The following is a 144179-nucleotide window of genomic DNA, read 5'->3' as shown; positions in this document are numbered from 1 at the left end:
GGAACCAGCTCGCACCCCCGTCGGGGAGCGAGCAAATAAGGGAATCCGTCACTTGTTCTTGCTGCCCCCCTGCTGGAGCAGGGACCCCGATAAAGCCTTGCCTGGATTTCTTGTCTGGTCCCTGATCAATTTCTATTGATTAAGGAGACCAAGAACCCTGGTCAGTAACACTGGGACAGCAGGACGGGACAAGGCAGGGCAGGGCCCCGCAGTGAGCTCCGGGTAGCCCAGCACCCAGACTCTGTCTCCTGTCTGTTCACAGCTCATCGGCTCCCTCCAGCTGGAAAGTGAAGGGAGGAGCCCTTCCCAAATTCCTTCTGGCCAGGGCCTTGAAGTTGTGCAGAACGCTTTTGTTCAGAGTGTGGAATGTGTTTCCCCCTCCACGTGATAAAGCAGTGGGATCTTTATCGCCGGCATCCATTATCTGCTACTTCCCTCCGAGTCCACACGCCCTGAGATCCAGGCTCATTGGACCACCAGGCTCTTCCTGCCTCCAAGCTTCTGGAATATGCTGTTCCTTCTCCTGGGAGGCCCTTCTCCCTCATCCACCTGTGAATTCCCAGCCCTTGGTCAATGCCAATCTCAAGTGTCACTTCCTCATTGTAAGTCTCCCTGACCCCCCACTCCCATCCCACCCCTGATACCCACTGATAATGATCACTCCCTCCTCCGTGCTCTTACTGCACCTTAACTTTCCTCCTAACTTGGCAATGCACTTGTCTGTCTCCCCTCCAAGCTGCTCCACTGTGGGGGACACTGACCCTTCCATCTCTGTTCCTCTGGCCTCTGGCAATTGGAAAGCATGCTTTTTTTTTTTTTGCGGTACGCGGGGCTCTCACTGTTGTGGCCTCTCCCGTTGCGGAGCACAGGCTCCGGACGCGCAGGCTTAGCGGCCATGGCTCACGGGACCAGCCGCTCCGCGGCATGTGGGATCTTCCCAGACCGAGGCACGAACCCGTGTCCCCTGCATCGGCAGGCGGACTCTCAACCACTGCGCCATCAGGGAAGCACGGAAAGCATGCTTTTTATTCGTTGCAATGATATAAAATGAATACAGGTAGAAGGAAAGGACAGATCAATAGAAAGAAAAGAAAGGACTCAGAGAAAGTGGAAAAAAGACAGAGAAAGAGAGAAGGAAGGAGAGAAGGAAGAAAGAAGGAGGGAGAGAAAGAGAAGGAGAGAGAGCTAGAGAGACGGAGGAATGGAGATAAAAGTGATCACTTGTGGACCTGGCCCTTTACACCTTCTGTGGGAATTTCCTTGTGCCACGTGCTGATCCTGAAGACCAAGGGAACCCTGCCTTGGGGGACACCCAGGTGGCCGTAGGAAGCACAGGCAGGAGCTCCAGAAAGGATGTACCTGGAGCTGTTGGTGTCAAGCCAAGCCTGAAGTGAACTATATGCCAGAGTCTAGCAAAATCCCTGGGTTGAGCACGACTTACCCTTCATGCTTTCTTCTCTCTCCATCTTCCAGCCTGTCCACCTTTGGCCCTGACACTGACCCTTGACCAAGCACTCCTCTGTCCTGCAAGAGGTATCCCGCCTTTCTTTCATCCTCTAGCCTACATTAAAACTAAGAATATTCTCTTAGTGCTGGCGCCCTCTCTTACTCCCCAGTCATGTCTGGCTTAAGATATTAAAATTGTAAATTTGGTGACAGTGTAAATGATTTCAAACTGATTCCTAATTAATTGTTCCCATGCACTAAAGTGAGACTCGTTCCTTGTTTTCAGAGAGCAGCACAGGAAAATGTGACCTGAGCCTGGATCCTCACTATCAAATGTGAACTAGATGGAAATTTTGAGTGCTTTTTAATTTATTCATTAGTTTTTATGGCCACATTTCTCCAGTGAATTGCCCCTCTAGGATGGGACAGCAGGGCTAAAGGATTTATAACATGTGCTCAGACTTCGCCCCTCAGTTCACAGTTCTGGTCCTCTATCTGGATGCTGGGAGCAGTTCCCACTCTCACAGACTCCACACACTTTGGAAATCTGCAGGTCTTTTCATAGCCAGTAACTTGAGTCTGAGTATATACTTGGCAGAACCTCCCAGAGATGGATCCTGTTTCCCTGTCCTGCATGTAAGCCATCAGGGGCCTAGCAAATGCCTACTGAATGAACAAATGAATGAAACACATAAATGGAGGATCGAATGAATGGATCAGTGAATGAAAGCATAAGTGAATCAGGAAATGGGGAGACCCACTGAGCCCTTGAGGATTCTCCAGACATCCAGGGAGGCATGCCTGCAAGATCAGCCCCTGGGAAGCTGCATCACAATCTTTATAAACACTTCCTTTTTTATTACAATCGCGATCTGCCCTTTAGAAAGACATTTCAGCTTATAATGGGAGATAAGAGCATTGTTCCTTTCATTTTAATGTAAACCAGCCAAGACTTCATGATCAACTTCTATCTCAGACCCTCAAAGACAACTCACATTTGAAGTTGGGACTGTGTGGGACCAAGGGGTCCAATGAAGACACCAGGTCCTGCAGCAGGAAGTGAACTCCCCTCTGATGGGCTTTATAAGCAAACACTAGATATGGTGAAGATGCTCCTCTTCTCTGATAGGCGTGGTCCCTTCCAAGTCTTGAGTTTCTCTGTGCTCCATGCAGGTGGAAGATTGTCACCCACGTCTTTCCCTTTAGCTTTTCCCTTTGGGTGACACTCTGTACCTGGTAAAAAGAAAGTATTCAGTAAACAATAACTATACGGCATTCATCTGTGAAATGACAGACTGGATTCCACAGCATAAAAATTCCATAGCACCCCTTAATGATACTTATCATAGTTGCGCTTATCATGTATATATAGCAGTGTTTGATTAAAGCCTGGTTCCCCAAGAGATTGATATTTCTCATCTTATTTTAAGAAGAAGTGTCGTGTGGTGGTTAAGCGCATGAGCCAAGTTCATAATCTGTCCCTTCTACCTATGCTGTGTGATCTTGGGCAAGTTACTTAACCTCTCCGTGCCTCAATTTCCTCATCTGTAAAAAGGATGATGGTACCTCTTTTATGGAGTTGCTGAGACTGTTAAGTGAAATAATTCAACGAATGCACTTTGAACAGTGCCAGACACATAGTAAGTAATCAAACTGTTATTATTTTAATGGGAAAACTATAGGGTCACAATTATTTTTCCTCAGAATTTTATAAATATTTTCCATTATATTTGAGTATCATTTGAAGATAAATCAGACAACAATCTGATCCTCTTTTCTTGTTGCTTTTTCTATCTGATACTTGTAGGATAAGCTCTTAAGTTTTGAATTTCCTTCAGTGTTTCTTCCCAACCCTTGGTGCATATTTTTATTTGAAGACGTGTTTATGCTTTTCAACTCAAAGACATTTTCTTCTAGTGTTTCTTCGATCATACTTTCATTTCTATAAAGCTCTCTGCTGCTGGGATTTCCCGTAAATAGATGGTGAATTTCCTGTATCTGGCTCTCTGTGCCTATTTTTGGTTAAATTTCCCCATTCTTTCTAAAGTTCTTTCCTTTTCCTTTAACATTTCTGTTCCTCCTGCTCATAATCTTCATTTGAGTCTTGGAAGAATTTCTCAAGCTGGTTTTCTAATTAATTCGGTTGGTTTCTGAAGTTTCCATTCAGCTATGCACAGCCTTGATGGGGCAGAAAGAAATGGAAATCATGCATCTCCTTTTTAAGAACTCTTTATTATTTTCAGATTGATCTCTTTAAATCAACATAACAGCATCTCAGCTCTCCCTGAAAATACAAGTATCAATAAAAGGTCTTTTTAAAGTTCCTCCCTTCTTCCTGAAAGTATTTCTTTTGCTGGGTGTTATTTGTGCTGAATGTTCAGATTGGTCCCTCAGTCCCTCTCTTTGAATCACTAAGTCTTTGCACAGCACGAGCAGCTTTTCACCATTTGCCCATATACTCGTTGATGATGTTTATGGTTGGTTTGCTTTGGATGGTCCATTGGTGATCAGTAAGTCACTATAACTTCTTCCGAACATGAATGAGCACAATTAACACTAGAGTTTATAAATCAGAATTAGCTTCAGCTACAAGGGACAGAAAGTTGAAAATGACAGTGGTTTAAATAAGATACAAGTTTATTTCTCCCTCAGGTGAGGGAAATCCAGAAGTTGTCAGTCTAGGTTTGCTACGGTGTTCTACAGTGTCAAAGGCACTGGCTCATTCAACCTTGCTGATCCTCCTTTCTCAGCATATGATCTCTATGTCATAGTCCAAAATGGATGCTTTGGGACTTCCCTGGTGGTCCAGTGGTTAAGACTTCACCTTCCAATGCAGGGGGTATGGGTTCGATCCCTGGTTGGGGAGTTAAGATCCCACATGCCTCGTGGCCAAAAAACCAAAACATAAAACAGAAGCAATATTGTAACAAATTCAATAAAGACTTTAAAAATGGCCACATCAAAATGGATGCTTCTCAGGGTATATGCCCAGTAGTGGGATTGCTGGGTCATACGGTAGTTCTATTTTTAGTTTTTTAAGGAACCTCCATACTGTTCTCCATAGTGGCTGTATCAATTTACATTCCCACCAACAGTGCAAGAGGGTTCCCTTTTCTCCACACCCTCTCCAGCATTTATTGTTTGTACATTTTTTGATGATGGCCATTCTGACAGGTGTGAGGTGATACCTCATTGTAGTTTTGATTTGCATTTCTCTAATGATTAGTGATGTTGAGCATCCTTTCATGTGTTTGTTGGCAATCTGTATATCTTCTTTGGAGAAATGTCTATTTAGGTCTTCTGCCCATTTTTGGATTGGGTTGTTTGTTTTTTTGATATTGAGCTGCATGAGCTGCTTGCATATTTTGGAGATTAATCCTTTGTCAGTTGCTTCGTTTGCAACTATTTTCTTGCACTGTTGGTGGGAATGTAAATTGATATAGCCACTATGGAGAATAGTAAGGAGTCTCCTTAAAAAACTAAAAATAGAATTACCATATGACCCAGCAATCTCACTACTGGGCATATACCCTGAAAAAAACATAATTCAAAAAGAGTCATGTACCACAATGTTCATTGCAGCTCTATTTACAATAGCCAGGACATGGAAGCAACCTAAGTGTCCATCGACAGATGAATGGATAAAGAAGATGTGGCACATATATATATAATGGAATATTACTCAGCCATAAAAAGAAACAAAATTGAGTTATTTGTAGTGAGGTGGATGGACCTAGAGTCTGTCATACAGACTTTCTCTTTCTAAGAGAAAGAGAAAAACAAATACTGTATGCTAACACATATATATGGAATCTAAAAAAAAAAATGGTTCTGAAGAACGTAGGGGCAGGACAGGAATAAAGACGCAGACGTAGAGAATGGACTTGAGGACATGGGGAGGGGGAAGGGTAAGCTGGGATGAAGTGGGAGAGTGGCATTGACATATATACACTACCAAACGTAAAATAAATAGCTAGTGGGAGCACAGGGAGACCAGCTCAGTGCTTTGTGACCACCTAGAGGGGTGGAATAGGGAGGGTGGGAAGGAGATGCAAGAGGGAGGATATGTGGGCATGTATGTATACGAATAGCTGATTCACTTTGTTATACAGGAGAAACTAACACACCATTGTAAAGCAATATATTCCAATAAAGATGTTAAAAAATAAAAGGATGCTTCAACTCCAGCCATGAAGTCCATAATCCAGCCAGCAGTAGGAAGGTGAGGAAAAATAAAGAACATTTCCTGAAAATGACCCTCACCACTTCTACTCACATTCCAGTGGCTAGAACTCAATCATATGGCCATACCTAGTTGCAAGGGAGGATAGGAAATGTAATTTTTATTCTAGGTGGCTACTTGACCAGCTAAAATCCCCATTGCTATAAAAGAAGGGGAGAATAGGTAATAGGGTACAAATGGAAGTTTCTTTCTTTATTATTCTTTTTTTTTTCTTTTGCAATCGTGGGGTGGCTGCAGGAAGATTGAGCCCTGCTCTTTCTTCTCTTGCCAAAAGATCCTGACATAGAATTGTTCCCTTCTTTAATTCCATCTGAACTAAGAAGAATCAAAGGACTGAAGCAGAGTGGATTTGCTTCATTCACTCCACCAACCACTGAATAGCAGAGTGAACTGTCAGCACCTGCCTCTGTTGGTACTCTCCTCCTCCATTTTTATTTTTTTTAATTTTTTGCAAAAACTGTCGTATGTTGCAGATAAGTGGCTAAGATCAATTTGTGGTTTTCAGAGATCCTGTAGAATGTCCCTGTTACATTGGTTGCAACACTTCAGTGGAATGATGAGAAGAAATACATCTGAGAACATGGTTGGCATCTTGGTTCACGAATTTGATCCTATGATTCCACTGCTTACAATCCTGCCCTCTATAAGCTCACAGAAGATGTCTATATCATTAGTCCTTAGGGAGACACAAATTAAAACACCATGAGATACCACTACAAACTTACCAGCCTGGCTCAAATTTCAAAGATGTAGAGCTCCTGGTAGGAAAACAAAACGTTACTACTTTGGAAGACAGTTTGCTAGAAATTAAACATACGCTTATCATCTGACCCAACAATTCTGCTTCTAGGTATCTACCCAAGAGAAATGAAAACACGTGTCCACACAAAGATTTGCACGTGAGTGTTCATAACAGTTTTGTTTGTAAAACTAGAAACTAGAACACAATCCAGGTGTGCATCAGCAGACAAATAGATAAAGAAATGGTGGAAATTGATACACTGAACTACCTACTCAGCAAATGAGCCAAGTACTGATACATACAACAACATGGATCAGAAACACAGGGCAAAATTCTAAAAGAAGCTTAGCGAACCTACAGAGTGACAGAGATTAGATCAGTGGTTGCCTGGGCAGGGGGTGGGAGTGGGGATTGAGTGTGAAAGGCACACGGGGACTTTGGGGAGTGATGAAAACATTCTGTACCTTGATTATGGTGGTGTTTGCTTGAGCAAATACATTTGTTAAAATTCATCAAACTGTACACTTACAATGGGTGCGTGGGTACATTTTACTGTGTGTAACGTAACTCAGTCAAGTTGATTTAAACAGAAGAAAAACTTGCCCTGCTTCCTATGTCCTAAAGGATAAAGCTCAAACTTTCTTAAAAACTCACAAAGTCTTTCATGATCTAGCCCCTGCCTCCTTCTCCAGGCTTCAGAGATCCATGGGATCACTGTGAGAAGCTACTGCGCAAAACTCTAACCAGCTGTGTCTTTGATGAAGAGAGTACCGTGGGAGGAGAAATCCATTATTGCTTAATAAATGCAGTATTCTTGGCAGACACTGTCTTTCAGGTCCTGGGATGTAGAAAAATAATAAAAGGAGACCTAACTGGCAAGGAGGCTGGGAAGTGCGGAAAGGATGCTCTCTAAGTGCCCCCAGGTTTAACACCTAGACATCAGCCCATAGCTGTCCAGCGGAGGTTACCCACTACAGTAATAGGCTCCTTTAGAAAGTATTTTTGCCAGGACAACCCTGTTCTTTTCCTTCTTGAGAACAAATTTTAAATTTAGAAGAGAAAAAACTCCCTCAGATACTTTCAGTCACTCATTCCACACTGCTCATAATTTGTCACCCTGTCTTGAAATCTTCCCTTGCCTGGCTTGGCTTTGATGTGTTCAGCATTTAGTGAGCTAGGCAGTGGATTATGTGCAAAATGCATTAACCTCTCACATGGTTGTAAAAATTGCCTTATTAAAATACAGCTAGGGCTTCCCTGGTGGCGCAGTGGTTGAGAATCTGCCTGCCAATGCAGGGCACACGGGTTCGAGCCCTGGTCTGGGAAGATCCCACATGCCGCGGAGCAACTGGGCCCGTGAACCACAACTACTGAGCCTGCGTGTCTGGAGCCTGTGCTCCGCAACAAGAGAGGCCGCGACAGTGAGAGGCCCGCGCACCGCGGTGAAGAGTGGCCCCCCGCTTGCTGCAACTGGAAAAAGCCCTCGCACAGAAACAAAGACCCAACACAGCCAAAAATAAATAAATAAATTTATTAAAAAACAAAATAGAGCTGAATCCTACTTAATAGCAATAACACAGAAGCCACTATGTTCCAGAGATGCTAATGACCTGTGGTCATTCCTTTTGATTTTAGAAGGTTGAACATTTGGAATTTGTCCCTTTTTATGAAAACTTTTAAGTGTGGATAACTGCTGGAAAATCACACAAGTGAAAATAAGTTTCCAGCACCACGGATAACCAGAGCACCAAGAAGTTTCCATCATCTTCTTTTTTTTTTTTTTTTTTTTGCGGTACGCGGGCCTCTCACTGGTGTGGCCTCTCCCGTTGCGGAGCACAGGCTTCCGGACAAGCAGGCTCAGCGGCCATGGCTCACAGGCCTAGCCACTCCACAGCATGTGGGATCTTCCCGCACCGGGGCACGAACCCGTGTCCCCTTCATCAGCGGCGGACTCTCAACCACTGCGCCACCAGGGAAGCCCTCCATCATCTTCTTAAAGCTCCATCACCCCGACACAGCCTGAGATGCTGAGGGCACAGATACAAATGACGAAAAGGAAAGGACTGGGCTTCCCTGGTGCCGCAGTGGTTGAGAGTCCGCCTGCCGATGCAGGGGACACGGGTTTGTGCCCCGGTCCGGGAAGATCCCACATGCTGCAGAGCGGCTAGACCCGTGAGCCATGGCTGCTGAGCCTGCTTGTCCGGAGCCTGTGCTCCGGAGCCTGTGGGAGAGGCCACACCAGTGAGAGGCCCACGTACCGCAAAAAAAAAAAAAGGAACGGACTAAGACCTAATATTTGCCTATTGCTTTCTTGCTTACAAAACTCTTTTTTACCTATATCTATTGATTTAATTCACATAACAGACTTGTGAAGTAGGTACTATTATCTCCATTTTATAGATGAAAAAATTGAGATTCGGAGAGGTAATGAATTTGTCCAAATTTTCACAGCTGATAAGAGGAAGAACTAGTACTTGGATCCAGGTCCTCTGAATTTAAGTCCCACACCATCCCACAATGCTGTTTTCATATATATCTTTAACAAGAGTCACCTCCTTCTGAAATAGAAGACAAGGATGATGCTTGCTCAATAATAGTTGAGTTTAATGGGTGTTGAAAAATGGCAATGCTTTGGCCTCCCCCCTTTCCCAGCAAAGAGGTTTCCCATGCCAGCATCTGTCATCTCTCATCAGGACCATGGTTTCCTGCCAGTCCTTTTCATAGCTATAATAATAGGACCAATTATTATGTAATAAAAATAATAACAACAACAGTAATAATAGTAACTGCTGATCTTACTGAGCACTGAAACTGCTGTCCTTTTGGAGCACCCTGTCAGGCACTGCTCAGTGTTTTGCATGTCTTATCTCATTTAATTCTCACCACAATGTGGTATTCTTACTACTCCCCATTTTCCAGATGAGGAAACTAGGGATCAGAGAAATTAAGAAAACTGACCAGTCATGAAGTCAAGCCACAGTGTAGGTTACTTATACAATTGGCTCCAATGTTCCATCCCTCCCTGTAACAATGTGACTTTGTAGGTCCTCCCATAAAGAAGTGGGGACATTTCTTGAATCCAGTCTCCAACCTGATTTGGTCAAGAGGATGCAGCAAAAGTGATGATGTGACAGTTCAAAGTTTGTGCCCTTCTACTCTCGGTCAGAACCCTGCCATCACCATGACGACAAGCCCAGGCTTACCCACTTGTGGATAAGAGACTACACGGAGCCCAGCTGATTTGGCCCAGCTCAGGCCATTCTAAATCAGCCAGCCCCCAGCTGACCCACCAGGTGACCACAGACACATGAGCAAACACAGGCAAGATCAGCCAAGTTGGGCCTAGATCAACAGAACCCTCCACCAACCTATAGACTAATGAGAAATTATAAATTACGTCGTTTTACCCCACTAGATTATGGGGTGGTTTGTTACACAGGAATAGCTAACTGATACAAAATGCAAGCAGGATTGAAACCTAGGTCTTATACATTCTGTAGCTTGGACTCCTTCTTATACTTTGTATGGATAAGTCATGTCTTTCTAAACAATCCCAGCTTGCAGCGTTGGGAGAAATGTCAGTGTCATCCCGGGGGAATAGGATAAAATATCTTGGGCACTGAGACTTTGGGCCATTGTCTATTTAGGTGGGAAAGTGGAAAGACTCAGATGACCTGAGTTCTGAATACAGCTCTGCCACTAGATCTGCATAACCTTGAACAAGCCACTCATCTCTCTAGGCTTCAGTGATCTTATCCATAAGGTGAAGAGGTCAGGATGTCTTTGCTCAAACAACTACTGTTTGCCCACAGCTGCTGTGTTAAGCAATGTGACACATGCCAAGGATACAAACATAAAAACCCCATCCTCAAGAAGCTCACAGTCTAATGGAGACACAGACATTGCAAACAAAAAATTGCAATGTGTAGGTATTGTAGAAGACAGAACAATGGACCCACAAAGAGGTCCACATCTTAGTCCTGTGTCTGGGAATATGTTACCTTACGTGGCAAAGAGCAATTTGCGGATATGATTTAGTTAAATATCTTGAGATGAGGAGATAATCCCAGATTATCCAGGTTATTGTAATCACAATATAATCATAAGTGTCCTTAGAAGAGGGAGGCAGGAAGGTCAAAGAGAAAGATTTGAAGATGCTACACTGCAGGCTTTGAAGATGAAGAAAGAGGCCATAAGCTGAGAAATACTGGCCCCCCCTTGAAGCTGGAAAACGCAGGGAAGTGGATTCTCCTGAAGAGCCTCCAGAGGAATGCAACCCTGCCAACACCTTGATTTTATTTTATTTTATTTATTTATTTATTTATTTTGTGGTACGCGGGCCTCTCACTGTTGTGGCCTCTCCCGTTGCGGAGCACAGGCTCCAGACGCGCAGGCTCAGCGGCCATGGCTCACGGGCCCAGCTGCTCCGCGGCATGTGGGATTCTCCCGGCCTGGGGCACGAACCCATGTCCCCTGCATCTGCAGGTGGACCCTCAACCACTGCGCCACCAGGGAAGCCCCCAACACCTTGATTTTAGATAAATAAAACCCGTTTTGGATTTTTGGCCTCCAGCATAGGAAGAGAATAAATTTTTATTAAGTCACTGAATTTGTGGTCATTCACTACAGCAGCAATAGGAAACCAACACACCGCCTGGCTGTGTATCTGGTCCCTATGACATCCCCTGGCATTAAGAGTTGCTTACAGGTGATTCTCTGGTGATGCTGCCTGTGTCAGGCTCTGGGGAGCATCTCAAGGAGGTCTCTTTGGGGTGCTAAGTCCCATGGCCTCTTGCAGGCAGACCTGGGGGTAGAATGTGGTGAGATATCTCTGGCTGACCACAAACTCCACCTCCTCGTGGCTTCTGCTTGCTCCTGTCCAGCCACCTGGTTGTTCCAGGCTGAGGCCGAGGGCCAAAGAGAGGGCCATGGCACGGTCCCTGCCCCTCAGAAAAGGAGGCACCTGACAGCACGGAGTAGCTGAGCATGTCCCGTAGCCTGGGGCACTGGGTGGAAATGACTCCACCTTCTCCCTTCTAGGTTTTTGATGAAGATCCACCCAAATACATTTCATACCACCACCCAGTTCACACGAGTGTGCGTGTGTGTGTGTGTGTGTGTGCAGAACTAAGGTCTTTGCAAGATAACACTTAGTACGTGTGATGCATTCTGAGTATGTTTTACTTTACCATGTTTTGCTGTAAAAATGTTGATCCCAACTCATTAAAGTGATTTCTCAACCCACTGCTTTTAAAGCATTGCGTCAGCACCCCCTTATTGGTCTCTCTGCTTCTAGACAGTGGTTCTCAAGTAGGTATTACAGTTGCCCAGGAACTTTTAAAAACATGCCAACATCCAGGTCCTTCTTCCAGAGATTCTGTTGTCAGTGGTCTGGGGAGGAGCCCAGGCACCAGTATTTCTGCAGAGCTTCTCAGGTGAGGCACCCACACAAGCAGGGCTGAGAACCATAGCTCTAGAGCCACCCCACCATCGTTTGAACCTGCTGAAAGCCGATTCGGGCCAGGACACCTACCTGCTCGGAATATTTCATTGCAACACACACACACACACACACACACACACACACACACACACACACATACTCTCTCTCTCTTTCGGATAGGGTCAGTTCCAGACTCCTTGTCAGAGCCTCCAAGGCCTTTCATGAATGAGGCCCCATCAGACCTTTGCAGCCTTGTCCTCCTGACACCACACCCCACTTCCTCTTGCCCTAAAGCATTCTGATGATTGTTTCCATCTGCTGCTTCTCGGCTGGAAAAGCCCTTCCCTGTGCCGTCCTTCAAGCCCCAGCTCAGGTCACATCCTCCTCCCCTCAGGAGCCTCCTCCCATGTCCCCGTTGCCCTGAGTCCAGCACCAGGATACAGTCCTCACCACTGTGTTCGGGAATCACCTGTTTACCTACGTTCCTTCTTCACTTGTGCATTAACTACGCTTTCCTATTTTCTGTATTCTCCGTGCTCTGGCATCTAGGGCCTCGCTTACCAGAGAGAAACTGCCTCTCCCCGGACTTGCTAATTCCTAGAGAGAGCACAAGACCCCCCTGCAAGTGAGCCTCTCAGGTCAAACCAACCAGTGCAAACTCACTCCCCAGCCACCTGCTTTATCAGGCTCTCTTGGGGCTCTTACACTCGGGGCTAGAATCACCCCAGAGCCAGGCACCAGACGACTCAGGACAGCCCCTGCACTCCCGAGCCCACTGATATTATTCAAATTAGCCATTCTGAAGCCGGTTTACTCTGCCTTGCCGGTTCCTCCCCTTCTCCCCTCCAGCCTCCTGAGTGACACGTGCTTCCCCATTTGTCCCTGGGAACTGCGAGTAACACACTATCTTCTCATTGGCAATTGTGTGCTAATCTGTTGGCCTCACTATACCTGAATAACAATAAAGTCTACATTTTATAACAGCTCCTCTGTGAATTCCCCCAGCACATTCTGCTAACCTTGCCTTTCAGTGAGCACTCCCTGGGTCACAGGTGCTGCGCTTGGCGTTTTCCCTGCACTATCTCATTGACCCTCAGCAACCCAGTGAGGCAGGTACTGACCACTCACAATTCACACAGGAGGGAACAAAGCCAGCAACTGACAGAGCCAGGATTCAAACACAGGTTTATCTGGCTCCCAGGTCAGCTCAAGGTTACCCCCTAAAGGAGTGGTCTCACACTCAAAGGCCCCAACCTCAACCACAGGACCCTTGCAAACAGGGCTGCTAGGCATGGGCTGCAGTTTTCACAAAGGCACCCGGCAGGGAGCAAAGGGACCAGAGGTATCTGCCTCCCCCTGTTGCCACGCGGGGCACATTTGAGCTGCTTCCTTCCAGAAGGGGCTCCATTTTCTAGTTCCCACCAAGGTATCATTTAGACAAGACTTATCTAAGAACTGTAGTCCATTAATGCCCCCAATGATGCCTACTAATCTCATTTCTCCATTGCATTGTGCGGAGAAAACACAACGTGAAGGGCATCCCAGCACAAACATCGAGCTGTCACAGATGTGTCAAACCAAGGCTCAAGGCTTCGAGCACTGAGATCAATCCTGCCCCTTCCCTTTAATTAATTCTCTCATCCCCTTTGTGCTTAACATAGACAGCCTCTTTCTCAAATGAGTTCATTTGTCTCTCTGAAAGAGGATTCCCCGGAGATGCGTGTTTCTGAATAAGTCTTAACTTTTTTTGTCAGTGTAATGTGTGTGATTATACCTTTCCACTTGAGCTCTGTTATAATACCAAGTGGTCCTTGTCCCTTGAAACTGGCCTTAAGAATTACAAATGATCCCCCGGTGAGCACTTAAGGAGCAGCCTGACCCTACCTACTGTGAGACAAGCCAACCCCTCCTGCCTTATGAGCAGTTCACTTACTTATTGCGCTAACAGGGAGACGGAGTTCACCCAAAGCAAAGTTCAGAGCGCCTGCTTTTTTTTTTTTTTTTTAAACATCTTTACTAGGGCTTTCCTGGTGGCGCAGTGGTTGAGAGTCCGCCTGCCGATGCAGGGGACACGGGTTTGTGCCCTGGTCCGGGAAGGTCCCACATGCCGCGGAGCGGCTGGGCCCGTGAGCCATGGCCGCTGAGCCATGGCCGCTGAGCCTGCGCGTCCGGAACCTGTGCTCCGCGACGGGAGAGGCCCCAATAGTGAGAGGCGCGTGTACCGCAAAAAAAAACAACAACAACAACAAAAAAAACATCTTTACTGGAGTATAAGAGCTCTTGCTTTTTAAAAGCCATCTCTGAGCTCTTCCACAAGGATGTCATTCTTACAATGATATATGCATGCAGTATCGCTACCATGGACAACCTCAGAGAGACTGTGGGCATTTAGTGGGGACCCAGAGATGGTACCAAAACAAGCATCCTTGTTGCTCCAAATCCTTGACCACGAGAACCCCTGAAGTCACCAAATGAGGGCCTCTGTGTCCTGGAACCACAGCGTAACACTTCCCCCAACAGAGTGAGAGAGCCGCACAACCTGGCCTGGGAGCTCCAAGGCTGGTGGCCCCTGTGCAGAAGTTCTGCTGACCCTGCCACTGGACCAGAGCCCCAGCTGCCCTTCCTATATCCATCTGGCTTAAGGGAGGGCTGAGGAGCAGTGCACTGAAAGTCAGTCCAACCAGGAATTGTTGGGTACAAAGGAACGAAAATGTGTTTTAGCAATCACGGTGCACCATATAAACGGTCGACAAACATGAGATTCCATTGCGAGCATAACGCTTGCCTGGCACCTCTCCACCCTGCTTCACACCCGCCCCCATCCCTGTAACTCGTTCTTGCTCTGGGATTGGGTACCGTGTGTTTTTGGTTTGGGTTTTGGTTTGGGTTTTGCGGTACGCGGGCCTACCACTGTTGTGGCCTCTCCCGTTGCGGAGCACAGGTTCTGGATGCGCAGGCTCAGCGGCCACCACTCACGGGCCCAGCTGCTCCAAGGCATGTGGGATCTTCCCGGACCGGGGCACGAACCCGTGTCCCCTGCATCGGCAGGCGGACTCTCAACCACTGCGCCACCAGGGAAGCCCGGGTACAGTGTGTTTTTCATCTCAACTCCTCCGCTTACTGACTGTGTGAACTTAGTCACATTGTTCACCCTCCCTAGGCCTCAGTTTCCTAATTTGTAAATTGGAGGTAAAAGTAGTTCTTACCTTGTAAGATTCTGAAGAGTTCATGAATGTAAAGGGCTTAACTCAGTGCCTGACACAGAGTGATGGATGCACAACCCAGCTTCATACTTCCTGCCCTTCTTATGTGCTGTTCCCTCTGCTCAAAATTCCCTTCCCTCTTCTTAGCCTAGAGAATTCCTACTTACCTTTCAAGGTTCACCCCTGCTGCTCCTTCTTTTAGGAAGTGTTCCCCATCCTCTCCAAGCTTCCTCCATGGCCTCCTCCACGCTCCCACACAACAGTGCTTCCTCACCTACGACAGCATTAACCACGCTCGGGTACCATCGTCTTTTCACAGTTCTCACTGAACTGTGACAACCTGAGGGCAGGAATTTTGTCATCCATCTTTGGATCCCCAAATTATGGTTCCATGCCTCTTACAAAGCAGACACTCAGTAAAGATTGGCCGACTTAATTTAAGTAATGAATTAGTTATGCTCATTAATGAGGGAGAAGCAAGGAAAACACGCAGAGGAGTCCAACAGCCACACAAGGCATAGTCGGATTAAGCATCCTTTTGAGCAGTGTTAAGTCATAAACCCTACAGCTGTGATTCTCTACCTTACTGATTTAATTCATCTGCAGTAGGACCTGGGCATCCTATTGTTTTTAGTGTTTCACATGTGATTCTGCAGTGTAGCCAGATGTGAGAACTACTACTCTCTCATCCTGTCCTAGGAGTTCAAAGGAGGGGCAATTCCTAGGGTTTCCCATATCCACACAGCCCAGCCACATCCCCCGAGGAGTGGTGTCTACCCACAGGGGCTGGTCCTTCGGCTCTGATCTGGGAGCTGAGTATCATGTGTAGGGTAGAGCCGTTTAAGAAAAGGGGGTTGGACAGACAGATGGGGTGCAAAGGACAGGTGAGAGGGGTGTGAGCTGAGGAACAAGTCCCAAGTCAGGCCAAACTCATCATCTTTCAAGACCCAAGTCAACCCTCCCTTTTCCTGAGACACCTTCTCTTGGGCACCTCCATGCCCTGAGGCTCTCTGCGGTTCTCCCCAGCTCGGCGCTCTCCTGTGTGCATCGTTCCTGAATCTTCGGGAGCCTAAAATGATGGGTGAATGCCAAGGTAAAGTGAAAAGTCTGAATTACAGAGTGTTTTAAAAGCAAAGCAGGTTAACTGCCTTCACATGTAAAAGGTTCTCCCACTGAAACCTAACAGAGTGGACCCAAAGCTGCACTGAGGGAAACGGAAGTCATCTGCAATTAACACAGTGTTATATGTAAACAGCAGCCTCAGAGTAGTTGAAAATAGTCTGTTTGCTTGTGTGAATTAACATTCCCTTGCAATATTATGGTAACAACGGCCTACCTTAGTTTCCCTGCACTCTCTACCTAATCTTGTTTACACTCTTATTAATAGTGAAAAGGAAGCCCGGTTTTCACTGGCTTCAAATCATCCTAGGCTGCGAACTACTGAAGTCTGAATTAAAGGGCTTGAACTGTATGCATTTGCATCCTGAAGTTGTCTCATCTTCCCCTACACAGGCTTTCCTTCAAGGACCGTCTCTCAGATGACAGAGTCTCCTTCCTCCTGGCAGATTCTATTACGATCCTGTTTACAGACGGGAAGGTGGAGGCACAGAAAACTGTTGCAAATTGTCTGAGTTGCACAGCATTCAAGCTCAGGGAACCTGCCCCAGCGCCTGAGTTCTTAATCATGAAATTTCTGGTCCTGGAGAGAAGCTTCAAATTCTAGCTCTGCCATCAGCTGTGTTCTCTTCCACAAGACAGCATGCCTGACCAGCCCTGGTGCTTCCCCATGTGGCCCTGCATGGCATGGCGTGCCCCCGTCTCTTGGGAACTCTGAGTAACAAGCTACCTTTTCCATGGCAATTATTCCCTGATCTGTTGTCTCACTTTACCTGAACCTGGTTCCACATCTGTGCAACAGGGACAATATCACTGACTTCTCAGGTTTGTTATGAGGATGAAATGAGATGACGCATGTAAAGCACTTAACACAGCATCTACTACACAGTAAAAACCCAAGGAAAGGCAATATTATCACTGGCCTTGTTCCCACTGGTTATACTCTTCGCTCCTAACTCCCACACTTTACAGGTAAGGAAACCAAGATTCAGAGATGTGTGACATAGGCATCCTGCCCAGTGTCACGTGGCAAGTGGATGATGGGGCAGCACTGGAAATTGCATCTCCTCCTCCAACGGTCGCTTTCCCGCTGCCAAATCCTCATGCTGGGGTCCTGCCATCCCCTCTACAGATGCTGTGAATCATCAGGACCAGGCTTTACACACACACACACACACACACACACACACACACACACACACACACACTAACTCTGTTTTCTCCCACTAAGGAGGTCTTGTTTTTGAGGCACAGATGCAGATGAAACCATCAAGGTTTTCCTTTACCTTTGCTCTCCAGTTTTCCACATATGACACCCATAACAGCATATGGTGTGAGTACACATGGCTGCCCCTTTAAATCCTGTAATCAAAACCATTCAGGGGAGCAGAGTGGGCTCCATCCAGGTCCACTTTTCTTTAGCTCTCTAGTTCTTTTCTAATACTTCGAGGGTGGTGGGTAGGGGTGGAGGGTGCCTCCACTTCTCTCACTTCCCCCAAAAGTCAGCAGCAGCCGCTGCCAGGGACCCTACTGCAGCTCAGAGCACAGATGGAGTGGAGGCCTCCCATCGCTCCTCCTACACCAAACTCCATCTCCGGGCTGTGATGCTCTTTCCTGGGGCAAGACCATCTGATATCCAAGTCTTTCTGAAATCAAAGACCTTGGATACAATTTGAGCAACACAATAATTTAACTAGCATTGGATTATAACCCAAAGTATAAAACAAATCTCGAGTCCATACAGAGATAAATAAAGGCTGCATGAATAAATAAATGGGGAGAAGAGACCAGTCTCCCATGTAGAAGAATTCCAAATAATTTATGCAGATGCTCTGTCCTCAAGGAGTTGGAGCATAACTCCCCATGCTTGCATGTGGGTTGCGCCTGGTGACATCCTTCCAAAGAAGACAGTACAGAAAAGGGGAATAAAGAGTAACTTTTTGGTAGAGAAACCTGACCAGCACAACTTCAGCCAGGTGATCAAGGTTCACATCAATGTGATAATTCATGTGGATTGCGTGTACCCTTGAGATGATGGGATGAAAATGGCGCCTCATCTCTGGGGTCTTCCTCCCCAGAACCCAAAACCCCAGGCTAATCATGAGAAAGATATCAGACAAAGCCCAAATGAGGGACATTCTACAAAATACCTGGCCAGTACTCCCCACAATGGTCATGGTCGTCAAAAAAAAGAAAATCTAAGAAGCTATCACAGCCAAGAGGAGCCTAAGGAGACATGACGACTAAGTGTAATATGGGATCCCAGGGGGGGCATCCAGGAACAGAAAAGGGCATTAGGGAAAAACTAAGGAAGCCTGAATGAAGTGTGGACTTCAGTTAATAAAAAGGTATCAATATTGGTTCTTTAATTATGATAAAGGTACCATACTAATGTAAGATGTTAATGATTGGGAAACTGGGTATGGCTTATATGGGAACTCTCTGTACTATCTTCAGATTTTTTCTCTAAATCTAAACTATTTCAAACAAAAATTTATTTTAAAAACAAAACCAAAAACAAGAAAGCCTCCTTAGATAGTCCAGGACAGACTTGCTTCTGTTACATGACCTCAGAATCATCAATAATGCTGGAGGGCCCTTTGTTCACCAGTCTCAGAATTCTCGAGGGGTAGGGGGAGTGGGGGAGGGAGGTCGGGGACTGAGTATGCAGGCAGAGCCTGCCTCCCTTCCCCACCGGCCTCCTTCTCATCTTCTTTATACCCTCACCTTCCACAGAGTATTTTCCCTGAATCAAAGGATTCCTCTGCTCAAAAGAGTGAAAACTTCTGACCTAGTCCAGATCCATCATAAAAGGTCCAGAGAGAGGAAGGAGCATCTTCTGGGAATTCACCAAGGTCATGACAGAGCTGGAGCTGGAACCCCACATGGTGGGCACTTGAGACCATCCTTCAGGTGTTGCCCAGGCTCTCACCTGTGAGCCTGGAGCTCCTTGAGGCAGGGAAGGGCCTGGTTCATCTGTGTCTCTGGAACCCAGAAGAGAACTTGGGACAGGGACCCAACAATTCCTCTGGAATGAATGAATGACACTGTTCCCATCACACGATCATTCTAAAATGCCAGGGCCATGTATAACTGAATCACTTTGCTAGACACCTGAAACTAACACAACATTGTAAATTAACTATACTCCAATATAAAATAAAATTTTTTTAAAAAAAGAGGTAAACCCTCCAAAAAAACCCAAAAAACAGAAAACGAAATGCCAGTGCCATTCAAACCTAGAAAATTCTGACATTTCAGATAACTGCAAAGTAGAGGTCTCCCTGGTCCATGTCCATATATTTGCTTTTATTAAAACAGCCTCTTCTCTATCTTCCAGTGAGTCTGTGTACTGGAGACTGGCTTTAGACATTCGTGCACCCAACCATTCACTCATTTTAAAAGCTTTATTGAGTGACTCCTACACATTATGAACAATAGCAACAATAATAACTCAAACAATAACCACTCACTGAGCATCTGCTGTGTGTCAGGCTCAGTCCAGGCATGACAGATACAGCCCTGAACAAGAAAGACACCACATTCCTCCCCTAAGAGGGATCCCTAATCGTTCTTCAGTGCTTCCTGAGTGCCAGGCATTTGTGCTTAGAATCTCTCATTTAATCCTCACAACAGCCCTAAGAGATCAATACTATTGATGTTCCCATTTCCTTTCTTTTTCTTTAAAAGTTTTTTTTATTGTTTTTATACAATTTTTAAAGGTGAACACGCCACTTACAGTTATTACAAAATATTGGCTGTTTTCCCCATGTTGTATAATACATCCTTGTAGCCTGTCTTACACCCGATAGTTTATACCTCCAAATCCCCCAACCCTAAATTGCCCCCCACACACTGGTAACCACTAGTTTGTTCTCTATATCTGCAAGTCCACTTCTTTTCTTTTGTTATATTCACAGTTTGTTGTATTTTTTCCACATGTAAGTGATATCATACAGTATTTGTCTTTGTCTGTCTGACTTATTTCACTTAGCATAATGCCCTCCAAGTCCATCCATGTTGCTGCAAATGGCAAAATTTCATTCTTTCTTATAACTGAGTAGTATGCCATTGTATATATGTACCACATCTTCTTTATCCATTCATCTGTCGATGGACACTTAGGTTGCTTCCATATGTTGTCAATTGTAAATAATGCTGCTGTGAACGTTGGGGTGCATATATCTTTTTGAATTAGTGTCTCTGGTTTGTTTTGTTTTTTGATCTATACCCAGGAGTGGAATTGCTGGGTTATATGGTAGTTCTATTTTTAGTTTTTGGAGAAACTTCCATACTGTTTTCCACAGTGGCTGCTCCAATTTACATTCCCACCAACAGTGTACAGGGGCTCCCTTTTCTCCATATCCTTGCCAACATTTGTTATTTGTGTCCTTTTTGATGATAGCGCCATCCTGACAGGTGTGAGGTGATGTCTCACTGTGATTTTGATTTGCATTTCCCTGATGATTAGTGATGGTGAGCATCTTTTCATGTGCCTGTTGGCCTTCAGCATTTCCTCTTTGGAAAAATGTCTATTCAGTTCTTCTGTCCATTTTTTAATAAGGTTGTTTGATTTTTTGATGTTGAGTTGTATGAGCTGTTCATATACATTGGGTATTAATCCCTTATCGGTCATATCATTTGCAATCATTTTCTCCCATTCAGTAGGTCGTCTTTTCATTTTGTCGATGGTTTCCTTTGCTGCACAAAAAATTTTTAAGTTTAATTAGGTCCTATTTGTTGTCCCCATTTTTCAGATGAGGAAGTGGAGGCCTAGTTACTTGTCCAAAGTCACTCAGTCAGTAAGTAGTCGAGCTGGGATTTGAACCTGGGCACTGCTTATCGAGAACACTTGTTCTCATTGTCCACACAAGGGAGTCAGCGTGGGCCTTGGTGGCCTGGCTGGTGCAGCACACACAGGACACCACAGTCAAATGAAGAAGGAAGCAGCCCTTTATTCCCAGCAACTGGCCACGGGTCCAGCATTCCTTCTTCACCTCCTCACATGCAGGACTGTGTGGGGATGCTGAGGCAGGGAGGAAAGCTCTGCCAGGGGGTCTAAACAAGGCTTCCTTCCCCAGCACTCCTGAAGCTGAGCCGGGAGCCCCTCCGAGCCGCCCGCGAGACTTCCTCCCGGGCTCAGACACAGAAGCTGCAAAGAGAGGAGGGTAGCGGAGCGGGTGTCTAACGGGATTAACAGGCGGAGGAGGTGCAGAGACTCTGTTCCTGCCTCGAAGACACAGACACCCCACCCACTAGTACAATTTGTTCTAGAGGATGTCCTTACTCTGACCAGATTATCAACAGGGACAGGAGGTGCACAGTTAAGAAGGGACTAGAGGGGGGCCCTTCCCCAGGCGTGAAGAGAGAAGCACAATGCTGTCTTATCTAGGAGCAGAGAGGAAATACGGGGAGAGGGGAAGAAACGTATCCTCATGGCACTGTGGACCAGACCTTGAAATGGGCACAGGTGACACGAGGAGAATAAGACGAGGTTCCTGCCCCACAGTGACTCACACGAGGGTGAAATTGACTAAAACTTACACATGAATAACAAGCCAGCAGGGCTGGATGAGCTGGTCAAGGGATGGGAGGGGCTTCCCGGAGGAGGGGGCAGGCCTTGGTTCCTCCAACCCAGCTGGGTTTTGAAGGGTGTGTTGAAGTTCTCCACCCAGAGAAGGGGAAAGAAGAATCTAGCAATAAGGGCATGGAAGCGTCAGTCAGGAGTCTCTCAAGAGGCGGGTGTGCCTGGGGCGCAGAGAGTCCAGCAGGAGAGTGAAGAAACGTGCCTGGGAAGATGGGCTGGAGCCAGACTGTATCAGGCCTCATGTGTTGCTGGCGAGCCCAGGGATAAGTTTTGAGTTTCTTGGTTTTGTCAGGAGAGGGGAGCGTTGTGGGTTGGTGGCTTATGTGAGCATATTTGTGATTCAGAAATTTATTCTGACAGTCGCTCTGAAGAATTCATTGTCATTCAAGTAATTATTTGGCACCTACCCTGTCCCTGACACTCCTCAAAGGGCTGGAGATAGAATGGTGAATGGAATAGATACGATCCTGGCCATCATGGAGCCTGTGGACTGGCAGAAGAGATAGACATTATACAATTTCATCCCAATCATAACAGACCAATAGAGGGAAAGCCCAGAGGGTGATGAGTACATATATCTAGGAAATATATAATCTACTAGGGATATGAGAAGGCTGCCCTGAACTAGCAGCATTGGAGGTAAGACCTGAAAACTGAGAAGTATCTGCTCAGGAAGCAGGAGTAAACTGTTCCAAGTGAAGGAATAGCATGTTCAGAGGCCACGAGGCAGGAAGGGGGATGGCACAACAGAAAACCACAGACGTGGCCAGGTGCCTGGAATACAGCAAACACAGGAGATGGTGGCTTGAGGTGAGGTTGAGAAGGGAGACAGGACAGGGCCTTGAAAGCCATGGTAAGGATTTGGGACTTTATCTCACTGTCAGGGTCAAACCGTTAAAGGGTTTTAAGAAAGACTGTGACAAGATCCCATTAGCATTTTGGAAAGACTTTTCTTCCTGTTACATAAAAAACACATTGGAAGGATGCTCAGTGAAAGCAGGGTGGCAGCGGGGGGAGCGGTCCAGAGGAGGTCGAATGAGGAGGATTTGATGATTGTCTCTTTTGAGGTGAAGAGGAAAAGGGAGGATGTGATTCTGAGGATCTGAGCTTGGAGGGAGGGACAGACGACAACTTAAGATCAGGAGGGAGCCCATAGGAGAAAGAGCAGATGTCAACAGAGACCAGGAATGTCTACTCGAGAATTCCTACCACCCTCACTATTAAAGAGCAAGAAAGCAAAGGTGAAGCTTTCCGAGAGGAAGGAGGAACTGGGCTGGAAAAAAGACCCAGAGAGGCAGTAGGCACCCTGGCACCTCTAAAATCCACTCCAGGGGAGCTGGCAGGGAGGGATCCGGAGTCTTATGAGCTGCTGTCCTGACCCCAGAGGGACGCAAATGTCCTCCCATCTGGCTACATGGAAGCAGAATCAAAGGCACAAAAGTTCCCCACTGGCTGACATTTTGGGGAGCTCACAGAATGGCGAGTTTCTCCTTACCAACCCCGCCACCAATGAGGAGCTGAAACATATTGTACCCATTAGAAAAGAAATGCAAATCCGAAAGTCAGGCATTTGTGTCCATGACAACAGGGGGAACGTATTTTGGCAAATCTGAGTTCATTTATATTCAAATAAATATTTCAGTCTATGACTCCGGCACTTTTTTGCATGAGATATTTCAGAACCATATTGAATGTTGCTCTCATGCTAAGAACTTGAGAATTAAAATGAGGGCCAATTTCAGAGTCTGTCAGACTCCAAGATTTGGGGTTGGTTTTACCTCAAGGAATGAAAAGGAATGATAAACTGGGGGTGGGGGGGTGATTCAGCACATTTGTATATAAACTTTTTCAACTGGAAAGGCCAGTTCAGTCTTGTCCCACGCAGCCCCTTCTTTGTACAAATGGGAGAATAGACCCAAGAGCAAAACATTCTAGAACTCAGGACTCCTGATTCTTGGACCAATGTTGTCTTCTGCCCACCCAGACCAGTAGTTAGAATAAGAAGAGTAGCAAGGATAAGATCTCAGTACATCATCAATTGTTTCTCTTTCAAGGGACGTTGTTTTCCCCTAACTATAAAAACAATATATGTCTTTTGTGGAAAATCTGTATATTACTAAAAACTCTAAGATATTATTTCTAGTAAATCCTGTAATTCCCCATAAAATTACCAGTAACATTTTAACATTCCCTTTCAGGCTTTTTTCTGTGTATACATCTTTTACATAGTTGAAGTGTTAGCATACATACAATTTTGCATCAGAAGCATTAATTACCCTGAGTCATTAAAAACTCTGCATATACAAAAAAACGTAACAGATGAAGAATATTCCACCCCATAAATATACGGTAAATTTACTAAATCATTTATTTAATTCACTGTTGGGCATTTGGGTAGTCTCCAATTTTTTTATCTTCTAAATAACACTGTGTTGGATACCTTTGTGTCTACATCTTTATTTACACATCAGATTATTTCCTTGGACTAGATTTCTAGACATGGAATTATGGATCTAAAGAGTATACGCATTTTAAAGGCCCCTGGCGTATGCCGTGTTCCAGAAAAGCTTGTATGGTTTGCTAGTGGAATGGGAAACGCTAATCTCACCCGCAGGTTACACACCACTCCAGACATCAAGGAACACAGGGCCCAGGGAGGGTGAGATGAGAGAGGCCCCAATAAATAATTGCCGCCACGATTTACAGGAGTCAGGAGAGGTGTGTCTGCCCTCACAGTGGGGAAGTTTCCTTCATTAGATGCTGACTCTGCTCTCTGGGCGAATCTCCCACATGTGTTCCTTTTGCTGGCTCCTGACTCTGGGCTCTCAGAGGTTCTTCCTCATCCATTTATATTCCGTGGCCCCATCCGCAGGGGGTGTTGAAGCCTATTCCCTCCTTTAAGCCCGTGCTGTGCAGGATCAGGGACTCAGGAGCTGATTTAAGGCTAATCAGGCAAATCTCTCTTGAGCTCATCTCCTTCTTGTAATACATTGACAAAAGCAGGGACTAAATCCAGCGCACTGTCCCTTTGGCTCTCTCCAACTGTGTCCCCTAGAGCAACAGGCTCAGTAGACACATGGTCTGCCTTCCAAGTTATCACAGGTGGCAGTTTTACCAAAGGTTTGGCTCCTGTATACCATGGTCCGTATTTGCAGCCTCCAAGATCGGTTTCCTTGCTGCATGCCACCTGATTACCAAGGCAGGGTCGCATATTAAAAATTTTTATAACAGCCGTATCCCACGTCCAGTACCAAATTCTGTATTAGTTAAGGTAATGCCATCTGCTGGAGCATAAAACCCTCAAAACGTTAGTGGGTCAACAGATATCTTGACCCACATTAGTATTAGTATATAATACTAATATTTTTTAAAATTTCCTTGAAGTCCAAAAAAGGGGTCTTGATCTGACCCTCAGTGGGCTGCTCTCCTCCACCAATGACTCCATTTTCCAGGTTCTTTTTATCTGATTGTTCTGTCATTTTCAATCCTTGCCTTCTGAGGTCACCCTGCTCATTGGTATCAAGCCGGGAGAGGGAAAGAGCATGGAGAATTGAATGCTGGAGATTCTTATGGCCGGTCTGGAGTGGCCCACATCAATTCCACTGATGTTCCATTGGCTAGAACCTAGTCACAGGGCCACACTAAACTGCAAAAGAAAATGAGACATGAGCCATCTCTAAGCCGAGGAGGAAGGCAAATGGCTTTTGGTGAATTCATAGCAGTGCTTTCCATACGTTTCAAGGTCCAACCCCACACCTGGACGGTTCATCTTGTTCACCTCTCCCTAATCCTGGCCCTGTCAACAGACCCCATCTTTAACTAACATGCTGGTATTTTGTTCATCATAGAATTTTTTTTTTAAATTTATTTTTGGCTGCGTTGGGTCTTCATTGCTCTGCGCGGGCTTTCTCTAGTTGCAGTGAGTGGGGGCTACTCTTTGTTGCAGTGTGTGAGCTTCTCATTGCAGTGGCTTTTCTTGTTGTGGAGCACGGGTGCTAGGCTCTTGGGCTCAGTAGTTGTGGCTTGCAGGCTCCAGAGTGCAGGCTCAGTAGTTGTGGCGCATGGGCTTAGTTGCTCCGTGGCATGTGGGATCTTCCCAGACCAGGGCTTAAACCCATGTCCCCTGCGTTGGCAGGCGGATTCTTAACCACTGTGCCACCAGGGAAGTCCCCATCATATAATTTTTAAATTAATTTTGACTTTTTAAAATATTATTTGTCTTGATGACTGAGTTTGGGGCATCCCTTAAATTTTGCATCAAGGTGAGTGTCCACTCGGTTCACCTAGATCCCAACCCTGCTCATGTTGCAGAATCAGGAAGAGGAACCCTGGTTGACACTAATTTTTCCCCAGTTTGTGGGACTCATTTTCCACTTTCCTCTTTTTGAAAGAACAGCTCACCCATGAGGTTCCTCCATCATTTATTATCCCACATGTCATTGTGGAAATAGCATTAGATATGGAATCAAGTCCTAGCTCAGTCACTGACCAGCTAGCTGTGTGGCCTGGCACAAGTTGCTTAACCTCTCTGTGTCTCCTTGCTTATCTGGACAATAGGAATCACAAGTCCTGGATCATGGGGTTCCTGGGCTAAATGAGACAACACATGAGAAAGACCTCAGGCCCAGGCTCATGGAGGCATGTAACAAATATAGGAGTCCAAAATGTTTACTGAAAAGCCCAGCCCAGGCTATGTTGTGTATGACATACAAAATCAAACTTCTGTCCTTGTGGATTTTATACCTTAATGGAATCATGTGTGCAAAGAACCTTGAGAAAGAATCAAACCCTCTGCACATCTACAACCACAGAGAAGCCAGGTTGTGGTCTCACTGTCCTCAATATTTACAGTTTTAAATAGACAGCTTGGTGGAGTAGGAGAGGGAAGGGAGAACGGGGGAATCTGGGGTGCAGTGGCTGGTAACATGGCTTCATTTTAAGTACCATGATCCACCTAGCAACACCCACCAGCCTGAAACTCCACCATGCCTCCTGCCAGGAGCTCTTTTCCAAAAGGTTCCATGGTTCTTGCCACAAAAAATTTTTAGCACATTTAAACCAGCATTTAGAGCATAGATTAAAGTGGTCCTGTGACATCATGCATGGAATATATAGAAACCTTCCGTGAGCAGAATATTTGATTCAGCCTCCTTGTCAACCACACATCTGTCTGGAGCAGCTGCAGGGAACAAGCACTATTCCGGGCACTGAGGGCAGAAGCAGAGGGAGGGGCGTAGCCTCTGCTCCTGAGAGGCTCACAGTCAAGGTGTGAACGCAGGATCAACACGTGCAACAAAGACACGCCCTTATTACTCAGAACTCTTTGGGCTGTAAGTGACAGATGCCCAATTCAAACTAGCTTAAGCAAGGAGGCAGTTGATTAGGAGAATGTTGGGATGTCCCAAAGAACCTGAGGAACAACCAGAACCCAGGACCTCTCTTTGTCTCCCTTTCTTGCGTGACAACATTTTTCATCTCCTTGTGGCTTGGCTTTCTCCCCTACACACACACACACACACACACACACACACACACACACACACACACACACACACAATGGAACACATGTCTGGGCTGCCAATAGCTTCAGAGATTGAGATGTGATGACCTCAGTTGCCCCCAGAGACAGACAAATCTGACACCCCTGGTTCTGAATCCAAAATTCCTAGGGAAGGCATTGATGGTTTATTTTGAGACAGGTGCAACCCCCGGAACAATCAACTGTGTCCAGAGATAGAATTACAGCATGGCTCCCATGATAGTCAAGGGGACGGAGGAAGAGCAGTTCCCGGAAAAGAGGAGCTGCAGAGATCGCCTACCAACCGCACAGGGTCCTGCACAAGCAGAACCAAGAGAGGGACTCTAACAGGAGGTCACAGAAAGAAGCGAAAGACCTCAGCATCAGGACTGCTGTAGTCAGGGATAGCTTCTTGGAAAGGGAGGGCCTGCTGAAGCAGTATTACAAGGATGGTACATCAAGGCACCTTACACAAAAGAAGACCAAATGCCCTTGAGTTTCCTCCCTTCTCCTGCAGAGGGTGAGTGTGAAGGAGAAAGAGGATGAAGCCCTCAGAAGCCAGCCCCAATATTTTCCAGATACTGTGGTAAGCTTTTACCTGCATGATCTCAATTAATCCCCACAAAAAGCCGGTGAGGGAAAAATGAGTATCCCATTTTACAGATGAGGAAACTGAAGGTAGCAGAGAATAAGTAACTTGCCCCAGATCACACACCCTTAAGTGGAAGAGCCAAGTTTTGAGTCAAGCACATGTGATGCCGCCTGGCCTGATTTGGTACCCATCCCCTGCTGCACCCACCCTGACAGCACTGGTTCCTGAATAAACTGGTGTCTATTCATTTCCTCTGGAACACTCTTTCGAGAAGGTGTGTTAGTCCGGGTCCTCTGAGATTAGATGTGCAAAAATTTGCTGGGGAAATAATCTGCAAAAGAAAGTGGGAAAGGTGCCAGGAGAGGCTGGGATGTAGGTCTCACCCTGATTAAAGGAGAGAAGGAAGGAAGTTTTGGAGAAAAGCATCTGGGACTACAGTGAGATTTCAGGGAAAATGCAGCAGGATGTGAAGGAGTTCCCAAGCCAAAGTTAACCATCAGAAGGGCCCCATGTCTCCTAGGAACAAGCCTGCCTTGGTATCCCCGCCATGTTCAGTCTTTGACTGGGGACAGCCTATAGGAGGCATGGCCTCAGGCCAGTGTGCAAAGGATTTCAAAGCCCAGAAAAGGGGCTGCTGGTCAGTTACATTCCCAGCCTCCAGAAACCTGAGAGGTGAACTCTCACAGCCACCACAGAAAGGCTGCTTCAAACTAACATCCATTTTTAATCATTATCTGGAACATATGAATGTCTTATTCCCATTGTAGGGGGATCAATAAATGATTTAAAAAGCAAATGATGAACTCTTTGGTCCCTTTCTTTCTTCCATGATTGGTGAGTGTCGCCCTGTTTTCCCATTTATCCTTGGACAGTTCAGCTCTTTTCTAGCCTTTGCCTTCCTCATTGTGTTACTACCCAATAATGTTATTTCTTTTTCTATTTTTCTTGGGGGCTGGGGCCCCCTGGTATTTGTTTTCTTTCCAGGTGTATGTATGATTGTAGATTTGATCCCAGAATGACAGAAACCCCAAACTGTAAGACTTTAAACCTTACAATGTATCCCTACTGTGGGCATCCAAAGCTCTCACTCCCCAATAACAATCCTCACTATAATTTCTTGCAAACATCTCACCTAATAAACTGCAAACTCCATCAGGGTAGGAGCTATGACTAACATACTGTATCTCCAGCTCTTTACTATGGTGCTTGGCTCAATAAATCGTTCTTGAATTAACCAATCCCCCAATCAAGTCTAAACCCCTTTGATGATGGATTAATTGGTTTATTTTTACTCGGTGACGATCTAATGATATTTCAACATTTCCAGATGATCCATTTCACTTGACAATGTGCCTGATTGCAGTTGATCCCCATTGCAAGCAAGCTCAACTCTACCTGTACTTTCTGGGCGAGGACTCCGGGAGTACCTGAGACAGCATGATCTCTGCCATTCCTTATCCTACCACTGCCGTCATCAGCCCCCCGCCACGACCACCACAAGGTTGCCTTTGGACTTAGTAGAGGAAGCATCTTCTACGCCATGGAGGCCTTTAGAGGTTTGCATATGGAAGGCTTCTGAGGAGTGTGGCGTGGTCAGAGTTGAGATTCAGTAGGCTACATCCCAAGTCAGGGAGCAGGATCGATCACAGAGGAAGCAAATGGAAATCTAGAAGCAAGAGACCATGACATCCAACAGGTGAGAAGTACAGCGTCTTACGTTCACCTAAGTCACAAAATAATTTAGGTCAGTAATTTACACGTCCTGCCCTATGTAATAATGAAACCACTAAACCTGATTTAAAATGAAAGATTTTCCACTCTGCCCACTCCAGACTATCACAGGTAAGAAGCCTGCCATCCGAGCAGAGGGACATGGTAGACCTCTTCTTTTTCCTCAACTGTGCTTCTACTCCCTTCCCATTTGCTACCCACCCTTCTGACTCCTCCAGGGATGGAATGCAAATTGGGGTAAAAGGAGCCAGGAAGTTCTCTTTTCACTAGTACATGGAGATCTAGCATTGCTGTGCTCTGAACTTAGCAGATGTTTAAAGCTGACTTCTTCCCTTTTGCTTTTGGGTTCTCTGGGGCCCCCATTCTCTCTCAGGTGCTGTCCTCTTGACAAGGGCAAACGTATCTCTGCTTAAGGCAGTCACTTGCCCTTCTTTAGTCCCAAGGCATTGGGTGACACCTGTAGTTTCTCTCTGCTGAGGTCTGGTGCCCAGGTGACCCTCCTGGACAGGACCTCACACTGGCTTTCTCTCTTGCACATTCTCAGGAAACTCTCTTGGATTCTTTTTTCTTTTTTTTTTTAACATCTTTATTGGAGTATAATTGCTTTATAATGGTGTGTTAGTTTCTGCTTTATAACAAAGTGAATCAGTTATACATATACGTATATCCCCATATCTCTTCCATCTTGCATCTCCCTCCCTCCCACCCTCCCTATCCCACCCCTCTAGGTGGTCACAAAGCACCGAGCTGATCTCCCTGTGCTATGCGGCTGCTTCCCACTAGCTATCTATTTTACATTTGGTAGTGTATATATGTCCATGCCACTCTCTCACTTTGTCCGAGCACTTTGTCCCAGCTTACCCTTCCCGCTCCCCGTATCCTCAAGTTCATTCTCTAGTAGGTCTGCATCTTTATTCCCATCTTGCCCCTAGGTTCTTCATGACCAATTTTTTTGTGTTTTTAGATTCCATATATATGTGTTACCATACGGTATTTGTCTTTCTCTTTCTGACTTACTTCACTCTGTATGACAGACTCTATGTCCATCCACCTCACTACAAATAACTCAATTTCATTTCTTTTTATGGCTGAGTAATATTCCATTGTATATATGTGCCACATCTTCTTTATCCATTCATCTGTTGATGGGCATTTAGGTTACTTCCATGTCCTGGCTATTGTAAATTGAGCTGCAATGAACATTTTGGTACATGACTCTTTTTTTTTTTTAGATGTTGGGGGTAGGAGTTTTTTTTATTTATTTTTATTTTTGTTGTGTTGGGTCTTTGTTTCTATGTGAGGGCTTTCTCTAGCTGTGGCAAGCAGGTGTCACTCTTCAGCACGGTGCACGGGCCTCTCACTATCGCGCCTCTCTTTTTGCAGAGCACAGGCTCCAGATGCGCAGGCTCAGTAGTTGTGGCTCACGGGTCTAGTTGCTCCGCGGCATGTGGGATCCTCCCAGACCAGGGCTCGAACCCGTGTCCCCTGCAAGAGCAGGTAGATTCTCAACAACTGCGCCACCGGGGAAGCCCACATGACTCTTTTTGAATTATGGTTTTCTCAGGGTATATGCCCAGTAGTGGTATTGCTGGGTCGTATGGTAGTTCTATTTTTAGTTTTTTAAGGAACCTCCATACTGTCCTCCATAGTGGCTGTATCACTTTACATTCCCACCAACAGTGCAAGAGTGTTCCCTATTCTCCACACTCTCTCCAGCATTTATTGTTTGTGGATTTTTTGATGATGGCCTTTCTGACGGGTGTGAGGTGATATCTCATTGTAGTTTTGATTTGCAATTCTCTAATGATTAGTGATGTTCAATATCCTTTCATGTGTCTGTTGGCAATCTGTATATCTCCTTTGGAGAAATGTCTATTTAGGTCTTCTGCCCATTTTGGGATTGGGTTGGTTGTTTTTTTGATATTGAGCTGCATGAGCTGCTTGTAAATTCTGGAGATTAATCCTTTGTCACTTGCTTCATTTGCAAGTATTTTCTCCCATTCTGAGGGTTGTATTTTCGTCTCGTTTATGGTTTCCTTTGCTGTGCAAAAGCTTTTAAGTTTTATTAGGTCCCATTTGTTTATTTTTGTTTTTATTTCCATTTCTCTAGGAGGTGGGTCAAAAAGGATCTTGCTGTGATTTATGTCAGAGAGTGCTCTGCCTATGTTTTCCTCTAAGAGTTTGATGGTGTCTGGCCTTACATTTAGGTCTTTAATCCTTTTTTTTTTTTTTCTTTTTGCAGTACACAGGCCTCTCACTGTTGTGGCCTCTCCTGTTGCGGAGCACAGGCTCCGGATGCGCAGGCTCAGCGGCCATGGCTCACGGGCCTAGCAGCTCCGCGGCATGTGGGATCTTCCCAGACCAGGGCATGAACCCACGTCCCCTGCATCGGCAGGCGGACTCTCAACCACTGCGCCATCAGGGAAGCCCCTTTAGTTCATTTTGAGTTTATTTTTGTGTATGGTGTTAGGTAGTCTTCTAATTTCATTCTTTTACATGTAGCTCTCCAGTTTTCCCAGCACCACTTATTGAAGAGGCTGTCTTTTCTCCACTGTATATTCTTGCCTCCTTTATCAAAGATAAGTTGACCATATGTGTGTGGGTTTATCTCTGGGCTTTCTATTCTGTTCTATTGATCTATATTTCTGTTTCTGTGCCAGTACCATACTGTCTTGATCACTGTAGCTTTGTAGTATAGTCTGAAGTCTGGGAGCCTGATTCCTCCAGCTCCGCTTTTCTTTCTCAAGATTGCTTTGGCTATTCGGGGTCTTTTGTGTTTCCATACAAATTGTGAAATTTTTTGTTTGGTTCTGTGAAAAATGCCAATGATAGTTTGATAGGGATTGCATTGAATCTGTAGATTGCTTTGGGTAGTATAGTCATTTTCACAATGTTGATTCTTCCAATCCAAGAACATGGTATATCTCTCCATCTATTTGTATCATCTTTAATTTCTTTCATTAGTGTCTTATAATTTTCTGCATACAGGTCTTTTGTCTCCTTAAGTAGGTTTATACCTAGATATTTTATTCTTTTTCTTGCAATGGTAAATGGGAGTGTTTCCTTAACTTCTCTTTCAGATTTTTCATCATTAGTGTATAGGAATGGAAGAGATTACTGTGCCTTAATTTTGTATCCTGCTGCTTCACCAAATTCATTGACTAACTCTAGTAGTTTTCTGGTAGCATCTTTAGGATTATCTATGTATAGTATCATGTCATCTGCAAACAGTGACAGCTTTACATCTTCCTTTCCAATTTGGATTCCTTTTATTTCTTCTTCTCTGATTGCTGTGGCTAAAACTGCCAAAACTATGTTGAATAATAATGGTGAGAGTGGGCAACCTTGTCTTTTTCCTGATCTTAGAGGAAATGGTTTCAGTTTTTCACTATTGAGGACAATGTTGACTGTGGGTTTGTCATATATGGCCTTTATTATGTTGAGGAAATTTTCCTCTATACCTACTTTCTGGAGGGTTTTTATCATAAATAGGTGTTGAATTTTGTCAAAAGCTTTCTCTGCATCTATTGAGATGATCATATGGTTTTTCTCCTTCAATTTGTTAATATGGTGTTATCATGTTGATTGATTTGCATATATTGAAGAATCCTTGCATTCCTGGGATAAAGTCCACTTGATCATGGTGTATGATCCTTTTAATGTGCTGTTGGATTCTGTTTGCTAGTATTTTGTTGAGGATTTTTGCATCTATGTTCATAAGTGATATTGGCCTGTAGTTTTCTTTCTTTGTGACATCTTTGTCTGGTTTTGGTATCAGAGTGATGGTGGCCTCGTAGAATGAGTTTGGAAGTGTTCCTCCCTTGGCTATATTTTGGAAGAGTTTGAGAAGTATAGGTGTTAGCTCTTCTCTAAATGTTTGATAGAATTTGCCTGTGAAGCCATCTGGTCCTGGGCTTTTGTTTGTCGGAAGATTTTTAATCACAGTTTCAATTTTAGTGCTTGTGATTGGTCTGTTCATATTTTCAATTTCTTCCTGGTTCAGGGTTGGAAGGTTGTGCATTTCTAAGACTTTGTCCATTTCTTCCAGATTGTTCATTTTATTGGCATATAGTTGCTTGTAGTAATCTCTCATGATCCTTTCTCTTGGATTCTTTATCCCAGTAGAAGGGGGCACAGAGCTTCCAAATGCAGCCACTTCTACTAGGCTGCCACACGGTGCCTCAGCCTGTCTCTCGACCTTTAGGTCTCTTAGGTATAAATCAAACACCCGTTAACTGTATTTCTCAAACTAGAGGGGTCGAGTCTCCAAGTGACCCAATAAGCTCTTTCTCAAGACTCGAGGTAAGAGGCAGGTATCCCACAATCCTCCCTTTCCCTTGGGGCTCACAGCATAGCCCCAGCCCTTCACAAAGCTCCTTTTGCCCAAATCTTCCTCTCCCTGTGGTCCTTCTCATCTGGTTTATGGTTAAGAGTCAGATCCCCCCTTCTCTGGGGAAGGAAGGTAGAACTCACAGCATGGCTTCCTCTGAAGAAATTCTTCCCACAAACCCTCTCCAAATCTCTGATTCCTTTCCATTTTATACCCTCAGTGTAGGTGAGGAGTTCAAGAATTATCAGCCATCACCCTTGAAAACTTTTCACATGGTTCAGCTCTGAGTTTCCCAATACAGTAGCCACTGGCCGCAGGTAGCTAGTGAGCACTTAAAATGTGCCCTGTTGGAATGGAGATGGCTTGTAAGTATAAACTATGCAATGGATTTTGAAGACTAAGTACAAGAAAAGAAGGTAAAATATCTCCTTAATGATTTTTTAAATGATTAAGTGTTGAAATTACAGTATTTTGGAAATGCTGTAATAGTGTGTTAAAGGAAATATATTAAATAGTGTGTTATTAAATATATTAAATAGTGTGTTATTAAATATATTAAATAGTGTGTTAAAGGAAATATATTTAAATGATTAAGTGTTGCAATTACAGTATTTTGGAAATACTGAAATAGTGTGTTAAAGGAAATATATTATTAGAATTAATTTTGCCTGTTTCCTTTTACTTTTTTCAAATAGCTACTAGAAAATTTTAAATACATGGTGCTCTTAAGAAATGACACCAAAAACATGATCCATAAAAGAAAAAACTGATAAATTGGACTTCATAAAAATTTAAAATTGTGCTCTGCCAAAAACACTCACAAAAGAATTAACAGGCAAGCTACAGAGTGGTAAGAAATATTTTCAAACCACGTATCTGACATAGGATTTGTAATGCAGAATATACAAAGAATTCTCAAAATGTAAGAAACTGGAGAAGGAACTTGAATAGACACTTCACCTAAAAGGATATAACAGGGTCAAATAAGCACATGAGAAGATGTTCAACATCACTAGTTATTAGGGAAATGCAAATTAAAACCACAGTAGATACCACTTCACACCCAGCAGAGCAGCTAATATAAAAAAATATTGACAATACCAAGTGCTGGTGAGGATGAGAAGCAACTGGAACTCTCATAAATTGTTGCTGGGAATACAAAATGGTACAGCCACTCTGGAAAAAGTTTTGGCAGTTTCTTATAAAAAGACATGTACACTTGCCATGTATACCCCAGCAATTCTACCCCTAGGTTTTGATGTTTATCCTAGAGAAATGAAAATTTGTGTTTACACAAAACTTGTATGCAAATGTTTATAGCAGCTGTTATGGACTGAACATTTGTGCCCTCTGCCCCAAATATCTTATGTTGAAATCTAACCCCCAATGTGATGGTATTTGGAGGTGGGGCTTTGGGGGGAAATTAGGTCATAAGGGTGGAACCCTCATGAATGGAATTAGTGCCCTTATAGAAGGAACCCCAGAAAGCTCTCTTGCCTTCTTTTCTGCCACGTGAGGATACAATGAGATGTTGACAGTCTGCAACATGGAAGAGGGCACTCATTGGAACCCAACCATGCTGGCACCCCAATCTTGGACTTCCAGCCTCCTGAACTGTGAGAAATAAATTTCTGTTGTTTATGAATTACCCAGTCTATGACATTTTAGACAGCAGCTTCATCTATGATAGCCAAAATCTGGAAATGACTCAAATCCCCTTCAGTGGTTGAATGGATAACCAAACTGTGGTACATCCATACATAGAAAACTACTCACAGTAAAAAGGAACAAACTATTGATAAACACAACTTAGATTGAATCTTATAGACATTACGTTGAGTGAAAGAAGCCAATCACAAAAGCTTACATACTGTATGATTCCATTTATTTGATGTGCTTAAAAAGACCAACTGTAGGGATGGAAAACAGATGAGTGTTGCCAGAGATTATGGGTGGGGGGGAGGGTGTGATGACAAAGGGATAGTCCAGAAAAATATCTGGGGGTGACAGAACTGTTCCTTAATCTGTAATGGTATATAATATTCCATGTGTTAAAATCCTTGGAACTGAACACTATAAGAAAAAGAAACTTAATTTTACTGTTTTAAAATTTAAAAAATTTTAAATTACATTGGTGGCTTATATTCCTATTGGATAGTGCTGGTCTAGCCCCTCATTTAGAATGTTGTATCTGTTTGCCTTGAGCCAGAGCAGAAACTTTCATCCTGACACCCTGCTCCCCTGATGTCTCTGTACTTCCCGCAGTGGCAATATAATTTCTCGTATAGTTGTCTATCTCCACCCCTGGACCATAAGCACCATGTGGGCAAGGATGTGATCTTTGTGCCCTGTTCCTGGAATAGAGTAGATGCTCAGTAATATTTGTTGAATCAATCAATCAATATCAATCAATCAATCAGCAGACTACATGCTTGAGCTTTTGGAGAATTAAGATAAAATATTAAATGTGGTGCTTTTTTAACTCCTCTCCCATCCTCTGACTATCACAGGGTCCCTGGGCTTGGCCCATGATATGTGAGAGCTGAGACTGGAGGTGAGAGTAGGCCTGATCAGCCTTTAGCCAAGAGCCAAGGAATGGGGAATTGATGCCCAAGTCCTAGGCAAGGGCAGCCAGAAACCTCACCAAGGAGGTGGGAGGGAGATAATGGTGTGGGATCTAGATTCACAGGTGAACCTCAGAGAGGAGACAAGGCAGTTCTGTAGATCTGGAAGGCAGGGTCTGGAAGCCAAAGCCTCAGGCAGGGAAGGAGCCTTGTCAGTCCACAGTATCAGCTCACATTCCTAACACCGTGGCTTATTATTCTTTGGAAGGTTGATATTCTCAAAGTAAGTGGGGGAAATAGGATGCGTGCTGTCATAGATACAAAGTGGCCATGTTTTCAGCCTGGCGCATTTTCCAAGGCAAATGAAAATTGTTATGAAAACAATTTATACCCAGCAGACATGGATGATTGCCCGTGATGACCTTTTGCCAGAGAAAATGGGTCTGATAAAGAAAAAATGTGGGCTCATTAGGACAAATTAGAAAAAGCAAATGATTGCTCTTAAATTATGGAAACTCCAAGACTGGTGAATCTCTCTGTCCTTTTAAGACATAAAAAGAATAAAACACAAAAAGAAATTGTTTATTCAGAGAAAAACATTGCAATTTGATGAGGAGAGGTAGTTTTGTTTCTTGGATGGTCTGAAAATGAAGGTTTTCTGTAAACTAAATGAAATTTAATTGGCTTATTAACTCTGCTATGAATTCTCCTTTCATAAATCTAGCAACGACTAAAACTAGAAGAGAAAAACAGCATTGAGAGTGAGCAAAATTACACTTAACGTTGTATAAACGCTATCCAAGGGATATTTCCATCAGTGCAACATGAGAGAATTGGGGGCACAACATGGGTGCTCTTCCACTAGAAGAATGTGGTTGCCCAGAACTGCAGGAGAACAGTGGGAGTGGAGACCTCACTCAGGAAAGTTTGAACATTCTCCTACTCCCCTGACAATCAGCCCCAGGCATATTGCCCTTTTCAGTTTATAAAGTGCCTACATTAACTCATCAAACGCTCACAGCAGTTCTTCTCATTCATATACACCCATTCCACAACTGAGGAAACCAAGATTGGACAAAATTAATTTATCAGCTAGTAAAAGCCACCGGCAGGAAGAGAATGTAAGACTCTCCATGCTCTCTCCCAAGTGGTCCCTTGCTCTCACCCTACTTAGGTACCTTTGATGCACCTGAACCAGAATTTACTGATTCACACATCTCTCTGTTGGGAAAAGCAGAGGGAAGGCCAGGAAAGGAGGGATGGGGAAAGAAGAAGCCTTTTCCATACAAATCCAAGCAGAGCTCCGGAAACAGTACTCAGAGAAGAAATATGTATCAGAAAGGATAACCTAATTCCCCCATCAGACAACCCCCAAATCTCAGTGTTTAAGCACAAGAAATGTTTATTTCCTGTTCAAGTTGTAGTTCAGTGCAATCAGTGAGTGGGGCTCTGCTCCATGCGCTCATTCAGGGACTGGAGCTCCTTCCATCCAGTTGCTCCACCACCTCTTAGGAACTAAGCATTCTTCACTGGATCACTGCAAAAGCCAGAAAACCGGACAGAAGGAGAATGTGGAGGGTCTCGGACGGGGCCGAGCCTGGTAGCAGTATAACCACTTCAGTCCATGTTCCACCGACCAAAATGAGTCACATGATCCCACCTCCACGCCAGGGAAATGTAAGTCATGGAGGAAGGGGAAAACACAGATGTTGACGGAGCACTAACAGTCTCTGCCAGAAATCTTTGTGTCTCTTTGAGCATAAGATATTTTCCCTGGTGCCCGTGGAAGATCCTCTCTATGAGTCCCCAGCCAGACCCTCACACCTCTGGGTGATTTCACCAGTGGGACCACCTGACCACACAAGGCCAGACACAGGGCTTTTATTTTTTCAGGTTGAAGAAAGTGGAACTTTCAGGCTTATACAGCAAAATCTCTCCATATATTTTCTTTCAACATAGCTGAGTGAAAGGGCAAACAGAAATTTGAAAGCGATGATTGCTTCCTTTGTGGGGGAGAAGGATACCCACTGAGTTGGGAACATATATGAATTCTGATTTGCAATCATTTCCACTATTTATGAGGTCACTGGACTTACTCCTGCTGAGTCCAATTTACAAAGAGCTTTGGTTGGATCAGGGAAAGGAATATTAGAATCCCATTGACTTGGTGATGGCCCGAGGACTGTGGATACCAAATGCAAGGAATGTATCAATGAACTGCACGGGAGCAGACTCCTCCCCATCAGCTCCTACACGCTACATCCAGATGGATGGGAAGATAGATCTGTCTAGGGAAACTATTGGCGTCGGGTGTACCAACTTTGTGATTTGACTACACACCCCAAAAGCAGACGGGGAATATTCCAAATTATAAAAACTTGTAAAAAAAAAAGATTCATGATGCCTAAGATAAACGAAAGGGTTTTTCTTACACCATCATCACGTCTCACTCCCAGGGCAGCTGTAGGATGCTGTGTGAGCACCGGTCTCTCTAATTCTGACCCCTCTCTGGTGCTCTATTGCCAAATCCCCAGCATTCTCCTAAATATCCCACAGGCACATCTATTTCAGCGTGTTCACATCTGAACTCATCTCTCCATCCTGGCCCAGCCCCCCCACCCCCCACACCTGCTTCTGCACCTCCATCACCATCTCAGTAAACAGCGCCACCCCATACAGCCACCCAAGCCACTGACCTAAGAGCGAAGGATGCCTCCCACTCCTTCACCCACGGCTCCACTCGATCCTCAAGTTCAGCCAGTTTTACCTCCCAAACGACCCTCAAATCCCTCTCATCCATCCTGGAATAGAACAACTGCTTCTCCACTGGATTTTCTGACAGTGAAAATTGCCACTCCACCCCACTGCCACCATAAGAAATCAGCCCAGCTGCAACACTCCCCCGCTTAAACCCTTCCAAGGAATTCCTTCACTTGCTAGTAAGGCTCCTTCCCAGTCTGTCCCTGGAGGCCCTCTCCAGTATGATCTCTGGTCATTCTGCCCATAGCCCACTCACCCGTGCTTTTGTGATACCAGGTGCCTTGCAGTTCTCCTGACTTTCCTCCTGACTCTGATACTTGCTATGTCTCTTCTTCAAATGCTGCCCACCTCCCACCCATTCTCTATGGAGCTAACACCCACCTGTCCTTAACATGATGACCAACTCATTTGAAAGCCTTTTTAGAACCCCCGTCTAATGTACTCGCTGGTCTTCTGGAGTCTCATCACCCCCGTGCTTACCTCTGTGGTATCACCTGGGATGTTGTGGGGTCATCAGCAACCTTCTTCCTTCCCATCTTCCTCTCCACACCCCATCCTGTGGGATCTTTGAAGCAGAGACACTGTCACTCGATCTCTCTCACTTCCGGAACAAGTTCTAGGGAAGAATAGATGCTCGGTACATGCCTGACTGCTGGATGAGCACGTGAATTAGTAAACAAGTTATGTAGAAAGTGTAAAACCCTATTCAGATGGATTCATCCCCCAAAGGGGTGGAGAAAGGGTGGTAAGAAGCTGAGCTCGGGGCACGGACTGCTCAGACGAATCAAATAATCCGGACAGTTCAGTCACCACGTGCCCAAGAGATGTGCGTTATCAGAGAAATGAAACATATTCGCCCACCCCCAAAACCCAGTTATGCTGCAGGTACACGCTTTGAAAAAGATTCTGTACAAATACAAAGCAGATATTCTCACTGATACCGTAGTCAAACAGAGTAAACCCAGAGGGGAAAACAAAATCCTTTGTGAAAACTTCTGTTCTTGTCGCGATTGCCTAGTGCCGAGGATCAGACACTTACACAAACCAGCGTGAATCAAAAGGTGGCTTGGGGGGTTCTGATTATTTGTTTGTCGATGTTGTTTCTAATGGTCCCAAAGTAAGGTTGTATAGAGCTGAGAAGCACAGCTCCGGACAGAGACCCCATGGATCCAAAGCCAGTTCTGTCACTTTCCAACAGTGAGACAGAGGCAGGCAGTTCCTTCTCTGAGTCTGTGTCCTCACCTTCAAATGGGGTGAGAATAGAATGGAGCATAAGGTTGTCAGGGAGGCGATCTGAGATCATGTATGTAAAGACCGAGCACAGCCAAGGAGGGTGACGTGAGATGACGTATGAGAACGTTTATTTGCCAACACAAATAAATGCCTGCTCACCAATAAATGTTCTAATTTTTATTCAGGAGAATGTTCCAGAACCTCCTGCAGAAGAGGGTGAATGAGGATCCCAGCAGTCGGCATCTCCATTTTGCCTTCTCAACTGATCTACCTCATTTATCTCCCTCCTCAGGCTGACCCCCTCCATTGGCAGCCTCTGTGTCCCCATCCTCCAGCCTGGCGGGGTCTCCAGCCTGCCATGACCCTGACCTTCCCAGGGTTCCTAGTGAAGCAGCCCCAGGAAGAGTCAGTCTCCCTGAGCACCAGCACGTCATTCTTGGGAGAAAGACAACGCTTGGAACAGCAGGAGATAAGATGTACAAACCTGGACCAGCTATGTGTGGGGGGCAGGGAGGAGGGCGGAGAAAGGGCGGAGAAAGGGCGGAGAAAGGACAGGGTTACCTCTCATCACCACGAGTTTTAGGAATCCCAGCCTCGCCACTTACAAACTGTGTGAGTTGGGCACACAACTTAATCTCTTTGAGTCTTATTAAGTGCCTTATTCAGTGAAGTGAAGATAATCCTGTATTTTTTCACATTTTAGCATCCTGAAATTGAGATGTGCCTTACAACTGATGTTTGTGTTTAATGTGACAGTGGCCCTGACCCCCCCATCCCTAAATTAATACATGGATGTTGTGTCTTAGAATCAAGGAATTACGAACCAAGACCTATTGCACAAGATTATGCTGCAGATTACATGAGCCAATGCCAGTAAGGGCTTAGCAAAGTGTCTAGTATATGGGGAGATGCCAATAGAGGGTTGCCATGTTGTCACAAACAGGGCACTGAGACTCTCTCCCTGTGAGCAGGCACCTAAGCAGAAGCGGCTACTTTTGGAAGGACGTATGTCTGGGAAAGGCATGACTGACATGTCAGACGGCTCCAACCAGGTAGGAAGCTGGCAGCCTGAGAATTTGCTGAGAAATAACCACAAGTTCATGAGTGGAGTCTTATTTGAAACAGGGCTTGCTAAGAACAGAGGGGCTGGGCAGGGCAGTGCATGGAACCTGGTCTGAGAGTAGGAGAACTGGGTCCCAGTCCCTTCTGCACCACTGCCTCGTGGTGTGACCTTGGGTAAATGCCTTGGTTGGGCTCTCTCAGAATTAGACCCAGCGAAAGGGGTCCAAGTGCAAGTGGTTTGTTTGGAAGGTGAGGGAAACACTGGCAGGGATGTGGGGAGGTGAAACAGGGAAGGGAAGGCAAACAAGAAAGGGTGCATTATTGCACCAGTTACTGCAGTGGGCAATGGGGCTTCATCCCACTAAGGAAACACTGGTGTTCAGGGTAGACATGCAGCCAGCGTTATCCCATCCTCAGGGAGCAAGGAGACTGAGTACTTATGTACCAGCTCCGGTCAGTCATTGGTTAAGGACTGCTCCGGAAGATCACTTAACTCCCTGGGCAGTTTTGTGAGGTGCAGAGGTAGGAAAAGCGAGCTTTGACAACCAGGGAAACCCTCAGGCACAGAAATGCGGGTTCTGGCAGATGTGAGTTAATGTAAGTGGGCTGAAATGGTAACGACAAGGAGAAATGGGCAAGATACTAACAGCACCTGCTGCAGAAAATGTATCCCCGTTAGTCTCAGTTCCCCATCTGTGAAATGGGAAAAATACAACCTAACTTGAAATTTTATATTTCTATTCTTTGCTGTAACCCTATATCTTCAACCTGGGTATATCAATCTAGATCCAATCAGGAGAGAAAAAAACACATAGTAATTTAAACAGGGAAAGTTTAATATAAGAAATAGTAACGGGGCTTCTCTGGTGGCGCAGTGGTTGAGAGTGCGCCTGCCAGTGCAGGGGACACGGGTTCGTGCCCCGGTCTGGGAAGATCCCACATGCCGCGGAGCGGCTGGGCCCGTGAGCCATGGCCGCTGAGCCTGCACGTCCGGAGCCTGTGCTCCGCAACAGGAGAGGCCACAGCAGTGAGAGGCCCGCGTACCGAAAAAAAAAAAAAAGAAATAGTAACTATAGCAAGTGGGAGTACATCAAACTAAAGAGCTTTTGCAAAGCAAAGGAAATCATCAACAAAATGAAAAGGCAGCCTACTGAATGGGAGAAAATATCTACAAATTATATATGTCATACGGAGTTAGTATCTGAATATATAAAGAATTCATAAAACTCAATATTAAAAAAAATCTCAGTAAAAAATGGACAGAGTATCTGAATAGACATTTTTCTAAAGAAGACATACAGACGGTCAACAGGTACATGGAAAGATGCTCAACATCACTAGTCATCAGGGAAATGAAAATCAAAACCACAATGACAGGGGCTTCCCTGGTGGTGCAGTGGTTAAGAATCCATCTGCCAATGCAAGGGACATGGGTTGGAGCTCTGGTCCGGAAAGATCACACATGCCACGGAGCAACAAAGCTCGTGAGCCACAACTACTGAGCCTGCACTCTAGAGCCTGTGAGCCACAACTATTGAGTCCGTGTGCCGCAACTACTGAAGCCCAGGCATTCTAGGGCCCGTGTGCCGCAACAAGAGAGGCCACCACAATGAGAAGCCTGCACACCGCAATGAAGAGTAGCCCCCGCTTGCCGCGACTAGAGAAAGCCCTCTTGCAACAACCAAGACCCAATGCAGCCAAAAAAATAATAAATAAAATACAATTAATAGATCAGCAATGCTTGACCACCTGGAATCCACATGCTAGTGACCTAGACTAGAGCTTTAAAAAAAAAAACAACACAATGACATATCAGCTCAACCTGTTAGAATGGCTGTTATCAAAAAAACAAGAGGTAACAAGAGTTGGCGACAATGTGGAGAAAAGGGAACCCTCCGGCACTGTTGGTGGGAATGTAAATTGGTGCAGCCACTATGGAGAACAGTATGGATGTTCCTCAAAAAAACTAAAAATAGAATTACCATATGATCCAGCAATCCCACTCCTGGGTATTTATCCAAAGACAACAAAAACACTAATTCAAAAAGATATACACACCCCCATGTTCACTGCAGCATTATTTACATTAGCCAAGATATAGAAACAAGTGTCTATCAACAGATGAGTGGATAAAGATGTGGTATACATATCCAATGGAAAATATTGTTGATTCAGCTATAAAAAAGAATGAAATTTTGCAATTTGTGACAACATGGGTGGACCTTGAGGGCATTATGCTAAGTGAAATAAGTCAGCCAGAGAAAGACAAATACTGTCTGATCTTAGATGTGGAATCTAAAAAGCAAGCAAACAAACAAACCCAAGCACGTAAAGAGAACAGAGTGGTTGTTGCCAGAGATGGGAGGTGGGGGGTGGGCAAAATGGGGGAAGAGGTCAAAAGGTACAAATCTCCAGTAATAAACTAAGTAAATCCTGGGTATGTAATATAGTGAGCAGCATGGTGACTCTAGCTAGTGATACTGTATTGAATATTTGAAAGTTGCTAAGAGAGTAGATTTTTTTTTTTTTTTTTTTTTGGCGGTACGCGGGCCTCTCACTGTTGTGGCCTCTCCTGTTGCAGAGCACAGGCTCCGGACGCGCAGGCTCAGCGGCCATGGCTCACGGGCCCAGCCGCTCCACAGCATGTGGGATCTTCCCAGACCAGGGCACGAACCCATGTCCCCTGCATCGGCAGGCGGACTCTCAACCACTGCGCCACCAGGGAAACCCGAGAGTAGATTTTTAAAGTCTTCATCACACACAAAAAAATTGTTTGTAACTATGCATGGGGACAGATGTTACCTAGACCTATTATGGTCATCTTTTAGCAATACTTATATCAAATCATTGTTATACACCTGAAACTAATATATTATATGTTAATTATACCTCAATAAAAATGATGTTTAAATTTTAATAAAATTAGAATACAAAACAAACAAAAATACCAGTAACTATAACAGGAGTAACAAGAGTTATTTTTTTTGTTTTTGTTTTTTTGCTGTACGCGGGCCTCTCACTGCTGTGGCCTCTCCCGCTGCGGAGCACAGGCTCCGGACACGCAGACCCAGCGGCCATGGCTCACGGGCCCAGCCGCTCCGCAGCATGTGGGATCCTCCCAGACCGGGGCACGAACCCGTGTCCCCTGCATCGGCAGGCGGACTCTCAACCACTGCACCACCAGGGAAGCCCCACAAGAGTTATTTTTATAAGAACAAGAAAGGGTAAGTAAAGAGAAGCGTAAAGCATATCAGAGTAGCAGCTATAAGGAGTACCAGGACCACCCAAGGGCTGAGATACAGCCCCCAAGGAAGAGCCCCAAACCCTCACCCCTTGTGCTGAGATCCAGAACTTGTTGGAGAGGGTCTGGGTGAGTTCCATGCAGAGGCAGAAGAAACAGCCCTCTTTCCAGCTCTGTGTCACATCTGGACCTAAAGCCTAAAAACGTGTAACAACAATTTTCTTAAAATTCTGTTCATGATTATCTTACCTTGGGACAAATGAAAAATCCAATAGTGGGCATGTTCATGTTCTCCAAGAGCTGAGATAAGAAAGCAAAAGGAACTTTATGTTCATGGACAAATGCTGAGGTAAACACGTGTTTGTTTCTGGCATGACTATATTTTGATGTACTAAGAAAGACAGAAGTGGCTGACCAATGGGCAGCTGGACCCTCACTTCTACTAGACAACGTTGGGAGTGTGAGAGCCAATGGGAAGCGAGTCTCCCCCTCAGTGTAGGGAAAGATGGACCAACGAGGAGCCAGGGCCCTCGTTTCACGTCAGAGCAGAACACTAAAGGCAGCAAGATCCAGACCTAGGCCAGGGCTGCTGCATGTGTCCTGCTGGTGTAGGTGACATTCTGAGACCCCACTTAATTTGCCAGTACTGGGGGAATTCTCTCTTTGCCTCACATTTCCAACTCAGGTCATAAAGGGGGCTACGTCTCACAACACCCCACGTCCTCTGGACATCCCTGCACTGAATTCTCTTGATGGGAGAGGGATGGCTAATCTGATTGGTCAGGTCTACACATTCATTGGACCATATTTTACGAATGGACAAAGTTTCTGTGGTTGATGGCAAGAACTAAGACATCCCCTCCCTCCTGCACACAGGATTTTTACGCTTCCTGGGCAAGCCTAGCTGTTCCCTAAGCTCACTCTGTTCTACACGTGACTGAGGGAATGAAGCAGAGCCCCCGTTCTCCCTATCGGTTTCAGAAACAGACCCACCTGCATGTTTGTTTCTGAGATGCAGCCTCATTTTTGTCTTTGCATTTCATAAAACACTCCAACATCCTTGTAATTACCTCCCATTTTTTGCCAACTCCAACTGAGTACGTAACATTTGAAAGCAGTGGTTTTAATTTGTATGGAGAAAATGACAAATAAGCAACTTTGGGAAAGAGAGAGACCAATGATAAGCAGACCCTGCTTCTGATGAAAGTAAAGGGGGGAAGGACAATGACAGAGTCCCAGTCACAGCCCCAGACAGCTGGAACGCACATCTTACTTGTCTGGGTAACACTGAGACCTGGCTGAATTTCTTGGATTCCTGCATTAACAAGCCCCTGATGCCAGGTGCCAAGAAGTAATTTAGCCGTGGTCCAAAGGCAGCCGCCTCCATCTCAGGGGAAGGAAGCCAGATCTGAAAGGAGCTCCCCTAAGTTCAGGAAGGGAAATTGGAAAGAGAGGATCTCAGTCCTGTCTTCCCGTCACACCCCAAATCAATAGGTTTCTGCCCCAAGTGTGTACATATGTAGGGCTAAATCCCATCAGCACATTTGGGTGTTTCTCCAGCTGCCCTTAGACTCTTGCTAAGTCTGGGGCTATCTGCTAACATGAAGTCTCCTGTGAAAAGAGTGCTGTCATCTTCTCTCTCTAACCCTCCTTGTCCTAGAGGCCTGTACCCTCCCCTCTGCACTGTCCTGGTCTCCCTCTGTTTTATACCCACCTTCCTCAGTGTAGAAATGAAATCCTCGAGCTAGTTAATGCTCACTCAGCTTTCACCTCGAATGTCACCTCCTGTGAAGATTTCCCTGATTCTCCCAACCTAGGTAAGTGTCCCCAACATATGTTCTCATAGCATCCTACATCTTTCCTCTACAACCTTAACAACATTTGTGATTTTAATATTTGGGTGAGTGACAGGTGCCTGACTTCCCCACTGGACTGTTAGCTCCGTAATGGCAGAGACTGTATCTGTTTTGCCCACTACTTATTTCACATACCTGAATATAGTAGATACATAATAAATAGTCGAATGGATGCAGAGTGGTCAAGGCTGTGCAGTCAGCCCAGCTGGGTTTGAATCCCAGATCCAAGGGAATAATGTGGAATAATAACAGTATTCCTAGGGGCTGTAAGGGGGATGAGATAAAGTGCTAAGAGCAGTGCCTAACATACCGTAGGTGCTCGGTAAATATTTGCTAGTATTAGTATGATTGCCATTAGTCTGAATGTGTAGGTGGGTGAAGAGAGAGGGGTGTGGACTCTGTTTAGCTGGGGTCACTGGTGTATGTGTGTGTACTGGGGTGTTGGAATGGGCACTGGCCTCCATCAGTGCCACTCAGACCGAAGGCTCATATTTCTGGAACGGGTCAGCTTATCAGCCCTGCAGCTAACCAGATCATGCTCTCTCCAGAGCTGGGTGACCTTGGAATTACCTCTCATTGATATTTCATGGCCAATTAAGTGGCTGGGGATGAACTGGCATCATCAGAGCAATGTCATCAAATTGTCACTTTAAAGTCATCCATGTTGCTGAACAATGAGGTGAGTGAGAACACCAAAACGGAAGAATCTATGGTACCCAAAATAAGAGCAAGGTGAAACGTGGATGCCTGTCAGTGAGGACCACAGTGCTTTCCAAACATTTTTACCGTAACAGAGGCTTTTTACCAGGAGGCCATCTTACAAAAGATCCGATCCATAAAACCAAGAGCGGAACAGACTTAGTTGAACTGGGCGCCCTGATGGCCCAGCTGAGCTGTTTCTGAGCTGACCTGTGCTTTGGTGGGGAATAAAAGCATGTCCATAGCAGCCAGGAAAATCACTTCTGTGTCGCCAGGGTCAACTTCACGGGCACGTGACCTGTGCAATCACCCAGGACCCATGCTCAGAAGGGCCCATGCTAGGTGTAATGCTCTGCTATCATTATCTTGAAAGTCTTCCTTTTTAACCAGGGGCCCAATGTTTTCATTGGGCTCTAAGCCCTGCCAATTACGTGGCCAAATCTGGCGCTCTGTAAGCATGATCCTTCTCTCTGAGCTTCCCGCCTTTGGGGCTGGTCTGGGGAGCTGGAGATGGAGCAGGGAAGCTCATAGTGGTCATCCAGCAGGTCTAAGCTGAGTAGACTCCTGGGCCTTGGGGTCAGACAGATTTGGTTTTTACATCCTATGCTACCTACCGCTGTATGACCATAGGCAAGTCAAGTTGCCTCTCTGGGACTCAGTTTTCTAATCTATCAGATAAGGACAACACTCCCTTCTCCCCAAGATTACAGTGGGATCCAGTGCTACACCAGACGGCTCCCAACATTTGTTGCCACCACCAATTTCCTTTCCTTAAGCCTCATCCTCAAAGGTCCCTTTTAAAGATCCTCAGAGCCATCTGTCATGTTGGCTGACCACAGGCTCTGCTCACCAACATGCAGACGTACCTGGCCAAGCGCTGGGAAAGGAGGCTGCTTTCAGAAGGACGTCCTTCTCTCTGCTAGCCTGCCCATCTACCACAAGGCTGGGGTGACCTCTCAAAACCACCATGAGTTTCCTACTCCCTCCAGGTTCAAGGTTAATTCTCTCAATCATCATATTCCAGAGCTGAGGAGTTGGGTCTCACCTAACTCCCCAGTCTCCTTCCCTTCCTCTCAGCACCTGCACACAGCACACTGAACTTCTCAGGGACCTTAACTCACTTTTACATCCCTCAGGACTTTTGTTCATGCTGATGCTTTTCCTAAGGTACCTTCCCTGAAACTCCACCCTTGAACACTCAGAAACACTCCCCTTGAAGATGCAGTCCCCTCTGAAATACTTCCTGCCTCTCCCCCCACTTCCCACTTGGCCCCCTATCCTCCCACACAGTCACCATGAGTCTTACTGGACTGTTTATGTATCTATTGCCATGAAACCACGGTGAAGGGCATGGGCTTGAGGACAGACCACCCAGGTTCAAATCCTGGCTCCACCACTTCACAGCTACATGATTATAGCAAGTTCCTTAACCTCTCATGCATCAATTTCCTCATCTATAAGATGAAGATAATAGTAGCACAATTTCCCATTGTTGCTGTGGAGACGAAATGAGTTCATGAACTCCAAAACCCTCAGTAAAATTCTAGTTATTGTTATTATCCTTAAATCAATATTCACACACCACTTCCTACATACCCGTCACTGTGCGGGGCACTGGGGATATAGTGGTGTATAAGACACACACCATCACTGCCTGAATTTCCTGTCTTGTGGGTGTGGTGCTTTTAAAACAGCCACAAATTCCTTGCCTTCTTCCGATTGAGAGGTGGGGGCAATGTTCGCTCCTTGAATCTAAGAGGGCTTGTGAATATTTCAACCAATCAAGTATCATGAAAGCATTGCTATATAACTGCTGAGACTAGGTCATAAAAGGTCAAGCAACCTCCACCTGATTCTCTCAGTAGGCTCGTCCATGCTAGCCACCATGGAAGAAGTCCACCTTCTCAGAGAGGCCACATCTTGCTGTTCCAGTAGACGGCCAGCATCAATTTCAAGCCACATAAGGAGGCCATCTTGGTGTCCAGCTCATCTGAGCCTTCAGATGACTGTTGCCCCCATTGCAAACGCTCAGGTGACCCCAAGTGAAAACTGCCCAGTAAAGCCTGCTCCAAATTCCTGACCCTCAAAGTCATGAGCGAAATAAAATGGTTGTACTTTTACACCACTACAATTTGAGGTCATTGCTGTGCAGCAATTTCTACTGCTTGGTTGTGGGCTCCTCAAGGACAGAAGTCATGTTCTATGCACCTCTACCCCTCGTGTATATATTGTCCTGCCACCCATGTGCTGATAATTCTCCTATGTAGTTGTTATGACTGAGGAACCCTGGAAGGCTGTTCTAAGCAAATCTGTGAGTTGGAAACAAATTGATCATTTAGAGACGTTCTGAGATACTTCTTAGAACTGAGCTCAGTTCTTCTAGGAAAAGCTGCTTAGTCAAGAAAATTGGTAATGGTAAATTGCCATGTATGCCATCTGTGGTATGCAGAATAATGGCCCCCAAAGATGTCCATGCTCTAATCCCCAGAATCTGTAAATATGTTATGTTAAAAGGACAAAGAAGAATTAAGGTAGCAGATGGAATTAAGGTTGCTAATCAGTAGATAAGGAGATAATCCTGGACTATCCTGGTGGGCTCCATATAATCTGAAGGATTTGTCAAAGTTTGAAAGGTTTGAAGCAGGAGGCAGGAAAGTCAGAAAGAAATATGATTATGGGGCTTCCCTGGTGGCGCAGTGGTTGAGAGTCCCCCTGCCGATGCAGGGGACACGGGTTCGTGCCCCGGTCCGGGAAGATCCCACATGCCACGGAGCGGCTGGGCCCGTGAGCCATGGCCGCTGAGCCTGTGCGTCTGGAGCCTGTGCTCCGCAACGGGAGAGGCCACAACAGTGAGAGGCCCGCGTACCGCAAAGAAAAAAAAAAAAAAGAAAGAAATATGATTATGGAAGGATGGTCAAATAGATATAATGTTGCTGGCTTTGAAGATGGAGGAAGGGCCTATGATGAGCCAAGGAATGTTGGTGACCTCTAAAAGAGAAAGCAAGAAAATGGATTTTCCCCTAGAGCCTCCAGACAGAAACGCAGATAGAAACCAACATCTTGGTTTTAGCCCAGTGAGATCCATGTCTGATTTCTAACCTACAGAAATGTAAGATAATACATGTGTATTGCTTAAAGCCACTAAATTTGTGGTAACTTGCAACCGCAAAATTAAAAATTAATACACCAACTTTACAGGGATATCTTGATTCGCCTTTCTCCATCCAACTCTATAAGGGTCTCGATTCTTTAAAAACAAGGCCTCTTTCCTCTTTGCTTCTGCCTGCTCCCCCCAGCCCCATACACACTAATTCTGTGCTTTGCAATGAATAGGCAAGAGGAAATCTTGCTGAATCAATGAATACCCTTATTAGCCAAGATTTTGGAATACGCTTGATTGCACTAGAATATATCAATAGTTAACAGCAAAATGATTCAGAAGATTCTGGAGTATTTCTCTGATGATGCAGAAGATCTTTTCTTTGCAGATCAGAGGTCACAATCATGGGAACCAGTGTGTAAACATACAAAGGCACTGGTTAATCCCTTCTGCTCTTGAGGATTCTGAATGCTCTCAGGTATCTAAAAACAGCAGGACCTTGTTGCTGGGCCACAGGAAGCAGCATCCCAGCGAGCTGAGGAGCTGAGCCATTGTAGTCCCAGCTCCACCATTTCCTGGCTCTGTAAGGCTCTCCTGGCCTTGAGTACGTTTCTAGGCCCCTCTACACCACAATGACTTCCTAAATAAAATGAGGAGCTTGGACAACGTTATCCCCCAAAGTCCTATCTGATGTCAGCTTTTCTGGCAACTCCTTTCCAGCATTTGTCAGGAATTTCTGGCATGTATAAACGCTCAAGAAATTGGACCACACACTGGCCCTTTTCCTGATGACTGACATGTCTGGTATTTGGGTTTCAAGGTTGTCTCCTACTGATGGAGTGAAGGAAAATACACAGCCCTGATTAGAAATATCGCCTCATAACTTAGCTTCTTGTCCCATGGGGGAGGCCTACACATTGGAAGAAGGAGTCATAGGGCTCAGGGAGCACAGAGATGCAACGCAGAGGGAAAGCCACAATCAACAGAAGGCTGAGGGTTACCTTTAAATACTTCTGAAAGAGACACCAGGCTGAAGACCATGATTTAAATCCTTGCTCTAATTCTTACTCTGAGCAAGTCACTTCTCACCCCTGAGCTTGTTTCTTTCTTTGTTTTCCATTATAAAATATATCATACAAAGGAGAGTTTAAAACACCTATGTATTGTTTGAAGAATCATAATGAAATGAAAATCCATGTACACACAGCCCTGGTTAAGAAATAGAACAGTGTCAATATCTTAGAAGCCCCCTATATACTCCTTCCCTGACTTATACCCTTTCCCATGGGTCCCACCCCACCCTAAGATAACAACTATCCTCAATTTGTTTTAGTCATCCCTTAGGTTTACTTAACCTGTTTATGAGTTGTCTATAAATAGAATCATACTATAGGTGTTCTCCTATGACTTCCTTCTATCACTCAACACTTGTTTGTAAGTTCATCCTATTTAATGCATATAGTAGTAATATATTCTTTTTTATTTTAGCATACCATTCCATTGTTTAAGTTTGAAACAGTTTCATTATTTGTTATACTAAAGATAGGCATGTTCACAGCATCATGAACACTTTTGTACACATCTCTGGTACACATATACAAGAGTTTCTTTAGGGTATATCTGGAAATGGATTTGTTGGGTCATAGCATGTGTGTGTTCAACTTTGCTAGATAATTCCAGTTTCCCGAAGTGGTTGCCCAAATTTACATTCCCATCAGTAGTAGATAGAGTTTCTGTTACTCCACATCCTTACCAAGTCTTGGTACTGCCAGTCTTTATTTTCTTCTTTTTTTTTTTTTTTGGCAATCTGATGGACATAATATCACTGTGGTTGTAATTTGCAATTTCCTGATTATCAGTGAAGTTGAGCATCGTTTCATATGTTTATTGCCCATTCATGTTTCCTCTTGTGGAAAGTATCTGCATATGCCTTTTACCTACTAGTCTATTACAAATGTATTATTCTTACACATTACAGTCATTCTTCGTATGTTCTTTATATTAATCCTTTGCTGGTTATGTGTGTTACAAATTTCTTTTCCCAGGGTGTGGCTTGTCCTTTCACTCTGTTGTGTCTTGTGATGAATACATTCTCAATTCTAATATAGTCAAATTTATTAATCTTTGTCTTTATAATGTGCATGTTTCATGACCTCAAGATTATGACGTTATTCTCCTATGCTGTGTTTTAAACATTTTCTACTTTTTCCCTCTATTTTCAGTGATTTAATCCACATAGAATTTATCTCTTTGTAGATTATGGGGCAAAACCCAATTTCCTTTCTTTTTTTTCAGTAAGAATTATCAATATTTCCAGCACTTTGAACTGAATATTCCATTCTTTTCCCACTGATCTGCAATGTTCACTCTATCAAGAGTCAAGATTCCATGTATGCATGACTTTTTTTCTGGGCTCTTTCTTCTGTGGCATTGTCCTCCTTACCTATCACTTCCTTGATTACAATAGCTTTATGATAAATCTTGCTATCCAGTACAGAAAGATCCCACCCCCCCGCTTATTCTTCTTCTTTAGAAAGATCTTGGCCCTTTACTATACTATATAAATGTGAGAATTAGCTTGTCAAGTTCCTACCCCGTTGTAAATCTAATTGGAGTTGCATTGAATCAAAAGAGCAGTTTGGTAAATTTATATCTTTATAATATTGGGTATTTTGTCCAAGAACATGATATATCTATTTATATCATGTTCTTAATTTAACATATTTCAATAAGATTTTATAATTTTCTCCATAAAAAACATTCATAGCTTTTTTTTTAACGTTTATTCTTCTTATCTCCATTTCTTACATAAGAAGTAATATCCTACACAGCATGGTGTTACATCATAGCTTTTGTTAGATTTACTCCTAGGTATTTTTCTATTTTTTGCTAATGTGAATGGTTTATTTTAAATTAATTTTTCCAACTCACTGTTGTTGGTGTATAAAAATTCAATTGACTTTTTTAAAAATAGATTTATTTATTTTCTTTATTTATTTTTGGCTGTGTTGGGTCTTTGTTGCCACACGTGGGTTTTCTCTAGTTCCAGCAAGCGGGGGCTGCTCTTTATTGCAGTGCATGGGCTTCTCATTGCAGTGGCTTCCCTTGTTGCGGAGCACAAGCTCTAGGTGCATGGGCTTCAGTAGTTGTGACATGCGGGCTCACAGTCTCTAGAGTGCAGGCTCAGTAGTTGTGGTGCACGGGCTTAGCTGCTCCGCAGCATGTGGGATCTTCCCAGACCAGGGATCGAACCAGTGTCCCCTGCATTGGCAGGCGGATTCTTAACCACTGCACCACCAGGGAAGTCCCTCAATTGACTTTTGTATATTGATTTTGTATCCAGCAATGCTGCTGAAGTCTCATTTTGATTCTAATTTTTTATCTATACTTTCTTTTGGGTTTTCTACATAGTCAGTCACAGGTCTGCAAATAATAACTATTTTTGCTTCTTCCCTCTTATTCTTATACTTTGTATTTAATTTTTTACATCTATATCTTTGCATGAACCTAGCAAATGGGATAAGTTTTACCATTATTCCTACTTTTACAAATGAGGAAACTGAGTCTGAGAGAGGTTAAATAACTTGCCTAAGGTGTCACAGCTAGAAATATCCAAAGTCAGGACTCAAAACCCAGTCTAGCCATTCCAAAATCCATATTTTTATCCCCTATGCCATGGATTTCTTTTCCCTTCCCCATCACACAAATACATTTGAGGTTTTTAAAAGAAAATCTTGGCACATAAAAACATTGATCTGTCATTGAAGAGAAGGATTTTTATTACTTTATTTCTTTTAAAGAAAAAAAAGTTTATTTTGAATTGGTCAATACATCTGTACCATCTTGGAGCCAGAAAAAGAACTATAGGGGGAAGGGACATAACACATTGTTTTCCATATGTTTGCTCATTCCATCCTAATGGCAACCAGAAAGTTGAGTGTTAGTGGCCTAGTTCTGCAGCTGAGGAAACTGAGGCTCAGAGAAATGAATATAAAAATGCAATGAGCCAACAAAGGAGCTTTCCATGGCAAGCAGAACAGCAATACGTGTATATTGCATTAGAAAAAGATTGCGAAAGCCTCCAAGCATAATTTGCAACTTAGTTTTACAGCCCCAGGTAAATACAAAAAGATGAGGCCTGGGAAAGGTCTCTTGTGTGTTCCCTGCAGGTCCATGGAGATGAAGAAACAACCACTCCGTCGAGCTCTTCATGGAGACTGGAAAAGAAAAGAACTGGGAAGTCCTGTGTTCTTTTGCATGCACGCATGCATGCATTCATTTAATAAGTATAGTATTTATTAAGGGCCACACATCTGAGTCCTGGAGTTAATGTTGGGAATACAGCTGGGAAGCCAGGCACAGTTCCTGCCCTCATGAAGCTTTCAATCCAGCAGAAGAGTCAGGCATTAAACCAGTAATCACTGGTTTGCATCATGGTACCCAACTGTTGGGTACCGTGGAGTTGGTACCCAACTCCAGACCCCACCATCAAACAGGAAATCTGTTTGAAGCTCATGCAGACTGTTTGAAGTCATGCAGACTGTGCTCTGCTCCCAAGCATCTCCAAGTCCCCTTGTGGAAGCTGCCACAGCCCTACGGCAGGCAGGTGACCCCCCTTTCTCCCCCCCCACTGCTTGGTTTCCTGCAGCCCTGATGTTGCTGAGATCCTGTCCATCAGAGTGCCAATCGCAGGGGAAATTGAATCCGGAGGCTCTTTCTAGTCGTGTTTGCTCACTTTTTTCTTAGCATGATCTTTGGTTTCATTATATTTAGGTATTTCTTTGATGTATCCATGCACCAGGATAAAAAAAAAAAAAAGGAAGGTGCCTCTTTAAACCAAGCGTGAAATGTATTAGGAACTTAAAGTTGAGAATAATGGGCTTTTCTTTTCCCCCTTCTGGAAAGCTAGCTTACAGGAGAAAAAAAAAAAAAAATCCATTCAAATAATTTCGTTTAGTCCTAAGTATAAAATAACCGAAGTCAAGGTGTCTCTGCTGTTATTATTTTTCTGATGTTTCTGACACCCGCGTGTGGAGTTCTCCGGCATTCGCAGCTTCCAGAGCTGTGAGCTCCCACTTGGTATATTCGTAATACTCCTTAATATTTTCATTTTGATGTAATTTGCGGCCCCAGCTTTTTAAATATCCGCTCTGTAATAATGTTTAATTTCAGGGGTCACTCCGCCAAGGAGTATATTAAAGCTTATAAAACTCATTTCCAAAGCTCAAATATCAAGCTGTGATCAGGTTAGGAGGGCAGCGTCTGTGAATATTTCATCTTTTATCACGCTGATAATAAGGAGATGACAGAGGCACATTATTACAATGAGAGAATTGCTCATTTCAGGCCTGGTGCTGGAAGCTGGGGTCTGCAGTGTGTATTACTCAATAAGAGCAATTCTGATATGAAAAGCAAGTTTACTGAGGCACCACTGTGTCTTATTTGATTGGAATGAATAATATATGGAACTGCCGTTCGGGCGGCTGCCGGCCGGGGGAGGGGAGACTGGCACGGAGAGGTGCACTTGGGATAGACGGCGAAATAATTTATCAAAGGATGTGTTTTACGGCCTGAAAATAAAGTTAAGATAACCACTGTTTATTAGAATCATTATTTCGGAAATCTGTATTCTGGAAATCTTCAACATGTGCCGGCTTACGCACGAGAAAAATCTTGATCCGTTGTGTTCGGCTGGTGCAGAGACCTTGTAATTATCTATCTGCACACAGGAACTGAGTGAATTTGACACCCGGGCCGATTCCTGCCACATTCTCCATTGGCAACTTTCATTATTGCTTTGCATCAAGCCAACTTCATCAAGCGGGAACCTTAAAACGCTGGTCTTTCTGGGTACTGAGACGATGAAAAACCATCGAGAGAGTATCTTTTGGGTCCTGGAGAAAATCAGGAATGGACCACCTCTAATAATTGCCCCCACCCTACCGCCACCACTGCACCCACATCCATTCTCTCCTCCATCATTGTGGAAGAAGGGTGCCCCCGCCGTTAGGACTAATCCTCTCTGAGGTAGATCACGCCCTTTCCCACCTGTTCTGATCCCCCCCTAACCCCGGTAGTACCATTCTCCCATCTCCAGTGTCTTTAAGGGCTCCCCTTCAGCTGGTTCCTTCCCTTCAGCCCATGAATGTGATCAAATCCCTCCCATCCTGGTAAAAAAATATCTTTCTTGACCTTCCATCTCCCTCCAGCTATCACCTTAGGTCTTGTCTTACCCTCTCATCCAAGTGTCTCATTAGAATTGAATACACTTACTGCCCCACCATTCCAGTGAGACCACTCCCACCAAGGTCATGGATGACCTGCTAATTACCAGATCTGCTAGGCACTTTTCATCCTGCACCTAGTTTGACCTCTCAGCGGCATCTGTCTCCCCGTTTCAGGACGCCACTCTCTGCTGGTTCTCCTCCTTCCTAACTCCCTATTCCTCCTCTGGTTCCTCTCCTGGAAACCCTTCCTGCCCTCCTTGAAAATAACAGTGTTCTGCAGGATTGCCCCCTTGCCCCCTCCTCACTCTGCCCTCTCTGCTGGGCAGCAGCGTTCACAGCTGTAACTGTAACTAACACACATCGGCTGCTGACTCATGACATGATCAATAGTAATTGGGGGCTTCCCTGGTGGCGCAGTGGTTGAGAGTCTGCCTGCCGATGCAGGGGACACGGGTTCGTGCCCCGGTCTGGGAAGATCCCACATGCCGAGGAGCGGCTAGGCCCATGAGCCATGGCCGCTGAGCCTGCGCGTCCGGAGCCTGTGCTCCGCAACAGGAGAGGCCACAACAATGAGAGGCCCGCGTACCGAAAAAAAAAAAAAAAAAAAAAAAAAGTAATTGGTTTGTGATCCAACCTCTTTCTTGGAGCTCCAGATCCATATATCTAACTGGGTACCCCACTGGCACTGCAAACACAATAGGTGGAAATTTTAACAAACAACACACACACACACACACACACACACACACACACGCACGCACGCACACACACACACCCTCCTTCTCCTGATTTCCCTGTCTGAAATGCAGACAGAACCCTGAAGGCAGTCACCCAAACCAAAATACAGGCCATCATCCTCAGCACCTTCATTATCCCCACGCCCCACTTACCATCAATCAAGTCCTATTGATTCTTTTATTCTGTAGAAAACAAATAGATCTTTTGCCATTTCTGATTATAAAAGTAATACATGTCTGTTAAAAGTTTTTCAAATTGTACAGAAATAGCAAAGAAGGTAAAAATCACCTAATACCCTCCATCTGTAGATATTCATTGTTAACATTTGATATACTATACACACATCTAGACTTTTCTTTTTAATTTGGACATTCAGCCAGTCGACATTTATTGAGCGCCTATCATTGTGTTGGGTATATATATATATATACATATATATTTCCTTTCTTAATTAAAAGATGTAATCTTAATATACACAAGCCATCTTTAATTTAACTAGGCACATCTTTCCATTTCAATTAATATAAATCCACATAATCCATTTACATAGTTTCATTGTATTCCATTGAATGGCTATAGCATAACTTGTTTACTTAATTGGGTTCCTACAGGTGGACATTTAGGTTGTATCCAAAATATGAAATTATCACTTATATGTAGAATCTAAAACATGACACACATGAACATATCTATGAAACAAAAATGAATTCACAAATATAGAAAAGAGACTTGTGGTTTCCAGCAGTGGGGGTGTGGAGGGAAGGATTGGGAGCTTGGGATAAGCAGATGCAAACTATTATATATCGGACAGATAAACAACAAGGTCCTACTCTATAGCACAGGGAACTATATTCAATATCCTGTGATAACCATAATGGAAAAGAATATGAAAAAGAATATAGATATATGTATAACTGAGTCACTTTGCTGTAAGGAAAAATTAAACAAAACATTGTAAATCAACCATACTTCAATAAAATTTAAAAAAAACAAAATTTGATGTTATCAATAATTTGCAATAAACATCTTTATACACAAATCTTTTCTCATTTGTTTAATTATTGCTTTAGAATAAATTCCTGGAAGTAGAATTGTGGGATCCAGGAATAGGTACATTTTTAAGACTTCGGATAAATATTAGAAAATGTCTTCCAATGATATTACAACAATTTGCTCTCCCATCAACAATATGAAAACTTCCTTACACCCTCTTTGACACTAAACGTTATCAATCTGTTAACCTTTGCCAATCTTCCAAATAACATCTGTTATTAGTTGGTTTGGATTTACTTTATTACTCCTGAGATGGAACATCTTTTTATACTTTTCTTGGATATTTCTATTTCTTTGGTAAACTGCTTGTTCATGCCCTTTGCCCATTTATGAGATAGTTCTAAATTTTCCTCTTTATGTGTATTAACTCTTTATATGTAAGAAATAACAGCCCTTCATCTATCATGTATGTTGCATATATTTTTAACCAGGTGGTAATTAGCCTTCAATATTTGTTTATGACATCCTTAGGACAGCAATTAACAATTTCTATATAGTCTAGTAACTTTTTTTTCATGGTTCCTTCTTTTGGGGTCATGCTTAGAGAGGACATTCACACTAGCAAATCTGAAAAGATAGAAAGATCTTTGCTTATGCTTCCTTTCAGTTATCCTTAAGCTTTAATTTTTACATTTTAATATTTTTCCTTCCAAAATTTCTCTTGGTGTAATATTTATTAATTTTCACATACAGGAAAGTACTTAAATCAAAATGAATGTGGGATTATACTGCAAAAATTTATGACCAAAACAGAAACTCTCAGCAAACTAAAAATAGAAGGAAATTTCTCAACCTGATAAAGGACATCTGTGCAAAAACAAACAAACAAACAAAAATACAGCTAACATCATACCTAATGCTTTTCTTCTAATATCAGGAAAAAGGTAAGGATGTCCACTCTTACCATTTCTGTACAGCATGTGTTACAAGTCCTGGCCAGTACAACAAGAAAAAAAGAGAGAAAATTAGAAATAGAAGGCAAAAGTATTTGAAGGGTAGAAGTTAAATAATCTTTTCTTGCCAATGACATAATTGTAGAAAATTCTAAAATAATCTTTTCTTGCCAATGACATAATTGTAGAAAATTCTAAGGAATCTACCAAAAAACACCTAATGGATAAATAAGAAAAATTAGCAGTATCACAGAATAAAAGACCAATACATAAAAAGCAATTGTATTTGTAGGCCCTAGCAATAAACAATAGGAAAATGAACATTTTTTTAAATGATATGATTGCAATAGTGTCAAATTTTTAAATGTTTCGAATAAATTGAAAAAAGATTGCAATATCTCTACATTGAAAACTATAAAATAGTACTGGGAAAAATCAAACAAGATCTAAATAAATGGGGAGATTTACCACCGTCATAAATTAGAAGAGTCAATATTGTTAAGTTGTTCATTCTCCCCAAAATGATCTATAAATTCAGTACAATCCCAATCAAAATACTAGAGATATTTTTTGGGTACAAATTGACGAAGTGATTCTAAAACTAAGTGGAAATACAAAGGATCTGGAATAGAATGGCTGAAACAAAATGGGGGAAAAGGAGCAAAACTGGAGGATTTACACTAGCTGATTTCAAGATTTACATTATAAAGCTCCAGTTATGAAGATAGAATGATATTGGTATAAGGGTAAACATATACATCAATAGAACAGACTAGAGAGTCCAGAAATAGGCCAATGTATATTATGACCAGTTGATTTTCAGCAACATAGGCACCAACATAACTCAATGGAGAAAAGACAGTGTTTTAAACAAATGGTGTTAGAACAGCTGGATTCGAAAAATCCTGAAACCCTCTGAAAGAAAAGGGAACTCAACCTCTACCTCATCCCATACACAAAAATTAATTTGAAATGGATCATAGACATAAACCTAAAACCATAAGATGTTTAGAAGAAGTCATAGGAGGAAAATCTTTGCAATTTGAGGTTAGGCAATGATTTCTGAAACAGAAAGACAAAGCATTAGTCATAAAAGAAAAAAAAGGTGGGCTTCCCCGGTGGCGCAGTGGTTGAGAGTCCCCCTGCCGATGCAGGGGACACGGGTTCGTGCCCCGGTCCGGGAAGATCCCACATGCCGCGGAGCGGCTGGGCCCGTGAGCCATGGCCGCTGAGCCTGCGCGTCCGGAGCCTGTGCTCCGCAACGGGAGAGGCCGCAGCAGTGAGAGGCCCGCGTACCGAAAAAAGAAAGGATAAATTAGGCCTCATCAAAATAAAACACTTCTGCTCTCTAAAAGACACTATGAGGAAAAGGCAAACCACAGGCTGAGAGAAAATATTTGCATCACATATATTTGTCAAAGAACTTGTATCCAGAATACATAAAAAACACTTATGGCTTGATAAAAAGAAGATAAACTACTCGATTTTTTTTAATGGGCAAAATTTGAACAAACACTTCACAAAAGGAGGTATAAAAAAGGCCATAAACACATGAAAAGATATTAAATATTAGTCAACAGAGAAATGTAAATTAAAACCACAGTGAGCCACTTCACACCCACTGGAATGGCTAAAATTTAAAAGACGGACAATTCCAAGATCTCATGATGGGTCTGCGGAGGAACTGGAATTGTCATAGCCTCCTGATGAGAATATATAATGGTACAACCACTTTGCAAAAAGTTTGTGAGTTTCCTACAAAGTTAAACATATATAGCCTAGAAATTCCACTCCTATATATTTATCTAAGAGAAATTATATATATGTATATAATATATGTCAATATATAAACTATATATAATGTATATATTTATAATACATATATACTTGTATATAAATGCACATATAAGTTACATATACAAGAGAAATTACGTATATACATACGCGTATAAAATAGAGAGACTTGTACATAAATGTTCATAACAATTGTATTCATAATAGCCCCCAAACTCTGGAAACAACCCAAATATTCATCCACAGGTGAATGGTTAAACAAATTGTGCTGTATGTAGAAAATAGACCACTACTCTGCAATAAAAATGAACTACTGATACATTCAACAACATAGTGATTCTCAAAATAATATGCTGAGTTAAAGAAGCCAGATAAAAAGGGGTATGTACGGCATGATTTACGACCCTCAGTTTATGTGACTGAAGAGGTAAAACTAATCAACAGTGATAGAAATGACAGCTGTGGTTACCTGGCAGCAATTCGGCAATAGGGACACCAGGAAACTTTTTGGGAAGACAGAAATGTTCTGTATCTTTTTTTTTTTTTTTTTTTTTAATGTTCTGTATCTTAATTGGGGCGGCAGTTACATGGGTATACACCTATATCGAAAGTCATCAATCTGTATGCTTAAAACATCAATTTTATTGTATGTAAGTTACACCTCAATAGAGTTGATTTTTTTTAAAAAGCATTAGAACAGGATTTTGACAGCTTCTCGAGGCTTGTATCGTTTCCTTATAGTGCAAATTCTTTCTGGCTTTTTTTTCTCCTACATTGCTTAGTAAGAAAAGTATGGGCAATATATGACAGACTATATGAATCAAGATTCCTTTGGTTTTAAGTAACAGAACTCCAATTCAAAGTAGTTTAAGAACAGAAGTTGAGTGACTAGCATGAGGACCTAGGGGAGACCTGGCAGTGACGCTGTTCTTCGGGCCTCTGGTGCCCTCTGTTCCAAGAGTATTGAACCCCTGGGCCCTCCAGCGCCCTTGTTATGGACAGTGGTGAGTAGAGAGGAGTGATGCACAGCTGCAAAGAGGAAGCTGGGTAACAGCTTGCAACCAGGGCAGGCTGGGAGTGTTTCTATTCAAACCATTTGTTCCATTTGTCCTTTTCAGAAAATGATGTCCATGAAAGACATGGAGAAGAACTTCTGGTGTCAGACCTTGGCAGAAGTCACTGGAATTGCTTCCCCTAATCGTGAGGGTTCTAACACCTCTCTTCCCATATGAAGAGAAAGCAGGGCAAAGACGGAACATGATTCTTCTTTGACCATTAAAGTTCCCAGAGGAGACCACTTATTCTGTGTTGCAACGGAAGTTCAACTAGATGGATTTACAGTGGCCAAATAATATGCCCTTCAATGCCCATGAGATGTGGGCTTTACTGGACTTTTATTGTTGGCAGCATGTCTGAACCCCCGTGAGAAGGGCATCAGGGTCCGCCTCTTGGCATTCATACAGACACCCAAAGACTAAGGTACTGTGTGCTCACTACAGGGCCAAGCTCTTGGCAGTGCTGGGAGGAAAGATGAAGGAAGGGGAGCGAGAGAGGGGGTGATACAGGAAGTCACACAGTTATTCTCCAGCCAAACAGCTCACTGGAATTGCACACTGCCTGTTCCACATCTTTGCCGCACTTGCTATGCCTTGGAGAACTCTCTCTTGTCCCCTCCACCTCTCTCAGTATCTCCACATGTCCAAATATCACCCATCCTTCCAGACGCAGCTGTGGGGCTGGTCCCAGGGCAGGGTGAGATGAGGCCACCCTCCATCACATCCTCCAGGAGCTCCCCTCACCCACTCAGCCACTCCATTAAAAACCAGCCACACTTATTAGCAAGTCTATGGCCTCAGAAGCAGAAAAAGTGTTACTCATCTCATTTATTGGGCATATTATTCTCGTCAAAGGCTTTTAGAGAATTTTGCTAATGGCTCCGGGACTATACACACCATCACAATTAAGACAGAGCTAATAAATTAAGTTTTATGGACATAAATCAGCAGGTATGCTTATTCAGCTGTTATACCTCACTTAGAATTGGGCTTCGCACCTTAAGATGAAGCATGATTTCCATTGAGGAGTTGTAATGGCCTTGTTAATGGAATGTTAATTACCTCGCTTGTTGGACAGCAAGATGTCTGCTCCTGCTCTCCTGCCAACAGTGTTCTTAGAGAAACACATTTTTCCAACTTTGTGTCACTATGGCTGACAGATCTCACTAAACCCCCTCCGTCATCCCCAGAATGACAGAATAATGAAGACAGAATGAAGTTCACCAGCCCGTGAAGAGTCAGACAAACAAAACCTTAGGTGATCATAGTGATGTATGCGGTCTACCCTCCCCAAAAGACACTGTGGTGGAGAAGGGACTTTGGGCTAAGGGTCAGAAGGAATGGCTTCTCACCTGCCATCATAGTGAGTTCAGACTGCCATACACTGGCTTAAACAACAATCATTTATTTCTCACATTTCTGGAATCTGGGAGTCTAAGATCAAGGCACCAGTAGATTTGGTGTCTGGGAGAGCCCACCTCCTGGCTTACAGAAGGCTACCTTCTCCCTGTGTGCTCACATGGCATTTCCTCTTCCTATAAGGGCTCTAATCCCATCATGAGGGCATCACCCATCTGACCTCATCTAAACCTAATCGCCTCCCAAAGGCCCCACCTCCTAATACCATCACATTGCGGGATAGGGCTTCCACCTATTAATTCTTGGCAGGGGACGCAAACATTCAGCCCATAACACCTCCACCCCAACAACAGCTAGCATTTTGACTTCAGGCAAGCCACTTACACTCTCTGGGCCACAGTTTCTCATTTATTACATGATATAATAAAGTGACCATGGATAAAACTGAGTGAAAAACACAACCCTTAGAAAGATATCAATATTGGACCAGTTTGTGATAATTTTGCCAAGACTATAAAGGGTGGGCCCAAGACAGCAGTGCAGGCAGCCTCCACGTTTTGTCAGCCGCATCAGGGGCCAAAGCAGCCCAGGTACCAGCAGTGCGGGAAGGCAGTCAGGTTCATCGTAGTCAACTGGGGGGAGGGGGGGCAGGGCGGAGGGGACATGTGCATAGCCTTATCATCAACAGTGTGAGCTACCATCAGGGGCACTTTGGACACAGGAAAGCAGGACTATGCCATGAGTATACCTTGAAGAGCAGTATTTTCCAGCAAGAAGATAAGTGACAATTGAACTACACGGGGGTGGTGAACCTGCCCTGGCCTTGGACCAAGTTGGTTCTAAAGACCTGCTCAGCAAAGGAAGGGCTCAATCAGGACCTAGCACACCTGGGCCCAGACCTCCTGTGCCCCCAAGTGTCTGTGCCATATTAGACAAGTCCATACCCTTCTCTGGCCCTAGTTTCTTTCTTTCAACCCAAAGATCTCAAGGTCAAACAGCCTCTTCCTCTAAGAAATATCAGTTAAAATTGCTTCAGAGCAGCCACCGCCTTTCTTTACTTCATCTAGGGGAGAATTCTCAGACCCAGGACCTGCTGGAAGAATTTCTTTGCATCCATTTAGCATATCAATTCTCACATTTTCTTCTTGAACTTAAGAGCAAAGGACTCAGAGAGCTGTGCTTTTGTCTCTTCAATGCAGAGTTTTGCATATTCTCCTGGGCTCTTTGCCCTTGAGTTACCCACCACAGACCAGCCCTGCTCCCTGGCTGAGGCGGAGGCAGGCCTCCACAGCTAACTGGGGCAGCTGCCCTTCCCATACATCCTCCCTCCTCCTGCAGAGAGTGAAAGTCCAGCCCAAAGTGGGATGCAGAGAAGGAGTATGGAATGGGGAATAGGCAGTAAGAACCCCAGAATGGGGGGGAGGGTGTTGCAGGTGCAGGGTGGTTGAGTAAAAGCAACGGTTTGCAAGGCTCATGAGACAGAATCAAAGCAAATGATTTGAGCTGCTGGACTGCAAGAGGCCTGGGAGCCAGGTCTCAGGGGTGAGAGGCTCTCACACAAGCCGTCGCATATTTCAATGTCAATAGCATCCAAGAGGCCCTGGGCTCCTCACAAACGTGGAAGAGGGAAGGAAGCCCAGTCTGTGATAAGGTGCCCTTCCTACTCTGCGGCACATTGTCCTTTACTCACTCTGCAATGAAACTGCAACCCAGAGGGAGAAAGCTGCTTCTTACCAGGAATGGCCTTTGGAGGTGTCTCCATCAGTTGTTGCTGCATAACAAAAAATCCCAGTCACACACCACGATAAGCATTCATTTAGCTCAGGCATCTGCAGGTCAGTTGGGGGTCAGCTGATACAGGCTGGGCTCAGCTGGGCAGCAGTAAGTTGTAGGTTGGGTCTGAGCCTTTTCCCCATTTCTCTCATAGTCCTTAGTCCAGTGGACTAGCTGGGGCATGTTCTTCTCATGACAACAACAGAGGCACAAGAGAGCAAATGGAAATATGCCATGCCCCTTGAGGCCTAGCCCAAGCTGGCACCCTATGGTTTCTGCCCATTTCCATTGGCCAAATCAAGTCACATTCCCAAGTTCAAAGTAGAGGGCCAGAGAAATATACTTTGCCTTATAGAGAGAACTGCAGAGTCATATGACAAAGGCATAGATACAGGGAAAGGTAAAGAATTGGGGCGTATAATGCAATCCACAAAAGGAATGAGTCCCACAATGCCTCATGGTTGATGGGACATTTTTCACACTTTCCTTAATTTACTCTTTATAACAACCCTAAGAGACAACGATTATAACTCCATGTTATAGATGAAGAAACTGAAACTCAGAAAGAGAAGACATGCCTGAGATCACACCATCATTAAGCATAAGAATGAGTACGCTGGGACTTCCCTGGTGGCGCAGTGGTTAAGAATCTGCCTGCCAATGCAGGGAACACGGGTTCGAGCCCTGGGCCAGGAAGATCCCACATGCCACAGAGCAACTAAGTCCATGCGCCACAACTACTGAGCCTGCGCTCTAGAGCCCACAAGCCACAACTACTGAGCCCACGCACCGCAACTACTGAGCCCATGTGCCACAACTACTGAAGCCCCCGCGCCTAGAGCCTGTGCTCTGCAACAAGAGAAGCCACCCTAACGAGAAACCCGTGCACAGCAACGAAGAGTAGCCCCCGCTCACCGCAACTAGAGAAAGCCCGCACCCAACAACAAAGACCCAACACAACCAAAAATAAAAATAAATAAATAAAATTTTTTAAAAAAATGAATGCGTACACCAGTCTCTTCATCCAAATTCAAGTCCAGAAATTTTGCCATAACTTCAGTGCTGGCTTTCCTTAAGGAGACCCTAGAGCACCTGGGATTTGTGGAAAGATCCCTCATTATTTATATGTCTCCCACTGTTATATAATTTTATGGACAGCCAAAGGGACCTTGATTTTCTTAACCATAAAGTAAAGAATTTAGATGAAATCAGGAACAGCAAATATCTGACATGCATGCTGCCACTAACCATTCCTACATCCATGGCCGACATCACTAATCAATGATGGCACTCTTTCCTCATGAGTCTTAGACTTTTTCTCCACACAGCATTGTGGACAGTCGCTGCTACTGAATTGGAGAGGACACAGAAGATGAAGACTGTTTTTAAATGCTGTATAAACCTTTTCTGAGGCTCATCCAGCCCCAAAAGGCTATGATTCTGAAACCAGCAACAACAGCATGGAAACAACAGCATAGAAAGGCCACATGGCTGGGATCAGCAGAACTGATTCTAGCTGCAGCTCGGCTATAGCTCGCTCTGTGTGGGAAAGAGAGCTAAATTTACCTGAGCATTTGTTACATCAGTTTTGTGACCTTTTAAATCATTTATTTCAATTCCATAAACATTAATGGAGGATCCACTGAGTGCCAAGCACTGCTGTCAAGGGGATAAAGAAATGAATGGAACACCGTCCCAATCCTGGAAGGAAGGTAGGGGGGTAGGAGATGTTCTGATTTCTGAAGTCCCGTCCAACATTAATACTCGACTAATATGTCGCTAAAAAGTACAAGACGTTGTCGTGGAACTCATAATCATGCAGACTCCACAAGCTTGAAGATCTCCCAGGCAGGAGTGGGCATTACGGATGAGAGGATCTGACCTTAGAGTGAGGGTAACCATGTTCCACTGTTCTCCATGCTCCCAGAGTAGAAGGCAAATGCCACTTTGAGGCCAAACCTTTCCAGGCTCATCTTTCAGATTTTAGGGTGTGAGTCCCAGCTCTGCCACTTACTAGCCTCAGAGCCTTGAGCCATCCACTCACTCACTGAGGCACTGGTTTCCTTATCCGAAAAAGAGGGTTCATCACCACCGCTGCTGTGGTGGGTATCTGTATGCTATTCAACAAGTAAACGCCTGCAGCACAGATGCCGGAATGAGTTCACATCCCTTTCCTTCCTCTCCTTCACATGCCCCATGCCCCATGCCCCAGATCAGAACTTTTCCACTTCTCCTAGCTGCACCAGGGAGTCCCTGGAGCTTCTAAGAAATAGAGATGCCCACGCCTGACCCCAGATCAATAGAATCAGAGCCTTTGGGGATGGAGCCCAGGGAGTCATCCTTCTTAAGTCTCACAGGTGACGATGGTGTGCAGACACCGGTGAGAACCACCACTCTGGTTGTGTTAGTCAGGATTTTCTAGAGAAGCAGAACCCATAGGACATAGAGATAGAAATAGAGATAGAGACAGAGATGATAGAGAGAGAGAGAGAGAGAGGTAGTAGGTAGAGATGATAGAGAGAGAGAGAGAGAGAGGTAGTAGGTAGGCAGGTAGATAGATGGATAATAGATAGATACATAGGTAGATGACAGATAGATAGATATAAATAGACAGACAGATAGATAGATGATAGATACATAGATACATAGGAAGAGATTTATTATAAAGAATTTGCTTGAGATTATGGAGGCTGAACAGTTCCAGGATCTGTAGACAGCAAGTTGGAGACCCAGGAGAGCCAAAGTATAAGTTCCAGTCCTAGTCCAAGTTCAAAGGCAGGAGGGGCTTCCCCGGTGGCGCAGTGGTTGAGAGTCCGCCTGCCGATGCAGGGGACACGGGTTCGTGCCCCGGTCCGGGAAGATCCCACATGCCGCGGAGCGGCTGGGCCCGTTAGCCATGGCTGCTGAGCCTGCGCGTCCGGAGCCTGTGCTCCACAACGGGAGAGGCCACAACAGTGAGAGGCCCGCATACGGCAAAAAAAAAAAAAGGCAGGAGACCAGTATCCCAGGTCAGTAGTCAAGCAACAGAAATTCCTACCTCCTCAGGCTCTTTGGTCTATTCAAGCCTTCAGTGGATTGGATGAGGCCCCCTTTCTGCTTCACTCAGTCTACCAGTTCAAAGGTTAATCTCACCCAGAAACACCCTCACAGGCACACCCAGAATAATGTTTAACCAAATATCTGGGCACCCCATGGCCCAGTCAAGTTGACACAAAATTCACCACCACAGTGACCTCAGCCAACTTCTCCAGGCTTCCTAGATTCCCCATCTCCCTGGCTTTGCTCGTGCAAAGTCTCTTCTGCCTGGAATGCCATCTCCCCAGCCCCAGCATTTTGCTAATCCAACTCCGCTCACCAAACTCAATGGTCAAACTCCCTCTTCCAGGGAGCCTCCCATGAGCCACTCCTGGGTTTCTGAGAGCAGAGCAGCTCCCAAATAACTGGGATGGCCCAGAGACTTCCCTCAGCTCTGCTTCTGTGTAAACCTTGCCCCACCCTATGAGGCAGGGAGAGCAAAAGGGGCAAACCCTTGGGAGAACCAGAGCGAAGGGTCCACCGGAAAGTGGGCTTTGGGTCACCTGCTGCTATTGATCAGGGACCAATTTGTTTGGAGATAAAGACAAAAAAAACCTGGATGTCCCAGCAGCAGCAGGCCTGTGGGCATCACTGAGGTCATGTAACAGAATTCTCCAGTTTCTCCAGCCCACATCCACATCCCTCCACCTGCCCACGGCACACTCCAGCCCCCTCAAATGTCACCCTTTTTCTGCAGAGAAATGTCCAAGGAGAATGCAGACTCAGCTGCGCTCACAAGCAGCGCTCTCGTGTTTCTGTCTCTGCGCCTTCAGGGCTGTCTGGGGTGGCCCTCACCTGCCGTCCCTCCTAACATGAGGCCACGTTGCGTTCCCAGTAAAGGCAGGAAGGGACTTGTCCCCGGTGCCACCTGTGCCTTCTGCCCCAGGTTGAAAACAGCTCAGCCCGAAGGCTCTAATGCCGGCTCCCTGGGCCCCACGGGCCAGACCCCAGGCTGCCCTCTCTATCCTCTGCCTCTGACTGCAGACCGCACGTGGGAGCCTCGTCCTGGCCAATCAACCATGCGCGTGGATGGACAAGCAGAGATGTGACCTGCCCAGGCTCACAACTAACCGAATTTTCCTTTACGCTTCTTGGCAGCATGATAAGCATTGTTCAGAATCGAGGCTGGGAGAAGCACTTTGGACAAATCGCTGGAAGAAATCTGGAGTCTGATCCCCACTATCCCTCAGCTGGTTCCCCAGTAACACCCCACCCCCAGCTCTGTGAATTCTCATCTTAGCCAAGAGACAAGTGGTTTCTCATCTTTGGGAATTTTCTTCTCCTGTTCATGCTTTGCTTTATTCAAATATCTAAAATTTGTCCTGCACATATATTCTCTATTTCACCACAGTTATAATCCTCATTTGCTTCCTTCCCCAGAGGCGTCCAGGGGCCCCTTGACCCACTAGCCCCTTTTTTTCTCAGTGTATCAGCCATATCACCAAGATCTCTCTCCAACAAACAAAACATCGTCAATTTTTCTAGCGGGACTTGGGGCCCTTGTTTGCCCATGGCGGATCTAGGGCCTGTTTAGTTCACTCTGCTCCATCTTCTTCTCCTTTTCTTTCACACACACCTGTGAATTTGTTGGGGCACCTGGAAGGTGGGGCTAGTGCAAGGAGAACGTTTCCCTACTTGGAGTACCCATCACACCAAACGACCTTCCAACTGCAGTGGGAGAGGGTGGAAGGGGGCGGGCAGTGTAGGTCTGTCTTGTGAGTGGGTGTGAAGTTTAACAGGTATGTGTGTGTGCCAGGTATGCTGAATGATGTGTGTGGTGTGTGACTTCCTGTGGGGGGAGGGTGTGGGTGCCCGTGTACATGTGTGGAGCATATCCTGCCTGTGTGTGAAAAACAGCGGCTCACCTGTGTACATAGGATGCAGGTCCCTGGTATATACAGATGGTCCCAGATTTACGATGCTTCCATTTATAATTTTTGTACTTTACCATGGTGTAAAACGATACACATTCAATAGAAACCATACTTCAAAATGAATTTTGGTCTTTTCCCCAGCTAGTGATATGCAGTACGCACTCCCTCGTGATGCTGGGCAGTGGCAGAAGCTGTAGCTCTCATGCAGCTATGAGATCACAAGGGTGAAAAACCGATACCCTTACAACTCTCCTGTACCCAGACAACCATTCTGTTTTTTACTTTCAGTACAGTATTCAATTACATGAGATATTCAACACTTTATTACAAAATGGGCATTGTGTTAGATGTTTTTGTCCAACTGCGGCTAATGGAAGTATTCTGAGTATGTTTAAGGTAGGCTGGGCTAAGTGATGACGTTCGGTAGGTTAGGTGTATCAAATGTATTTTTGACGAAATATTTTCCATTTATGATGGGTCTATCAGGACATAACCCCACCCTAAGTTGAGGAAGATCTACAGTATATCTGGTGCTTGAGCTCCTGTGCATGTAGGAGGTGTCTGCTCTCTGGGGAGGTGACATGTACATGAAAGGATAGGATGGGAGTGTGGGTTTGAAGGGAGGAGGGATGAGATCAATGAGAGAACACATACTAGTCTGGTAGGAGGTAATTCAGCCCTTTGTCGGACAAGGCTGTCAGGCCTGCCCCAGTGCAGAGAAATAGGAAGAGTGTGAGCTCTTTGGAAAGGGGACCCCAGGTGATGAATACGCTGATCCCAAGAAGAAAAACATCATGAGTCAGGGTTGGGCCCCAGAGACCTGCAGGGTGGAGTTTGGGGCTCAGAGTGGGGCTCGGGGCCCCCATTGGGATAGATGAAGGGAGGGGCAGCTCCAAACAGGCAGACAAGGCAGGTGCTGGCCTACCACAGCCTTCAGGAAGTATGGCACAGAAAGACCTGGGTTCGAATCCTGACCTCTGCCACCCCCTAACTGTGTGGCCCCAGGCAAGTGACTTAACTTCTGTCAGCCTCAGTTTCTTCATCCACAAAATAGAGTGCTCTAAAAATTAAAATAGAGGAACATACAAAAGGACTTAGCACAATGCCTGGTACACAGTGAGCACTGAGGAGGTGGCCATTATGTTGTTCTTACTGTTATTTTCCTCCAAAGCCCCACCCATGCTAGCATCATGGGAGCCTCTGATGGAAGACTGAGGCTTTCCAGGCCAGGAGGACGTGGAGGGTTTGCAACACCTCCTCCACCGGGTGTGATGCCTTAGCCCTGGGATGCATGCCCTTGGGAGCATATGCAGTGCCCCTCCTGCTCCCAGTCAGAGCTGGGGTCCGCCTGGGAGGGCAGCAGTTGTTTGCGGAGGTGGCATGTGGAGTGTGTATGTGTGTTTGAGGGCAGCTGACTACCCTGCGGTTGGACCTCCACCCAGCCCGTTCCTACAGCCAAATCCTACCAAGCGTCTGTTCATTCATCCGCTCATTTCATGGATGAGAACCTGTCGGGCGCTGTCCTAGGTGCTGGGGACGTGATGGTGATCGCAGTATAGGCTGAAGGTGTTCAGGCATTCCAGAATAACATGCCAGCTTTAAGTATCAAAGTATCAATATTTTTAATATTAAAAATACAATTTTAACTGTATTAAAATACAATTTTAATATTTTATACTTACAATTGTGTAATACAATTATTCCAGTATTTTTAAAAATTTGAAATCTGAATTATTTACATCTGGAGAGATACCCAGAAAATTTTATGCTATATCAAAATTTCTAATTGGCCCAAGAAACACTCCTTTAAAAATCCATCTGTCTATATTCCTCCCCTGTTATTGTGAAAATCCCATGACCAGGATCACTGGCTGGTTGGCCATTGTTTGCTTTTTCCTTCAGTTGGTTGGTTTGAGTGATATTAGTAATTTATACTCCTCCTAAAGCCAGTTTGGGTTCTGCTGTTCTTCGGAGAGCCTTGAAGGGGTCTCCTTAGAATCGGGATGAGAGGACACATTAAGGCAAACAAGAAGAGGATATGGCAGCAGAATTGGGGGATGGGGGAGGGACAAAGAAAGAATGAGGTTCCCAGGTCTTCCCAGCTTCCTTTCCCTGGGATGAGATTCACTCTTCTCCCCTCCCAGAAAAGGGCCAGATCCCTTGTTGGTGCCTGATTCCTCCTCCTGTAGGATAATTTATTTCAGTTTGTTTTGATTATCGTTCTCCTGAAAGAATAAAGTTTCCTCAGTCCTCTATCCTGGCTTTCCCTTAGGAAGAATTTAGGACAAAGTATAGATGACTTTGGTGGCCATACCTTACCTTTTTAATGAAATGTCAATAGTTGGGTCTTTCTTAAAATACCATATTGTTATACTATCATTTTGATCCAATGCTACAGCTATAACTACTACAATATGATGATGAGCAAAACTCCCTACCCTCAAGGAGTTTTTACTTTAGTAGGGGAGACACAATAAAGAAGTGTTAGACGATTCCCACCAGACCTACTGAGCATTTGAAGTGGGACTGCTCTAAATTGAGGTGTGCTACAAACATAAAATATACCCTCAAAAGACTTTATGCAAGAAAAAAGAATGTAAATAATTTTTGTATAGAGTACACACTGAAATAATACTACTCTGATATTTTGGGTTAAATAATACATATTCTTAAATAAAACATATTATCAAAAACTTTTTTAAAACATTAAAAAAATAAAGAAGTGAGCATACATGTAACATAATTTCAAATAGTGTTATGACTGGATTGGTTTTTTTGCTGCATGACCAACCATGCTAATATTTTATGATTTTTAAAAAATGACTATTTATTTTTGCTCATGAGATTACAGGTCAGCTCAGCAGTTCTAACAGTCTGGTCTGGGTTCCTTCATGCATATGCAATTGGCTCCAGGGAAGCCCGGTGGTTCTGCTTCTGGGAAAGGCTGGCTGTTGGCTGGGGTGCCTCAGTTTTCCTCCACAAGTTCTCTCATGCTCCACCAAACTAGCTCAGTCTTTTTCTCCAGGAAGTTGCTGGCATCCAAGAGTAAGAGCAGAAGACGACAAGGCTCAGAGCTGGCACACCTTTACTTCCCAAACATTCTATTGGACAGAGCAAGTCATAAGTCCAGTCCAGATTTGAGGACTGGGGAAATAGACTCCACATCTCAATGGAAGGTGTTGCAAAGTCATATTGCAGAGGGGTGTTGATGGAGGGATGGATAATTGCAGCCATTGTTGCAATCAATGACATGGGTAATAAAGAAAATAAAAGGAAGTAATGGGATAAGAAAGTGACAGGGTGAGAAGCTTCTTTATATTAGGTCAGAGAAGACCTCTCTGAAGAGAAAAATTTGAGATGAGACCTGAGTGATAAGAAAGAGCAACTATGCTTCACAGATTAGGTAGAGGAGCACAGCATGTGCAAAGGCCCTGAGTACGTAAAAATCTTAATTGTGCTCAGGATTCAGAAAGAAGCTGGGTCTACCTGGGATAAATAAATAGATGGGGGAAATGCTAAGAGACCAAATTAAAGAAATAGGGGGTAATCATATTTGGCCTTATAGGTATGATAAGATATTTGCATTTTATTTTAAATGTGATAGGAAGCCATTGGAGGGCTTGAGACAGAAAAGTGAAATGATCTGATTAAAATTTGGCTACTGTGGGGACGATAGGCTAAGTTGGGAACAGGCCAGAGTGGAAGCAGGTAGAAGAATATTGTAATAGTCCAGGCAAGAAATTCCAAGACAGAGACCAAGGTGGTAGCAGTGAAGTTGTAAGAGTTGGGATGCTCTGGAATACATTTTTGAAGCAGAGCCTGCAGGACTTTCTAATGGATTCGATGTTAGACGAGAAGAAAAAAGAAGTGAAGGTGACTCAAAGTTTTTTCCTTAAGTTTCTGGGTGGGTGATGCATTAGTGAATGAACCTCATTACTAAGATACAAAGACTATGAAAGAAACACGTTTGGGAGAGGAGTAAGTTGAGAATTTTACTGTGGGCTTGTTAAGTGTAAGAGGCCTGGTAGAACAGGGAAACATACTCAATATTTTGTAATAACCTGTAAGGGAAAAGAAACTGAAGAGGTATATATATATATAAAAATAACTGGATTACTGTACTATACACCTGAAACTAACATGATATTGTAAATAAACTATACTTCAATAAAAACAAACAAATGAATAATTTTTAAAAGAGGCCTGGTAGACATCACAGAGGTGTCAAATAAGCTAATCAGATGGGTGGGTCTCGAATTCAGAGGGGAGATCGCGCTGGAGATACCTATTTTATAGTCAACAGCATATCTAGCATGAGGCTAGATAAATCTACCAACGAAGATAATAAATAGAAAAGAGAAGGGGACCTATGCCAATATTCAGAAGTAGATCAGAAAGAGGAAATAGAAGAAAAGGAGATTAAGAAGTGACCATTAAAGCAGGAAAACAAAAAAGAAAATAAAGTATTTCTCAAAGGAGGGAGTGATCACTTCTGCTTCCAGCCAAGATGGAGTAACGGGGACCAGATACCCTTACATCTTAAACTACTAGGAAACCAAAGCATTGTTTCATAATAACAAGTTTTAAGCATTGTGCAAAAAAGCAGTACAGAAACTTGATCTCTGAAAGAAGGCAAACAAGCAAGGTTGTTTGTCGACTGTACCAGCTCACCACCTAGAGGCATTTTCCAGGCCTTAGCAAAGGGAGTGGAGACCGTAACAGAACCCAGCAGTCTGACTGAGTAGAGAAGCCAGAGATGAAAGTTCAGGGAAGCCAAGGCAGCTAGAATTTCCAAGGCTGAATTACCAGAAGGGCGGGACCTTCACAAAGAGAGCGTTTCAGAGATCTGCACAGGTGTCCCCTCAAGTCTGTGGCTGCATGTGCATAAGCAAAAACTATCCAAAGATGGAAAAAGAACTATCAGGAAAAACATAAGCAGAACAATTCCCAGAGTTCATGCAGGATCGAGAACAAACTTCATAACACATGGGGCTTTGGGTAGAATCCTCAAAAAGGAATTGCCTTAGTATTGGTGCTAAATTATACCTAGACTAAAAGCTGCTTTGTACCTGCCATAAAAAAAGCTTAACAAGGGTGAAAAGACCCATAGTTCTGAGTAACTATGCACAGGAAAAAATCCAACACTACTTAAATAAATACAATTATATCCAGCAAGTCCGGGAAAAACTCTGGACCTGGCTAAGAGGCAAGAGACCATTGTTTCGGGGTGCGCGAGGAGAAGGGATTCAGAGCACCGCCTAAACAAGCTCCAGAGATGGGCGCGAGCCGCGGCTAACAGCGTGGACTCAGAGACGGGCATGACATGCTAAGGCTGCTGCTGCAGACACCAAGAAGCCTGTGTGTAAGCACAGGTCACTATCCACACCTCCCCCTCCTGGGAGCCTGTGCAGCCCGCCACAGTCCCGTGATCCAGGGACAACTTCCCCGGGAGAACACACGCCATGCCTCGAGCTGTTGCAACGTCTCGCTGGCCTCTGCCACCACAGGCTCGCCCTGCATTCCATACCGCTCCCTCGCGCTGGCCTAAGTGAGCCAGAGCTGCCTAATCAGCCGCTCCTTTAACCCCGTCCTGTCTGGATGGGGAACAGACGCCCTCAGGTGACCTACATGCAGAGGCAGGGCAAAATCCAAAGCTGAACCCCAGGAGCTGTGTGAACAAAGAAGAGAAAGGGAAATTTCTCTCAGCAGCCATAGGAGCAGTGGATTAAATCTCCACAATCAACGTGACGTACCCTGTATCTGTGGAATACCTGAATAGACAATCATTCCAAAACTGAGGTCGTAGGCTTCGGGAGCAACTGTGGACTTGGGGTTTGCTTTCTGCATCTGACTTGTTTCTGGCTTTATGTTTATCTTAGTTTAGTATTTAGAGCTTATTATCATTGGTATATTTGCTTATTGATTTGGTTGCTCTCTTCCGTTTTTATTTTTTTTACATTTATATATATTTTTTCCCTTTTTCTCTTTTGTGAGTTTGTATGTGTATGCTTCTTTGTGTGATTTTCTCTGTATAGCTTTGCTTTTGCCATTTCTCCTAGGGTTCTGACTGTCCATTTTGGGTTTTTTTGTTTGTTTCTTTTGGGTTTTTTTAGTATAGTTTTTTTTTTTTTTTTTGGCTGTACGCGGGCCTCTCACTGTTGTGGCCTCTCCCGTTGCGGAGCACAGACTCCGGATGTGCAGGCTCAGCGGCCATGGCTCACGGGCCCAGCCGCTGTGTGGCATGTGGGATCTTCCCGGACCGGGGCATGAACCCGTGTCCCCTGCATCGGCAGGCGGACTCTCAACCACTGCACCACCAGGGAAGCCCTTTTAGTACAGATTTTAGTGCTTGTTATCATTGGTGGATTTGTTTTTGGTTTGGTTGCTGTCTTCTTTCTTTCTCTCTCTTTTCAATTAATTTTTATTTTTAATAATTTTTTTCTATTTTAGCAACTTTATTTTATTTTTTCTTTCTTTCTTTTTCTCCTTTTTTTTCTGAGCCGTGTAGCTGACAGGGTCTTGGTACTCTGGCTGGGTGTCAGGCCTGAGCCTCTGAGGTGGGAGAGCCAAGTTCAGGACATTGGCCCACCAGATACCTCCCAGCCCCATGTAATATGAAACAGTGAAAGCTCTCCCAGAGATCTCCATCTCAATGCTAAGATGCAGCTCCACTCAACGACCAGTAAGCTACAGTGCTGGACACCCTATGCCAAACAACTAGCAAGACAGGAACACAAACCCACCCATTAGCAGAGCGGCTGCCTAAAATCATAATAAGTTCACAGACACCCCAAAACACACCACAGACATGGTCCTGTCCACCAGAAAGACAAGATTCAGCCTCATCCACAAGAACACAGGTACCAGTCGCCTCCACCAGGAAGCCTACACAACCCACTGAACCAAACTTACCCACTGGGAGCAGACACCAAAAACAATGGGAACTATGAACCTGCAGCCTGCAAAACGCAGACCCCAAACACAGTAAGTTAAGCAAAATGAGAAGGCAGAGAAATATGCAGCAGATGAAGGAGCAAAGTAAAAACCCACCAGACCAAACAAATGAAGAGGAAATAGGCAGTCTACCTGAAAAAGAATTCAGAGTAATGATAGTAAAGATGATCCAAAATCTTGGAAATAGAATGGAGAAAATACAAGAAACGTTTAACAAGGACCGAGAAGAACTAAAGAGCAAACAAACAATGATGAACAACACAATAAGTGAAATTAAAAATTCTCTAGAAGGAATCTGTAGCAGAATAACTGAGGCAGAAGAATGATAAGTGACCTGGAAGGTAAAAGTGTGGAAATAACTACCACAGAGCAGAATAAAGAAAAAAGAATGAAAAGAATTGAGGAAATCTCAGAGACCTCAGGCACAACATTAAATGCACCAACATTCGAATTACAGGGGTCCCAGAAGAAGAGAAAAAAAAAAAGGGACTGAAAAAATATTTGAAGAGATTATAGTTGAATACTTCCCTAATATGGGTAAGGAAATAGTCAACGAAGTCCAGGAAACGCAGAGTCCCATACAAGATAAATTCAAGGAGAAACACACCAAGACACATATTAATCAAACTATCAAAAATTAAATACGAAGAAAAAATATTAAAAAGCAGCAAGGGAAAAGCAACAATTAACATACAAGGGAATCCCCACAAGGTTAACAGCTGATCTTTCAGCAGAAACTCTGCAAGTTTCAGCAGAAACTCTGGCAGGACATATTTATAGTGATGAAAGGGAAAAAGCTACAACCAAGATTACTCTACCCAGCAAGGAACTCATTCAGATTCAATGGAAAAATTAAAACTTTTACAGACAAGCAAAAGCTAAGAGAATTCAGCACCACCAAACCAGCTTTACAACAAATGCTAAAGGAACTTCTCTAGGTAGGAAACACAAGAGAAGGAAAAGACTTATAATAACAAACAAAAACAATTAAGAACATGGTAATAGGAACATACATATTGATAACTACCTTAAATGTAAATGGATCAAATGCTCCAACCAAAAGAATGGATACAAAAATAAGACCCACAAATATGCTGTCTACAAGAGACCCACTTCAGACCTAGGGACACATACAGACTGAAAGTGAGGGGATGGAAAAAGATATTCCATGCAAATGGAAATCAAAAGAAATTGGAGTAGCAGTTCTCGTATCAGACAAAATAGACTTTAAAATAAAGACTCTTACAAGAGACAAAGAAGGGCACTATATAATGATCAAAGGATCAATCCAAGAAGAAGATATAACAATTTTAAATATTTAAGCACCCAACATAAGAGCAACTCAGTACATAAGGCAAAGGCTAACAGCCATAAAAGGGGAAATCGACAGTAACACAATAATAGTAGGGGACTTCAACACCCCACTTTCACCAATGGACAGATCATCCAAAATGAAAATAAATAAGGAAACACAAGCTTAAATGATACATTAAACAAGATGGACTTTATTGATATTTATAGGACATTCCATCCCAAAACAGCAGATTACACTTTCTTCTCAAGTGCTCCTGGAACATTCTCCAGGACAGATCATATCTTGGGTCACAAATCAAGCCTTGGTAAATTTAAGAAAATTGAAATCGTATCAAGATCTTTTCTGACCACAAAGCTATGAGACTAGATATCAATTACAGGAAAAAAATCTGTAAAAAATACAAACACATGGAGGCTAAACAATACACTACTAAATAACCAAGAGATACAAACAATACACTACTAAATAACTGAAGAAATCAAAGAGGAAACCAAAAAAACCTAGAAACAAATGACAATGGAAACAAGATGACCCAAAACTTATGGGATGCAGAAAAAGCAGTTCTAAGAGGGAACTTTATAGCAATAAAATCCTACCTCAAGAAAAAAGAAACATCTCAAATAAACAACTTAACCTTACACCAAAAGCAATTAAAGAAAGAAGAACAAAAAAAAAAAAAAAGAAAGAAGAACAAAAAAACTCCAAAGTTAGCAGAAGAAAAGAAATCATAAAGATCAGAACAGAAATAAATGAAAAAGAAATGAAGGAAATGATAGCAAAGATCAATAAAAGTAAAAACTGGTTCTTTGAGAAGATAAACAAAATTGATAAACCATTAGCCAGACTCATCAAGAAAATAAGGGAGAAGACTCAAATCAATAGAATTAGAAATGAAAAAGGAGAAGTAACAACTGACACTGCAGAAATACAAAGGATCATGAGAGATTACTACAAGCAACTATATGTTAATAAAATGGACAACCTGGAAGAAATGGACAAATTCATAGAAAAGCACAACCTTCTGAGACTGAACCAGGAAGAAATAGAAAATAAAAACAGAAAACTCACAAGCACTGAAATTGAAACTGTGATTAAAAATCTCCCAACAAACAAAAGCCCAGGACAAGATGGCTCCACAGGTGAACTCTATCAAACATTTAGAGAAGACCTATCCTCAAACTCTTCCAAAATATGGCCGAGGGAGGAACACTCCCAAACTCTTTCTACAAAGCCACCATCACCCTGATACCAAAACCAGACAAAGATGTCACAAAGAAAGAAAATTACAGGCCAATATCTCTGATGAACATAGATGCAAAAATCCTCAATAAAATACTAGCAAACAGAATCCAACAGCACATTAAAAGGATCATACACCATGATCAAGTGCGGTTTATCCCAGGAATGCAAGGATTCTTCAATATATGAAAATCAATCAATGTGATACACCATATTAACAAGTTTAAGGATAAAAATCATATGATCATCTCAATAGATGCAGAAAAAGCTCTTGACAAAATTCAACACCCATTTATGATAAAAACCCACCAGAGAGTAGACATAGAGGGAACTTACCTCAACATAATAAAGGCCATATACGACAAACCCATAGACAACATCGTTCTCAATGGTGAAAAACCGATACCATTTCCACTAAGATCGGGAACAAGACAAGGTTGTCCACTCTCACCACTATTATTCGACATAGTTTTGGACGTTTTAGCCACAGCAATCAGAGAAGAAAAAGAAATAAAATGAAACCAAATCGGAAAAGAAGAATTAAAACTGTCACTGTTTGCAGATGACATGATACTATACATAGAGAATTCTAAAGCTGCTACCAGAAAATGACTAGAGCTAATCAATGAATTTAGTAAAGTAGCAGGATACAAAATTAATGCACAGAAATCTCTTGCATTCCTATACACTAATGATGAAAAATCTGAAAGAGAAATTAAGGAAACACTCCCATTTACCATTGCAACAAAAAGAATAAAATACCTAGGAATAAACCTACCTAAGGAGACAAAAGACTTATATGCAAAAACTATAAGACACTGATGAAAGAAATTAAAGATGATACAAATAGATGGAGAGATATACCATGTTCTTCAATTGGAAGAATCAACATTGTGAAAATGACAATACTACCAGAAGCAATCTACGGATTCAATGCAATCCCTATCAAACTACCACTGACATTTTTCACATAACTAGAACAAAAATTTCACAATTTGTATGCAAACACAAAAGACCCTAAATAGCCAAAGCAATATTGAGAAAGAAAAACAAAGCTGGAGGAATCAGGCTCCCTGACCTCAGACTATACTACAAAGCTACAGTAATCAAGACAGTATGATACTGGCACAAAAACAGAAATATAGATCAATGGAACAGAATAGAAAGCCCAGTTATAAACCCACATACATATGGTCACCTTATCTTTGATAAAGGAGGCAAGAACATACAATGGAGAAAAGACTGCCTCTTCAATAAGTGGTGCTGGGAAAACAGGACAGCTACATGTAAAAGAATGAAATTAGAACACTCCCTAACATCATACACAAAAAAAAAACTCAAAATGGATTAAAGAACTACATGTAAGGCCAGACACTATAAAACTCTTAGAGGAAAATAGGCAGAACACTCCATGACATAAATCAGAGCAAGATCCTTTTTGACCCACCTCCTAGAGAAATGGAAATAAAAACAAAAATAAACAAATGGGACCTAATGAAACTTAAAAGCTTTGGCATAGCAAAGGAAACCATAAACAAGACAAAAAGACAACCCTCAGAATGGGAGAAGTATTTGCAAATGAAGCAACTGAAAAAGGATTAATCTCCAAAATATACAAGCAGCTCATACAGCTCAATATCAAAAAAACAAACAACCCAATCCCAAATTGGGCAGAAGACCTAAATAGACATTTCTCCAAAGAAGATATACACATTGCCAACAAACACATGAAGGGATGCTCAACATCACTAATCATTAGAGAAATGCAAATCAAAACTACAACACTGTACCACCTCACACCGGTCAGAATGGTCATCATCAAAAAAATCTACAAACAATAAACACTAGAGAGGGTGTGGAGAAAAGGGAACCCTCTTGCCCTGCTGGTGGGAATGTAAATTGATACAGCCAGCATGGAGAACAGTATGGAGGTTCCTCAGAAAACTAAAAATAGAACTACTATATGACCCAGCAATACCACTACTGGGCACATACCCTGAGAAAAACAATATTTCAAAAAGTGTCATGTACCACAATGTTCATTGCAGCTCTATTTACAGTAGCCAGGACATGGAAGCAACCTAAATGTCCACTGACAGATGAATGGATAAAGAAGATGTGGCACATATATACAATGGAATATCACTCAGCCATAAAAAGAAAGGAAATTGAACTATTTGTAGTGAGGTGGATGGACCTAGTGTCTGTCATACAGACTGAAGTCAGAAAAAGAAAAACAAATACCATATGCTAACACATATATATGGAATCAAAAAAAAAAAAAACGTTCTGAAGAACCTAGGGACAGGACAGCAATAAAGACACAGACGTAAAGAACGGACTTGAGACATGGGGAGGGTGAAGGGTAAGCTGGGACAAAGTGAGAGAGTGGCATGGTCATATATACACTACCAAACGTAAAATAGATAGCTAGTGGGAAGCAGCTGCATAGCACAGGGAGACTAGCTCCGTGCTTTGTGACCACCTAGATGGGTGGGATAGGGAGGGTGGGAAGGAGACGCAAGAGGGAGGAGATACGGGGATATATGTATATGTATAGCTGATTCACTTTGTTATAAAGCAGAAACTAACACACCATTATAAAGCAATTATACTCCAATAAAGATACTAAATAAATAAATACTTTCTATCAAAAAATGCAAAAAAAAAGGGAATTAATTAATTTATTTATTTAAATAAATAAAATACCACCCTCAGTCTCTCTCTATCCCCTGGGCTTTCTTGGTTATTGTTCATAGTGTTTAGCATTAAATGATATTAAATTATCAGTTTTCTTTTTTGTGAATTAGCTTATTGTCTGTCTCGTCAGCCAGAATATAATTTCCATGAGAGCCAGGATTTGCTGTCCTGTTGACAACCATATCCTCAGTTCCTAAGCACTCCATAGACACTTGAATAAATGAATGCTATACAAGTCTTACTTACTTTTTGTTCATAGCATTTAGCACTGTTCACAATTATAATCTTATGCAAATATTTTACTCATGTTTGCCTCCCAGATAGACTTAAGGCCCTTAGAGGGCAGGAATCACATCAGTTTTGCCCCCAGTTGAAACGTAAGTATTTAGCACAGTGCCTGATACAGAGTGAGCTTAAAAGTATTTGTTGACTGGACTTCCTTGGTGGCGAAGTGGTTGGGAATCCACCTGCCAATGCAGGGGACACAGGTTCAAGCCCTGGCCTGGGACCACATGCCACAGAGCAACTAAGCCCGTGCGCCAAAACTACTGAGCCTATGTTCTAGAGCCCATGAGCCACAATTACTGAGCCCACGTGCCACAACTACTGAAACCCGTGCACCTACAGCCTGTGCTCTGCAACAAGAGAGGCCACTGCAATGAGAAGCCCATGCGCAGCAAAGAGTAGCCCCCACTTGCTACAACTAGAGAAAGCCTGCATGCAGCAACGAAGAGCCATTGCAGACAAATAAATAATTTTTTTTAAAAAAAAGTATTTGTTGACTGAAATCAGTGAATGCAGGATTTAATAAATGAAGGCATGAACAGAAAAAAAATAATAATAATATCTAGCAACCCACAATGTACAATTAATAACATCTACTATCTAATCAGAAATTAACAGATATGCAAAAAAATAGAAAACAGAATTTTCTCCATAAGAAGAAGAATCAGTCAGTAGAAACAGACCCACAGCTGGTGGAACAAGCCGACAAGGACAGCAAAATAGCCATTGTAAATATACTCCATTTTTCAGAAGGTAGAAAAAAACATGACCATAATAAGAAAAATATAGAAGAAATAAAAAAGAAGCAAATGCAAATTCTAGAGATTAAAAAAATACAATATATGAAATGAAAAATACACTAGATGGGATTACAGGATGTTTGACACTGCAGAAAAAAGATCAGTGACTTTGAAAAGATAGCAGTAGAAACTGTCCAAAATGAAGCATTGAGAGAAAAGAGACTGGGAAAAAAATTGGATCATTAAATCCAGATCATCAATAGAGAACAAAATCAAGTAGTCTAACATATGTGAAATTGAAGTTCCATAAAAAGAGGGAGGGGACTAGCAGATACAACATTTGAAGAAAAAGACCATGTATTTTTTTCAAATATGGTGAAAATTATAACCCCACAAATTCAAGAATTTCAATGAACTCTAGGCTGAATAAATCTCAAAAAAAATTCAAGGTATATCATGATAAAAATCCTCAAATCCATGATTAAAAAAAGAAAAATTTTAAGGCAACCAGACACATTATATACAGAAAAACAAAGACAAAAATGACAGCAAGGGACTTATCTGGTGGCACAGTGGTTAAGAATCCACCTGCCAATGCAGGGGACACAGGTTCAATACCTGGTCTGGGAAGATCCCACATGCTGCGGAGCAACTAAGCCCATGTGCCACAACTACTGAGCCTGCGAGCCACAACTACTGAGCCCATGAGCCACAACTACTGAAACCTGAGTGCCTAGAGCCCATGCTCCACAACAAGAGAAGCCACCGCAAGGAGAAGCCCACACACCACAATGAAGAGTAGCCCCCACTCACCACAACTAGAGAAAGCCCGTGTGCAAAAACCAAGACCCAATGCAGCCAAAAAATAAATAAATAAATAAAATTTATTTTTTTAAAAAATGACAGCAAACTTCATGTCAGAAGCTATGCAAGTCAGAAGAAAATAGAAAAACACCGAGACGGTAAAGAGAAAAAAACTGTCAACCAAGAATTCTTTAACCCAGCAAAAATATCCTTCAAATCTGAAGATGAAATGCAGGCTTACCACAGAGATATTGCAGGTTCAGTTCCAGACCACTGCAATAAAGTGAGTACTGCACTAAAGAAAGTCACATGAATTTTTTGGTTTCCCAGTTTATGTAAAAGCTATGTTTACTATATTGTTTATACTATACTGTAGTCCATTAAGTGCGCAATTGTGTTATGTCTAAAAAAGCAATGTATATACCTTAACTTTAAAATCTTTATTGCTAAAAAATGCTAATTATTATCTGAGCCTTCAATGAGTCATAATCTTTTTTCTGCTGAAGGGTCTTGCCTCGGTGTTGACTGCTGACTGATCAGGTGTATGTGTATCTTTGTGCATGCGGTGACACTCATCCACCCCGATCAGGAAGAGGGTGTTGAGCTCCATGAGCTCCTCATCCTTCAGTCTGCTCAGCACCTTCTGCAGTGGCTCAGCTGTACAGATTCAGGTCACGACTCCAGGCCAGGTGGCTAAAGATGGTTGCTGAAGGTTGGGGTTGCTGCAGCAAAATCATAAAATAAGACAATCAATTGGCTCATCCTTTCATGAACATTTATCTGTAGCTTGCAATGTTTTTTATAGCATTTGACAGTAAAACTTTCAAAATTGGAGTCATTCCTCTCAAATCCTGCCACTGCTTTATCATCTAAGTTTACGTAATATTCTAAATCTACACAGCATCTTCACCAGAAGTAGTTCCTATCTCAAGAAACTAGTTTCTTTGCTCCATCCCTAAGAAGCAATCCCTCATCCATTAAAATTTTATCACAAGATTGCAGCAATTCAGTAACATCTTCAGGCTCCACTTCTAATTCTAGTTCTCTTGCTATTTTCACCACATCTGTAGTCACTTTCTCCGCTGAGGTCTTGAATCCCTGGAAGCCACTTGTGAGGGTTGGAATCAACTTCTTCCAAATGCCTGTTAATGTTGATGTTTTGACCTCTTCCCATGAATTATGAATGTTCTTAACTGCATCTAGCATGGTAAATTCTTTCCAGAAGATGTTCAATTTACTTTGCCTAGATTCATCAGAGGAATCACTATCCATGGCAGCCATAGCCTTACAAAATGTATTTCTTAAATAATAAGATTTGAAAGTCAAAATTACCCCTTGATCCATGGGCTGCAGAATGGATGTTGTGTTAGAAGGCATGAAAACAACATTAATCTTGTTGTATATCTCCATCAGAGCTCCTGGGTGACCATATACATTGTCAATGAGCAGTAATATTTAAAGGAATCTTTTTTTCTGAGCCCTATGTGTCAACAGTGGGCTTAAAATATTCAGTCAACCATGTTGTAAACAGATGTGCTGTCATCCAGGTTTTGTTGTTCTATTTACAGAGCACAGGCAGAGTAGATTTAGCATAATTCTTAAGAACCCTAGGATTTTCAGAATGGTAAATTAACATTGGCTTCAACATAAAGTCACCAGCTGCATTAGCCCCTAACAAGAGAATCAGCCCATCCTTTGAAGCTTTAAAATCAGACATTGACTTCTCCTCTTTAGCTATGAAAGTCCTAGATGGCATCTTCTTCTAATAGAAGGCTATTTCATCTGCACTGAAAATCTGTTGCTTAATGTAGCCACCATAATAAATTATCTTAACTAGATCTTCTGGATAACTTGCTGCAGCTTCTACATCAGCACTTGCTGCTTCACCTTGCACTTTCATGTTATGGAGACAGCTTCTTTCTCTAAACCTCATGAATCAACCTCTGCTAACTTCAGACTTTTCTTCCACAGCTTCCTCACCTCTCAGCCTTCTTAGAATTGAAGAGAGTTAGGGCCTTGCTCTGGACTAGGCTTTGGCTTAAGGGAAGGTTGTAGCTGCTTTGATCTTCTATCCAGACCACTAAAACTTTCTCCATATTAGCAAGAAGGCTGTTTCACTTTCTTAACATCTGTGTATTCACTGGAGTAGCACTTTTAATTTCCTCCAAGAACTTTCCATTTGCATTCACAACTTGGCCAACTGTTTGGCACAAGAGGCCTAGCTTTCAGCCTATCTTGGCTTTCTGCATAAGCTTGGCTTCCTCGCTAAACTGAATCATTTGACTGAAAGTGAGAGACATGCAACTCTTCCTTTCACTGGAATACTTAGAGGCCATTGTAAGGTTATTAATGGGCCTAATTTCAATGTTGTTGTGTCTCAGGCAATAGGGAGGCCCAAGCAGAGGGAGAGAGAAGGGGAAACAGCCAGTCAGTGGAGCAGTTAGAGCATATACAATATTTATCAATTAAGTTTGCCATCTTATATGGGTGCAATTCATGACACCTCAAAACAATTACAATAGTAACATCAAAGATCACTAATCACAGATCACCATAACAAATATAATAATAATGGAAAAGTCTGAAATATTTCGAGAATTACCAAAATGTGGCACAGAGACAGAAAGAGAGCAAATGCTGTTAGAAAAATGGTGCCAATAGACTTGATCAGTGCAGGGTTGCCACAAACCTTCTATTTTTTTTAATTTATTTATTTTTTTGCAGTACGCAGGCCTCTCACTCCTCTGGCCTCTCCCGTTGAGGAGCACAGGCTCTGGACGTGCAGGCTCAGCGGCCATGGCTCACGGGCCCAACTGCTCCGCGGCATGTGGGATCTTCCCGGGCCGGGGCACGAACCCGCGTCCCCTGCATCGGCAGGCGGACTCTCAACCACTGCGCCACCAGGGAAGCCCAAAACCTTCTATTTTTATAAAGCACAGTATCTTCAAAGAGCAATAAAGTGAAGCACAATAAAATGGTTATGGCTATAAGGATGATTTAGACAAACAAATCTCAGGGGGGTTATTGGCAGAAGACCTGTACTACAAGAAATGATAAAGGAAGTTCTTCAGGAAAACAGAAAATACCAGATGGAAATTTTGATCAACACAAAAGAATGAAGCATACCAGGAGTGGTAAATATGTGGGTAAATATAAAAGACTCTTTTTTCTCATCATTAATCCCTTTAGAAACTAATTGACGATTTAATTTAAAATAATAATAATGCATTTTGGAGTTTATATTACACATACAAGTAAAATTTATGAAAACAATAGCAAAAAGAACAGGAGGGAGAATACTGTTATAAGGTTCTTATACTATATTAAGTGGTACAGTATTGTTTGAAGTTTGACTGTGAGAAGTTAAAGATGCCTATATAAATTCTATATCAAGCATTTAAAAAATATAGGGACTTCCCTGGTGGCGCAGTACTTAAGAATCCGCCTGCCAGTGCAGGGCACATGGGTTTGATCCCTGGTCCGGGAAGATCCCACATGCCACGGAACAGTGAGCCACACCACTGAGCCCAGGTGCCACAACTGCTGAAGTCCGCGCACCTAGAGCCCGTGCTCCGCAACAAGAGAAGCCACCGCAATGAGAAGCCTGCGCACTGCAGCAGAGAGTAGCCCCCACTCGCCGCAACTAGGGAACGGCTGCGTGCAGCAATGTAGACCCAACACAGCCAAAAATAAACTAAATAAAATAAATAAATAAAAATATAGCAAAGAGACATAGCGAATAAGCCAATACTGAGGATTAAATGGAATCATTTTTTAAATTCATCTGTTATAAAAGAAAGCAAGGAAAGAGGGGAAAAAAAGAACAAAGAACATATGGGCAAACAGAAAAGAAATAGCAAAATAGTAGATTTAAACCCAACCATATCAACAATTTTATTAAATATAAGTGGTCTAAACAATGCAATTAAAAGGCAGTAAGTGCCAGACTGGACCCATCTGTATGCTATCTACAAGAGACTCACGTTAACTATAAGGACACATATAGTTTGAAAGTTAAAGGATATTTATAAAATATGCCAGGCTAACACTAATAAAAAGAAAGCTACATTCATAACAAGTAGATTTTCAGAAAAATCACACACTTAGAAAACACACCACTCAAATCAACACAAATTGTTTTCAAGTCCACATGAAACATTTACGAAGATAGTATTTGGGCATAAAACAAGTCTCAAATAAATTTAAAATTATTAAAATAATGCAAAGTATGTTCACTGACCACAGTGGATTTAAACTAGAAATCAATAACAGAAACATATATTTTACCTAAAATCCATCAAATATTTGGCCTCAGCTGAACATCACAGCAGATTCAAAAGTGCAGCCCCTGGAGCCCAGCAGCCAACTGTACTCACAGCAGCTCGTCTGAAGGGAAGGCTCAGCGGTCCACCTCCAATGGCCACCATCACATGGCTGACTTCATCATAAAGGAGCTTTGTTCTCAGAGGACTTTTCAAATGGGTGGTAAAGGGATGATGAGTATGAAATAGTTGAGAATAAACCAGGAAGGTGTAGATCAAAGCAAAGCTATTACAACTCAAATAAGAGTTAGGACACTTCTGTTTTCTTTTCTTCTGGCATTGTTTGGTTTTGTCAATTGATAGTTGAGTAAAGCAAGTTGGCTTTTTTTTTGGTTTATTTCTTATGGTTTAAGAGAAATGCTGCTGAGATATTTTCCTGAAATTGATTGTTCAATCGAAGATGTCAATGAAAATTCAGGTCCGGGCCTCGTCTTGGTCTGAGATAGTGGCTGAGGTCAGAAGAAAGGGAAGTCTGAGCCCAGCATAGCTCACAGCCCTCACACTTTGCTCCAGGTGTCTACAAACTCATTATGGGTCCTGAGGAGCTGAATTTATTATGATCAAGAGCCAGTCGAGAAAAAAACAGCAGCATCAGATTCTTCAGGAAAAAAAACAAAAAGAACCCCACAAGACTATGGAGCACTGAAACTGAAATATGGAGTCAATATAACATACAAAGATGAGAAAGGAGGGAAAACCCTTGAAGAAAGAATCTGTCCGGTGTAGAAGGACATGGTCTAAATCCTCTTGAATTTCCAACCCCTAGAAGGTGCATAAATGTTTGTTGAATGAATTAGTGAATGTGCAGGAGGGCAACCTCCCGCCCACTTCAGAGGGGACTTTGGGAGAACAAAACAGAAGCCGACCCCCAATCAAGAGGGACCAAAAACAACTTCCAAAGACCCAAAGCCAAGAAGCCAGTGTTGGAGGAAAGGGAAGAGATGAACACTGAACTGGGCCATGGGATGGGCAGGAGGAAATCATAGAGGTTCCCTGGAAGCAGCAAAAGAGGTCAGCAAGATGAGGTAGGACAGAAACCCTCAAGGAACGCAGGGGAAAGGACTGGGAATAAACCTCTGGTGCAGTCTGAATCAGGAAGACATTGTTTTTTATTATTCCAGGGGTCTTTTATCCCCAGGCTGATGGGACCAGAAGAATCTTGCTTAGTACAGATTGACGCATCTTTCTCACAACAGCAGTGAGGAGAAATAATTATCCCAAGGAGGAGGCGAGGTGAAGGTACAAGAAGGAGAACTTCCAAAAGGAAGGAGTGGGATGCTGGGACACAATGGGGGAGAGGTGAGAAAGGGCTCTCAAGGACGCAGAGCATGAAGAGAATGGTATCAGAAGAAGAGATGCCAACGTGTGAGGGTCTGTTTTTCCTGGGAGGGGAGGTGGGGAAAGGCAAAGGATTCAGCTTTTATATCTGAATATAAATGATCCAAATTCCAGGACACCCACTTCCTGGCTGTGTGCAAGCCGTTTGACCCCTCTGATTCACAGTTTTCTTGTCTATAAAATGGGCACATATATAACATCTATCTCAAGAGGAGTTAGTAGATATCAAATAAGATAATGCTGGGGCAGGAATTTTACAGGACCATCCTCAAGCCTTCCCAAAGCCCACCATTGCCCAGCACAGAACCATGTGCAGCACTGGTGCTCAAAGACCGTTGGTGACCAGGCTTTGCGAGGCAATGGGACCCTGGGATCAGGCCTCAGAGGGGAGCTAATTGGAGATCTGTGTTCTCACACACTGGCCGAGGCAGACGCCAAAACCAGCCTCTCGCGAGAACAGGCTTCTCAGAGCCCTCTTGTCCCCTCTTGGTGTAATACCAGCAAATAGACTGTGTGTTCCCCAGGCCAAGTGCAAGACTGGCAAAGCAGGTGTGAGATTAGTGGCTTTCCTGTACAACAAAGACTTTGCTGCAGGCAGCAGAATTCAATATGCAAACCCCAGCACCCAGGCCTCAGACCCCACCCTCCCAGCTGGGTGGACAACGGCCGCTGGAACCTGGTAATGTATGCACGCTCCAGCTGCTGGGCCCAAGTTATTATTCATTATGGTTTTCTATTACCCAGTGATAAATGACGCCCCCAGGCTGGCGTTGCCCCCAGAATGCTTATTACAGCTCACTTAAGTAGGCGTTGATTTAGCTTAAATCGGCTGTTCTGTTCAGCCCAGGCCTGCCCAGGCTCTGCCTGGAAGACTCCCTTCACCAGGGCTTAATTGAATTCTAACGACTCGTGGCCTCCTATTAGGGAGGGGTGGGGTAGGAGACCTCATGCAGGGCCACAGGGTAGCCGGAGCCCCAGTGGTCTCTCCAGCCCTATGCAATCCTAATTTGATAAAGGTCTTCCCTTTGACTCTAGACAATAAATTGTGACAAGCAACTCCAATGAGGCCGGAGTCCTCGATGGACTTAGCTCATCAAGAAATGATGAAATCTCAGGTAGAAGCAGCCCATAGGGTGTCAATACGACTGTCCCTAAATCCTGTCCCTGGATCAGGCCACTCAGGCCATGGTGTCTATCAGCTGCCCTGATCCATCTATCAAATTGTTTGCCACAGTGACAGAGCCAGGGCTGGGCTCTTCATAGGAATTCAACATAGCTGGGCCACACTAAAGACATTGTGGCCACAACAATTAGGACCATTCCTTCATGTGGCACAGATTTCTTTTGAGCCTATAGTGTGTTCCAGGGGCTGGTCTAGGCACTAGGTACATAATAATGAACAGAACAGACAGTGCTGTCTGCCATCATGGAGGTCACAGTCTAGAGTCTTGTTTATTATTGTCAATTATGTGCCAGACATTGTTTTACGGGCTATATGTGTCCTACCACATGTGTCACCACAACACTGTACTGTTTTTCCTGATTTACAGAGAAAGAGACTGAGGATTGGAAACATTCAATGATTTGCCCAATGTCACTGAAGTGATAAAAGGTTGAAAGCGACGGTGCAGAATGAACAGAAGCTTATAACCACAGTGCTGTACTTCTATGTTGCTGTACTGTTATACATTGCTTCACCATTCTCTTTGCCTAGCACGTCAGAGGTTAGGATGCACGTTTCACATTCGTTAATAATCCCCAACAACTTCTTGAACAATAGATATTCAAGTCACCATCTCATAGCTGCAGTGGTTAAGAACAGGGGCTCACGATAAGGTGGATCTAGATTAGAATCTTTGCTCTGTCTCTTCCTAGTAGTATGACTTTGGGGAAGTTATTTATCCTCTCTGAGCCTCCATTTCTTTGACTTTAAAATGGGAGATAATAATAGTACTATGTCAAAGGCTGTGAGAATTAAATTGGAAATTAGATGTACAGCACTTAGCACAGTGCCTTGTGTATAATAAGCTGTGGTCTTGAGTCCTTAGCAGAAAGGAGGCAATGCCCAGGAGATCAACCATTCTTGGTGGGAAATAAAGCTGTCTTCAGTATGGAGACAGTCCAGGAGGGTGTTAACAGGAAGTCAGACCAAAGTCCTAGGAAGACCTAGTGATGTTTGCAAAACAGAATTCCTGCAGGGACAGAGGCTGAGACTCAGGAATTAAAGGGCATGGGAGGTTATTTGGGTTATTCTGTATCGTCTGCTACTGTCAGCTTTTCTTTCTCCTATAGTAAAGCTCTTTTTGAAAAAGCAGGGGAGCCAAGGGAAGGGACGTTCATTAAATAGCAATAATAATAATAGCAATAATGATAATAATGAGGGCTGGCACTTATCGAGCACTAAGAATGTGCCAGGTCTGCACTCTGCTTGATATACCTCAACCCATTTAACTTCACCACAAACCTCTGAGGCAGGTACCATCTATATCACCCATTTTACAGACAAGAAAACTGAGGATGGACAAGATGAAGGCATCTGCCCGAATAACGTAGCCACAATTAGTAAGTAGCTAACACTGGATTCAAACCCAACTGTGTCTAATTCCAAAACCCACTATCTTACCTCCTGGGTTTACTTTTCCTCTCACCCCCACCCTCTGAGGAAATCGTTAACAACACAAACCAGATGGGAACCTGAGGCAATTTTAGAAGCCCATTGCCTTCACTTCATGCTTAACTTTTCAGAGCCCCACAGCTGAGGGAGCACAGAGAATGGCTGAAAGTTGGAAACCAGCACTGAGCACCTTAACGATGGTCAGAAACCACAGAGCCATTAACAACTAGCTGGGCAGATAATAAAAACGGTCCAAACCATCAATCACGTCCTCAGTGTAGTCTCCCAGCTTTCATTTTTATCGTTGGTTTTTTTCTTTTAATTAACAGTGGAAAGCAACGCTGTATCCAACTTTTTCCTCCCTGAGCTTCCGAACTTGCTACCCAGCTTTGTCTGGAGCCAGAAGGGAGACCCGGCAAGGTGTAGAAGCGGGGATGCTGCAGAGGGAAGAGGGAGGTCCGGGTGCCTGTTACCCAGCCAGGTCACCTCCTGGTGTGCAGCGCCTATGGGGCCCTGGAGTCAGTCCCTGGCGGTTTTCCAGTGTAGCAGGACACACACACAGGTGTCCACCACCCCCATGCCCCTGGGGCACATGCCACATGCTGCCCAGCCCTCCCTGCATTGATCCAAGGCCCAGAGAACGTCTTCTTTAGACAGATCACCTTTGGCTGCTAATAAGGTTCAGCTATGGAATTATTCACCAGCTTTAAAAAAAAAAATACATCATTTTCATCATAAAAAAATAATATAACTAAGTTAGAGAAGAACTGAAAAATAGAAGAAAAAAGAAAGAAACAAAAATAAGCCGTAATTCATTTGACCTGACACAACTACTATTAACATTCTTGGTGTGTTTCCTCTCCCCTAAGCTCAGGGTTTTACCTCATTGTAACAGTGGTACTCTTGCAATTGTGTATCCAATTTTTTAGCTGCTTAATATTACATACTTAACATTTTTTTGCATTACACCCAATCTCCATAATTGTCATTTTAGTGACTACCTGGTACTCCATGGAGTTGTGCCATCATTTACTAAGCTTTTCTATTTATGAGCTTGTCACTACCGTAAGTAATGCTGCAATGAACATCTTTTTTTTTAATTGAAGTATAGTTGATACATAATATTATATAAATTATAGGTGTACAATATGGTGATTCTAAACTCTTAAATGCAATAACATCTTTGAATTTATTGTTTTCTTCCCCAATCTTTGGGATTATTTCTTTAAGATAACTTTTCAACGTAAAAGCAATTTCTGGGTCAAAGGTACCAATTTTTTGATTCAGTGTTAATGCTACAAGCATAGGAGAGTATCTTGTTCACTGCAACATCGTCAACATTGATGTTATCTTTTTATTCTCACTTACTGGTTCAATAAAAAGATGCCTCTTTGCTGTTGCTTTTTTATTGCGGTGTAACTGACATATATCACTATATTAGTTTCAGGTGTACAACATAATGATTTGATATTTGTCTATAGTGTGAAATGATCATCACAATAAGTCTAGTTAACATCTGTCACCATTCATAGTCACAGATTTTTTTTCCTGTGATGAGAACTTTTTTTTTTTTGCGATACGTGGGCCTCTCACTGTTGTGGCCCCTCCCGTTGCAGAGCACAGGCTCCGGACGCGCAGGCTCAGTGGCCATGGCTCACGGGCCCAGCCGCTCCACGGCACGTGGGAACTTCCCAGACTAGGGCACGAACCCATGTCCCCTGCATCGGCAGGCAGACTCTCAACCACTGCGCCACCAGGGAAGCCCGTGATGAGAACTTTTAACATTCACCCTCTTAGCAAACTTTCAAATATGCACTACAGCACTATTAACTGTAGTCAGCATGCTGTACATTACATCCCTAGGACTGACTTATTTTATAACCGGAAGCTTGTACCTTTGACTCCTTTCACCCATTTCACCCACACCCACCACCCCTGCCCCTGGCAACTACCAGTCTCTTCTCTGTATCTATGAGCTCGGTTTTGTTTGTTTAGATCCCACAGACAAGTGAGCTCATATGGCATTTGTCTTCCTCTGCCTGACTTATTTCACTTAGCATAATACCCTCAGGGTCCATCCACGTTGCTGTAAATGGCAAGATTTCCTTCTTTTATGGCTGAATAATATCCCCTGTTATATTTAAGAGTTAAAAGCTTTGGTCTCAAGTAACCTGGGGTTGAAAATATAGTTCTGCCGTCTCATGAGCTATGTATGTTGCCTTGCTTAGTTCTCTCTAGTCCCCTCCAGTCTTCTCTTCTGTACAGTGGTGATGATGGTGTCACCTCCCTGCTGGGTTGGCATTAGGATGACATGAGAAGATTCATCTTAGTCCAATTCCTGGCATATGATTAGCAACACACGTCTCTGGTTGCAGTTTATTGATAACTTTAAAAACTAAAAAGTCTGATTATGCAGTCCATAAACATTTATGGAGGCTCTGAGGATACAAGAATCAACAAACCACAGGTCTGGTCCTTGAGGAGGCCCCAGTCTGGTAGAGGCTAAACAGGAAGAATAAAACAATTGCTTAGTGTTACAATTAAGCTCAGGAACTGCAGGAGCTCAGAGCAGAGCCATATGAAATCTGGGAAGGTCGGCAGCAAAGAGGGCATTATAGGAAAGGCACAAGATGGGCACTAAAGAATGGGTAGTGTTCTCATGGGTAGACATTGGAGGGGGCACATAGGGAGAGGCATTCCAGGTAGCGCGGAGAGCATAAGCAAAGGTCTGGAAGTGAGGAATTTCACCCAGAGTGGATCTAGGGAACAGCAATTAGTCCCACTTGGTTCATGGGCAGTTGATCTGATTCCAGAATGAGCCTGATCCCCTTGCTAACTCCCTTGCCTTCTCATTAAAGCTAATATTCAACATGGCCCACTTCGGGGGAAGGGCATTTAAATTATAAAGCTTCTCTCTTAGAGCTGACTCTTAACATGCCTTGAGATCAAAGGATGTTAATAAATAAGACCATCCCATCCAGAACCCCAGAGCACTAATCAGCGTCTTGTCAGTTGGAAAGGCCTGACAACTGGGGAGGGAAGAAGGGTTCCAGCGTCTTACCAGGCAGCCTTACTTTTAGAGTCTCTTTCTCAGGGTCCGCCTGCTTCCTCTGTCCAGGGTTCCAATAAGGTATTATGGCTGGAAGCAGTAGACATAGCTCAGCTCCAAAAGGGAAGTATGAAAAAAATCCATCCTCCAAGATCTAATACCATTTTCACCTCCTCAGTCAAGCCCTCCACCATCCCCACCCTTAATGGATGACTTCCTCCTCAGTACTAACACATCCCTTCTTCATCCTCTCTGAAGCCCCATCCACACTCATTATTCAGTCAGCTCCAGCCATATCTTATCTCCTATACTTACCTGCTAGATGGCTGTCTTAGTCCATTCGGGCTGCGCTAACAAAAATGCCACAGACTGGGTGCTTAAATAACAGGCATTTATTTCTCACAGTTCTGGAGGCCTGGGAAGTCCAAGATCAAGGTGCCAGCAGATCTGGTGTCTGGTGAGGGCCCACATCCTGCTTCATAGACAACTGTCTTCTGGCTGTGTCTTCACATGGAAAAGAGGGCAAGGGAGCTCTCTGGTGTCTCTTTAATAAGGGCGCTAATCCCATTCATAAGGGCCTTGCCCTCATGACCCAATCACCTCCCACCTCCTAATACCATCACACTGGGGTTCAGGTTTCAACATAGGAATGGGGAGGGGGGTCCACACAAACATTCAGTCTATAGCAATCGCAAATTCCCTGAGGGCAAAATGTGATCTGTTTGTCTTTGCCTTTGTTTCTTTCATTCCCAATCAGAAACCCATTCCAAAGTCACTGAAGTAGAAAACAATCAAGCAAACAGGGATTTACCTGGACACAGTTTGAAAACTGACCATGGAGAGCAAGACCGGGACCAGGAACCCAAGCACTTAAGCATTTTTAAGCCTCTCTCCTCTCTCTCCTCCTCCCTTTTTCTCTCCCATTCTCTCAGCCTCTCTTTACCCTCTCCCTTCCTCAGACCCACCAGACCTCCTGTCTCCTCTCCAGACATTCATTTCCTCTTTCCTCTCTGTAGACTAGCAGCTTCTTCTTGCAGAAGGCCCAGAACAGCCTTCCTAAAACTTCTCAGTTCAGTTCAGCAGCTTTGACTGACCCAGACTCACGGAGAATCACATTGACCCTGCTTGCATCAGATGTGCACCCCGATCCAAGAGTACTCATGATATCTAACACCTATGGAGCAGTTTCCTAAGTACCAGGTACTGCTCTAAAGGCTTACATGTATTAACCCATTTAATCCTTATAACAAGCCTTTGAGGTGGACACTACTGTTAGCCTCATTTTACAGGTAAGGTAAGTACCATAAGAAAAATCTGGTTTCTATGCCTGAATTCAGCTGGTAATGGAAGAAGCCGTGACATAAACCCAGGGCATCTGACTCCAGAGTCCAGGCTTTTAACATTATACTATATTTGTCTTGGACATTGTGAATAATGGACAGAGCCCAGTGGGGAACTCATCCTCAGAGGTGGGCAGTTGTCAAAGAAATAGCGCCCTTAAAAACTCTTTACTACTGCTCAAAGTAGTGGATGGATGGATGGATGGATGGATGCCTGGGTGGATGGATGGATGGATGCCTGGGTGGATGGATGGATGCCAGGGTGGATGGATGGATGGATGAATGGCTGAATGGATGGATGCCTGGGTGGATGGATGGATGGATGGATGAGTGGATGGATGGATGGATGGATGCCTGGGTGGATGGATGGATGGATGAATGACTGGATGGATGGATACCTGGGTGGATGGATGGGTGGATGGATGCCTGGGTGGATGGATGGATGGATGGATGCCTGGGTGGATGGATGGATGGATGCCTGGGTGGATGGATGGATGGATGGATGGATGAGTGGATGGCTGGATGGATGGATGCCTGGGTGGATGGATGGATGGAAGGATGAGTGGATGGGTGGAAATTTGGCATGCTATCTCCTCATTGCTCAGCCCATTCCATAGCAAAAGACTCTATCAGCTAGATTACAACTCTGACTATGTCCTTGAAGTTTAAAAGGAAGAAGGAAGAGAGGGACTACAGCTTTGTGTTCCCTTACCTTCAGGGCTTTGATGTAGAAGGGACAAAATTTGAAATTCCTTGGCAGAAAAAATAACCCACTCCTGCTTTTATCCACTGGATTATCTCAAGTGAGGAAAGAATGGCAGAGAATGCTTAGAATATAAAGAACAAAAGTAGTTAGGCCATTAAGGAGAGGAAGAAGAGAAAGGCTGGGGTTCTTGGAGGTTTCCAAGTCGGGGAGAGACCAGCTGGCACCAGCACCCATGATGGAGAGTTGCTGTGATGAGAAGGTGTGAGGTGTGGGAGAAGGTAACTGAACACTAAGATCTGTGGCCTCTGGACCCACATGAAGAGGCTCCTGTGACCAAGTGTAGCAGAAGTGCTGAGGAGCACCGCACCTGCTACACACCAAGCAGGCGGGGACAAAAAGCTAATCCACAGACACCAGAATGGACTGAAAACCAGAGTGGCCCAGGTAAGACCCTCCAAGCTGCTTGTACTACTCAGCAGTGGAAGGAAGGTAACAAGCAGAAACCCAGCTGAAGACTTGACATTGCCTGCCTAGAGGGATGGGTACTCAGAACAGGTTAAGTCTGACTTACAGAACTGAAAAGAAATGTGCTGTCTCTTAAACTCTCGAGTTGTCATTTATGTACCTCATATGGTAGCACTTCCTGATGCTCGATAAACCAGTGCTTGTCCCGGGTGGGGCCAGGCTGTGTGAATGCTGCTTCGGCTTCCCCCCGATTATCTTCCCAAGCTGATGTTGCTTTGCCTCCCATGGACTCTAAATACAGAATATATCAATCCTCTACTTAAAACTCTTCAATAACCTTTCTTGTCCTCAGAATAACATCTAAACTCTTTAGCTGGCTTATAAGGTCCTTCACAAGCTGTCATGTCCCCAGCCGACCCCAGCTTCATCTTCCCACAACCTCTTCCCCCAAAGTCACACTGCCCTTCTTTCCATTTCTTGAGCAAGCCCTCTGTCTCAAGGGCTTTGGGCCTGCTAGTCTCTCCACCTGAATGCTTTTTCTCCCAAACACCCACACCTTCTCAGAAATCACACACACACACACACACACACACACACACACACACACACACACACAGAGACACACACACCATCTCTTACTGTCCTTCAGATCTCAGTCTCCCTTGAATGGCTTCAACATTGCGTCTGAAAATCCATGTGCACATTGAAAGAGGTTGTGGTTTCATTCCCCTGGCCCTTCCAAAAAGCGTTCTTATTAAGTCAGTCGTTCATGTTCTAATCAATGGTACATATTAGATTTTTAAAACTACAGAAATTGTGGAATAAATGAAACATAAGCCCTCTGCTCCTTCCCCTACAGCGCATTCTTCTCTGCTTCTGAGACCAGCCCATTCACTCCCTTGTCCCCTGAGACCACCCTGTCTGTACTGAGTTCTGTTGTAGTCACCTGATCCATGGCCACCCTCAGAAAACTGCAACAGGACTGCCTTCTTTACGAAGCAGAGGGGCAGCCTGCCCCACCATTTCATCATGGAGTGCCTCAGCAGCACAGGTACAAAGGTTCCGATGTCCTGACCCAGGTGACAGTCTCTGATCTCCAACAATCTGAGCAGCCAAGCACACTGGTGGAGTTTTCTACAGAAGAACCAAGTTCTTCCATGTTCTAGACTGAATTATTATAGCCAGAGGGAGCCATTCATCAGGTCTGACACTGCAGGAATCTTCCTAGGCAAACAGCTTTATTGCTGCGTGAGATTAACCCAGACTGTAGTAATTTGTAACAAAGATAAGAAAATTGCACTGGTCTTATAGAAATAAATCTGAATTCCAGAGTGGACAAAGGGGACTTCAACTTGAAATCTGCTATTTCAGATAGAATCAAATTTATAACAGCCCCTGAAGAGTACAAAACCCAAGTGCAGCTTCTTGTTGGAGGTGTCAATTCAAGACCCAACATTATAAAATCAATTTAGCTGGAATTCCTAACAAGCCACAATCCGAACCCCACCTAACTTTTATGGAAGATTATTTGAGAATCATTTCCTCATCCATCTTCATGATATGAAATGTCATGGGGTACCCAGTGAGGGAGGGGATGTGAGGTCAGGGAACCTGCCTCTTACCAACTGTCAGAACTCGATGAGCCAGAGACCCCTCCCAGAACTGTTGTGAGGATTAAATGGGATACGAATGTGTAAGTGGAATACAGATGTCAGTTATTAATGAGAGTCTGTTAACCTAACAGATACCATGGGTTGAGATCTTACAACCCACTGGACAAGGAGTTAACTTCACCAATAATCCTCCTTCGCGTTTAATCCTCCCAATAATCTTATAAAAAGCGTCCTGTAAGAGAAAGACAAATATCATATGATATCCCTTATATGTGGAATCTAAAAAATGATACACATGAACTTACAGACAAAACAGAAATAGACTCAGTGACATAGAAAACAAACTTATGGTTACCAAAAGGGAAAGGGGAGGGGGAGAGATAAATTGGGAGTTCGGGATTAACATATACACACTACTATATATAAAATAGATGATCAACAAGGACCTACTGTATAGCACAGGGAACTCTACTCAATATTTTGTAATAACCTCTAAGGGAAAATAATCTGAAAAAGAATACATATATATATAACATGCATATATATATATAAATGAATCACTTTGCTGTACACCTGAAATTAACACAACATTGTAAACCACCTATACTTCCATTAAAAAGCGTATACATACAAAGAAAATTGCTAAAAAATTAAAAAATGGGTCCTGTAAGTACACGTCTCCATTTACAAATGAAGAAACTGAAGGCCAGAGAAGTCATAGAACCTACCCGAGGTCACACAGCTGGTAATTGGCAGGACAAGGATCTGAACACCTGCCCTTGTCTACTGTTCAGCGCTCTTTGCTGTGCAGTGATCTCTGTATTAGCCACAGAGATAGACAAGTGATGATCTGGTGGTGCTGAGCCCACAGAGCACACAGCCTGGCTATACACACCCATAAGTAAGTCCCTTTACTACATTAATAATAAGTAATGTGCATCAAGTGTTTGTGTGTGCCAGACGTGGTTCTAGGAGCCTTATACAAATCTCCTTTGGTACTTACATGACCAGAGGGGGAGGTGGACACTATTATTACCCCACTGTAGTGATATAGAAACAGGCTCAGTGAGGTTAGGGGACTTACCTGAGATCATGCGCTGCTAAGTAGTAGAGCCAGGAAATTAACCCGGGCTGCATTCTTACATTTCTATGACAGATGCTATCAGAGAAAAATGCTGGAAGATCCAGGGAAATATGGGCTTGAAAAGGGGTCAAAAGTCTCGCCAGAAGAGGTAACTCTTGAGCTGGAGGTTGAAAGAGAAGCAGGAGTTTGTCTAGCAAACAAAGGGGAAAACCAGGCAAAAATCTCAGATTGCCCTTGGGACGCTGAACAACCCAACTCGTGCTGCGCTGGGTACAGTTGCCGCTGTCCAGCTGTATGACACGAACAGGAAGACAGCCAGCTGCACTGAGCTGGCTGTCAGAAGTGTTCATCTAGAGGGCAGGGGCCCATGTGACTCATCTCTACACCTGCCTGGCCCAGAGAAGGCTCTCAAAACCCTTCTGTGGACTTGACCCGAATCCATACAAACTTGGACCTAGAAAAGCTCTTGACGACTGGGTCATCTAAGGGCCTCATTTTACAGGTAGCAAACTGAGACCCAAAGAGGGAAAGAATGAGGGAGACTCTTCAAATTCCATGTGTACCTGGGCCTAGAGGTTCCCAAGGCAAAGGGGGCAGGAAGGAAGGAGCATGGCATCAGGGGAACTAGCCTTCAGTATGAACTGAGTCTGGCTGGAGGCCTGAGTTAAGGTGATGACTAAGGACAGAAACTATTAGTAGGAGGCCACATAGCATGGAAGTTGTTGCCAGGTGGACCTCAGGTTGACGTGGGGTTCTGCCTCCTACTGGCTGCATAAGCTTGGACAAATTAACCTCTCTGAGCCTCAGTTTCCACATTTGGAAAATGGAGATACTAGCCTCCATCAGAGGATTATTGTGAAGATTAAGGGGAAGGATGCAAATAAAGAAATCAACACTGTACCTGGCACATAGTAAGTGCTCAATAAATAGTACTGACTACTAGGGTCCCACTTACACCTTTTTTGTCAACCCCAATCAGCAGCCTGTTGAGCTGATTCCCCTCCCATGCCCCACCCCATTCATTCATCCCTGCTCTTCCTGCCTGTCAGAGCCTCTCCCTGGAACTCAGAAATTCTATAAAATTGGTGTGATTCAGTGGTGACTCAGCCCCACTAAGATCCCTAAAATGTCATCTCAAAGAAAAGAAGAGGGAGATGTGGATTGATCTCGGTTTGTGAGTTTACTTTCACCAACAGGTGTGGGCAAAAGGCCCATAGGAAAGTGGTCCCATCCCACCCCGCAGCCCTCCCCTCACCCCCTGTGTGAAAAGGTAAGCCCACTCAGGAGTGGACCCCTCTTTACTGTCCTCAATACACACGGGTCTCTAAAAAACAAGAATACAAGTTCCAGGATTTTGCAGTAGAGCACACACGCTCCTTCTAGCAGTCTACCAAAAACAAGTTTGGAGAGGGAGTGTTCATTTTTAGAAATTTACACAAGAAAATTTCCCAAGAACGCTTCCCACACAGGGGTGAGTGTGTCTCTGGGTCATTTGCCAGCAACTCCCTACATGCAGTGACTTCCCCCAAAACCGTTCCTCCTCAAGGGTCCATCAAGACATCTCTTTCATACTTTGCCCGGAAAGAAAGTAAATATTTTTCAATGAAATTCAGCGATCAATTAAACACCGTCTCTCTTTAATATGAACGTTGAACCAACAGCGGCTGCAAATTCCAACAAGAATACTTAAAGCAATTAAACTTTAGCTACTTTTAAAACAAATTCTTTTAAATGCTAATGACCATTGTTTTCGCGCTTGATAAGTAAAATTTTGTGTCGAGCAAGGTTAGATGATTGCAATGATTTAATTGTGCTTCTCAAAGAAAGGAAAATGTTAAGAAAAAAGCTAAGATGGACCTCTTACCACACTCCTACCGCAAAATGTCCTGTAACAATAGAGCCGTGATTTGCTGAAATTAAAATGCTATTATGGTGAAATTAGGGCTTCAATATTTTTAGCAGCTTTAATAGGCCTTGCATTTTAAGGGACATCTGATAATAGATAATTACATTTCATCTTAAAGAAACTGAGTTGTTTTCTTAAGGAAAATACTTTTCTTTCTTCCAGAGAGGTTAAAGCCGAGCCATCATTAGAAGCGGCACCCAGCCCGAGATTCCTGCCTCAGCTTGGGAAATAGAGATTAGCATATAAATAGCCTTCGGTGCCTGCTTGATTCCAGCTATTTTGCGTTTCAATGTGGCATCAGAATGCACTTAGCAAGAAATGTTCGAGAGGAGAAAGAGGTTTGTAATATGTCGCTTTTATCGAGGGGGGAACTTTAAGTATAAAAGATCATCCACTCCTCTGTGGACTTTTTTCTTTTCTGTATCCTTTCAATGCCCCAATTACAGACTCCAAGGAGCCCACAGTCCCCCTAGAATGCAGCCTTAGTTTACGCTGCAGCTCTCTCTCTGGACCAGGAAAATAAGTCAAAATGGTGCACGGGAAATGAGACAAATACACGGGCTTCCTCCCAGATTCGGTGGGAGCCCTCGGGGGGCACAGCCTTGCCCTTTCTCCTCAGCCCCATGCTACCCATCAGCAGCGGGGACGGGGGACAGCTCCTGGGACCCGTTTGCTGGAGCAGTGAGGGAGGCTCCTGGCTTTCTGCCTGAAGGCTGGCCTCCCTCCTGGGAAATTGCAGGGACTTGGCACTGAGCCTGGCGCTTTTTCTGCCCTCGCCTCCCCAGCCCCACGCCCACCCCTACACACACACACACACACACACACACACACACACACACACACACACACATACACACACACTCGGGCTGACTGCAGGTCAGGCTGAGTCTTGGGCAGCAGCAAGATGAATCTTAAAGCCCACACTTCCTCTAGTTTGGCACAGCTGTTTCAAAGGAAACAATTTTTCCTGGTTGTGGCAGTATCAGAGGAGCTTGGGCCAAGCACATGGTGGCCTCTAGCCTAGCTTCTGGCATGTCTTGGACCAACCCGACGGCCTGGGTTCTAGTGCCAGCTCCCCTGCAAACTTGTGGAGCAATCCTGCCAGCTCTAAGCCTGAGTCCCCCCCATCTATAAAAAGGAGAATCACAAACCCGGCCCCATCCACTCACGGGCCATCATAAGAAAGAAAGAAGAAAGGAGATGTGCCCGAACTACCTAAGCTCCCTCCCCTGAGTGTTAAGTGATGAGGGTGTTGGTGAGACAGCAGCTCACTCTGCTCCCAGGGCTCCGCCAAGCCTCCCAACTGGAAGTGAGAGCGGTTAAGGAATGATTTTTTTTTTTCAGGAAACCAGTGAGGAGGTGACAGCCCTCAGCTGTCAGACCAAATGCGCCCATCTGCGTTGTTTGGAAGGGGTGTGTGAGGACAAGGGATGGGACTGAAGGTGAGGACAGACCAGGCATCAAGTTCCTGTCTCCCCCCTGGTCTCACCTGGTCTCATCCACTCCCGTGGGTCTCTTCTTCGCCTTCAAATAGGAAAACCAACAATGGGAGGTATCTTCCAGGGATGTTTTGAGATTCACAGTAGAAACCTGATGGAAAATCTTCAGGAACTGTAAAGCCTGAGGCATTTGTTTACTTCTTTTCCTTTTGCAAGTGGAAGGAGAAAGCAGAGCCCCCGCCCAAGGCCCAGAGGCAACAGGGCTGGGCTAGGTACCCGAAGCTCATTCCCTCCAGCCTCTTCCCTCACCACGTGGGCCCGGGGCACTCGCTGGTCTCTACAAAATTGGCCCAGGCTCTGCAGGGGCCCTCACAGGCTGTACCACGTCCCACAGACCCCATGGGCACTGCCTGGCTGGAAAGGTCCCCACCACTCCCTCAAGGGACCTGGTAAGCAGAGGATTCTGACCCACCTGCCATGGGGGGCCCCTTGCCTGGTCTCCTCAGTGAGAAACGTGCCAACAGGTAGAATCTTTATTTCCTCCTGCTCTGGGCCACAGCTGCAAACACTCAGTGTTGACGGAAGAATGAAGCTGATTTGGGGCTTCACCCGTGAAGACCAGGTTTTCCTCCCAAAACGCTATGTTGGAAAAAAGATGGCTCCTTTCAAGGAAACTGAAGGGGTTACTTGGGTGGCTTGATAATGTGCCGACACGGTGGGATAGAGGGTACAGGGGCCTCAGGCCAGAGGTCCAGGACCTGGTCTGCTCTCTGCTGCTGACCTTGGGTAGATTATTTCCACTGTGTGACATTTCCCCATCTATAAAGTGAGGGTTCTGCATCAGACAGTCTCCAGGGGCCCTTGATGCTCAGACATCCTTTATTTCCTGTATTACTGTTCTCCTAGATTTTCTCTGTCCTGAGCACTTTTCACTCTAGCCAGCATGCCCAGCATCATCTGTCTTGCCAACCCATGCAACTGTAATATCAGCTTCCACTTAAAGGATCTTTGAGGTACAGAGAAGTTGACTGTCTGACCCACAGTCACAGAGCTCTAAGTGAAAAGCCAAGATTCAGCCTCAGGCCTTGACTCAGTTTCAGAGCCCATGTTCCTAATTATCACACATTGAAGCATTTTCCTGGGTGACTGCCTAGTTACTGTTTACAATCAACAGGATTGTAGGACAGTCTGTGTCTCTGGTGCCTCAAATTGTCATCCAAAATTTGATACGAAGAACACTAATTCTACTTAATGTTAATGGTTCTCATTGAAAAGAAAAAATTTCATGATCAAATGAGTTTGACATTGAGTAAAATAAGTAAACCATTTCTTTTTTAATTGTAGAACTTCTCCAATCTTTTAAGATGTGAATAAGGTACACTTTAAATCTGTAAGAGGGGGACTTCCCCGGTGGCGCAGTGGTTGAGAGTATGCCTGCCAATGCCGGGGACACGGGTTTGATCCCTGGCCTGGGAAGATCCCACATGCCACGGAGCAACTAAGCCCATGCGCCATAATTACTGAACCTGCACTCTAGAGCCCACGAGCCACAACTACTGAGCCCGCAGACCACAACTACTGAAGCCCGCGTACTTAGAGCCCGTGCTCCGCAGAAGTCACCGCAATGAGAAGCCTGCACACCACGATGAAGAGTAGCCCCCGCTCACGGCAACTAGAGAAAGCCCGCGTGCAGCAACGAAGACCCAACGCAGCCAAAAATAAATAAATATATTTATAAATCTATAAGAGGGAATAAGAGTGTAACGGTTTTTCCCAAACCTATTTGTACACAGACATCCCCCCTCCTTTTATGTTTCTTGAGCAACGTGTGTTCCACTAACAGACTAGGGTTCTACAACTTTATTACTCAAAGTGCAATCCCCAGACCAGCAAGACTGGGCATCACCTGGGAGCTAGGTAGAAATGTAAAACTTCAGACCCCACCTAGACCTGCTGGATCAGAGTATGCGTTTTAACAAGATGCCCAGGTGGTTCATGTGCACAGGAAAACTCAAGAAGCATTGGTGTGCAGTACACATGTAGGGAAACATGGCTGATTCATCATGGTCTGCGTCCATGCAGAAGCCATCAAGCCAGAAAATCCAGCAGTGAAAAAAGTATCGGGCATTACTGGCCTCATGTGGACCAAACAGCTGGATTTGGAATTAAGTTTCAATGCTGTAACATCACACAGCCACAATCCAAGAGAGTTCCCAAGACAGAAAGTCTCTCCCTAATTTTATATCCTAATGGGATATAAAAATTGATAGAGATGGAGGGATGATCAATATTCTTTGCTAAAGGCCTTCCTAGAATGCGGACATAAAAAGCATACCTCTTCGGGCTTCCCTGGTGGCGCAGTGGTTGGGAGTCCGCCTGCCGATGCAGGGGACGAGGGTTCATGCCCCGGTCCAGGAGGATCCCACGTGCCGCGGAGCGGCTGGGCCCGTGAGCCATGGCCGCTGAGCCTGTGCTCCGCAACGGGAGAGGCCACAGCAGTGAGAGGCTCGCGTACCGCAAAAAAAAAAAAAAAAAAAAAAAAGCATACGTCTTCCTAAAATGTGACGGTCTTTTTTTTTTTTTAATTTGAGCTTTATTGAGGTAAAATTGACATATAAAATTGTAAAATATTTAAAGTGTACATCGTGGGACTTCCCTGGTGGTCCAGTGGGTAAGACTCCATGCTCCCAAAGCAGGTGGGCTGGTTTCGATCCCTGGTCTGGGAACTAGATCCCTCATGCATGCCGCAACTAAGCTCCAGCACAGCCAAAAATAATAAATAAATATATACATATATATATATATATTTTAAAGTCACTTGGAATAGTCCTCTGTGTGGTTATAAAAAATAATAATAAAAAACTAAAGTTTACATCGTGGTGATTTGATGTGCATATACATTGCAAAAGGATTCCCCTTATCTAATTAATTAACACATCTACCATCTCACATACTTATCTTTTTTTATAGTTATTTTTAACGTCTTTATTGGAGTATAATTGCTTTACAATGGTGTGTTAGTTTCTGCCTTATAACAAAGTGACTCAGTTATACATATACATATATCCCCATATCTCTTCCCTCTTGCGTCTCCTTCCCTCCCTCCCTCCCTATCCCATCCCTCTAGGTGGTCACAAAGCACAGAGCTGATCTCCCTGTGCCATGCGGCTGCTTCCCACTAGCTATCAGTTTTACGTTTGGTAGTGTATACATGTCCATGCCACTCTCTCACTTTGTCCCAGCTTACCCTTCCCCCTCTCCGTGTCCTCAAGTCCATTCTCTAGTAGGTCTGTGTCTTTATTCCCGTCCTGCCTCTAGGTTCTTCATGACCATTTTTGGTTTTCTTTTTTTTTAGATTCCATATATATGTGTTAGCATACGATATTTGTTTTTCTCTTTCTTTTTTTCTTTTTTGCCTGTGAGAACATTTGAGTTCTACTCTCTTCAATTATACAACACACTGTTATCAACTATAGTCACCATGTTTTACATTAGCTCCTCGGACCTTATTCATCTTATGGCTGAAAGCTTGTACCCTTTACCAACATCTCCTTATTTCCCCCACCCCCAGCCCTGGCAACTCCTTTTCTCCTCTCTGTTTCTGCAAGTTTTTTTTTTTTTTTTTTAGATCCCACGTATAAGTGATACAATGCAGTATTTGCCTTTCTCTATCTGGCTTATTTCACTTAGCATAATGTCCTCAAGGTCCATCCTTTTTGTCTCAAATGGCAGAATTCCCTTCTTTCTCATGGCTGAATAATTTTCCCTTGTATATGTATACCACGTCTTCTTTCTCCATCATGTATTGATGGACACCTTAGTTGTTTCCATATCTTGGCTATTATGAATAACGCTGCAATGAACATGGGAGTGCAAATAACTCTTTGCTATCCTATTTTCATTTCATTCCATGATGTCTTATATAGAAATGGAATTGCTGGATCATATGATAGTTTTAGTTTTGGGAGGAGCCTCCACACTCTTTTCCATAGTGGCTGCACCAGTTTACATTCCCACCGACAGGGCATAAGGGTTCCCTTTTCTCCACATCCTTGCCAACACTTGTTATCTCTTGTCTTCTTGATAACAGCCGTTCTAACAGGGGTGAGGTACTATCTCACTGTGGTTTTGGTTTGCATTTCCCTGATGATTAGTGATATTGAACACCATTTCATGTACCTGTTATCCATTTGTATGTCTTCTTTGGAAAAATGTCTATTCATTTCCTCTGCAGATTTTTTAATCAGTTTGTTTGGTTTTTTCTTTTTTTTTTTTTCTTTTTGCTGTTGAGTTATGAGTTCTTTATATATTTTGGGTATTAACTCCTTAAAAGATTTATGATTTGCAAATATGCTCTCCCGTTCTGTAGGTTGATGGTTTTCCTTTGCTGTGTAGAAGCTTTTTAGTCTGATGTTACCCCACTTGTTTATTTTTGCCTCTGTTGCCTTTGCTGTGAAGGTCTTTTAATTCTTAGGAGTACACTTCTATTTCCTTTGATCTGTTCTCAATCACAGAAGTAGTCAAAGTTACTGGACTTTCCTGAGTTTATCACCTGGGATACTCCTGGGAAATGACCCAATAGTCCCCACTCTGGCATCTGAGAAGACAGCCTCAAGGGCACAAAAGCTTGTCTCAAGGTTTTAAAAATCACAGCTGAAATGACCCATTCATGCAAGATAAGACCTATGCCTGGAGAAAGCTGCCTTTGCTTTTGGCTGCAATTATTTCAATTCACGTGATCACACTCTCTCAAGTTGACCTGACATTTCAAGCTGCAGTTTGATATATCCTTGCTCAACACAAAATGGGGAAACAAATTAGTTTTTAACTTAACTTCAGTGTTTGGGGGAGACAAAAATTTTTCAAAGTATGTGTGCAGAGACATTCAATAACTGGCCTGAAGACACAGAGCTTGTAAGTGATGGCATCTGGATCAGAACACAGATCTGTCTGACTCCCAAGTCAGGACTCTCCCCACTATGGAGGCAGCCCAAGGACACACACGCGTTTCGTCATACTCTTCATCTTTGCCTCCTATGGAGTTAATTCTTCTCCAAACCCCTCCTTGTATAATGCAAAGTACCATGTCTCCCTCCCCACCTCTCCAGAACAGATTCTGTCTTTGGGTTTAGAATCTTTCATACATCTTCACTGAATTCCTTTTTTCTGGTGCTGCCCAGTGTACCAGCAGGCCAAGATTTTTTTCCCATTCTAAAGTCACATGCAAATCAGTTTTTAGTGCTCCCCACAGCTAGGATGAGTCTGCCTCCCTTGTCAATGAGGAAAGGGCCTTGTCAAGGACTGAACTGCCCAGACCCCTCTGGAGTCCAGGTAACTAGGAACATGTCAATCAACTTGGATGCATCCCACAGCCAAAATATCCAACATGGAGCTTCTAATTGCTCCCCAAACTTCCCACCTACAGTATGGAATCACCATAAATTCAGGTTGGGGGAAAATGTCTATTCCTCTCTATTCTTCACCCCCCCATATCTTATCTATCAGCAAGTCCTTTCCACTCTACTTCCAAAAGATATGCTACATTCATCACTTCTTGCCTTCACCACTGTCACCACCAGGTCTAAACTATTGTCATCTCTCACCTGGACCACTACAAGAGTCTCCTGACTAGTCTTCTTGCCTGTACTCACACTCACTCCTGTGCCTTTTCTACAAGGGTGATCAGCCATCAGAAACAGCACAAGGTCAAGTCATTCCCCTGCTTAAAATCCTTCCCTAACAAGAGGTGAGCTCCATGAGCTCTGGGACCCAACTTTCATATTCACCTCTGTATTCCCAGTGCCTACTACAGTGCCTGGCACAGAGTAGGTACCCAGTTGAGTATTGCTTGCATGTATGAATCAAGTCATAACCTTAACTGCAAACGATAAGAATTTTCTGTTATGTACATAAAAGTGGCTCTAGTTCTTTTTTGGCTTTTCTTTTCATTCTAACATTGTGGTTGTTCCTCTCTGGTTTCTGAGGAGATGTCAACATATCTAGACTCTGAGCAATTTATTCCTCCCCTTCCTTCCAGCCAGCAGAGGCAAAGTAAAAGGAAATGCGACTTACACGCACAGATGCATCTCACTTCGGTAATGTTGCTTGAGAATAGATGGGAGATTATGCTGATTGAACTGAACATTTTCCATTTTTATTATTTTAATTATAAACATAAACTATTGGGGGTAAAATCAAATGGAAATCTGCCTATCAATTTCACAATTAGCATCTCATTTCAAGAGACCAATCAACTCAAATGAAGGCCAGTGACCTTAATCTTTCCCCAAATACAGTGCTTGATTCCTCTTATTAGTTGAAAATCTCCAAACTATGAAATATTTGGGTTAACCCCATATTTGCATCAATGACGCTATTACCACATTTAATAAGTCAAGGGATTTTTGTGACCTTTGTGTTACGGTTGGTATGGACGAAAGCAGAAGACTCAGGCTGTGCAAATCAAGTAGGAAGAATAACAAGGCCACTGAAATAGGACCTCTTTTTTCATTTATTTTTCTAAGACTGTGGAAGGAAATGTGATTTTCAGTAGACTTATTTTGCCACCGATTAGCTAAAATATAACCCAAGAGGAGAGTAAATCCCAGAACTCAAAAGCAGCTAATTTTAATTATAAAAGTCTTTTAAAAATCCAACCACAGGGCTTCCCTGGTGGCGCAGTGGTTGAGAGTCCGCCTGCCGATTCAGGGGACACGGGTTCGTGCCCCGGTGCGGGAGGATCCCACATGCCGCAGAGCGGCTGGGCCCATGAGCCATGGCCGCTGAGCCTGCGCGTCCGGAGCCTGTGCTCTGCAATGGGAGACGCCACAACAGTGAGAGGCCTGTGAACCGCAAAAAAAAAAAAAAAAAATCCAACCACAAAAACCCTTCTCTTTGTGATATAGGAGGGAGATTTTTTTTTTTTTTTTTAGAAAGGAAACAGAAAAAGACAAATTTGACCTGGCAAACAATGCACCTGCAGAACATCAGTACCCCTGCAGGATTTAGAACAAGATCATATTTGGCAAAGCTAACTTCTCCCCCCAAAAAATACAAGTTTCTACCTAGGTAAACATGGGAGATGTATAAACAGGTACCAACCAACCATTAGAAGTAGACATACTAATGGGCTTGTTAACAGCTATCTGGATAATTTCACTTTGGAGTAGACGTGGGGCGCACGAGATGCCAAAACTACGCATGAAATGTTCCAAGGTCAGCCAAGAAGCTGCCAGTCTTGTCCGCCTGACTCCATTGATTGATGTGCCTTGAGCGGCTCTATCAAAGTCTTTGCTGAGGTGACGGATTTGTCTTCACCTGGCCTGCATTGATGATTTGCTGGATCTGTACAGCTAGAATTCTTAAGCTGCAAGAAAGAGAGACCAACATAAGCTAAGCTGAGGCAGCAAAGGGGAATTCATCCAAAGGATGTAGGACTGTTTCCCAGAACTCAAGAAGGCCCTTGTTCTGTGTTTCATTTCTGTTCTCCCCAGCACACCTTCTTCTCAGTTCACAAGGCAGAAGGAAATGGCCATCCCTGGCTCCCAAGTTCCCACCTAGTTTATTCTAGAGACCAATCCAGCCTGTACTAGAATCTTTAGGTCTCAAGTTCTGCGGAGAAATAATGTGAATCACCTAATTTGGATTAGGTATCTGTTCTAATACATCCAACTGTGGCTGAGGAGGGTGCTGCATGGTACAGACACACTACAGGGATTTGTAGCCAAGGATGAGGGGGGCAATTCAAGAAGATCACTGTGAACTGGGCAGAATCCCCCAGAAGGTATCCAGTAAGGGACTGTATTCTCACAGCCAGAGACAACTGAACCAGCCTAACACACGGAGCCAAGTGGTTCCCATCGTACCTCTGGTCAGACCGTCTCCTCTGGGTGAGAGGTTGGCACCCAGTAGGGATTGATACCCTGCAGCTGTACAACATTCTGAGAGAGGAGCCCTGGCTACCCTCTCTGAGACTGCCCTGCTTTCATCTTCTTCATACTGCTTATCACAATCTATAATCCGACATTTATTTGTAAACTTGTTCAGTGAGCATCTCTGTCTACCACTCAGCTTGACACTTGATGAGGTCAGATACCATACTGGTTTTCTATCATATTTCTGGCACCATGCCTGGCATACAATGGATTCTCACTAAAGAGCTGAATGAATAAATGAATGAATGAATGAATGAAGTGGAGGAGGCCAGGGAAGTTTTTCCAGATGATCTGGTACATGAGTTGAGGTTTGAAGGATGAACAAGAGTCTTTGGGGAGAACAAGTCAAGAGACAGTTCCTGGAAGAGAGAATGACAGGTACAAAGTCAAGGAGCCACATAGGACAAGTACCATGGAGATCGTGAGGCGGGTTGGGACAACAGATCTGGCTAAAAGGGGAGGTGGAGGCCATCTCATGGAAGGCCTTGTGTAGAGCCTGGAGGATTTGGAGCGAGGAAGTACACGTCTAGATTTTGGACACGTCTATCTGACGGGAGTGTGGTGGTTGGATTTGGGGCAGGAAGGTGAGTTAGGAAGTCTATGCAGTCATCCAAAAGAGAAAAGAAATGGCGGTGGGAATGGGGAGGAAAAGAATTTAAGAGTTATGAAGTAGAATCAGCAGAAATTCAGAGGGTAAAATTTTCTCCATTTTATTATATAGTCATTTATGCACTTCTTATCTCCCCTGCAAGACCATGAGCTTCTTGACTCTGTCTTCCTCATCCCTGGGCTACCAGGGCTTACAGAGTGCCCACCTAACACACAGCAGGTGTGTGGAAGAAACAAACTAAAGAATGATTGAATGACGACCACTAACCAATAGTGGCAACAGCAAATTGGAGTGGGATGCCAAACAGTGTCCTTGGAGGGTGTCCTAGAACCTCCCTACTTGTATGTTTATCCTGCCTCCAAACATGCGTAGAGCTCCTAACCTTCTTTTATATCCACCTCAATCCCAGCACAGACCATGGCTCAGGGTAACATCCCTGTTTTGTTATTTAATTTTAAATTTTTTTGTTTTATGGAGATATAGTTGACATACAGCACCATGTAAGTTGAAGGTATACAGCATAATGGCATGATTTACATATACCATGAAGCGATTACCTCAGTAAGTTTAGCTAACATCCAACATCTCATATAGATACAAAAAAAAAAAAACCCAGAAAAAGATGGTTTTTTCCTCATGATGAGAATTCTTAGGATCTATTCTCTTAACACCTTTCCTATATATCATACAGCAGTGTTAACTATAGTCATCATGCTGTACATTACATCCCAGTACTTATTTATATTATAACTGGAAGTCTGTTACCTTTTGACTACCTTCATCTAATTCCCCATTCCCCACCCTCCACCTCTGGTAAGCACAAATCTGATCTTTTTTTCCATGAGTTTATTTTGATTTGCTGTTTTGTTATTGCTGTTGTTTTGCTGTTTGTTTTTTAGATTCCACATATAAGTGAGATCATACGGTATTTGTCTTTCTTCGTCTGACTTATTTCACTTGACATAGGACTGCCAAGCTTCGTCCACGTTGTCTCGAATGGCAGGGTTTCCTTCTTTTTTATAACATTCTTGTTTAATGGGCTAAACTGGAATAGACTGAAATGGAAAAGAACAGACCTCCTATTCTTTAGAAACTACCTAATATACAGACCTGAAGGGCTGGTTGGCAGAACTTCCCCTCCTGCAAAGACTGCGGGTAGATGGGCAGGAGTCTCTGCCCAGGGCTCCTGGGAGGATGGCTGAACCTACCTGAGCTGCCCATCTCAGCTAAGCACCAGGAGAAGGCAGAGTAAAACCCCTTCAATGAACCAAAAAACTGTGGCACACTTGAGCGAAGACCAGAATCCCAAAGCCTCTGAGAGCCAGACTGAGCCTGAACTAATACCAGAAACTCTGACCTTAGGAAATGACGCAAGTGAATGAAGGGTGTCCCGGCTCTGTTCTCAGTAAACATAAGATGAATGAACTTATAAATGAATCCCTTCTACCTATTCATGGCAATTTTTTAAGAAGAGTTAAGACTAGAAGTGTATAATTTTTAATGAATACAGATATTAAATTTTACCTGGGGAATCTCTTCATTATTTTCTTGATCTATATTATTTCAAGCCGGAAAACAGTTCATTTCAAACACTGGTTTCATTTGGATAAAAAGTCATAGAGGGAAATCATAAAGTAACTGGATCACGTCATACAGCCTGACGTTCTCCAAGCTCAGGGCAAGCCTGGCCTTTCAACCTTCACAGCAAACCATGCTGTCACCTGCACATCCATCGGTGGCAGCGGCCCCAACAGGAAGCAGAAAGCCCAGGGGGAAGTAATTAGCCCATGACTGTTTCACGCCTTATGTGTGGCCTCAAAATTGCCACTGTCCTCTCAGTCAGCATTTCCCTGTAACTAGTTCGATGGAAATTCTCTACACATAACGAACTAGTTTGACTGAATTGAGCATTGTGAAGAGGAAAAAAGGAAAAGAAAGGAGAGATCTGCATTTTGTTTAAAAAAAAAAACTACACAGCACTATAAACATTTTGGCAGGTTTTCTGATGTCTTTTTGTTTATGTAGCTTTCGCTTATAAATATTTCCTCACGGTACTGAAAACCTCTGCCCAAACATTACCTTTAGCAGTTGCATAATATTCCTTCCAGTAGCTGAGCCATGGGTTTTTTAATCACTAGGTTGTTTGGGTTAATCAGAGGTGTCTCCACATCGTTAAATCACACATGATGCTGTAATGCCTCTCCCTGTGCATACGGCTGTTTCCATATATCGGTTAACCAGCCGGGAGGAATTCTGGGACAAGCAATTGAGGGAGAAAATGGACACACTTGTGCCCATTTTCTAAAAGAAGACATTGCCTTTGTGCCCTGGATAGATTAGGAGGCGGAACCGTGACTTCTGAGTCCCGTCCAGCTCAAAGAACCACCTAAACTAAAATTCCCCACGATTGGCTGTTTCAGAATCTCAGGGGCAGGGCCCAGGCATCTGTATTTTTCAGTCCCTCCAGGGGAGGAACCACTGTGCCACCTCCCACACAGAGAAATCCCTCCCAGGGGCGCAGCTCACAGAGGACTCTTCACTGAAAATGACTGAAGCCAGTTATAGGTGATTTAAACAGCAAAAGAAGATTATCTGGTAGCTCACAGCACCAATGGGGAGAAGCAGGTTCAAAAGCAGGGAGAAACCCAGGAAGCCAGGAATCCGGGTAGAACATACCCTGGCCACTCCTGGAGCCGCCACCTCTATCTGCTGGTCCCACGGCCATCAGGATGCATTCTGATCTGTCCCCTACCTCTGGGCATCACTCACTCCAGAATCAGTGCCCTGGGCCAGAGCACTGGGTCGGCTGAGCCTGGACCACGTGCCCATGTACAGGGGTACCCGAGCCCCTTCCTTTCCTGTACGGGAGGCAGAGCTTTCCCTCCCACCTGCCCCCCAAATAGGAAAAGTATTTGAATACCAGGCAATCCCAGAAGACAAATATCTTCTGTACACGCCCTTGACCTTTCTTACTTGTCTCGATTTCCATAAGAACCCTGAGAAGGAGGCAGAGCAACACTTACTCCCCATCTCACCAATGAGGAAACTGAGGCTCGGAGTGAGCCTTCTGATATGAAAGCTCTTTCTACTACTCAGAACTACCTGTTGTTTTTTAAAATTTTATTTATTTTATTTTTGGCTGCATTGGGTCTTCGTTGCTGCGTGTGGGCTTTCTCTAGTTGTGTCGACGGGCTTCTCATTGTGGTGGCTTCTCTTGTTGCGGAGCACAGGCTCTAGGCACGCAGGTTTCGGTAGTTGTGGAGCGTGGGCTCAGTAGCTGTGGCTCGCGGGCCCTAGAGCGCAGGCTCAGTAATTGTGGCGCACGGGCTTAGTTGCTCTGCGGCATGTGGGATCTTCCTGGACCAGGGTTCAAACCCGTGTCCCCTGCATTGGCAGGTGGATTCTTAACTGTGCCACCAGGGAAGCCGCACAACTACCTGTTTGTGGTCTGCTGCTGTGAAATGTTGACAATGAATGTGTCTCACTTGAGCAACGTATTATCAGAAGAGCTTGAGCCATCGCAATCATTAGGTACTGTACTTCATAAGTGTACTGATCTGCACGTCATTTGTCTTATTTTGTTGTTATGGTTAATACTTTTCGCTCCTGGAGAAAACGCTCGGCACAGTGAGCTCATCTGTTCTGCCATTGAATGTATTAAATTAACACCTCAACACGTGGACTAAAACTTAGAGGTGAAAAATCTGGTCCTAGCAGCCAAGACCAAATATCATTTATCTTAACGCATATTAGGAAAACTATTTGAAAATGCGACTTTGAAGTTCATCGGAAACAAAAGTGTTTATTGCATTGTTTGGAGGACTGTCTTACTCAGTTCCGGCCGCCATAAGAAAATAACCACAGATGGGGTGACTTATGAACAAAAGAAATTCATCTTCTCACTGTTCTGGAGGCTGGAAGTCCAAGGTCAAAGCACCAGCGTGGTCGTGTTCCAGTGAGGGCCCTCTTCCTGGTCCACTGCCAGCATCTTCTCCCTGCGTCCTCACACGGTAGAAGGGGAGAGGGTCTCTCTCTGGCCTCCTTTTATAAGACACTGATCCCATCAGGAAGGACCTGATCTCACAGCCTAATCACCTTCCCAAAGGCCCCACCTCTAATACCATCACACTGCGGGTTAGTGTTTCAACATATGAATTTGGGGGAGACATAAACATTCAGACCACATAAACATTCAGCAGAGGATGAGGTCTCAAAGAAAAAAGCTGGAACTCATGAATTTGTAGAGCTATGCCAAAGCTCAGAGGCACCTTGCTCTTCCTATTTGTCTTTTTCTGGACTTCAGGAGCCAGCTGAAGGGGTGCAGGAAGCGGTGACATTGTGACACTGGTAGACCTTGAGATTGGAAGCCACAATACACTATAGGGAGAAAGAAGCACGGAGTGAGGTTGGTACCCATGGGAAACACAGGGAACCAGCAAGTGATGAGGCATTTCTGACTTGGCCTCTGGACGAAAGGATATTTTGACATGGCTAAAACACAAGCCATCAGTATTCCATCCCTTTATTACCAGCACTGTGGGTGACGGACAGCCTTTCCTAATTCTCAACCCTCACGCCAGCCCTCAACCCCAAGAATTTGGTGAAATTAAGTAATCAGAAATGGAGTGTGGCACACATTTTTTTCAACAAAACAATTGTATGTAACGATATATTCTAACTTATGTTTGTATGTGTATAGGAAAAAAATCTAGAGTACAACCCACAGTACTGTCATCTCTAGGAGTGGAAGGATTATAAGGGACAATCACTTTCTACATTATATATTTTTGTAGGTTTGAGTTGTCTTCAACAAGCAACAATTTCTTTTGTCACCAGGAAAAACCAAGAAACAGTAAAGATAAATGTCATCTTTAAATGGTAGCTTTCCAACCTGTCAAACCAAGCTGATACGGGCACATTAAAACATCTCTTCCCACAAAACAAGCAATAGCCCTGATTAGGGCCACAGAAGAAATGGAGTAATATCGTGCCTTCCCACCCTCCTGCCAAGCTGTGGTCACTGGCTTATCCCCCTGAACTGTCCCAGGCTCACTAGGATCCCAAGAAGAAGCCTTTTGGCAATATTTTTAGTTGGAAGATTTCAAATGCCAGTGGATTAAAATGGATCGATGGATGAAGAAAAGACAGTTTCCCAGGCTGTTGTCAGAGGAGAAAGCCCATCCTCTGTGGCCATTTCCCCATTTCCCAGGGACTCAATAGAGAAATGTGTATAATATATAAATAATAGAACATCGAGGTTGGGAGAAGAATCAGGGAGTTCCTAATGATCTGACTAGAAGATGAATGAGGGAAGAAATAAGGTGAATGTGAAGCGATCTCATTCTGGATGGTTATTAGAATTATGAGCAAACGGCCCTGGGCTTTTAAGTCGAGTCCTGTCGCTCTGGAGTTACTATTTAGAGATGCACAACAGGAGGGAAGAAACTTTTTGTGCTCAGGCTTCTCCGCCGAAATGTCAAAAACGTTGTCCGGTTTAAAAACTGACTTAATGACGTTAGTGTCTCCTGCCTGAGCCGGGGAGAGACTTGCGTGGGTGCCAGATGTCAGCACACAGTTCCTCTCTCGCCCCGCCAACGCATCTGTGCCTCCGAGTCCCAAGGGGCGGGGTGCCTGCCCAGGGAGCCGGGTAACATCCTAAGGTGTGGCAAGCCCCAGGCCTCTGCCCCAGGCCCCGGTGAAGGAGTCCAGAGGAAAGGCCAGCTGTCCAAACAATTCAGGGGTCTGCCCCACCCTCCGCTGGCAGAGGCAAAGGCCTGGGGATGCAGGGCTGCTGCCTGACCCACCTGGCAGCACGAGACCCACACGTGAGCAAAAAGCTGATATGCCACAAAGAGGCTCCCAGAGCCAGCAAGGGCAGAACTGGGCACCGGAGCTGAGGGAGCAGATACATGGGGGCCTCCTGGACTGGGGATCCAGCTGTGACTAACCCCGCCGTCCCTCCCCCCACCCCACCCACCTCATAGCCTGCGGCTGAAACTGACAAATGACTACAAATAAAGATATGTGATAACAGCTCTAAGGAAAAGGGAGGATGTTCTGAGAAGTCACAGCCAGGAGACCCGGGTCAGACCCGGGCTTAGACTTCCTCAGGGAAGTGGCATTAGGTTGGAACCTACAGGCTGGGGAGGAATCAAGTGCTCCAGGCTAAGGAAGAGCATGTGTCAAGGCCCTGGGCTGGCCCTTCAGATGATCACTGAGTGGAAAAAAAAAGTAAGGTGACTGGAAAGTTGTGAGCAAGGGCAAAAGAGCAGCACAGACGGGGCTCGGGTGCCAGTGAGATGGTGCAGAGAGCGGTCAAGAGGCTGTGCTTTGGGGCCGGTCAGTCTTGGTTTCAAATCGTGACTCTACCAGCTACCAGCTGTGTGATCTGAATAAGTTACTTTACCTCTCTGAGCCTATCTCTTCAAACATACAAAAAACTGGATGACCCCTACGCCTCTAGGTCAATGTCAGGGTTGAGTACAACACACACAAAGTGCTTTCTTGGCACAGTAACGGCCCATGGTAAACTTTCATAGTTAACGTTCAATGGACGAAAGTCAGTGTTGATGCTGAGACCATCCAGTGGTTTGGGAGGGCCCAACTGTGTGTCTGCCCCTAGTGCCATGTGCCCTGGTGTAACTTTTTAATGCTCGCCCTGACCTCTGACATCCCGACACAAGCCCTGCATCTTCGAAGTAATTGCCCATGTTCAGTTGTTCTGCAGCTGTCGATCTCCTGTTCACGCCTTCTTCTGCTTCACAGCTGGGCCCGCTGGGGCGCCCACTTCCACCTCATCCCCCTCCTGCTTCTGTTCCCTACAGCATCCTGGCTGGGATGGGTGTTTCAGGCAGCCCCAGGCTCCTCCAGGAGCTAGTGTAAAGCCAGAGCCCCCAGCTCTGGTCCTAGTGGCTCAGCCATGATCGCTGGGCTCCACCGTCGCTCAGAGTTCCAAGAGCAAGTCCTGGACATGTGGACCTCCTGCCCCACCCACCCCAGCCTGGCCCCTCTCAGGTCTCAGAGACCTGACTATTGCCTGACCTAGAACCTGCGAGTTTTCTGCCCCCAGCATTGGGATCACATCCTGGTGGCCTGGACCTGGCCCCTCCTTGAATCCTTCCCGTCAGTCTCCTGCCCATGAGAGGCAATCGTAACCATGGGCCACAGCACGGTCACATCCAGACAGAGCTTCATGGGCCAACAGCCGCCTGGAGGAGTCCCAGGGTCCTCATCAACTGCATTCCTGCCATCCAACCCAGTGGGCCTCCCAGGACCACAAAGGCCAGTGTCCTATCAAGCAGCCACACTTAGGACCCAGGGCTTTGGGTCACCCTGGCCGCTTGGCCTGGACCCAGCTGCCTCCTCACTAGCCCTTTGCCCAAGTCCCATCCTCATGCATCATCCCTGTACCCACCTGAGCTAGAAGACCACATGGATTTCCATTCTAGCATCCTCCCTTTCTCTCCAGCCCTCCTCCAAATCCAAACTTCACCCTCCAAAGGGCATCATTGTTAAAAACACGACCCCAAGTCTCTAGAAGAGACTCCTGGGAAATATATCTTTTAAAACAATAGATTTTTAAAAATAGCTAAGTTTGTTGAGCATTTGCTATGCATCAGCTACAGCTTAAATGCTTTGTGTGCATTTAATCCTTGTTTTAAAAAGACCCTGTGAAGTAGACACCACTATTACCTACATTTTACAGATAAGAAATTGCAGCTCAGAGAGGTTAAGTAACTTTCCCAAGATCACACAGCAGATAAGTGGGATGCTGAGATTCAAACTCAGAGCTGTCTGACTTCAAAGTAGGCACTCTTGACCATTGCACCACACTGCCTTCCCAACATCGGCAACACCAGGCACCCCAGAGATTACGCCATTTGACCCATCTCTACACATATGAGAAAACTGAGCATCAGAGAGAGAATTGGGCTTGTCGAGGACACAGTGAAGTAGGGGCAAAGGCTGGAGGTTTGCAGGCTTACCAGCCCAGGGCTCTGACATACACATCAATCATTCCAGTACCTGCAGGGTAAGCAGAGGTTATGTAACCAATGACAGCGGCCTCTAGTCTCTGGAGGATTATTCTAAGACTTTCGACAGAGTAGCTGTTGTCCAGTACTATGCTAAGTTGAGAAAAGAGCTAAACTCTGTCTGCTCAGAAATATCCTGGGGAGATGGATATTACTTCAAGAATGTTCCTGCATTGACAGTACACTGGGGGCCCTTTCTAGGGTCCCGAAGGTTTCAGTGAACTAGCAAAAGCTGCTGCACGTACTGACACAGGGCATGGCAGGATCCAGAGCCTCAGCCCTCTTGCACTTCATTTTTTTGGAGCCTAGGTCTTGCCTCCCTCACTCCATTTTTCAGAGCCCAGGATTTGGAGTCCAAAGACCTACCTTTTGGTCTACACAAGTGATGACAATAATTGGCTCCTCTCCTAAGCATCTGTTTCACCAACTGGCCACATTCATAGCCCTAGAATGGGCAGCCTGAAGTGCCATGTGTCTACCACATCCACAGCTGATTGGCCGCAGATGGACACCTGAGCCAAGCGGGGTCGATCAGATGATCTCCTCCTGAGACCCTGGGATGAGGTCTCAGAGCCTGTGGCAGTTGGCTCTGGGGAGTGGAGCTGAGAGGTCAGGAGACTCGAGACTGATGCTCCCACCAGTCTGAAGGAATCACAACGAGCCTCGTGCAAAGAGACATGTGAATGGAAGTCAGGCTGTGGAGAGAGAGGAGAAGGAAGAATCTCTGCAGTGATGAGAGGTTGTGAGGCCCCGCTCCTGCGGGGAAGCTGGGCAGAACGGCTCCATCCTCCCCACAAAAGCACCGGACAACACCTCATACCCTTCCCATCTCCAGCGCCCATAGCCACTGCAGACATGCCTTCAATTCCAGGGTTCCTGCCCCTCACTTCCAAGCCGTTCAACCATCAAAGCAAGTGAGATCCTTCCTCAGTAAACATTCCTTCCATACCCCTAGCCACAAGCAGATAGGGTGAGTCATTTAGATCATGATCCCCCCACCCCCTTACACACCTTCGTACCTGGCCAGACAGCTTTCCTGGGACCTTGGCAGTAAGGTCTTCTTGAAGCATCTGAGCCATTCTAGCTCTCTGGCTCACGTTGGTCCCGGGAACGGCACTTGCAGTGGACGTTTTCAGCTGCTTAGAATCTTTTCTTTTCTAAAACTGCCCAAACCCCAACAGCTGAGACTGTCAATCATATGGCCCCACCTCCCCAGCCCAGGTTGGCCAGTCAAAATACCCCAATCCCACTAAACTCAGTGATTGGTGGAGGTGTGGGCACGTGACCCAAGCCGGCGGAGCCTCCCTGAGCAATTGATCAGGAAGAAGCCGTGAGTAGGGTTGAACGAGGACAGACATGTCCAAGGTAAAGGTGAAAGGCACAGTGACAAGCTGGGGGAGGGGTTTTCTCTTTCTTACATGAGCCATGACCAAAACATCTCTCAAGACAAATATGAGACGGCTATTTCCCTTGTGCTGGTAGCAGTTGGCGGAGCCGTGTCTTAGGAGAGACTGTGCGAGGTTGCAGAAAGACCTAAACCATGAAATCTCAGAGGCATAACACAATAAAGGTGTGTTATTTCTTTATTTCTTACATAAAGAAATACCTTTATGTAAGAAATAAAGGTATTTCTTACAAAAAGTCAGGTGTGGGTCAGGCTGCCCACTTTTTTTTTTTTTTTTTTTTTTTTTGTGGTACACGGGCCTCTCACTGTTGTGGCCTCTCCCATTGCGGAGCACAGGCTCCGGACGCGCAGCCCCAGCGGCCATGGCTCACGGGCCCAGCCCCTCCGCGGCATGTGGGATCTTCCCAGACCGGGGCACGAACCCATGTCCCCTGCATCGGCAGGCGGACTCTCAACCACTGCGCCACCAGGGAAGCCTCAGGCTGCCCACTTTTATCTGGAATACTTGGCTCCAAGTTCTCTGTGGCACACCAGCTTTTGACTACCTTAGCCCAGTAGCGACACGTGTCACTTCTGCTCAGTCTGTTGGCCGAAGTAGTCGCGTGGCCCCAACCCAGCTGCAAGGGAGACTGGGAAATGTAAGAGGGTATACAGATACTGGATGAATACCAACTGCTATGAGCCATGTGAAATTAAAAAAAAAAAAATCTAATATTATTTGAGCCAGAGTTCTTTGCTTTGAATTTTCTCCAGGACCCCACAGAGCCATGGCTTTTAGAAGGGAGGCCAGAACCCGGGAGCCTCGTTTTGTTTATCTTGCCCTAAGGAATAACCACCCAATTTGCCTCTCCAATCAAACCCCAGCTGGGCACCAACCTTGTCCCATCCCAAGACACTGACTCAAGGACAGGGCTCCCCTGCCGCCACCCCAGGACAGACAACCAGACCTGTGACCTTCTCCCATCACCCGTCCGGGAGACCTGGGGCTCGGGCTGCAGAACTACACCAAATCATCTAGGCTGAAACCTCCGTGAAAAAATGCCCTTCGTGAGCAATTAAGCCAACACAAGTTGGCCCAGAAAAATCAAGGTTCCCACAAGCGCAGGATCTTGATCTTGAAGGAAGACAACATTTCTAGCCTTGTACCTCTTCATCAACACAATTATGCAGAGGCCATTGCCGACAGTGTCCCTGCTAGTCTCTACCCAAGCCCCAGATATTGCTCAAATGGTAACAGCCTAATTAGAGAAGGAGAGCCAGGAGGGAGCGGAGGCAGTCACAGCGCTCTTTTTCAGGAGGCCACATACCTGCAAAGGAGCCACTGGGGCAAGCGGAGGGCCCTCCGGAGCCCGGAGCTCAAGGTGAGGGAGAAACCGCAGCTCCACGCTTGGAAATCAGCACCGCCTCCTGTGAACAGCGAACTCTTCCTGTGTCTGATGAGCCCATTTTCCGCAGCTGGAAGGGGCCAGCAGTGGCAGGGAGGCCTTTGATGTGATTCACTGGAAGCCTGATGCCGGCACAGAGGCATTCTGTTGCAGGCTGAGCCCTTTCATCTCAGCAAAGGGGGTCACCCCCCCTCAATCGCGGGCCCACCTGGAAGACAAGTCTTTTACAGCAGCGGTGCTGGAATCAGCTGTGGAAGGAAAGCAGATGGTTTTGCTTTTACTCATCTTGATCAAACTAGCCCGGAAGCTGTGTGGCTTCCTGGAGGATGAGAGGGGTTGGGGGGGGGGGGGGGGCAGGTGTGGGGAAGCGGGGATGTCACCCTGGAATAGATTCCGCAAATGTATTCATTGGTAGAAACATGAATGTTCTTAAGGAAGCCATCTGACTAAATTAGGAAAAATGGGTTTTGATCAATGGGCAGAGTTAGACCAAACTCCCCGCAATAATCAGCAGCGCTTCCCCCAGTCACTGCCAACAACGCAGTTCCCTCTGCTTGGGTAGCCAGGGGGTCAACTGAGGACCACAGGATGGGAGGGGCGGGGAGGTGGGAGCAGGGGAGAGCCTTCTCAAACTGCCTGGGAGAGGGCAGCCACCCTAAGGATGGAGAGGGAGGGGCCCTGGAAGAGCCTGGGGCTTCCTCGCTCTCCTGCCCTCTCCTGGATTAACCACACCTTCCATTTCCCATCCACTTCCCTCTGCTTGGGACTCAGGGCCGCTGGGAGGCAGCTGATGGAGGACAGAACCCTATGATGATTCCATACAGTCCCCCCTTTGACCTCTTACCTCAGCGTCAGCCTCTCTCTTCCTGCCTCCACATTCCTGATTTTGTCCCCGAGCCAGATCTTTCCACACAAAGCTTGTGTTTCACCAGGAAACTTCTGCCCTACAGTGTCCTATTTTCTCCCTGCCACACCCTAAAAAGTCAACAGGGTATCATAAACCACCACAAAGACGCGTACACCACATGCTTTCTGTTCATTTATCTTACACAAGAAGAGACCAAGGCTCAGAGAGGTTATGCAGTTGGCCCAAGTTTACCCAGCTAGTAAGTGCCAGAAAGAATGTAAACAGAGCCTACCTTAGAGGTGTCAATTAAAACCCATAAAACCCTTCATCCCCCAGCCCACACACCTTCCTATCAGCTGTTCACTCAGCATCCCTGAGAAGCCAGGGCAGGGCCAGTGTGTTCATTCACTCAACAGGATGTACCAACAGATCCTAAGCAGAGACTGGGTGTGTGACTGAGAAATCCTACACACACACACACACACACTCACCTTTCCATCAGCTGATTTACAGAGCAGCTAAGGAGGTTTCTGGAAAAAGAACTCAGAGAATGAGGTTTCTGGAAAAAGAACTCAGAGAACCTCGGCGTCTGGGGCACAGCAGGCTGTAGGCAGGCATGTTTGGGGCTGGTGCAGAGGTCAAGTGCCAAGGAGGGCCTGTGGGTCCAGCGAGAGAATCCACCCAGGGAAGAGTCTGGAGCTCCAAGGCCCTGAGGACCAGAGAGCGGTGCTTCCGGGTGGCTGCTTCTTCCACCTGCCCGCACCCAGCCCAGCCCACCCACCCCAGGAGAGAGAAAGGCCGTGAGGCCTAAAACCACAGGAGCTATAGAACCTTGACACTCAAGCACCCCTGCTTTGGACTCCCTCTCAAAAATGCCAAATACAACAAAGGGGACAAAATTCCCCAAAGCAGAGCGACAGGCACAGTCCTGAGGGGGGAGGGATGGTGGTCTCCAGAGAAGAGCAGCGCCCCTGCAGCAGAGGCCCCAGGGCCATGGTGGCCTAGCTCAGCCAGAGACATACACTGTGATGCTGGGGGGCAGAAATAGGGGCTGCGCAGCACCACAGTTTAAAAAAGCTAAATGACATCATGGGAATGCAGTGTGATACCGTGATACCTGCCGAAGCCCCAAAGTGTGTTGGAAAAGACAGGGTCCGAGTTCTTGTAGTTCTGCGGCCAGAGGCTTGGGCACAGGAGAGCCGGGTCTACACAGTAAGGGGGCCTCATCTGCACCCAAAGGTGGTGAGTCCCAAAGACATTTGAGTTACACAGCTAGTGCTAACCGACCCCCATTGCGGCCCCAGTCTTGTACCCAGGGAATACGGGCATGAGTCCCTTACCGCTTCTGCCCTCAAACTTCCCAGCTCAGTGGAGGTGAAGACAGATGATCCAAAGATTGTAGTAAATGCTCCAGAGTCATAAGCACGGTGAGGGAGCAGAGAGGGAGCGATGCTACCTGGGTGAGTCAAGGAGGGCTTCTGAGAGGAGGTGGCATATGAGTTGGGTCTTGGAGGTGAGTAGGAGCTCATGAGGTGAAGCTGGGGGGAGAGCAAGCCGGGCAATGAGAAGAAGCTGCGTGAAGGCCTGCAGGGGGAGGGCACTTAGGGCTCGGTGCAGCTGGAAGGCCCAGCGTCTCACCTGGGGAAGGGGCACAAGTGGCGGGGGGCGGGGGTGGAGGCAAGCTGTGAAGCGTCTGAGGCCATGCCAGGGCATTGACCCACACTCAGAACCCAGACATGCGATGGTGTCGGGGCCTCCTCTTCTCCCTCCTTTTGCAGTGGACACCCTGGGAAGACACCCCAACTCCCAGGGCTTTGTCCAGAGCAGGAGAGACACCGCTTACGGCAGGGACTCCAGAGTGACCTGTTGTGAGCCCATCGAGTTTTGAGGAAGAGCAGAAGTGAGAGCAGGACAGAGCCACACAGCATTGCTGCCCTTTCCTTCCAAACCTGCCTCGCATCTCAGGGGCACCAGCTCCCCTACCTCTACCCCATCATCATCTCCAGCCCCCTAAGAAGAGGGAGGGAACAGGATGAATATGCAGCGCACAGCAAAGCGCCATTATTCAGATGAGGGACCTGAAACCAGACAAGGAAGGAACTTACTAAGTCGCAGAATGGATCTGAGACCAGAACTCGAGGCTCCTGACCCCTGGTTAATGGTCTGTCTGCTAACCCAATCCCCAGCCCCTAAGAGCTGTGGGTTTGGAGTCTATCTTTTGACTATTAAAAGCTCCTGAAACAAAATCTGTTTTGAGGTAAATATGGCCTCTGGGAAACCATGGACCCCTTCACTCCACAAGGCCGGGGAGACCCTAACCCAGTGAAGGATTTTTCAGGCCTGAAAATTTGCCCAGTGATGCAAGCGGCAGGAGGACAGGAGGCTATGGAAGTGGTCATGAGGTCTCCAATTCTAGTTCCCCAGTTAGCTGACTGTCCTCACTGTAACTTACCTGAACTCAGGTGACATCTCAGCTGTCCCCACCCTCAGCCACACACCCATCATTTCTCACCCAAACCACTGTAACAACCACCTAACTTCTCTCCCTTCCTCCCTTATCACCATCCCTCACTTCCTCTATTCTCCATGAGGCAACCACGAGAGATCTGTTGAATGCATACCTGACTGTGTTCCTGTTTAAAACCCTTTAAAACCTCCCCATCACTTGAGAAAATAACTGAATTCCCTCATGAGCCCTCCCTGATTGAGCCTTGCACCTCTCCCATAGAGCCATACAGGATTTCTTTCACTTGGTCTAAACATGCCCCACTCTCTCACCTCTGGACCTTTGCACACGCTGTTCTCTCTGCCTAGAACACTGTTCCCAACTCTCTACTAACTTCCATAATCGTTTAGGGCTCAGTTTAAATGTCACTACCCCCTAAGGGGTCTTCCCTAATCATCACTCACTCACCCTGGGTCTCGGATGAGCTCCATGTTTTCCCTTCTATAGTGCCCAAGTTTCCTTGCGGAACGCTTATCACCCCTGTTCTTAAATTCTTGTCATATATGTGTCTTTCTTCCTTGTTAGACTATAAGTCCCAGGATGGCAGAGGCCGCGTCTGTCTTGTTCTTCTCTGTATTGCATTCCTAACTCCAAGTACAATGTCTCGTTCATAATAGAGGTCAATTAATATTTGATGAAGAAAGAAAGTAGAAGAAGGCGAGAAGGAGGGAAGGAGGAGGTCTTGTAAGAGCTGCCTCCCTTCCCTGACTGAGCCAACTGAGAAAACTGCCTTCAGTAACACTAAGGAGGAACGGCACTGTACGGTGACTTCATGGTGACCCATTTACTCTTCACAAAAACGCTATGAGGTGAAGACCGTCATTGAGCCCATCTGAGGAATCTGAGGATCAGAGAGCTGAAGCAATTTGTCCAAGGTCACACAGCTAATAAGTGACAGCATTGGGAATTGAATTCAGGTCAGAGTCCAGAGCCTGGGCTTTTAACCAGTACAGTGCACTCCAGGGAAGATACAACCCGGTCGTATAGGCCGTAAGGATCTTCTGTGTGCAAGACTGAGTTTGCCATGAAATAAAATAGGCATGAAGCTGCCTCTCCAAAGTGAATTACGTGGAAGGAGGAAAAGTTTAATCTTGAAACCCTTAAAATATATTCACATAAAGCCCGAACCAATCGCTCTTAAAGACGCCAACCCCTCACATATCACCTGTTATCTGAGCCAGAGAAGGGAAGTAAAATCCTCACTTGACAAGTGTGTAAGCCGGAGAGATAAGAACGGTTAGAAACGACTGTGACCTCCAAGACTGTGGGGGAGAGTGAAGAGAAATGAAGATTTTATTCTTAAGATGTTTGGGCCCAAGAAAGGAAAGCGCCTTTCTCCCTCCATACCCAGGAGGTGTGCTCGGGGGAGTGGCCGCTCAGTCCCCTTGGCCGGGCCAAACCAGGCCTCCCTGGACACAGGAAGAAATCAGGAAAGCTGGTAAAGGTCTCTAACTATAGAAACATTTTCCGTTGTTTCTCAAAGGTCTGAGCCCTCCTAGGGTGCATAGCAAGTCTGGGGATGGTGTGGCGTTCTCTGTGGGTTGACTACCTGATGTCATCCCCGCCCTCCCTGGTTTACAGAAGCCCAATTTTCTTTTTGGTATCAGGAGGTTACAGACTCATGCAGGTGTATTTTGATTGGTCTAAGCCAATTGAGGTTATTCTACCCCTCCAGCCAATGATTGTTTAGGAATGGGGATAGAATGTAATTCTAGCCACTGAGACATAAGAGGTTGGTGGTGGCAGTGGGGAGGTGTCTGCTGGAGCACTTCTGGGATCTTTGATCTTAAAGAGAGTTGTCTGGAGCTGCTGCAGCCATCTTGTGACCATGAGGAAAACAGCTGAGAAGACATGAAAAGAACTTGAGTCCCTGGTGAGGTCAGTGGAAGGCAGAAATAACCAACCCTGAAATTGCCCTAACTCCAGGCTTCTTGTTATGGAGCATTAAACTATCTTGCCTAAATTTTTTAGATTGGGTCTTCTATTTCTCATAGCTGAAAGAAACCTAATTGATACATGTTGGGGAAAAGCACTGATCTTGGAGTTTGAATAGATTCAAGTTCAAATTCCAATTCTGCAGCATGACTTTGGGCAAGTCCTCAGACCTCTGTAGCCTCACCTTCCTCATCTCTTCCTGTAGGAATAGAATTAAATTCATTCACTTGACAAGTATTTATGGATGTCTAGTCTGGAGGCTACAAGATGAATGGCATGGTCCCTACCCTGCAGGGGTTCAATCTGGTAAGAGAATCCTGACATTTGCCCAAATAAGTACCGTATTTCCATTAATATATAATAGCATTGATTATTAATGCAACATTATTTTTGCACTAATAAGAAAGAAAAATGCTGCAAATGAAACTAATACAATACAATGTTTTTTATTACTGAATTTTTATTTTATTCTCATCTAATGAACTCTATTCAACTTAATTAGACATTTTTATATCATATGTCATTCTTGGGCATACACATAAAAAGAGAACTATCAGCAAAATTAATTGGTTAAGGTCTCTAAAACTTCTCCACAGAGTCCAAATCTCCTGAATCACTTTTCTACCTAGAGTGGTTTATGGCCACATTTTTTTTTCATATAACATTGTTCTCTGTGACATCAAGAGCATAAATGATGCTGCATTTCTTCAAAGAAGGGTCCGCTACCATCTCTGGGATTTTCTTCCAAGCTGCTGACACCCATTTTGCATTCGATTCTAGACCTTCTTGGTTGTATTAGAAGGTGTCAACAGAAGATTTACAAACAAGAACCCAGAACCCATATTCCTTCCTCCAATGGTCCCTAATTGGTTTATGACGGGACCATGGAGGGGTTGGTGTTGTCTGCACGAGTCACCAGGAATAGTGGTCCCCTTCTGGCCTACGTAGGCAACGGTGACCACATCACGACTGTTACCCCTCCAACAGCAATTGTGACAAGGTCATGCCTGCTGAAAATGCATCGCAATTGCAGAGATGTGAACACGTGGGAAATCTCAGAAGTTATGAACTACAGTAGTTTGGTAATTGTGCTCTAGTGTGACCTGGGCTTTGTGGAAGGGGAGAACATTTCAATTGTTCCTTCAAGGGCAGAAAATGTCCACAAGGAATGATAGGTAGAGAAGGCATTCTGGGAAGAGAAAAGAGCACCTGCAAAGGCACAGAGGTAGGCGGAGCACAGGGGCACAGGCAGAAACCAGGACAGGCGAGGTTGGGGCTTGCAGTGAGTGCAGGAGCTGCCAGGAGACCCCGATGGCAACCCTCACAGATTCTGAGCAAGAATTGCACTTCTGGGCTTCCCTGGTGGCACAGTGCTTGAGAGTCCGCCTGCCGATGCAGGGGACACGGGTTCGTGCCCCGGTCCGGGAACATCCCACATGCCGCGAAGCGGCTGGGCCCGTGAGCCATGGCCGCTGAGCCTGCACTTCCGGAGCCTGTGCTCCGCAGCGGGAGAGGCCCCGACAGTGAGAGGCCCGCGTACCGCAAAAAAATAAAAAAAAATAAATTAAATTAAAAAAAAGAATTGCCCTTCTGCTCACTACCATTTCTTTCCCCTCTCACTGGGTTCTCGGGCAGCCTGGCCTTAGAAGTGCCGAGAGCCTGGCCCACCACACTCTGGCAACCTTCCTTCAAACATTTTAAGACATTCAGAATCCATGCAGAGAGGGGAAAGTGGGGGTCAGGAGCCAGGCATTGTGACCCATTAGCTGTATGACTTTGGGCAGATTAGTTGTCTGAGCTTCAGTCTTCATTGTAAAATAGGAACCAGTAACATTACCTACCTCACAGGTTAGCTGTGACAATTAAACAAGGGAAGGTGCAATTCCAAAATTCCAGTGTTTGGAATTTTTTCTTAATACAAATCTTTGTGCTTTTATTTAGTTATTTATTTATTGGCTGTGTTGGGTCTTTGTTGCTGCGCGAGGGCTTTCTCTAGTTGCAGCGAGCAGGGGCTACTCTTCATTGCGGTGCGCGGACTTCTCATTTTGGTGGCTTCTCTCATTGTGGAGCACGGGCTCTAGGCGTGTGGCCTTCAGTAGTTGTGGCGCACGGGCTCAGTAGTTGTGGCTCACGGGCTCTAGAGCACAGGCTCAGTAGTTGTGGCGCACGGGCTTAGCTGCTCCGCGGCATGTGGGATCTTCCGAGACCAGGGCTTGAACCCATGTCCCCTGCATTGGCAGGTAGATTCTTAACCACTGCGCCACCAGGGAAGTCCCTGGAACTTTTTTTTACATGGCCTTTTATCTTCCTCACTCCTTTTGGTCTACACAGAGGAAGCGTGTCTAAATACTTCTGGTTTTTTGCTGGGCGCTTTCCCCTCCTCACCCTCATGGGTGAGTTTAGGAGAGGATCTGCCTGGCATAGCCCAGTCTGTCCTCCCTTCCTTATCAGGATCTTCACATGCGCTCTGCTCTTCTCTCTGCCACACTGGGGGCCCACAGTGCTTTAGGGCACAGCAGCCTGTTGATGGGTCCATGCTAAGGATGAAGAATGGATTTGAGGGCAAAGAGAATATACCTGGCACATCACCAGTAGGAGACTGGCTCACTAAATCACAGAATACTCATACAATTGAAGAACATTCAGCCATTAAAAATCACGCTGAGAAAAAATACTTATTGAAGAGGAACTCATTCCATCTTTCAGCGAAAAACTACCTATAAAACATACAACATAATACAACTTTGGTTAAAAATATATAGACTCGCAAAGAAAAAGCTTAAGGAGGTTATGTCCGGGTGACACAATTGTGGCTAAAGTTTTTTCTTCTCTGAATTTTCATCATGTCCATACTGAACATTATTGGGGTTTGAGCAGGCTCAATAAATACTTCTGGTTTCCCCATCCAGCCTCTGAACTAACTAAAGAGAATACGAAAGAGTAAGACAGGTAGAAATCAAAGCATCAATTTTATTACTGATATTGGCAGGGCTGGAAGGGGGGCTTAGATGTACAGTAACAAGGGTATTCCTCAAATTGAACCCCTGATTAGACAGACTTACACAGGCAGCGTGATCAGCTGCCCCTACAGTGAAGGCAAATGGCCGTGACATCAACAATAGCAACGACAACAATAATCGTCATCATCACTACTTACTGAATAGTTACTATGTCCTAGAGAAATGTGCTAAGTGTTCTATGTACATTAGCACATTTAATCTGGACAACAACCCTGAGAGATACGTTTTATTATCCTTTTTCAGGTGAGGAAGTGAGACACATAGGTTAAGTAATTTTCCCAAAGTCACATAAGGGGTGAGCTGGAATTCGAACCCAGGCTCTCTGAGTCTGAAGTCCGAGCTCTTCTTACTTGGATGGACTGTCTCTGAGGGCATGTCTACACCAGGATTTGAAACAGGCTCAAAATCATTCACAAAAGAGATTTCCCAACTGCTTACAATGAGGTCCCTGCTGATGGGACAGCCGCCCAGACTTTGTGGGTGGTACTTTGTCCTGGTACAGAGCACGGCATTACGGGAAATCAGCTGGTTTCAGATGCAGACAGTCTGGGACCCCATTAAACGGTTATGTGACCCCAGAAACATCCATCTCCTTTCTGGGCCTCAACTTCCCCATCTGTAAAGTGAGGGCGATAGGTGAGTTGGATTGGCAGGCCCCTTGCAGCTGTGATACGCAGAGATCCTGGGGGCTCTGAGTTGTGGTCCTGCTGGGCCTGAGTGGAGCGGAGCCCAGGTCTGCCCAGCAGAGCACACCCTGAGCCCGTGCGAATGGGTCTTGGTCAGAAAAGAAGTCTGGTTCAGAAAACAACATGGTCAGCCAGCAGATGTCTGTTCAGCTGAATCCAGGAGAGAGCCAGACAAGGACAAGTTAATACGTAATCAACTCTTTCCCCAAAATCTCTGAGAGGCCTGAGAGTGAACCCAGGTCAGCCCCACTGTCAGGACCACATTGCAAAGCAGCCGTAGTGGGTATGGAAGTAACTCTGTCCACTTCAAGTGACCACAGGAGGCAGAAGGAGGTGCCACCACCGTAGCCAAAGCAAGAGCTTGAGAAAATGGTGGGACACTTGGTAGCTGATACCATCTAAGTGATGCCCCCGTGGAAGAGGACTCCTTTCAGCCCTGCCCCCAGCATCCCCATCAGCCCTAAAGGCTGCCAACATGAATGAATGCCTGAAACTTCCTGCCCGAATGCCTTCTCTCTGGATGGAAGCAGCCCTCATCCAGATCAGAGACCGTCCACAGGCTTCCTCAGCCCGCGGGAAAGATAACTCTGTGCCGCGTTCAGGCTGCCTCCCAGAGTTCCCGGGAGATCACGCTCCGGGTGACCACGTGGGCTGGTTCTTCCTCCTCACCACGCGCCCCCACCCCCCGCCCCCCAGTGTTTCCTGGGATCAGCTCCCAGATAAACCACTGGGACTTGAATCCTTGTTTGGTGATTTTGTAATGAGTCAGCCTGACTAGGTTAATCTATATTTTCCAGAACTCCATTTCCCCAATGTTTCCAGTTAAGGTCGGCCACAAAGAAACTCCTGTGGGAGGTTTGGAGGGTGGGAGGGAAGCAGCGGCTATTTCGTGTTTCGCACACACTGTGGCTGAGGGGCTGACTCACCTGCCAGTGGTGTGAGATCCACCTCTGCTCCACTTTCCTCTGGACCTTCCTTCACTTCTCTGATGGCCAGGTCAGGCAGATGTGTTTAGCTTTGTGACAAAGGACTCCCGTCTTACCAACAGAAGCAACAAGAACAGACCCTGATTTCAGAGCGTTCTTGCGGGGCTCCCAGCTCGAGGGTGCGGGCTCCAGCTTGTCCTTGCCCTCCCTCCCTTTCCATCCGTCTTCCCTCCCTGACTGCCTGCCCTCCAGACACCAACCTCCAGTATCAGGCGCTACAACTGCACCTTACAGAGACTCCCACGATGTGTAAAGTCCAATCCTTGTAACAAATCCTTAAATGTGGATATATAACCTCCCAGAAGAAAAACCAGAGACAAAGTTTAGTATTAAAGTATTACTCAGGGGCTTCCCTGGTGGTGCAGGGATTAGGAATCCACCTGCCAATGCAGGGGACACGGGTTCGAGCCCTGGTCTGGGAAGATCCCACATGCTGCAGAGCAACTAAGCCCATACGCCACAACTACTGAGCCTGCGCTCTAGAGCCCGCGAGCCACAACTACTGAGGTCCACATGCCGCAACAGAAGCCCGCGCACCTAGAGCCCGTGCTCCGCAACAAGAGAAGCCACTGCAATGAGAAGTCCGCGCACCACAACAAAGAGTATCCCCTGCTCGCCACAACTAGAGAAAGCCTGCGCGCAGCAACAAAGACCCAATGCAGCCATAAATAAATAATTTTTTTTTTTAAAGTATCACTCAGGGTTCGGGCAAACCCTACTAGGAGACGGACATGATGGTCTTGCTTCTTCCTGGTGGCAGCAGCACTGCTCTGAATGAATCCTCACCAATACACCTTGTTTCTGGGGAAACCCAAACCAAGATAGCCAGGAACTCCCAGGACCTATGGGGATAAATCAGCTCCAGGTTCCCATGGGCAGCCTGAGACAGAGCTACGGACATAGCATCCTTAGAACAATAATTGGGATGTCATTTTGACCCCTTCCCCTGCCTAATGGGGCCCATATGCTACACGATCAAGCTTGATACTCACATCTCACACTTCCTCCTGTTCTAAGAAACAACACTGGCGTACTCTCCAGCATCCAACAATAAATATTTCTCTTAAAATGTCAACAGCATTAAAAACACTTTGTTTTTAAGTGGCGGCATATTCCCTGGTGCTCAAAATCAAGAACCTCAGTGCAGACTCAGCCTATTTTTCAACATGATCCCCCAGGGTTGACTCAGAAAGGAGGTCCCAAGAGCTAGAAAAGAGCCACACAGCCCTTTGTCCAGTTAAAGGAGTTAAACAGTCGGCTGGAATCAGGCTGGGATTTTCTGGGGATTCTAGGAGGTTGGAACCCATGAAAATTGGGGAGCCTCCAGCTTCACAATCAGCATCGCTAAGCAAAGCTGTTTGTTCGCTCCTCAGCTTTCCCACAGGGCTCTGAGCAAACATGCATTGGCCCGTTTACCACCAGCTTGTGTGTGTTTCTGCTCCAGCCGACCCTGAGCTCCTCAAGGGCAGGATACTGATGGCAAGCCGGCATCCCTGGCCCATGAGGCAATGTGTGGGTGTTCAGTGAATGAGATCAAAGAAAAGGTCCCAGTTATCAAGGCTCTTCCGGTGGCAGAGCACTGACCTTGGAAGAGCCCTCCGAGAAACTTCTACTCCAACTTCCCCCCCTACAGATAAAGAAACAGAGGTTCGGGAAGGAGAAAGTCACACACAAGCTGTGATCTCCCTGAAGAAGAATGACGGCTTGTCTGTCTCTGTTTTCTCAGAACCAGCACAGGACCTGACACAGTATAGGCATCAATACCTGCTGAATAAAGGAAGGAAGGGAGGGAGGGAGGGAGGGAGAGAGGGAGGAAGGAATTCGGCTAGTAGTAACACACCTACAACAGAAGTCATACCTCCTGACTGCCAGACCCTTGCTCTTCCTTCATGCCTCCCCAGCCCACCCTCAAGCTCACATCTGATCAAAAATACAATTGTCCTTCCATTGTTTAGCCAGAATTCTCTTGGAATATTCACCCAGAATGCCCTGGGGTTGCCCACCCAGAATCCCGGCTCCTCATTCAGGAAGTAGAACTTTTGGGATACCACCAATCAAAGGCATTTTGAGGGCAAAGGCATGAAAATCCTAGTTGCTAGGGTAGCTTTTTCTAAGTCCATCGGACAAGGGTCTCCAGCTGTGAAAAGGAGAGTAGAATGAAGACAGCTTTCAGTCCTCACCACCACCTCCAGCCCTGCGTTCCCCACATAATGGTCACTGGGAGATATTAGCATCTAAATTATTTTAAGGAGATATAATAAGATTCACCCAGCAGGCCATTAATGACAAAAGAGATTATTACTGGAAAAAATCCAAGACTGACTTTGAGCAGAGTTGGTTCATCTAAATGACCCTTTCCCTGCACCTCAGATGATCCTGGCCCCCAGAGATGATTCAGATTTGAAAAAGTAACTGCTGTGGAACATGCTCACGTTTGTGCAAGAAGGTCTTACAGAAGGAATCTCCAGAGAATTAGGGTCAGGAGTGCATAGCAGTGAGATAAATGAGATGTTCCCTGAATCGTAAGAATCTGCTGTGGCAGAATTTACAGGAAGCATCTCCAGTCTCCATATTTGGCAGGCGTCCAGCCAGAGTTGTCAAGTATTAGATTAATTTTAATTCAATGCAAAAAACCACATTAGTGGAGTGTTGCAATTGAGAGTTGAAACATACAAAAGCCAAGAGTCCTCGAAGTGAATCATTCCAAAGCCTGAGCATCATTTCAGGCGTCCATCAAAAGAGGCACATTCTTCAGAGCATTCCCCAGCTATCTGCCGCCTTTCAGTCAGACTACTTAGCCAGGTGAATGAGCCACCTGGCAGTGACCTGAAGGGAGGCAGCTGTTGATGAATGTTGCTTCACAGGTCCTGGTCACAGGAGTTAAAGTTCAAACTCCTTGATATGGCACCCAAGACCCTCCGTGATCTAGCTCCAAATGCCCTTCACAGACTCACCTTTCAGTACAGTCTTCATGTGTTGCAGACTGTAGCCACACCAGCCCTTTGATTACTGTTGATAATCCTCCTGCACACTTAATTTCCACTCACAGCCCTGGAAGGGAGCAGCCCAGATACCATGTGTTACCAGGGCAACCCTTGTTGTTAAGGGGGCAGTCAGGAGCACGTGACCCAGGGAGGCAGTCCATTGGCTAGCCAACAACCAATCAGATTTCTCTTGGAAATTTGAACTAAGAGACACACATGGTAGTTGGTGGGCAGTAGTCTGGAGCCCATGGATGGGGAAGACATTTTGAGGTAGTATGGAATGGTGAACAAGCAAAGAGAGTCACCCCATGGAGAGAAAAACACAAGATGCCACAGGATGGAGATGGAGAGAGGATGGGCCTGGATTCCTACATCTGTCTTGAGACTCCTCACTGGGCTTTCTTCTCTTGGGGCCTGTGAGGTACCCCTATATCCTGATGAGTTCTTTCTCTTACAAAACATTTGGAGTAAGTGGCTTTCATGGGTTGCTTGAAAATACTCTCACCGGGAATACAAAACAGCAGCCCCCTCGATGTAGGCAGTGCCTGTCATCCCACTGGTCAGCCTGTGCATGTTAACAGGATGGCCCATATGATGGTTTCCCCCGCAAGTCTGCACCCAGGAGTAACCCTCCAGCACCCTTCTGCTGAGCTTGCCTCATCCCAGGCAGGAAGCCCTTTGGGTGATATATTAGTCAGTGTTCTCCAGGAGAACACAACCAATATGATATATATTTATGTATCTCTCATATGTAAAGAGATTTATTTTAAGGAATTGGCTCGCATGAGTATGGAGGCTGGCAAGTCCAAAGTCTGCAGGATGGGCTGGCAGTCTGGAGACCCAGGAAGAGCGAGTGTTGCAGTTCAAGTCCAAAGGCCATATGCTACAGAATTTTCTGGAAGCCAATTTTTTGTGCTATTCAGGCCTTCAACTGATTGGATGAGGCCTACCCACATTACGGTGAGCAATCTGCTTTACTCATCGTCCACCCATTTCAATGCTAATCTCACCCAAAAGCACCCCCTATTATTCAGAATAATATTTGACCAAGTATCTGGTCACCATGGTCCAGACAAGCTGGCACATAAAACTGACCATCACAGGTGGTATCTGTTTTTTTTTTTTTTTTTTTTGCGGTACGCGGGCCTCTCACTGTTGTGGCCTCTCCCATTGCGGAGCACAGGCTCCGGATGCACAGGCTCAGCGGCCATGGCTCACGGGCCCAGCCGCTCCACGGCATGTGGGATCTTCCCAGACCGGGGCATGAACCCGTGTCCCCTGCATCGGCAGGCAGACTCTCAACCACTGCGCCACCAGGGAAGCCCGGTGGTATCTATTTTTAAATGACCCTGGTCCACGGGATGTAGGCCCTCGTTCACACCCCTCTGGCCTGTGGAAGTTCAGTGTGGCCACAGCCACTTGCGCCAGCCTCTCAGCTGCAAACTGTACTCGAGCCCATGCTGGACGCCACTCCACTGTGTGTCTCAAACTCCAGGAGTAACATAGGCCCTCTTTTCAGGCTTAGGATAAGGATCCACTCAGTGGATGAGGCCGGGGAGGGAAATGGCATAGCAGTCCAACAACCTGTTCAGAAAGACAAGTTCTCAATTGTCTTAGAGGCTAAGCCAACTCCAGGAGACAGAGGACCATGTTGACATCTTCTACACTAGCTCCGGTGAGTTTCCATCTGCTGTGAGACCTCCACCGTGGGCCATGTCTCTGCCTTTGCTCACACCCATCCATCGACCAAGAATGCTCTCTCTTCTCCTTTCTCCAACCCCCATGAAGCCAGCTATTATGTGGGAGAAAGACAGAAAAAAGGCAGAGTTCCTCCACCACCCCTCTGTTGGTTGTGAGCAACCCAGCACTGGCCCCAAGCCTGCATTCCCCACTCCACAAAGCCAAAGCCCTCTGGGTGCCCAGGCCAGGGTCCTTAGAAGGCAGTCTGAAGACCATGTCTCCTTCCTTCAGCAGGCTTCTTGGGGTCTCAGCCCCCACTGACAAGCAGCTTATCAAAGTATTTCTTTATTGTCTCCTCCCAAGAGGATTTCTAGAAAATGCCATCTTCTTTATCAGGTTACAGGTCCAGTGATGCCCCTTACACAGCTGCCATCTGCCCAGCCGCCCCATGCATAATCCAGCTCTGGGTGCCTGGGAGGATGAGGGCTGGCCTGACCCAGCTGGACCTCATGGCATCCAGGGGAACTTGGGGTGACCTCCCCTGAGACCTTGGAACACCAGGAGCAGAAGCCACAGGGGAAGTCAAGGCCCAAGTGCCACCAGAGGAGAATCAGGTAAGCTGTGACTCCAAGAAGGGCCGAGGTAGAAGGTGGGCTGAGCCCAGGGGCCTCTGGTCTCCTCCTTGCAGAGGCAGGAGAGACCTCAGAGATGACCAAGCCCAAGATGCAGGGATCTCTAAAGCCTCCACTTGACCGCTCCAGTGACCAGGAAAAGAGGAAGACACTCACGTCTGTCGAGACCTACCACGTGCCCTGCACAGGACCAAGTGCTTTACACAAAGCGCCCAACCAGGATTCCCAGCAGCCCTGTGAAGTTGATTCCATCGTTACTGTTTTCCTCACAGGACAGAGTTGAAATTGAGGCTTGGAGAGATGGAACGACTTGCCTATGGCCACTCAGCTGGAGCCAGGGTCCGACTCCAAAGTCCATGCTCTTCTCCATTGCACCCTAAATTTTTAAATTAAACATTTATTAAGCACCTACTACGTGTTAAGCTTTGCACTGGAAATTTTCACTTGTAGTTATCGTATTCCATCTCCATGACCGCCTGCAAGGTTAGTAGCATTAATCCCTTTTTACAAATGAGGAACCAAGGTCCAGAAAAATCAAGCACTTTGTCCAAGTAGTAAGTGGTAGAGCCAGGGTTTGAACCCAGATTTGTTGATCGAGTCCAGCACTCTCTCCATGATTCCAGAGCTGATGGGAAGCAGCTCAGTACCTCACAGCAGACCAGCCTACATACATTGGGGAAGCTCCAACAGAAAATTACAGAACACCTGGGCCAGCTCAGGTGGGTACTAGAATCCAAGACTTAGAGGAACCCAGTGGTGCAGAGATACCCATTTTTAAACCAGCACTCCATATGGGAGCTGGTATTTGGCCACCACGAGTAATACGCTGCTGTTAGAAGGGCAGGCGGAGGCATGAGCAAGTCAGCTTCCTTACTAGACCTCATTTACCTCTTCTGTGTAAGAGTGGGGGGACCAGAGTTAGGATGGTAAATAACCAACTAATATACCCCATCCAGTCTTCCCACATCCGTGGAAGACATTGCTAATGAAGCACTGCATCTTTCCTCCCAACACAGCCTCCAAATCTTTCTCAACACAGTATTTCAAGCCATCACTACAGACTATTTGACTATGAGACTGTCTGCCAGCCCTAGATAGGCTCTGTGCTTCTGAATATAGATATAAGTCTACAGCATATCCACCTCTGTGCCAGCGAGCGGACCCTCCAGCCTCCCTCTTTTACTTACAAGGACAATTGTGATTATACTGGGCCCACCTGGATTATCCAGGCTATTCTCCCCATCTCAAAATCTTTAATTTAATCACACCTGCAAAGTCATTTCTGCCATGTAAGGTAAGATATTTACCGGTTCCAGGGATGAGAATGTGGACATCTCTGGGGACCGCTATCCTGCCCACCACATATACCTCATGCGATTGCGTCTAAGTGTCAGATAAAATAAAGCAGGTACACAGCTTAAGCCCAGTGCCTAGCACTTAGAAGCCCTCAATAAGCATTACCTATTATTACCCTTATTTTCCCCACTCCCACCCCATACCTATTGCAAATAAGGGTTCAATAAATATTAAATATCATTGTGATTGTTATTGTCACTGGGCCTCCCAGCACTGCTGGAGCCAGGGTCTGATTCCAAAGGCCAATGTCCTTCTCCATTGCACCCTAGATTTTTTTTTTTTTTTTTTTTTTGCGGTACACGGGCCTCTCACTGTTGTGGCCTCTCCCGTTGCGGAGCACAGGCTCCGGACGCGCAGGCTCAGCGGCCATGGCTCACGGCCCCAGCCGCTCCGCGGCATGTAGGATCTTCCCGGACCAGGGCACAAACCCGTGTCCCCTGCATCAGCAGGCGGACTCTCCACCACTGCGCCACCAGGGAAGCCCCCCTAAATTTTTTAATTAAACACTTATTAAGCACCTACCTTGTGTTAAGCTTTACACTGAACACTTTCACTTATAGTTATCTTAGCATTCCTCTACTATGGCATTTCTTACACTATACTGTACTTAATTTGTTTATGTGTTTCTTCCCCCATCTCTTCAAGGAAAGCAACACAAGGCGGGGCAGCACCGGCCTCCCACAGGGCCTGGCATACAGTGGGCTCCCAGAAGATGGTCCAGGAAGGGCTGAGTAACGGCCAGACCCTGCCCCTCTCAGGGGATGGGGTACGGCATTGTGGGGCGGATCCCAGGGCTCTGATTCTCAGGACAAAAGTGGGGGCCACTGTCCAGGCTTCACAGGTGGCCCAAGACTAGCCACTGTCAACCTGCAGGGCTGGGCCGGGGAGGCTGAGCACTGTGAGACCCCAACTCCTGCGCCCTGTTAGGATGGAGTCTTGGGGAGGAAGGTCCCACACCAGCAGTTTACCTGCATGCGCGGGAGCCACACGGGGAGCAGAGTGGGAGCTTGGCCTGCATTTGTTCCTTTGCCCAAATGCATGACTAGGTTGTCAGCCACTGGCCTGGAAAATTTCCACTTAGCAACATCGCTCTCTACTGTTGGGAGAACTAGCCCGGGGAGACGCGAGACACCTTTGTTCTCTGAGCACCACTCAGTGTACTTGAAACCGAAGAAGAGCAAAGGTAGCACTCAGGAGCCCGGAATATTTTAAGTCTTTCCTCTTGCAATAATAACAGGGGTGTGGGCAGGGTAACGTACTGAGTGGTTAAGACTCAGTATTCTCCCTTTGCCCTCCTTGAACTTGTGTCATGAAGGCGGCCAGGCCCTTCAGTGCCTCCTTTCCTTGGGGAGGTTTGTTTGATGACAAGAGGTCCAGAAAGGGCGCAGAGGTTGCCTGCGAAACAATTCCCGTCCCGGCTTTCATTTCTTAAACGCTGAACTCTTTGAAGGAGTCTGTAATTCTCTCCCTGCCCACATTTTCCAGCCTCATCTCTCTCCCGTTCCCCCGCCCTAAGTATGCACGTGCACGCGTGCGTGCACTCGCACCCACTCAGACACAAGTGCATGTACACATACATGTGTGCACAGCCACAAGTGTGTATGCATGTACACACATGCACCCACATACATAAGCCCACGCGCCCAGTGCATGTTGTGTGTATACATGTGCACATATATGTTCCTGTGTACACGCATGTACGGTCACATGGCCATGTGCGTACACACACACATACACATATGAGTGCACACACTATGCTCTGGTTATACTGAAATAGTTGACTTCCTGAACTCACCGTGCTTTCTCCTCTCACACCTCAAGGCCTTTGTACCAGCTGCATCCCCTTTCTGGAACATACTTTACCCCTTTTGTACCTAGCTACCTCTTCTTCTTATACCAGGTCCACAGTTGAACTTTCAGCCCTCAGCACTGTAAGTGCCTGTTTACTCCCCTGCCCAAGCAACAAAGTACACAAATCTATTTTGATGACCTTGATATTCCCAGCACCTAGCATGGGCCTGTTATGACTATCTGTGAAATGAAAGGGTAAGTGGATAGATAGATGGATGGATGGACATAGAATCGAATCAGTAGTTCATACCCAGGCACACCCCAGGGAAATTAGTTGAGCCCCAGTCCCCTCAGGGTCCCACAGGACATGTCTGTGTCCCAAAATGGCCATGACTATTCCCTATGTACCACCTCCTCCAGGGCTCTTGGGGCACCTTCAGGGTACGGGATTAGGGGGTACCCCATCGTTTAACTATGATCTGGAAATACCTTCAAGATCTCCAAATAATTAACATTCCATCAGGTTGGGCTGTTCCTCTCTTGGACATTTAAAAACACTGTGACCCGAAGTGAAAGCCCATTGCTGATAGCATATCAGGGTAATCTCCAGGAGATACAGTACCTTGTCCCAGTCCAAACTGATGGCCATGCCAACTTGAGAGATAACAGGGTGAGGGCTCCCGGGAGGAGCTGGTGGCTGAGGACGGTATGAAAAATGAGTGCTTTCAGCTGGTTTCAGGGCTGCTTTGTTCTGGGATAGAACAAATGAGGCTCCTGCCCTTGGGGAAGTACGGTGTAGACTTCTCTCTCTGGGGAGATACCCGGAACGGGAGGAGGGTGCATAACCCAGAACACTGGTGAAACTTAAGATGTCACCTCCCCACTTCCCCACTCCATCCCCGCCCCGTGAATCTGGCACCTGAGAGATCTCACAAAACCAGCCTCCTTAGAGCCTCACTTTCTTCTCCATCCTTCCATCCCCAAACCTGCTTCTCCTCCTGGGGTCCCCACTGGGTAATTGGGGCCGCCATCCACCCTCTCCTAGGTCACAAACCTCAGTCTTCCCCAAACATCCCCTTTCTTACCCTGCCCCTCCCCCACCTCATGAGCAATAAACCCAGTCAATCCTTTCTCTTAATAACCCTCTAAGTGTCCTTTGCCCTCCTCCCCAGCGCCCCAGACTGGACCAGCCTCATCGTTCCACTCTGAACTGCTGGAAAAGTACTTCACAGGTCCCCCCTTTTTCAGCCTCTTCCAAACTCAATTCATTCAGCCGGAGTCAACCTTGCATTCGTTCTTTTGTGTACTCTGTTGGGGGCTGAGAATACAAATGCAAATAAGACACAGAGCTGATTATATCATTCTCCTGTTCAAAACCCCTTGATGGCTTTCCACTGCCCACGCAAGAGTCCATTCTCCTTAGCACACCAGGCAGGGCCTTCCCTGATGAGTCAACCTCTTCACATTAACCTTCTTGGCCACAGCCCCGCCCACACACCCACGGGTTCAAACAGCACAACTCGCCATCCCCACACCAAGCGCTCTCCTGCCTCCAGGCCTCTCTTTCTCCCGTTTCTTTCTTTATTTTCCCCTTATCAAATCCTTCTCATTCTTCAGTGAGAAATGGCTCCAATGACATTTCTTCTGTGGAGCTGCCATAATCCTCCAGGTTGGAATTAATCACCCAATTCTCTTCGCCTCCAAAGCATAGTTCTAATACCAGCATTATAACATTTATTTCTTCCAGGTTCGTGGTTTAGGTAATGAGGTGGGGAAATTATTATCTAACGGCTGACACCAGAATTTCTCTTAGGAAGGAAAATGTTGTCCTTTGGGAAAATACCTTGAACTCGAGCCCCCAGGTCCCTCCCTTGGGGTTCAAGAAAGATGGGAGGAGGATTCTCATCTGTGTTCCTGAGTGCAAAGGTGGAGGAGGGAAGGTCTCCCTTTAATACTGCGTCCCCCAGGGTCCTCTGTGGGGGAATGGTCCAGAGTGGAGACATGAATGGAATGAGGGGATTTGGGGGGAAAGGCATTCCAGGCGGATGGAACACAGGAGTGAAGGCATCCTGGGCTGAAGCAGCGGGAAAGGTGCAGGGAACTAGAAGCTGTCACTGGCATGCAATCTTCTTAGGGACATAGTAGCTGCTTAGGGCCACCTGTGGATCT

Source organism: Tursiops truncatus, chromosome 1 (assembly GCF_011762595.2).
Source record: "Tursiops truncatus isolate mTurTru1 chromosome 1, mTurTru1.mat.Y, whole genome shotgun sequence".
Classification (NCBI taxonomy): domain Eukaryota; kingdom Metazoa; phylum Chordata; class Mammalia; order Artiodactyla; family Delphinidae; genus Tursiops; species Tursiops truncatus.
The sequence above is the reverse complement of the archived record's forward strand: the minus strand, read 5'-3'. Positions refer to the sequence as shown.